The following is a 101,641-nucleotide window of genomic DNA, read 5'->3' as shown; positions in this document are numbered from 1 at the left end:
TATAATTTTTTTAAATGATCTAAAATTTAATTTCAATTAAACGAACCAAATTAACCGAACATTGAATCTGTATTTTTTTAAACACACTTGAATAAATGCAACAATTTAAAGATCGTGTAAATTGAAAATTTTAAAGTAACTTTTATATTTTTCGAGTAATTTTATTTCTGTAAAATTAATCTGAAATTTTTCAAGTGTGTAACTGATGAATAAAGTTGATTTAAAATTAAAGTTTGAAAGTGTTCCCAGAGACAAGCCTTTTTGAGGTATAAGGTACGACTTTATAGGACTTTAAAAGACAAACTGAAAGAGCTTTGTTTACATTCAATGTGCATTTACCAAGCTTTAAAGTCGAGTTCATCCAATGTACACGGGCTTATAACTAATAGCATTTGACGCGACTCTACACTTTTCTTCTTTACTTAGTTCTTTACTTTGCCAAAAACTAAAAAAGTCATCCTCGTACTCATACTCTTACTCATACTCATACTCATACTCATACTCATACTTACTTTTAAGGACATTCTAGCTTGCCGGGGATCATTACACATTTTCTTTTTACTTAAATTTATTTCAAAGTTTTCCTTTACTTTGCACTCGACTGTAGGATACGTTTCTCTAGTGATTTGGCTGTACGTTTGACGTTGTAGATGGAGACCACTGGGAAGTTCCTCTACTTTACGATAATTCTGCTACAATGTCACGTACACCCGCTCGAGTCTTACAACGTGCCCTGTGCCTTCAATTCTATGTGTCTCTGCTGGCTACAGGACGAGGATGAGTTTACACGGATGGACATCAGCTGCCTTGGTGTTTCTTTTTCTCGATTTCCCGGTAGGTCAATAATATGTAATCACATCATTTTTTTCTTGCTTCTCCTAAAATATGAGATCCTAATATGATTTCTTATAAGCCAGCCTGGCAAAATTGGATTTTTCGCTCGATAAAATATTATTTCAACTGTCAATATTTATTTTTGTAATGAAATATTTTAATTTTTAATCGATCAAAAACATGAAGTTGAAAGTTACCGGCATGCAATATTTTTTTAGTAAATAAATTAGTACAGAAAAACAAAAAAAATTCTACTGATAGAAATTATAAAAAATTATGAATGCAGATTTTTAATAAAAATTTATTTCATTCAAAAATTATAAAATCAGTATAATTTTTTTAAGAACCAAAAATATAAACTAAAAAATCTGGAGTGAATTTTTAATTCAAACCCACAATGTCATCCAATGAAATTCCAGAGTTTAATTAAATTAAACTCTTCTTTCTTCCGTAGTAAACACGGATTTTTGGCAGAGTGATTTCTAAATGCGTAATTTTATTTGAATTTACATACATGCTGATTTTGCTGTCATCTACTCTGAAAAAAAAGGATTGTTCAAATTAAAATAACAACATTTGATACCTATACTTTGCTCAGAACAATTCCTAGCCTAGTTGCGAGTTTAATTCAATAAAATATTGAAATTAATTAATTAATGTCATCAATTGACAGATATAGAAAGAAAATTAATAATTAAAACTTATTATTTTATTTTCTATCGATTTTAACAGCCATCAAAAGTGTGAATAGCAGAGCAATAACAAGTTTTGTTGTCATAAAAAGAAATATTGTTAGTGAAAAAATATTTTTTTTTTTGTGTATAGTATTTTAATAATAGTTTCGTTAAAAGGTTCTAAACAGGACTTTCTATCAGAAATTTAAAAAAAAAAATAAGACAGTGTATGAAAAAATTAATACTAATATCGTGTATACATAATATGAACACACCTTTTTAATAAAAGCTTCTTTGTTTCCTTGATTTTTTTTTAACTATTGTTATTATTCGAGATTTTTTGTTATTTATTTGACAAGTCATTCAATTTGGATAATAGAATTAATAAGGTGGATGAAACATTTCTTTCTTTATATTATTAAAATAAATCGTATTAATTTTTTTATTTTTATTTTTATACGGTATAATATTATATGACTAGCCTTAGGGTATAAGTTGTAGCAAATAAAAAAAAATATTTTCTTCTACATGACTCATAATGCAAACCGCTTCGAGATATTTTCGAAATTGATATCAATTTATAAAAAACTTATTACTTATGACGAAATGTTTGTCGAGAAAAGTCCAAATGGCTATCAGAAAAAATGGAAGTTATAAGAATTGAAATAAACTTTGCGATTATTAATTATAAAATTTCGTATCTATGATTATGCTTTGCCAGAATTGCAAATAAAAATTTTTAAGTGAAATATTACCGAGGTATTTAAGGTAGTTTTCCACCAAATCCATTTTTTAAATTTACTTAACGTTTATCAGTCAAATAATTTTACATCAAATGTTAGAAAATGAGTCATGCATTAGTGTGTTAAATAAGTGCCATGAGAATTCTTTACCACACTATTGCATGACAGGGTTTAACAAAAAAAACTCTTCTTAAGATTTTTATAAAAAAATAAACTTAGATTATGCCAGACAACAATTTTTTTTTTAAAAAGCTTCATAGTTACATACTGAAGAAAAAAATTTAAGCCCGTCGTCGATACATTTTGGTACTATAGCAATATTTATACAGGCTATGCACTAATACACCACAATATTTTTTCAGTAGCACAGCGATACTTGTATAAGCTTTAAACTTATATAAAGTTTTAGTCCGTCCACAATACGTATGAGCTCCACTTTTAAACGGATTTCTTAAAATTGAAAAGTAAAAAGTTACGATATAGAAGAAGTTATAAACGCTATTATAAATAAAATATTAATACAACAATTTATTACTATTTACTGCTAATATACTGCAATTGAATTTGTAACAATTAATTAATCAAACAAATTTTTAAAACTATATAATTAACGAAATACCCAATGTACACTAATTGATAATATAATACACGTTCAACGCACAAGTCTATTTCAATTTCACATCTCATCGTTGAATAACGCAAACATATGAGTTAATAGATAGGTGGAAATTTTCTCAGTACACTAACTGTTAACTTGCGAATTGGGATTTGATAGTAGAGAACTCAAACTTTTTTTTTTAATGCAACATAGTTTTTTTTTCGATTAATTTCTAATTTGTTTGTTCAATGAAGTTAAAATATTAAAAATCTCTAACGAGAAAAAAATAAAACTTTGGACTATTTCTAAATTTTGAACAATGAAAAATTTGAAAATGAATTTGGCAACTTGAGGGTGAGTTCGGATTAAAAATAAATTTAAAAAAAATTCGTATCTTTTGAATATGGTGATCATCTATTTTTTTTCATACAAAAAATTCTCGCGACAAAGTTTTCAGCGGTAATTTGTCATACAATATTTTCTTAAAGGCTTTATTTTTCATTGTTAAAATTTATTCGGTATTATTTTCTTAAACACACCCACAAACCATGATAAAAGGGCACAAGACGAGAAAAAAATTTTTGAGCGATAATTTTTTTGCATGAGAAATTTTTGTCGCGAGAAACTATCACGGATTAATAAAGACGCAGAGCTTTTGAAAATAAAATGAAAAATTTGAAACACTGAATTATATTTTTTCATAATAAATTTGATAAATTAAAAATAGAAGCAATAGCTATTATAATAAAAAAAAAATACTATTTTAATCCTCTAAAAAACAACCCTTTCAAACACTTGCAAAAGCAACAAAATTAATTACTTAACTCCTACCAAAACTCATCTTCTATTTTCCACTGCAAGTTCTACATGCATTGTTCAAAATTATATAGTCTTCTTTGAGAACCCTCGCTTATCTGGTAGTAAGTCCCAATTAATGTACAATACACACTATTTCGGGTCGTAAATCCCTGACATAATTTTCGAGATCTAGCTACAGAAATCTCAAAAAATGTTATTCCGAGGCGAGTTTTCCCTTAAGTAATAACTGTAACAATAAAAGGGTGTAAATTATTAAGTATAAAGGAATAAAAATAGAGTAATAAAGCCGGAATTTTCGAGCGAAAAAATTTCACGTTCCATTCATGCAATAAAGTCCATTGTACTCTTGTATACTTGAAGCAAAAAAAAAAAAAACAAGTCCACCACTTGATGTACAATCGCACCCATATGCACCAGATTTTTACACAAGAGTTCGTACACGTATCCAATGCCGCACCACACTCATATTTTTTTCATCTATACAACCATATATATCTTCACAAAAACGCAGGGGATGCCTTTGATGATCGACTAGGAGGTACATCCGAGGAAACCACATCAAAGACATCTCGTATCACTTTTCAAATTGTATACACGTTTTCTCGCGTTTTTCTTTTACACCTTAACATACGTTTATGCATGTACATCTTCTCACACATATGGAGAGTTTCCATACCAGTTATCCACACGAATATAAATGTAAACCCTTATTCTCAGGTATAAAGTATGAATGTACATTTACTATTTCGTATGCACTTTTCAAAAGGATATAGAGACACATTTCCGTAATTTAGTCTTCAACATTTTTTTAACTATATTCCCGAGTACTTCGACGTAAAAACACTTGTTCTGTCTGGAGTACCAACCTACTTTACTACACTAGTCTTCATACCAACACAGTTCATACAGTATACACGACTCATATTCATACATCCATACATCCGAATATTTGTATACATGAAAAGATTCCCACAAACTTTAATGAGTATTTTTGTTTTTATTTAATGAAATTATAAAAAAATATTTATAATCCGGATATAATTAAGGTAACTATATCCATAAACATGAGTATGAATGTGGGTGTAATATAGTGCAGTAGTTAATGAATGATAAGTGACTTTTAACATCTTGTGAATCCCCTAAAATCTAGCGTTAATCCGTTCCAAGTTCCTTTGCTATACCCTACTGGCTACGATCCTCCAGTGTAATAATTTTAAAAGTGCGGGCGGTTTATAAACTGGTAAATTCATAACTACTTCAGCACAAAAACCCACTGTTTTACAGTACCTGCCCGAGGTAGTGCAGCCGAGTGTCTTTCACTGCAATTCTGTAAAAATTTTACTCAATAGTACAGATGATTATTGTGAGATTTTTATATATTGAATTTTGTAGTGAAAGTATAACTCTTATTACTGTACACTAGAGTTCAATCCTACTGCTTGCAATTGTTGTATTGAATATATATTCATTTATTTATTGCTACTGCACTGACTAGTAATATCCAGGATAATATTATGTGTACTAATGAGGTTGCTAGACGAGTGGTGTAGCATAAGTTGCGATACCATTTACAACTCTAACTAGTAAAAATTATTCCGTGATAAATTACGGATGAAACTTTTACTGCTACACAATATAGTTCAATTTTTTTGCTTTCAATTATTTTATTGAATAGCATTTATTAGATTTCATTACTTTTAGAAAAAGTTAAAGTTTGGATGATTAAAATATATATATATATATATATATATATATATATATATATATATATATATATATATATATATATATATATATATATATATAATGTATCATGTATTTAGAGTCAGAATTTTTCTCAATTAAGCGACAATTAAATAAAAGCAGATGACGAATTAAAAATATTACGTGTCCTAAATTTATTAAACTAATTTTCAATTGGTAAATATGTATATTTTTTTCAATCACGTTAAAAAATAATTAGACTGATTCATATTTTTATCGGTTGGTTGAATGTAAAGTTTTTTTCAATCCCTACTAATATTATAAATGTGAACGAAAGTTTGTTTGTTATGCTTTCACGCGAAAACTACTTAACCGATCATCATGAAACTTTGTACACGTATTGTTGGAGGTATTAGAACTAACAAAGGATACTTTTTATTAAAAAATAAAAATTTATTTTTTACAGAACATAAAAGTGTACCAGTCATTAATGACCACATTTTTACAATGATATAAGACGATTACTACGATTACGTCTTTAAATACCACACGGTGTAGTAAAAAAATTTTAAGACGGCATTAATGTTTTTTTCTTCAGTGAATTTACTTCAAGATAGACTCGATCGTACTTACAAAGTAGTATTATATCGTTTACGACAAAAATAGTATGGATAGAAGTAAATATAAATTTGTGTAGAAATAGGAACAACAGAAGTTGTTTATTGTACACCAATCAGAAGTTATCGTGCTACATATTTAAACTTTATCATGGTAGTAAATAAAAGTCCTACTGGGGCTCAATACTCGAAAGTGTCACTTATGCTGGTACATATGTTGATACGATAACCTCAAATTGTACTTAAAATTTAACTAGTCTAGTATTATAAACGTTTACACCGGTTTTTTGTGTACATAACAATAAAAAGTAAAAATTAATGTAAATTTTCACAGTGCAGTATATCCTAACTGTGCTTATAGTTGCTTATAGTATAATAGTAATAATATTGTTTAGAATATATAATGCATGCATGAAGGGTGTGCAGTGGATATTGGGTAGCGTGGAGACTAGCATACTGAATACTACATTTTCCTCACAATTTATATCCATTATTTCCTGAATACCGGGAGAAAGCATTAATACGGATGTCCAATGGAAAACAATAAGCGGTGTACAGGGATACCACAATGCACTTTAACTTTACCTTCTGGCCCTTTCCCCTCTATATCCCCGATTTTCTCGGACCAATGCCGCCTACCGTCTTATTACTATTATTGTTGTTAAATAATTTAAGTACTTTATATACAAAACATTTAATCTATTGTTGACGAAGAGAACTTTCATAGCAGAGGTCTCAGTCTTTTGTTATTGACTCAACAAAGAGAAGTTTGTTTGATCTTTGACTGAAAAATCCAAGACGGAAAGAGGAGCTGAAAAAGAGTTGAGAATAAGTTTAGATACAGAAGAAGAAGAGAGAAAAGGAGAAAGAGAAAGAGAAGGAAAACGAGATGAAAATTAAAGTTTATCCAAAGTTTTATTTATCCTCAGATGTATCGGTGAGTTATGTGGCGCAGCTGGACATCGTGAAATCGGGGATGCTGGCGCTGGAAAATGACGCACTGGTGAGCTTGTCGGGAATCGAGGCGCTCGGGCTCATGAGCAATCGTCTGGCCACCGTCGGGGAGAAGTCTCTCGTGTGAGTGTTTGCACTACTTGCTCATATGTATGTAATACTGTTTTAGGAGCTACGCTATAGTAATAGTTATAGTAATAGTATTATATGGAGTATGGAGAATGGAGTTCTACTACTTCGACCTTTATTCTTTACTTGCCTCTCCAATCTTCATCGATTTGGGTTATATGTATATGTATAGAGTTACTGCACTTGTACTTTTATTTCATTTTTTTGCTTCCCCGTTTTTTATTTTAGAGTTTTGTTGATCGCGACCCGGTGTATTTTACGCCCACGGAAATTGTCTTTCATCGATTACTTGGGCTCTCGGTCTCACTCGATCTTTATTTTTCATTCTAATTTTTTACCTTTTATTTATTTTATGATAATTTATTTTCTTACCTGGGATTGAACTTTTTATTAGTGGTCTAATTTTTTTTAATTTTTTTATCGAGTCGTTTTTTTTTATTCTTAGGTAAATTAATGTTCATTCAATAGAAATTCTGTCACTGATTTTGTATCGTAGCGTTGTGAATAAAATATCGAAATATCATCAATTCTCCTTACAAAAAAAGAAAAAAAAATGACAATAAATTAAAATGTTTATTATTACCCAGGGTGATTTAAAAAATAAATTTTTTTACTCAGAAACAAGCTCTAAGTTATGTACAGGCATAAAAATGAGCCTGAAAAAAAGCGACGCGCAAAATTTTAATATTAATATCAAGCTTATCTTTTAACAGCTCACTCTTATATTTAAACGGAACTTTTGAGTTTGTTTTCAAGAGAAAAAAAAGATTTTTTTTAATCACCCTTTTACAACTATCACTTACATGAGTGATATTGGAATCCAAACATCGTAATAATTTTTTTTTTTTTTTTTGAAAAGAACATTTATTCGTAAGATATATCGGCTGTCCGTATCTTTTCAATAACTGTCTAATCGGCTACCTTTTGATATATGTGATCTATTATTAACTAATTTAATATAAAAATTTATTTTACCACGCTCTGAGGCTTGAATTTTTGGAAAAAAAAATTCCATATATCTTACCGAAAATAATCATTGAAACTAGGTTAAAAATATTCACTAAAATTTTTACATATAAAGCCGTGACAAATATTAACAATTTATAAAATATTAATTTTTATATTAAGCAATAGTAATTCCGTAAAAAGTCAGCATCATTTACTTTATTCTATAATTTATGTTACTGATCTAATTTTATACATTATTAATTACCTTTCAACACATGCATGATACCTGAAAAAAAAAACACTCCGTGTTTAAAAAAAATGGTATTAATTCCGGGAAAAGTCATTCAATATTATTCATTTAAATTTGATTATTTGATTAGCTAATTTTTCATTGAAATAATTTTAAATTAAGGAATACAATTATCGGATGATAATGTCGATATTTATTTTTTTCTGTTATGCTATGTTTTAACAAATGAAATATTATCAATATTGTTATAATTTTTCATATTGATGCGTGATATTTACAAAAAGTATAACACTCCAGCGTATACAGTAGCAATATAGTTTTAAGTAATAATATTATCAAGTAAAACTTATTTATTATTGAAATAACTGTTTGAAACTTCAATTTTTTCAATTTTGCAGTGGAAGCACTAGTGTATTACTATTTCAAAGTAAAACAGTTTCCATTTTCTTTTCTCCCTACAAATAAAAAAAAAAATACTACGAACACATTCGTACCTGACAATTTTATTTTTAAAAGTATTTCGTTCTAAACTAAAAATATAACCGTTAAAAAAAATTCCTTTGAGCCGAAATTATGACTCCGATCAACGAAGTTAAAATATCTGATCGATTTACAATTTAACAGGATTACTCGGCCTACAAACAAAAAATCCGCTTAAATTTTTTAGCTGAATCGTGACCTAAATTCACTAAAAAAAAAAAAAAAAGTCATTTAAAAAGTGCTAATAAGTCGTTGATAAAAAAAATAATAAACGACTCTAAATTCAATGTAATAAATTTCAAGTCTGCTAAAGATCAAATCTCGAATCCATACCCACGTAAAAGTAAAATATCAAAGCTGAGCAGCCTTTTTTTTTTTTTTTTATCAATATTTATTAGTTTCACAAATATCGCCTGAAATCGTAAGTTATTGGAAAAAATTCAATACGGCGGTTTTTAATTTTAAAATATCTCTTTGCTTGACCATTGCAGCGAAGTATCGAGCAGTTTACGATCACTGGATCTAAGCTATAACTCCCTGGAAGAAATGCCGTTCAAAGCACTTCGAGGATTGAAAAAGTTGAATTGGCTCAACATGCACAGGTAAGAAAGAAAAAGTAAAAGAAATGAGTTGAGTGTAGTCGTATACCAAAGAAAGAAAAATCTTAAAGTAAAAGTATAAGAAGACGACAAAGTCACACAAAAAAGAGCGTAAAGTCCAGAAGTATAAGTTAGATTTGACTGTTGTCACGCTCTTACCCTAAATCGATCTTACGTCAGTAGACGATTAATAGTTTCTACGGGCGAACAATATTCAACTCTTCTGTTTGTTTAATAATTTATTATTTTTCAAAATTATTCATCTGAAACTCTTATCTGCCAGATAAAGAAAAAAGACCTAGAATAAGAAGAAGAAGAAGAAGAAGAACTGGAAGAAATCTTATTATTCATGAACATAACGAGTAGTAAACAAAAAGTTTTAGTAAACGAATATCAATTATAAAAAATCTTATTGAAATTCAATATTATTTAGGTTTTGTTTTATTCACTCCGTACCGTTACACCGACAACCACTTGATCGACAATGTATATAATATATAATTAATATAAGTCGGTAATATATTTTATATTTATATACCTTACCGGGCATTATAGATATATATTATGGATTTTTTCAACCACGACACAGCTTTTTTCAGACACCCGTTACGTGGATTAAAAAGTATCCGATACGTTAATTGCCCGCGGGTTATATTTGCCACGGTTATACCATTCTATTTCTCGTTTCCGAGCATCATATTTAGTTATATATACATTTATGAAATGAAATAAACCCTCCATTATCTATAAACCTTTTTTTTTTTTAAATAATCCTCCCCGAATTGCTCAATAGATACATAAAAAAAAATATTCAATAGCCATTTATTAATCTATTGAAAAAAAAATAATTCACTTTTAATTGATTTTATCATTTATTATCATACTAAACTTTTATCTCCCGGAAAATGCTGTTACGAAAATCAAATAAAAGATAACTGATTTAATTATTGAATCTAGCCGTCAGTGGTGAATTCAGGGAGTGACTTTCGCGAAAAAAATTCGGTTTGTTTAATTATTTTTAATTGATATTCATCGTTGTCGGCTTCTTAATTTTTAGATGTAAAATTTTTTTAGTTTAATTAAAGACTGTTTTAAATATTAAAATTTTTTCAATTACAAATTTGAGAAGATAAACAATTGGCAATAACGTATAGATAGAGTTTGTTCAAAATTTTTAATTTTTCGGTAATTATTAAAATTACAAAAACAGTTTATTTTAAAATACATTGGCTAAAAGTTTTTTAATTTTGATTTTTTCAAAAAATGTAGCATTTTTGAGCTTATCCAAAGATTCGAAATTTATATTTATTCATTATTGATAATATATTTTTAATTATGATTCTTTCATTGTTAATATCTCAAATATTGTCAAAGTTGGAAAAAAATTTTTCAAGTAAATATTTTAGAATTAAATTTTTTTGGTTTCTTAATTTTGAATAATTTCAAGTGAATTTTACCCAAAAACTTACAATTTAAACTTTATTAAAAAAGTCTTTTCAACTTGTATCAATTTTTTTCAAACTATTTATATATCATAAAAACTTAAAAAAATAATTTTTCGTAATAATAAACAAAAAGCAGTCAATCTTATTAGTATTTAATGAATTAAATTGTTTTTTTTTTTACAAAGAAAAAAAAAGTGGTTAAAGGAAAGATCATACTTATAAATAAAAAAAAAAAGTCTTCATTTTTTCCTAATTAAAGGGATGCGTTGAATATATTTAAATTTATATAATGAGACGTTTTTTAACTACAAGAGCTTACATGAATTTATGAAAATTTTAAGCTAAAAAAAAAATTTCTATTTTACACAAAACTTTTTTTATCCGTTACTTTGAACTCTCGATTTTGCAGCTTTATTTCAGTAAAAAAAAATTATATTAATTACTATGGAAAAAAAATTATCTTCATTAAAAAAATTCTTACCATAATAAACAAATAATTATTTTTAACAGGGAATTGTTAAAAGATAAAAAACCTTAAAACGTTGAGGTTCAGATTTTAAATTTTAGTAATACGAATATTGATCTAATAAAAGTTTTTATACTCAGTTTATAATATTATCGAAGCCTGATGAATTAAAAAACAAAAAAGGCATAAAATAGGTTTAAAGATTGTTTGCATGTGTTTATTTTTATTGCGAGCATCTATATTGACTGAAAAATTACATAAAAAGTTTAAATTTAGCAAAGTTCAAATCAAGAAGCTCGGGATTAAAAGGCAACATTTACATATCGTATAGAACCGAACGTGAATACGGAATATATTGGAGTATTCTCAACCTACATAATTTGCAAATGTAAATGTGGTATTTTTAATTCTTAAATTTTAAATAAATATATTTAAGTGGTATTTTATATTAAATAATTTTACGGGTACTAAAAATTATATATCTCGAGTTTCAACCTTATAAATAAGCTTTTAGCCAACCAATCCTTTTGATAACATTAATTTATCAATTATTACAAGTCACTGAATTATTGTATTTATTGTCGTGTAATTAATTTTTTTGTTATAAGAGTTTGTTCTGAAGCAAAAAAATTAGAACAGATAATGTTCCTTCGATTAAATATCGGGAAAAGTATTTGTCAGTTTTTACGTAAAAAATTCATCATCATAATGTTGAATTTATTCATTTTGTTCCAAAGCAGATATTATATAGATTCATACGAATAAAAATTGCTTGTACTCATTTCATGTATGAAAAAATATTGATACTTTATAGTTGTTGGATTTGCACATTCACATAATATTTTCTCGTGGATATATTGGTTTTTCTCATTATTTTAATATCGCAAACTGAAATTTTTCTGAAGGAATATATTAATCGTATACTGACACAAAAACATCTCGATTTACTTGAACCAAAATCATTTTGAGCAATTTTAAATCAAGCAGAAAAATTCTTAAGCCAAGAAATTTTTGTGGGTCTAAGTAAATTTTATTAGATTTAAGAGAAATATCTTTTATCCAAGCAAATAGTTTTGAAATTCTTGAATAAACATCATTGAATCTTCAATCAACTATGGTTACTTATATTACATTCTAGAAATTTCATATTTCCCAGAAAATGTTTGATTTAATTTATAACTCCAGGTTTGGCCGGACTATTTTGCTGATTTGCGAGTGAATTTTTGAAATTGAACATTTTCAAGCAAGAGTGAAATTTTAATAATTTCCGAGATTAAAGATTATTTTCCTTTTGACTAAAGTTAATTTTTTCCCAGCGTACTAAAAGCAAGTATAGAAAAAAACTAAAAACAATTACGCGCTATAATTATTTAATGATAAAACACTTGACCACACTGTCAGGAAAAAAAAAAAAATTAACCCGGCAACAACTTTTAAAAGCGAGCTTAAAAACCCCCGAAAGGTAAAAGTTAGCAGGATTGACAGTAGGGATTTAATTCCGCCCCTTCGGTGTAAGAGCGGATTAATTAAACACACATTTATATCCATTTCGTTATTGACTTTTTCAGTAATCACTTGACAACTCTGGACGTTGATTGGGGCCACGTGTCAGAAACATTGACCAACGGATATTTCGGCGATAACAGCATAACCGAGCTTCCACGAGTATTATCCCACTTTAAAAATTTAATATCGCTCAATTTGGATGATAATAACATAAAACAAGTGCCAGAAGAGTCGCTGCCTCGAAACATCCGTACACTAAGTTTGAACAATAATTTGATAACTCATTTCCCTCTGAGTATTAGCAATTTAGAGTCACTGAGCTGGCTATATCTGCGCAGTAACTTTATTAGAATACTAGAGTTACCCTCGTCCTTAAGAAGTAACTCCCTCGAATCGATAGATCTGAGTGACAATTTAATAGAGTCTATTCGAGTTATCACGACATCTGTCATTAGTAACACCGTAAACAAAAATTTAACATCAAAAGTTATAGTTAAAGATTTTAATTTGTCGAACAATAAGTTGTCAGTAATAGCATCTGGCGTTTTCCGGTTTCTCGAAACTCGTCGGCTCCATTTGTCATCAAACAATATAAGTTACATCCATGAGGAAGCGTTTACCGGTCTCGAAAATACTTTGGAGTACCTAAATTTAGATAATAATGATCTAGATAATATCCCGAGTGCATTGTCGTCTCTCAAGAGGATCGCTTATCTATACCTATCTAATAATAATATTTACAATATCACCAGTGACACTTTTGAATCATACAGTGGGTACTTACGAGTCCTGTCTTTAGCGACGAATAATTTAGCAGCAGTGCCTGTTGGAGCGCTCGCTCCTTGCAAAAGGCTCCAGCATCTAAATTTAGGTTACAACAAGATTACCCACGTATTTCCCGGGGACTTTGAGTGGGCAACCAATCTCGAGGTTCTCCTTCTGCGGAACAATGCTCTGTCAAAACTAAAAGCCGACACTTTCAAGGGCGCTTACAAGCTTAAAGAACTCAGCCTGTCATTCAATCAATTGACCGAGTTAGACGACAAAGCGTTCGCTGGAACAGAAGAGACCCTGGAAATGCTCGAACTGAGTTTCGCCTTTTCCACAGACATTTATCCAAAATCAGCGCTGTTTCCGCTAACCAATTTGCAGTGGCTGGTCCTCGACAACAACAATTTCCATTTACTAGAACCGGATGTCCTCTATCCATTCAACCAACTCCGTTACATTAATTTAGAGTCGAATCGATTGCATTATCTCCCGGACAACCTATTTTTGCCGCAAGTTCACGGGGAATTGCGTGACATCAAAATGGGGTATAATTACCTAGAAGAGCTACCGGCTAACCCCTTCAAAAATTTAACGGAACTCAGGACGATTGATCTGACAGGAAATCGATTGAGTTATTTGTCAAGTGGGACTGTTGAAGACTGTGGGAAATTGGTGACTGTTTCGCTGGCTTACAACCGAATAACTACTATGGAGAAGGCCGCGTTTCGACGATTGTCTGCCCTCAGGTTTCTAAATTTGGAATTTAACGGTCTAACTACTCTTGATCTCGACGCTATTGTTGAGTGCGGTGGATCAGTATTCTCGCTAAATGTCTCTTTCAATTCAATCTCGGTTATTAATTCCGAGTTCAGACTGATCAATCTCACGGAAATTGATCTGGGGTTCAACAACATTACTACGCTGCCCAGCGACACGTTTGATGGGTTGCCCAATTTGAGGACTCTCGATTTGAGGGGCAATTATCTTACTAGTCTTCATCCTGGTGAGTTTTTAAAAAAACATTTTTTTTCTGTTTTGTTCTTAGTTGCACGATGGTACGTTTTTTTTTTAATTTTATTTTTACATCTGTGTTATGAAAACAAATCAATTCTTGGTCATAATTTAGAAGTAGATTACGAAATATTTCATCCTATACAAATTACATAAAAAATTTATTTTATTACAATTTTTTCAGAAAAATAAAAAAATTTATTTCAAAAATATCAATTTTCAATTAAAAAAAAAAAATAGAAGTAATCCATACTCGTAAAAAATATCCCAATAATTAAATCCTTTAAAATTTTTCATATTCCCCCAAAAAAATTGTTTTAAAGTCATTATCTAATTTTAAATTTAAATGATTAATTTCTTGAATGTATCCACTTTCCGAAATTATATTTTTATACTTTGTTTTATTACTTTTTCACTGCACAAGTTGTTGTGTTTTATGTCTCGAGTTTATTTAGTAAGTTTTTTATTAACCTTACACAATAGGTTTTATGACACCGTAAGTGCTGTAAAAATGAAAAAAAAAAAAATGAACACAAAAAAGTAAAAGAAAAAGCTTTTAATGAAGTGCAGGATAATCAAGTTACAAGTTGTTGTTGCTGTTTCTGGATACGAATGTACTAACATTTAACATATGCGTGTACAAATGGAATAAAGGTAGTCGAGTGTAATTTCTATTTCAAAGTGACATTTCTAAAACGTAAGGTATATTCATGTATTTATGTGCTTGCGTACATACGATAAAGTATGAGTACGTATATATCTACATATATGACTGCATGCAGATAAGTTTGTATATGTGTCACAGTGTGTGTTAAAGCAACATTCTGACGCGGTGCTTTCATGTTCGAGTGCACTGAAGGAATAATCCTAGTTAAGCACTTGACTAAAGTGCCCATTAAAAATCATGATATAAAAAGCGGTTAAATTAAACTACCTAATGATCACTCAGCTCTGAAAATAAAAATTTGATTTTAGTTGATACAACCATAACCCATTATTAATTGCCTAATTCCTTTTTTAATCAACTAATTTAACTCCCTTTAAAGAAATATTTGCAACCTTTTTTTAAATTAACTTCTTGAGTGCTTTTTAACCAAATTGCCGGTTAAGTTTCGTTCCTAAAGTCTGTGAAAAGCAAGTTTTTTTTTTTCAGAGTGGATTATATCAAGTAATAAAACATAATGTGTGTTTTGGACTTTTGATCTAATATTACAAAAGACATAACACGTTATTCATAGAGCTAACTATGAAAGTAGTATCCTTGAAAGTAAAATAAACTTTAGGTTGTATTTACGGTCTGAGTTTATCTGAAAGTAAAAGAGATAGATGTTGTCATCTTTTGTCAGTAGTTGTAGTATATTCTACCGCAGAACACAGAGAATAAAATTTTATTTTATCTCAATTTCAATTCATAGAATCAAATTATCATAGTGTATATTTAAACGTTAATGTTTAATTTTTATAATGATCAAAAAATAAAAATAGCAGACCGAAGTGAAATTGACATGGACAGAAATGCACATTTTATGGGATTATCGCTAATAATCGGACGACGAATGACTTTTTCTGCAAAGTTAATTCGAGAAGTCTAAAAAAAGTCGAACGAAATGATACCCGTCACTCTACTCTGCATATAATTCGTTATTTTTATGCTTCAAAAAATATTAAATATACATTTTAAAGTTGACTTTTGAAGGAACCATCTCTAGTCTTTTCGGAGTTGTAAAAGTTAATTCCATTTGAAATAGTCTTGCCATGTATAAAATATGTTATCAATCATTTGTATTGGATAAAGTAAAATAAGATGATTACTATTCTAGGCACATTTGCATTGGAACATCTGGAGACACTAAACCTCCAAGACAATCGACTGTCGACATTAAGAAAGCAGACGTTCCACGGGACATCATTTTTACAGGAATTGGATCTGAGCCGAAATTCACTGTCGCAATTATCTACGGAGCAATTTCGTAATCTACGTAATCTACGTATCCTGAATTTATCAGGGAATCACATAAGATCGTTATCCCGCGACGTGTTCGAGGGTACACGTATCGAGACACTGGATTTGAGCTCTAATAGAATCAGTATCGTGCCTTCCGCAGCATTCCTCGAAGTGGGTTACACACTGCGCGACTTAAATTTAGCTGAAAATTTAATAGAACACTTGGATTCATCTGCATTCCCAGTTTCTCAGCTTATTAACTTAAATCTCGCGGATAATCGTCTGACAATATTGCCCGACAATTCCTTTGTTGCGCTCAACAGACTCCTGAGTCTTAATCTCTCGAAAAATTACATTCAGGCTAACTTCAAGGAGCTGTTTCATTATCTACCGGATTTGAAGCGGCTATACATGACTAATTGCGGTCTGAAAATAGTTCCTGTCTTACCACTGAGCAATCTCAATATTCTCGACCTGTCATTCAATGCCATTCAAGTTCTTGACCAGGCCAATGTGCAGTATCTGACCTCCCTCAAGGAATTGAGCCTCGTTAACAACTCCCTGAATGCCGTCCCAGACGTCAGACTAAGGATTCTACGACACCTAGATCTATCGGACAACCCCATTGAGGTTAGTACCAAGTCACGCTTGTCTATTTACATTTATCTATTATTAGTTCGTTATGTAATTAAATAGACACTCTTACACGTGTTTATCTGATTTATCTGAATACTTAGAAAATAAGTTGTCCACTTTATAGAAAATAAATAAGTATTGCTACTTTTCAAAATATACAAAAATTTTTGAAATTTTAGGGGTACGGAAATTTTACTAGTTACGTTGAATTTATTAGAATCCAAAAAATGATATTTATGATTGTCTATCATTTGTCCAATATTCGAGTGATGGTTCAACAATCGAGCTTTTTTTAATATTGTCGGCATACACAGAAAAAAAATGTTCTTGAATCAAGTATATAATTTTAAAGAACTTCATTTTCTTGATTTGAGTAGAAAAATTCTTGAACTAATAAATTTTTCTTCATTTAAGGAAATTTTACTTGATTTAAGACAATTATCCTTTTCAAAGAATATACAAGAAAAAATTTTCTTGTTTCAAAAAAAATTTTCTTGTTTCAAAAAAATATTTTCTTGTTTCAAAAAAATATTTTTTCTTGCTGCAAAAAAATTTTTTTTGTATAATTGAATAATAATAATAACAACGAAATACAGATGAAAAAGTATTAAACAATTTACCATTTAATAGGAAAAAAATAACACTAAAAATGATTAACGACTTACTACAGTAAATATAATAAACATCAATAATCCAGCTAGAGATATATTACCAACACAGCAAATTGAAATATGATTTGTGCGCATAATCCTCTACTATTCACGATTAAAAAGATAAATCCCAAAAAATCAACCACTAAACAATTCAATAATTTTAATTAAATTAAGTGAGTTAAAAAATTGTCACCGATATTTAAAGGATCATCTGGACTGTTAATTACTGTGTGAAGTAAATACGTTAATTCTATTTCGAAACTATCATTTGTAATTATTAAAGTTTATTGGAAATTTCCTTATTAAATCGAGCGGGTACGCTGGAGTCACTTATAAAACGACCACGTGATCCTAAGGAAAGTTTTAGTTAAACTCGGTTGGCTATAATGCGCCCTTGCTCTGTGTACTAATCCCTCGACGTTTCTAGCTGACCCTCCACCCTCAGTCCTCCGAAGGTCGCTTTAAAAGCGGACGCTGCGGTTCTGTTCTAAAATACTCACCGGGTTTATCTGCTCGGAAACCCATCCCGGTTTAAAAATATTGTTCTACCGGTTTTGCGAGATAAAATACCGCCGACAATATCGGTCTTAAGAATGCTACAGGTTCAGCTTTTCCGACATTCTGCAAACATTCTCGTTTGCTTAATCAAACTATCTAGTTTAATATAATACTAAAACAATATTCCTTCCTCGCCCCCTTCCCCCTGACCCTTGCTACTTACCCACACACAAGCAAAGGTAAAGGTAAATACCTGAGGCAAAGAGAGACCAATTGTCGAAATCTAATTGTCTAGTGCTTAATAATAGACATTTAAATGCACGCGGATAGAGGATTCAGGACAGAGAGGCTGCATTGTAGTTGATTGTATAGGCCTTAAGTGGGTAAACGCATTCAAAACCTATCCTTTAATTGATCAGCTGATGAAGCAGTTTGCTGTTACAACTTTACCGTTATTGCTCTAATTAAGTAAACTCTGCTGTTCTGTGTACTCTCTATTGCGAAACGTCCGCGAAAAGCGCAACTCTGTTTATTATTGAACCCATTTTCAGATCGAGGGTTCACGATAATTCTTCAATTGATGTATCAAAAATCGATCAACAAAAATTTTTAATGTTGAGAAAAATTTGTGGTGTCAACGCAGGTTAAAAAGTTCCAATATCTGCGCATGAGTTAAACAAAGTGTAATAGATGAAAAAGCTAGCAGAGCTTTTTTTTTATTCGCCACAATATTTTATTTTGTTACACAATTTTTTAATCTCGAATTATCTCTTACATATTTTAAATAATCGATTTCTTTCAACAATAAAAATTTTAGTTTGTTCTACTTATTGTAACGATTTTTTTATTTTATTAGTAACACGGCTTTAAATTAATCATGTAATTATTCAAGTTAATAATTATAAGTTTTATTTGGATAAATATTGAGGCACAAAAAGCTGACTCTTATTTTCAAGTCTTCTTTACACATAGAATGTTACGGTAATAATAACTATCGTTTATTTTTAATGATTATCACCTTAGCCAATGATTTAACTACTATTCACTTTGATGTTGTTGATTCAAATCGGGAACGACAACTATTATCATTCCCTATAAATATTCATTATTATCTGAAATAATAGTAACCGCTTGCGTGGAAAATCAAAACTGAGATGAAAGATAATTCAAAAATTTTAATTTGAGAAATTTTTAAATCCAAAACTCTTTATCTAGTTCAATTTTTTTAAAATTAAACCAACTTTCATCTTTGACCCTTTCGAAGAGAAGAAGATGTTGAAGAAAAAATTTGTGAAGAATATCTCAATTTTTGTATTTTTTCCACGTAATATTATTTATATTCACTAGGGTAGTTTATTGACAAGACACAAACATAAATAATTTATCAACTGTTAAATAAAATTCTAAAGTATCGAATGTTAACTTTTTACAACTTACTATCATATCTTATTTAGTGAACGAGTATTCAAACCAATAAGTTTTATTTTCCGTATATTGAATAAATTCAATTGATAATTTGTTTTTTTATCCGATATTCATATTAATAAAAATTTGGTTATCAATTTGTTCCCATTGATAATAAAATTTTATTGAATTACTTTTTATTGCATCATAAATTTCTATTTAATGTTTTACTAAAAAAATATTTACGCATGATTAAAAATCAAAATGAATGTGACTTTTAATTATACCTCTGTTATTAATTAAAATTATTTATAAATTAGATTTTTTAATCAGAAAAACTTGACTTATTAGATCAAGAGTCGAATTAACAAAATATCAAAATTTTTGTCAAGCATTCCTGAACTAAAAGAAACTTCTAACTTGACTAGAGCTTGCAAGCAGTAATTAGAGTTAGTGGTTATTGATTATGGTCAAAGCCAAGATTATAAAGGTAAGCACATACTTGAGCCACCCGGAGTAATCTCTCGCCCTTAAGCAACGTACAATATACTAACGACGCAATATCATCAGCTAATAATAATTAATACTACGGATTCACCGGGTTATGTGCATGTCCAGTGGGTTTAATTAATTACAGTAATTATTCTTCGTACAGAAGACGTTAGTATTTGCTTTTGAAAAGTCGTGCCACGATGCAGTGGTCTATAAAATCTTGTTCATATTGATGATTAATGCATTCAATCTAGATGAATTTATTAATGATTCTTTTATGGTCTAGTTTACTTGGTGGTTATGTATTCCTTGAATACTGTATGTAATATTGTCCGGAGAACACAAATAGCTTCTAAAAAGTCTAGGCTAACAATAACCGGTGACCTATTTATTCTATGTAAAAATTAATAGTTAAGAAACATAAAACAAGATCGGTGAGTTAATTTCGAAAATTGTTGAATAGTCATAAACTAGAGACAGCAGAGGTATAATTAAAGTTTGATTTGATAAATCTATAAAAAGTTCAGTTATTAGGAATTATGCATACTTAAGAAAATTATTTTATGATGAAAATGGATTTTTTTATTTAAAAAAAATTTAAAAAAAAAAAAATAGGAAAACGGTTGATCACAAAGGCCATCCCTGCAACTTTTTGCTCATTCCATACTTCATTCCTCATTCCAAAGCGCTCAAAATTGCACTTATTACGTTTTTGAGCTCTTCGAACTCACAAATATGATTTTTGTGTCATTTTGAGCTCTCCGAGCTCAAAAGTCTGATACAAGTTTAATAAAACACAATTTTTGAATTTTCAAACCACAATTTTTTAAATAAATGAACCGATTTTTATGCGGTTGGCGGCATTCAACGCAGTTTTTTAAGCTTCATAAAGAATCTTTGAGTTTTAATCGATCGAACTAAGAATGTCGAACTTATTCAAAAAAAACTACATTTGAAAAAAATTTTTTTTGCAGTTTTTTTTTAAATTTCTCAAAATTCACTGGTTCGAATCGGTCCAAATTGTATTCAAGCCTCTTCGAATGGGACCAACTGCGATGAAATTGGTTGAACCGTTCAAAAGTTATGAGAGGTTTACATACGGCCACACACACATACATACAGACGTACGAACAGTAGAGAGCGCTATATACAAAAACTCCCAAAAAACACGATTAAATTTTCTAAAGAAAAAGTTCTTATATTTTCCTTGTATTTCTCAGAGTTAATTAAAAAAATAAATTGAAAACCTTAAAAAATTTTTCCACAAATTTGACCGTATAAAAGTTACAAAATACAATTGGAAAAATATATTTATTAATTCTGTTTGGCTTTCAGAAAAAACTTATACAAAAGACTATTCCTTCTGTAATCTTCGAAATAGCTTCCTCTCTTTTGTCTCCATTTTCCACCTTACGACAATTTTTCGCAGAGTTGCATTCCGTGAAGTTGCGTTATTTTGTTTTCCCAAAGCACCAATTTTAGCGAGTAGTGTATTTGAATAATTGGAAAGCAATTTAAAAAATAAATTGTCCTATGTCTTGCACACTTGAGGCGAGCATTGAGAAATTAAATACTCTATAACTCCTATACTTAAAAGAATTACCAAGTATAATTTTAATTAAACAGAGTAAAAAAGAAAAAAAGGCTAAAGACTGGAGCGAACTAGATTGTTTGTACAAAAGTTTCTAAGTATCCCATTTCCCATTTCGTAAAATCAATTTGTGATAGTGTGTATGTGTGTGTATGTGTGTGTGTTAAATTTTTATTTCTTTAACGTTGTTTCAGGCTCTGGAGAAGGAGACTTTCTACGGGTATCCACGTTTGGAGAGTCTGGTATTACGTAAATTGCGTCGTATTAAATTTATCGACAATGATTGTTTGCGTTACTTAAAGTACTTGAAAGAACTGAGCATCCAGACGTGGCCTTTGGTTGATAATTTTAATTTACAACGAGTTTTAAGTGGATTACCTCTACGTACAGTGGAGATAGAAGTAACAGAGAAAGTTCTCTCGACGCAGATACATAATACTTTTACAAAACGACTAAGGGAGCTTACGATAACGGGTCAAGAGCTTGAGGCGATTTCCTCCGAAGCGTTTTTGACCATACAGGCGGGGAAGCTTATTCTCAGAATCAAGGACACCCACGTAAGACGCTTCCAGTCGGATATATTTTTATCGCTGGCACGTACCATGTCCCAGCTTACACTTGATTTACGCAACAACCATATCAACGAGCTCAGCCCTTCAGTCATCTACGGCAATCTCTCATGGGAAACTGTTGGCACGAATCTCGTTGCCGGTAACTATAACTATTAAACAAACTTTACCTTCTACATATTAATACTTATTTTACAATTTATCATACGTACACATCTACACATCCATTATGCATTTTCAAACATTTTATTTCTCTTTGTTTTTTTTTTTTCCATGATTTTTGTTTTATTCGTTCGCATCAGCATGACAACCTTTTTCTACTTTTTTACTGTACAATTATTCGTATTCAATAGTCATTTACATTTTAATTTGTTTTTACTCGTACAAATGTTATTTTATAATATATATGTATATTTATCTTTAATCTCTAATTTGGATTTTTACATTAATTAGTCTTAATTCCAATTTGTATTTTTAGTGTCCACATCAAATAAATTTACCACTATTTTTATTTACGTCACTCGATTTGAAGTTTTTTTAAGTTTTCGGTAATTTTCATTTTATTTTATTTTTATACGGTGACAGAAAATGTTTGGTCTATTTTTTTTTAAGTAGTTTCAAGATAAACAGTTTATCAATTTATTAAAAAATATTAATTTCAATTTTTTTGAAGCTATATTTTTCTGGATATATTTGAAATTTAAAATCTAAAAAATATTCCCACTTATTCCAATCAGTGAAATTATTAAAATTTTTATTAGAGATGTTAGATGATTTAGTAATGAGATTTAACATTTTATTTATTAAAAAAAAAAAAAAATTTCTCTAATTTTTTTTATGACAAAATAAATAACTCTAATCATTTAAAAAAATTTCGATTCATATATATTTTACTATATACATCAAATACATTTTTAAATTCATAATTAAAAATCGTGTTTTGTCACTCTTAATTTAATACTTTATCATACTCTCTTAATTACTTTTGCTCTTCAATTTTCATAAATAGTTTTTTTTTTTATTTGGAATTTGATGAGTAAATTAAAAAAATAAATAGAATAATCAATACTGAAAGTAGCCGACAGTGAATGTCCGCTACTTTTCGTATCACAAATTTAAATAATTTTCGAGCTAAAAAAAGAATTTCGCCCAAAAAATTTAATATAAATAAAATAATATAACATAAAATAGACAAGACATGATACTGAAAGAGTTAGAAATCTGACAATTTCTTCTTCCCAAAATGAACCGTATTTTCATTGGGAAAAATTTATAAAAAAAATTTTCTTTCACACATTTGTTTTTTTTAAAAAATAATTTTTTGCCGAAAAAAAAAATTGTTAGACGTCTGTTACCTTCAGTATCACCAATAAATGTAAAGTATATAAAATAAAACTAACCTATGTGTATAAAAAAGTCGGTATAATAATAATAATAAAAATAAAAAAAATAACAATAAAAGATATTATTGCTTTTTAGTTATCTTAGAAGTAGTGTGAAAACGTCCTTAGGTGAGTATATAATATATATTTATAGGATTTGAAATTCTCCAGGTGGTCTTCAGGTGTCGGGGAATCCCCTGGAGTGTGATTGCGAGATCGCATGGCTAAGTCTCTGGTTACGTCGATGGCTCCGTGAGGCCCGGCAAATTCACACAGCCTCCCAGTCAGATGCACGACAACTTCGTAGCCTCGCTGGACGAGCAGTCTGCACGGAAACCACCCCGTCTTACTCGTCAGATCGAGTGCTTCTTACCCTTGGGACGCCTCACACTGCTTGCCAAGCGTCCGCCTTAAGCCCTGGACACCTCTCACGACCGCCATTACCCAAGCGACTCCTGTTTTTCCTCCTTTTTCTCATCAGATTCAGCATCAACTCTACCTAGTATTTCTGCTCCAACATCTGATCGCATTGCATTAAGGTAATATAATATAACAATAATATAATACTTTCTTCAATTTTTATACAACTGCTAATACAACGATCTTACTTTTTATTTGCATTTCCCATTCGAGTAATACTCCGTTACATTGCTGCTCGAAAAAAAAAGTTGTCTAACATTTACAACACTAAACTACTAAAATTTTAGTACAATTTGAGGCTATTGCATTAACATATGTATCCGCATAAGTGACACTGTAGAGTATTCAGCCCCAGCAGTACTTTTATTTACTACCATGATAAAGTTTAAATATGTAGCACGATAACTTCTGATTGGTGTACAATAAACAACTTCTGTTGTTCTCGTCACTAAACAAATTTATATTTACTTGTAGCCATACTATTTTTATCGTAAACGATATAATACTACATTGTAAGTACGATTGACTCCATCTTGAAGTAAATTCAGTGGAGAAAAAAACACTAATGTTCCGTGTAAAAAAAAATCGTCTTAAAATTGTCGTTTGTTTAAGATCTTAAATGTGACACAAACTAAGACTATTTTAAGACGCCGAAAAAAAAAAAAAAAAAATTCCGAGAGCAGATTTTTGAAATATGGTTCTCGAATTTGTTATAAAATTAATTTTTAGATTTTCTAACCGCTACATTTTTGAGTACGCTTTTTTTAAATTGAATTTGAAAATTTATCATCGGTTAGTGTTGTAAATGGTATTGCAACTTATATTACATCTCTCGATTAGTAATCTCATAAGTACGCATGATGTTATCTCCTACATGTTACTAGTCAGTGCAGTAACAATATTTACTGAAAATTTTTTCAGTGCGCAATTTGTTTTAATTACAAACGCGGAAATAATAAAGACGGAAAGTACTGAGCGCTGACAGAAATAAATAAAAGTATCTCTGTAGTTATAAAGACACAAGACATCAGACAGAAGACACGACTCTAGTTAGTTGCTGGTGTCAACAAAAAGTGACAGGTAGAGTCGACGCTGACAGATGCTTAAATTTACATAGTGACGCAGCTTGTTAAAGTACTTCTTTTTATTTTATTATATTTCATTTTATATTTTAGTATTTATTTCCCCTTTTTCTTCATACCCTATTATTAATTTTTTGCTTTTATACAAACTTGGAAACTTGCAGGAAAGTGAGCGCGAGGTGTGCTATGAGGAAAAAAAAAGTGTCAGAAGGGAAGAGTTGAAAGGAATGGAAAGGAATGGAAAGGAAAGGAGAGGAGAGGAGAGGGGAGGAGGAAAATAAATTGAGGAATAGATTATATTTAGGCAGCAGGCGGCGCTGGCGTGTGTTGAAGACAGCCTTCGACATTTTCCGGCCAGTCGCAGACATTTTCATTTGGATTGAAAACTAAATTTACCGGACACGGCATGTGATGTTTACGTTCGCCCTCGCACATGTAGTACATTGTGCAGTCGTTTTTGTCGGGGTGATACGATATGTGATTATCCTCTTCGTCACAAGTTACCTCGTTAGCTGAAAATAACATTCAAGTTCTCGTTTATTGTCATGTGTCATGTTCATGAGTTTTATTTTGTTTAGGGGAACCGAAAATTGATGGGACATTGTTTTTGGAATTCATAAATTTTATACCAATTATTGATTTACTCCATTGACAGGAAAAGTTTATCACTACAGCCTCAAGGCTAATTATTTTTTAAAGATTTAAGAAATATATACTTCGAAAATTTTATAATTTGCAATCACCAACTTTTAATTATTTATTGAAAGTCAATAACTTATGGGACTTGCTACTAGGCGAATGAAACTCATTATAAAGTTTGGTTTTACATTAAATCTTACGCTAAAAAAATTACTTAGTTAAAAAAAAAAAAATTTTGTCTTGAAAATTTTACTTTTGTTTCAAGATATTTAGTTTTATTAATTTAAGAAATTTACTCTTGAATTAATTTATTAAAATTATTGAATGAGCAGAAAATTATCGAGAGAAGGTTACTATTACATACTTTGTTTAAAAATTTCTTATTCGAGGATTGATCCGCGGTAACATTGATTTACAATTAACTTTTAATACGCGGAATGTAGAGGAACGGGAAAGTTAGTTAATGCACCTTATTATTTTACGCGACGTTTCGCAGATATATTTCTGCTTCCTCAGGCGATCTATGAAAATACAATGATAATTATTTAAAAATTCTTTACAATATGATAATGATAACAAAATCATTACAACGAAATTATTATAAAAGTGATTATAAATTGACTGTCAAATTACATGTATTATAATGTAGAATTATCTTTGTCGATGTTAAGAATTTTATTATAATTATCATTCTATTTTCATAGATCGCCTGAGGAAGCAGAAGTATTTCGACGAAGCGTCATGTAAAATAATAAGGTGTATTAACTAACTATCTTGTTCCTCGATATTCCTCAGATAATAAATTAATTTACAGCTACAGCTTTTGGCTTAAATTATTACCAACTTGTTTCAAGAATTCCGTGAAAACAAATATTGTCGGATTTTTGCTACTTTCTGTCATAAAAAAAATTTTTTTATACTTTGCAGGACATACCGAAATTATTTTTAGTCTAAATAATCGTTCTTGAATACATAATTTGATTTTACAGATCGAAAGTAACATACGTTTGAATCAAGTGACATTAATTATAGATCAATGATATAATTATCTGGCCCAAAAAATTTAAAAACTATAAAATATTGTTTAGACAAGAATTTTTTCGCTTATGAATTTATTAAAGTGAACCATTAAAATTTTTATTAATATATTGATAAAAAAAATTTCAATATTTTTCCTTGTTTTTATAAATAAACATACACAGAAAAAAAAACTTGTACCAAGAAAATTTTAAGGAAGACAAAAGTGATTTTGGAACAAGAAGAAAATCTTCCTTGATATTTTCTAGAGCCAAGAAAATTTACCCTTCAGAATTTTTTTTTAGTGTATGAATAGCTTTGATAACTGTCAGGAATATTTGTTCTTTCGTCAAGAAAAGTTTCTTGTCAGAAGTATTTTTTTTTTTTTTTTTTTCAATGTAAGAAAATCGATTTTTTTAAGCGCGACAACTGATTTCCTTCCTACTAGTTTTTTTGAATCAAAAATGTTTCTCATAAATTATTAAAATTTTTCTATTAGTATATAACTCAAAATAATAAACTTTCGCCTTTTTTGAAATCAAATATAAAAAAATATTTCAACTAAAAAAAAAATTTGAATTCCAAAAACAACATTCCAATTAAAAAAATTTTCCAATTATATTAAACCATTATACGATATACTGAAACTTGTAACAATTATAATCGTGCGTCAAGAAGACGAGTTGTGAAAATGGTTTTTAATAATTAACGAAAGGTTGCTTACGGTCTTTGGTGGTGTACTTTCCGTTGCGGATCGAGGTCTCGTAAGGGCCTTCGTACTCCAGTTTTACTGAGTAGTTTAATAATTCATTTTTCATTGCGCTTATCAAAGGGTACTTGCCCGCGCCACAGCTCCCGCGGAAATCATCCATGTCCACGGACCAAATCATAATACCACCGAAGCCCTCCTCCTTCAGCCAATTCATCTGAGTGAGAAACAAAGATATTTGTTATTTGTTATTATAATATAATATATTATATTGTATTGTATGAAATTAGTTTTTTTATAACTGAATGATCAATTAATTAATTATTAATAATAATGAGCAATATAAATATATAAAGACACTTTAGAGTCAATGCTAGATCGCTCAATATTCAACATATCAGTTCCCAGGGGAGTTTATAATTCCTAGATTGTCACGGGAATTTTCGTGTAAATTAATTGTAAAAAAATGATAGCGTGGTAGTTAGTATAAGAGTATTGGGGGTGGCGATCGAAATTCCCTGACTGGAGATTAAATTTTTCTCCATTTTTCGAGAACAGTTATTACCTCGATGAAATACTGTTAATTAATGCCTTTTTATCCGGGTTATTAATAATTATAATTTATAATTGTCCTGGGAAATGCGATTACTTAAATAATTTGATCATAGTTTGTGAAATATTTAAGGAATAAAAGGTTTTATCACAAAAATTAGACAAATATATTAATAAATTTTTGGCGCAAGAATTCATGCGACTGTATCATTAAATTATTATATTATACAAACACGGTTATATTAGCATGTTTGACATTATTAATATAGTGTTTATTACAAGTGAATCTATTAATAGCTTAATAATGGTTAATTAATAATGTTCATCTGTTGATTGTAATAACAATGAAATTAACGCAGTAGCTTTTTATTTTATGCAACAGTGTAATGAGTCTGAAATCGTATGAATTGTATTACGCAACCTTCCAAGTACTATGTAATTATAGAGAATGTTGGAACTGAAGTGGTACTTATCGATAACCGGAGTGGTATCGGGAATTATTGAGCATCGAGCACATTTTAAATACTTCATGAGATCGTTATATATACAAACATATATGATGATGATGATAAAGAAGAATATATAATATGAAGTTCAATCGTTATTTTTGGTTTTATAGCTGAAATTATGCATGACCATGTGTAAAATTATGCATGATCACGCATGATATTGTCGAATAACGTATTATGTCCCATAAAAACGCATGATTCAGAATTTTCTGTCATATACGTTTATACACGGAAAAAAGAAAACTCGAAAAATTACAGTATAAAATGTAAAATCAGTCCCGTTGTAATCAAAACTAGAAAAATTACAGTTTGAAATAACATTCTTTTAAATTCAATTTTTTAATTTAATATTCAGAGCTTTCATTGTAAATATTACATTCTGCAATGTAATTCTTATAAAATCTGTTATAATTAAATTTGAAACTGTAATTTTTCCAGGTTTCATCACGAAGCGCCACGTTGCATTATATACTGTAATTTTTCGAGTTTCCTCTTTTCCGTGCATGTATACAGAGATGGTTACGAAGAATCAAGCCAAATGATGCATGACATTACATATAGAATCATGCATGACTACATGTAAAATCGTATGTATGATTTTTTGAGTAAATTCTACACGGAGAGAAAAGAATAAAATTTATTCCTATGTAGGATGGTAACCATTACCATATTACATAGTAACGGAAATTTTTGTAAGAAACCTGTATAAATTTGATAATAAAAACCTTAGAAATTGTGATAAAAATATGAACAATCACTCATTCGATACAGAATTAAATTCTGAAAATAATGTTGGGGTTTTTTCAATTTTTTTGATGAAAATTTCAATTTGTTATTAACAAAAAACATAAACAACATAAAAAATCTCAGTTTTTCGTAAATAACTCAATAACTATTGGTGATATGAAAAATCAGAAAAAAGATCCTTAAAGAGGAGGAAAGTTCTGAAAAAAGTCTCAACACCCGGAACTCCTCTAGCTTGAAAAACAATAATTTTTATTTAATGTTGGAAATAGGGTTCCGCGCAACTTTTGTCATATGCACAGTCGTATTCACAGAGAATGGAGCTTTATGACACAACATATTACATATGGAATCATGCATGACCTCGCATGGAAAAACATGTCATTTTGTAGAGTAATTTCTAGTTTTGAATTTTTCATGGCTCATATGTCCATATGTACATAGACATGATTATATAAAACTAAACATATCCATTAGGGTGATTCAAAAAAAAAGAATATTTTTTTTTTCGTTTGGTACTCTGAAAAATAGGTTCCTAGACACCTCTAAGAAAGCCTCTCCAAGCATGAGTTCTTAATTGTAACGGGAAGGTCCTCCTTCTTACAGTTTTCTATTTTTTCTTATTATCAGATAGAAAAATTTATATCTCGCTTCCAACTACTTGAAAAAATATCTTGTTCCTTAGATTTTGTAGGAAATTGAATGCTCTACAAAAAAGGTCTCTTACGATTTTTTCGTAAACCCAACCGTTTAAAAGATATTAACGGTTAAAGTTTGATTATTTTTGGGAAAATTTTTTATTTCTTATGAATTTTATAACTCAATGAAAAAAAATCATTATGAATGATGAAACTCATAGTTTTGTAGGAAATTTACTGCTCTATAAAAATGGTCTCTTATGATTTTTCGATCAAGTTGAGCGTTTACGAGATATTCATCGTCAAACATCAATGCATATCAATTTTTCTAGTATTTGATCAATAATTCGAAAAATTTCAATTTATTCTGTGAGTTTCAAGGAAATTTAGACAAATTTGAGTTTCTATGAATAGAAATATGTTATGAACTATTTTTTTAATTAGTTTTTTTAGTCTTGGACATGTTTGATTACATTAAAACAAAAAATTAGTGCATTTTTTTAAATATATAATTCAATTTAGTGTGTTTCACATGTGTTTCACTTTTTTATCGAAGAATTTATTTATTTAATTATCAACTGCCATATAATTTTCAATATTTTCAACATAACGGTACACTTTTACTGTAAATAATTTCCTCTATTGCAGTTTGGGTAGTTTTTTCGATGTTCTTTGATAATTTGCAATAAGTATTGGAATTGCTCTTCATTTTTGTCAAGCATTGATTATACTCACTAACTAATGCAACAGCTCGTTCTGCTGAATCATTAACAACTTTCAATTGGTTAAAGTATTCTTTATTTTCAATGTAACTGTCATTAGTAGGCCACGATTCAATATCTTTATCAAGGAAGTCATATGATAAATCAAAGATTTTAAAGAGATTTAAAGACTTTTTAGAAACAAAGTCACTCAGACTTTTTGCGTTAATGAATTCAAATCGTTTTTATCAATTATAAATTTTTAGCTTTAGAATCTGTACCGTTACGAGTATTAACAGCTCCAACAATATTTTTTTACTTCCAATGAAACGGTATCGTCAAATAATGATAAAATGGCAAGTTCATCACTTAAATACCATAAATGCAAAATCATTTTTTCACAAGTTGCTGAAGAAATCAATGAATTGATATTTTTGTACTCGAATAAATTTTTCAAAAACTGCAAGTCATGATTAGCAGCAGTTGTTGCAGAAGTTGATGAAAACCAAGCTTTTAAATACAGTGTAACTATAAATATACAAATTTGCCGAAGACCGTCCAATTCTTTATTAGAAAGTTTAAATTCATTTCTGAATAGAAACATTTTTAAACTGTAAATTGCCTTCGCCATCCACCTAGCATGATGAATTGCACCAGGACGTTTGAAAAAAATTTCTTCTTGAGGCATTTCTCCAAGGAAAATCAACGACAATTCCAACAATTCTTTATAGTCATCTCGGGGTTGTAGTAACTATCAAAAACAATTAAAAATTTGTCAGAAACAAGAAAATTTTTTTCTTAAAATCGCAGTTAAATCATACCTGTAAGGATTGTGCAATTAAACTAGATATTTCATTTTTTTATCCAAAATGATATCAGCAACAACAGTATCTTCAATTCCAGATTTATAATTAGTTTTATTTATTTCATCCCATGATTTTTAAATCTTCCGAACATTGGTACGTTTGGCCCAGATGACACAGGCCAATATACTTCAAATACACTTCTCAATATGATCTCAAAAATGTGGTGACGACATGGTAACCAGATTAACTCTCTTCCCAAAGTCTTTTCAATTGCCTTACATGTACCGTTATGAATTCCTGTATAAAGAAAATAGATAACTATCGTTAAATTTAATATTTTCAACAAATTGTAGATTATATTTAAAATCCAAATGAGTAAATAATTCTCAATAATTTCAAAAGTGAAATTCAGTAAGCAATAAAAATTAAACTAGAACGTTAATAATTAAATATTTTTTAGATTAAATTATCATTGATAAGTTACCTATATTAACTGCCGTCGTGTCAAAACACATCGCCTTAACATAATTAGTAATACCCCATTCACTCAATGTCGATAAAATGGCTGATGTTTGATTGTCTGCCGTCCCAGAATTCATTTTTGGAACCCCAAGTAATTGTTCGGTACCAAATGCAGTTAAAATAACTGGTAGCCGTTCCACAGATTTTGATCCAACAAGGTCATTCAGCATTTTTCCGTCCCAATGCACAACGTATTTATCGTGTGTCTTAAAGTTGTCATTAAGTCCTTTAGCAATGTCTTCTCTTTGAAGCATACGAGCTCGTTGAATTGAACTATAACTGAGCGTTGTATCTTCAATTTTAATACCTACTGCTAGTAAAACCGGAGCAATAATAAACATCGCATTTCTACTGCTGACATTAGCTCGGTCGAGTCCAAAAATGACTTCAGGAGTTAAGACATCAAGTTTTGCTCGTTTTGTCGGAATTGGAGGTTCATACTCTGAATCAGATCCAAAATTTGTAACTCCACTTAATGTATACGTAGAGAACGACTCTGATTTTTCACTTGGAACAATCGCATGACTGGTAGACGGTTGATCTAAGTCTGGAATAAGATCTGTTTTATAAATTAAACGAAGAAAATGTATAGAATTTATTCATTTTGATGACAAATAATTAAGAAAGGACTCCAAAAATTGTCTAGTCAAATGTCATCTAGTCATCTATGAAAAGTTACACTACTACCTGACTTTATAATAATTAAATATCTCAGATACTTACTACTCTCATCTATTCCCATCATAGTTGTGGTTAAGTTTGATACAGGTACATTATTAGAAAGAATCTCTTTATGGGTACCGAATTTTTGATCCAAATACAACTTTCTAATATTATCATCAAGCACTTTTAAGGATTTTTCGCTCACAATGTCGAATAATTGTTCAAAATCAGTCTGAAATTTCATTTCCTTTTGGTTTTGCGCTGAATTCTTTTTATCGAAATTTTTTTGTAATTTTAACCATTGACTGTGATAGCGAAGAAATTTTTGACTGCATTAGGAGCTCCACTAGTTGGAATCTAATTTTTTCTCCACAGTTCAATAACTTGGTCAACTGAATTTTTAGCACTTTGTTTGATTGAATACTTTAAAATTTTAAGTTGGTAGAAAAACACACGCATAACCTCTTTCACTTTTGGTAACTTACGTTCCGAAATTCTTTGTAGAGGTATTCCGATAAAACGTATTTCTTTATTCATTGTAGGTTAATTGATGATAAATAAATTTATGTGATGATTATAAGACTTATTTAAAATGAATTATTTTATTACGTATTCAAGATGATCAGTTTTAGGAACACTGAAAATACGGTATTAAATGGGTAGATACTGAAGATAGTTGAGAGTAAAAAACATAGATGGCGTTAGTTTCAGAAGACAAACAGAAGAAGAAATGGAATTCAAAACAAAAATCCCCTCGAACGAAAATTTTATGTATATTTTGTGAAAAACAATTTAAAAATACGCACTGAACAAATTTCATAATAATAAATGACAACGCGATTAAGATTTTAAATTATTAAAGATAAAATTAAAAAAATATTATTAGAATAAAAACTTTCAAATGAATTTTTGAACAGAAAACATCTATAGGAGTTGCTTTTATAATAAAAACTCAAATTTGTCTAAATTTCCTTGAAACTCACAGAATAAATTGAAATTTTTCGAATTATTGATCAAAAACTAGAAAAATTGATATGCATTGATGTTTGACGATGAATATCTCGTAAACGCTCAACTTGATCGAAAAATCATAAGAGACCATTTTTATAGAGCAGTAAATTTCCTACAAAACTATGAGTTTCATCATTCATAATGATTTTTTTCATTGAGTTATAAAATTCATAAGAAATAAAAAATTTTCCCAAAAATAATCAAACTTTAACCGTTAATATCTTTTAAACGGTTGGGTTTACGAAAAAATCGTAAGAGACCTTTTTTGTAAAGCATTCAATTTCCTACAAAATCTAAGGAACAAGATATTTTTTCAAGTAGTTGGAAGCGAGATATAAATTTTTCTATCTGATAATAAGAAAAAATAGAAAACTGTAAGAAGGAGGACCTTCCCGTTACAATTAAGAACTCATGCTTAGAGAGGCTTTCTTAGAGGTGTCTAGGAACCTATTTTTCAGAGTACCAAATGAAAAAAAAAATATTCTTTTTTTTTGAATCACCCTAATATCCATACATCATATCATACATGAATATACATCAATAGTGATCACATATGAAGTTCAATTGCTACTTTGGTTTTGTGCATTACATCATATGTGATATGTATAATCACATGTGGAATTATTTATGATCATGCGTGGTCATGTGTGAAATTATGTGTCATTACATTGGAAAAAAATTAGCTTGGTTCAAGAAAAATTTCTAAATTCAAGAATTTTCTTTTCTAATCAAGTTAATTTTTTTTTTCAGAGCATATGTGAAATTATATAAGATCATATGTTAAATTACGCATGGTACAGATGCCATAAGGGCGTATACCGGCAAAAGGTCCTGATAAAAAGCCGTAAGGGCGTATAAAAAATTTTTTTTTTTTCGGGAATCAACGCATTTTTGTATGAAATGTGCAGAAATGCAAAAAAAAATTTTTTTTTCTGTAAACTAAAAATTTTGTTTGGACTTAGAAAAAATAATAGAATTTTTATTATACGCCCTTATAGCATCTGTAACGCGATATATAATATTTGATCAGATTAAAATGAATGTATGATAATTGAATATATATACAGAATTTCGAGGTACTATAATTTGGAGGTATTAAATTTATACAATATTTAAAAAATTCTGATTGTAATAGATAGTTAAAATAAATTTTTCTTAATCGGGCTGTAAATTTCTTTTATCTTCTGAAAACGAAGGAAATTTGTGAAACTTGAAAATGATTATCTAAATCGATCGCCACCCCGATAATTAATTAGACAATTAAACTTTAGAGGTCGATTTTTCTTGACTTTTTATCAGGAGACTAATAAAATATTTGGTTAGGATAGAAAGTTGAAAAAAATACTTAAAATCATCTAGAGTAACAATTGGATGTAAAATGTGATTTTTAGTAGAGTATGTATGTGTGTATTATTTATTTTTCACAAAAAAGTATGTTTTTATAGCATAAATTACCTTATTAATAAGACTCCTTTCGTCATCAAAACCGACCCATTGGTCATCTCTGTATGCAAACGGCACCTGCTGTTCGCTATCCCAGACGAGGGTCGTGTTGTCCTCGTTTAAGAAACTACACACCTAAATAAATAAAAAAAAAAAAAAAATATTAAAGTAATATTTAAATTTGAATATTTATAATAAAATAAATAAAATAAAACAAAAAAAGAAGCGCAAACGGATTTAAAAAGTAAACTATACCGATGTGATAAAAATAAAATGTTAAAATAAAAAACAAACTAGTGCACGGCACGAAAATAAATGCAACGAAGTATTATGTGAATTCTTGTCTTAATTTCCATAGAAAGTACCTCGTAGTAAGAGAGAAAGCCAGACTCGTTAGTAAAGTTCCCAGGAACTCCACCCCCGGAGGCTGGTGCACCGATGTCAAACTTGTCCTTGTCTACCAGCGTGAAGGATCTTCCGTACGTAGGCATTCCTATCATTAGCTTCTCCTTCGGCGCCCCCTGTTTCACCCATTCGCGAGCACTGTAATCCTATTTGATGCGAAGAAAAAAAAAATAATAAAATTTAATAATATTTTATTCTATTCCAATAAAAAATAACTACTTATGCATAAGATTTACTTTTAAGTGTATGCTAAATGAAAAATTCATCAAGAGGCAACATCACTGTGAGTTTTAAAATTTTGACTTTTGGATTTAAAATATTTTACCACAGTCCAAAAATTTCAATTAAATGTTTTATAATTATAAAATTAAACATTTTTACTGTAAAAATATTAAAAAATAAAAATTGATCTGATTTGTTTTCTTATCACAGGGGTGTTTCCGCTGAAATAATTATTAAGATAAATAAAATTTATTTTTTATCATGTAAGTAAGTTTGAGTTTAGATAAAAGTAATGAATGCATTGAATAAAGTCGTGTATAATGCGAGTACAAAGGAAGAGTGTTATAGTTATAAGTAAAACTAAATAAATATAAATATAAGTTACAAGTATATATAAATATATAAATATGTACATAAATAAAAATGAATATGAGTTAATCAAATGAAATAAAAGTTTGTTTTCTTACCACAGTGAGTTTCTTTTGATAGCTGGTTGCACTCTCTAAGGGATGCAGCGGACTATTGTGTCCGACTTGTCTCTCCCAGTGACCATGGAAATCGTAAGTCATTACGTTTATAAAGTCCAGGTACTTTGATATTTCAGGAACGTCGTACCTGTAAGAATAATGAGACTCTTTAATTAATATAAAATGCTTGCAATAATTATATTTGTTGTATTGTAATATTTAAGGTCAATGTAGTTTCAATGAGAAACGATTAATTCATCTTTATCACTAGAAAAATCAAGTCTCGGTGTTTGCGCAATCAATGACTAGATTCACGAAAGATGTTTCAAAATCCCTCGGGGTTGTACGAGTCTCGACTTCTTCATACTTTGGCAGTTTCAAACTGAGGGCCGCAGTAAGTAATAACAAAAGTTTAATTAAATAAATATTTTAAGCTTCTTCCAACCCTTGCTTCAAACTTTTACGCTATTATACTTTTTGGCGGATTCTGTTGAATTTCGTAAATGCGAGTTTCGAGGTTCGAGAATTAAGGTAACGACTATCAATAAGTTCAGATCGACTGTTAAAGTTCAGGCCCCTTTTTAGGCTTATTTTAATAAATTCTCTTTTGTGTTCCTGATAATTTTTTATTTTATAACTTTCTGCTGCACACAAAAAAAAATTCTTTTTTAAATTATATTATAAATAGTAATAAGCGTCACTTCATATAAAAAACTAGAAAAATTGCAGCTTGAAATAACATTTTCATAAATTCAAACTTTGAATGTTAATTTTCAGAGCTTTCAATTTAATATTTACATCTTACAATGTAATTCTTACACAATCTGTAATTATTAAACTGTAAAAAAAAAATTCTTGACTGGAATGTAAATTTTCTTCACTCAAGAAAATATTAAGGAAGATTGAAAATTTTTGGAATGAAGTCAAAGTTTTTTGAGCCAAGAAAATTTCATCTTGCTCCAAAATAACTTTCGTCTTACTTAAAATTTTCTTGGCGAAAGAAGCTTGTTTTTTTTTTTTCTGTGTACAATTTAAAACTGTAATTTTTCCAGTTTTTTATATGAAGCGTCACGTTACATGTAATTTTGTGAAAATGTAATTTTTTCCGTATAGAGTAATTACGAAGCTCTTTTGTGATAAAAATGATAAAGTAAAAACCCATAGGAAGATTTTTTTATTTGTTTGTATTAATTAACTATATCCATCAATGTTGTATCAACCGGTATTTATAGGCTTTTCAGAATTAAAAGCCTTCAATTTCAAATAAACTTTCTCAAGTATATCCGATAATCTGGTAGAAAATAATATAATAAAGACATTAAAGATAAAATCCAAAAATATTTACTTATAAGTGTTAACTGAAAGAGTAAATAATATATATAAATAACATGTTATAAAATCTTTTAGAGGAGTTCTAAAAAAAAAAGTAAATAAAAAAAAAGAGAAGGAAAAAAAGTTGAACAAATATTCTATAAAGTAGTTTTGAAAAGTTATTACAGCGCGAGTAAAGCAATTTAAGCTTGAGAAGCATTTTATATCGAGATGTAGAGTAAGATTATTTACCCAGCGGCAATGGCTTCAAAACTCGCTGGTACTGCTGCTGAAAGAATCAATTTAGGTTGGCCAGAGTCTTTGGCTTCGCCTTCGAACGCAAGTCTCAGCTCTTTCAGAAGATTCACGTAAGCGGCCTTGTCGTCAGTGCCTCTGAAACATACAAATATATATATTTATATACATTTAAATTTATATATGTCTAAACATATGTGCAGAAAGTATATATGCTCACATGTAGAGTGAACACGTATATCGAGGACAATGCAGAAGGTAATTTATGAATGGCCCCGGCTTGTCTATTTTATAGTTTTAGCTTCGCATAAAATTAATCTGTATAGCACTTACCGCGGATATTCCCAGTCGACATCGAGACCGTTAAATTTGTACTCCCTGAGGAACTCGATTGCCTCGTAAACGAACTGATTCATACGGAATGTATTGCTGGTGAGTTCTTTGAATGGTGTTGAACCAAATGCCCACCCACCAATTGCTAGTAATACCTGATGTCAGAAAAAAAATTCATATTTATATTTTTTGTTATTTCTTCTTGCAGATAATCCGGGATTTAGTTCAGCGATTAAAATATTCAAAATAATAAATTTTCACTTGAATGACTACAAATTTCGATATGAGATTTAAATATAATTATGAAAAAATAAAATTATTTTTATAAATAAGTACTGTGAAAAATTTTCCGTCATTGCGTTAAAAAATTAAAAAAAAAAAATACATAAAATTGGTTTTGGCTTGAAATTCTGCCTTTTAAAGGCTTCAAATAATTTTCAGAGATAATTAATTTATTATAAATCTACGGCCTAATTATAAATAGACTCAAATTTTTTCTGAAAATTAACTTAGCAGGTAGTTGATAATTTTAAGAATTTTTGTAACAAATAAATTATGGCAAAAAAAAATTATAAAAAATTAATTTCTAAAATAAATTGTATTCGATGTAACTTAAAAAGATTGAAATTGAAATGAAATCTTTAATCTCACAAATCGTTTATCTTTCCAAGAGCCTATTAGTGAAACGTCTAAGTATCTATAAGTCTCATTGTCTATTATTTGTGTTTAATTGAGTCTTGACAAATCTGCAACTTACAAATTAATTCACTCTTACTCTCACCCTAACTCTAAATAGCGTAAATTAATCTCAGAATTTGAAGACCCTCTAAGATAGCAGAGCAATTAACTAGACTTAACGTCTAATAACTTAATTATATAAACTTTACATCTATTAACTTCTAATACAGACGGTGAAATCAAATGTTAAGTTCCGCTGAACCGATTTCACTTTCCTTAGACCGTACTCTGTATCTATCTCGCGAAAGTTTGTAATTTGCTGGATTTGATATTTTATTACATCAAAAATAATTTTATTTTCAAGATAAATTATCTATCAATCGTAAATTTTTTATTTGACCCAAAGAACGCCCTATTTCTTATTAAAGATACCTTGTCGCAAAATATTAAAGAATTTAATATTTCGAGTCATGAAATTAAATTCTTTAATATTTTAGCATCGTTAATATATTTTGTAATAATTATTTAGAACCTTTAATTTGATTGCCCTAATAATTTAAAATTGACAAAGTTCAAAAATTTATTCACCAGAACTAAAAACAGCAATGTTATAAGTGGTACTTGGGTTGAAATATTTAACTGTTAAAATATTAAAATAACTATAAGTTATAACTATTAAAATAAAACAAATCTATTTTTAAGTATTGTTTAAAAACTTTTATCAATCATTGTATAATACATAATTTTTCTGAGAATTAAATTAAACGACTTTTTATCGTTTAAATAAAACTTTTTACCAAACTAAATCGGATAATATTTATCTGTTGTTTTTTTTTTACTGGATTATGCAACGTATTTATCGCTGTGAGATAATATAATTTAAAAATGTAAAATATAAATTATTAAGGCATAAATCGCAAATTTTTTTCACGTACCGTATTTTTTTCTATTCCATATTGTGCAGGAAAAATTTATTATTCCTCTAATCTATTTATTACCCGATGGACAATAGAAACCTTATATATTAAGTTAAATAAAAAAAGTACTCACTTTCAAGTCCGGATTTTTCTCTCGGAGTGCTATTAACCGTTCATACATCTCCGGGTCCTTTTCGTTGCCCTCCACCAGCAAGTAATTTTTCAAGGTTGCAAATGAGTAGACAACGTGGGTGCAGAGACTAGGATCAATGTCCTCGGGAATAAATCTTCCAGCACCCCCGCGTTTGTGTGCCCAGTTTGTTAAGTAACAAAACGTCAGTGGTTCACGTTCTAAATAAAGTAAAACTACTTTAAATCACTTCTTTTTTACTGTTATTTATCTTATGAACTAATTTTTTAATTTAAGCAATTTTTACGGAAAAATTTAAAAAACAAGAATCTTTTTGCTTGACTTATGCATTTCATTTTTCAAGAGTTAACGGGCTTGTAAACACTATAACTTTTAAAAAATACAATTTTTTAATCAGACTTTTTTTTTAGTCTTTTCATATGATTAATGCGTAGAACCTTTTTGAAAATCTTTAGTCAATATTGTTTTGTTTATTAGTAATTAATATATTTAGGCCAGCAACCACACGCAATTTTCTCCACTAAAAAAAAATTAACTTGAATCAAGAAAAAAATTCTTGAATTAATTCTGAGTTTAAGAATTTTTCTGTTCAAATCAAGAAGAAATTCTTCAAAATTATTTACTTGATTCAAATAAATTTTTTTTTTCTGAATATTTATGACCAGCCGTAATTTTTATCTTTTTTAAAAATTTGTTCATTTCACGAGTAAATTTTGACTTGAAAATTTTTATCACGTTCATAAATTTAATTTTAATTCTCGATATTAAATTTTTACACTCTAAACTTTATATAAAATATTTTTATTCCTTGAAAAAAATTACTTGATTTAAGATCATTAGAAGAAATAAATATCTCAAAATAAAAGTGAAATTGTGAAGATAATATTCTTTTGGATCAAGTAATTCTTTATCCACTGTACTTTTTTTTTAATACTGCGGTATAATGAAGGTGTAATTTAGTCTTCGCTTTTTTAAATTTACCTCTAACAGAAGATTATGTAAAAATTCAAAACTTTTTTGATAACTACTTACTCAGAATAATTTATCTATTGCTTAATTATTATTTTTAAAATATTACCAAACTTTTGTTCATAATATATTTCAGTTTATTAATTCTTAGTGTCTAGTAAGTCCAAGACAAAAATGTCCTAACTCTTCTTTGCAATAAATCAATTTTACAAAGTACGAAGTGTTTAATTTTCAGGTAATAAATTATTGAACAAAAAAATTTTATTATTATTTCAGATTCCAAGACTTTTTCCTTAGAAGATTAAAAACAAAAATTAAAGAAGTGAATTACAAACAGATGTTGACATTTATAAGTTTTGAGGAGTTAATCTGGAAGATTAAGTATTTTGCCGCATTAATACTTAGTATGTCTGTTGGAATTAAAACAAAAAAAAAAAGAAAATAAACAAAGTATCCAGAATTGTATTTTAATTTTCTCAAGAAAGAGGGAAGTTAACACCTTTAATGAAATCGTAGAATGGAATTTTTAATAACAGTCTCAGCGCCATTTTTAACGCTTTCTTCATAACCATTTCAAAGATCTCGCCCAAGGAAAAATAATTCATATCTCCGGAGAAATATGTCTCGATTTCGGATTCAAAATGGATTTACATACTCTCGTAAAAAAAGTTCAATAATGTTCACCACGAAAATCGTTAGAATGTGAGATTATCTGTTAAAAAAAAATTTTTCCTTTTTTTTTTTAAGCACGCTAGAGGTGAAATTCAAGATTTGTTGCCAGTTTAAACGAGAAATTATAAATTATAAATCTTCTTCGTCGAATACTGGAGGTTCTTTATCGCAAAAATGATGAAGTTTTCAAATTTATTGCGTTGGAATGTATTGAAATATGAATTATATCGAAATTTTTTGAAAGAAATAAAATCTATTCGATCATTGTATGAAAGTGGGAGCTTAAACATTTGGAAATTTAAATTTAACTCAAGATGTGATTTAGAAAAAATTAAAGTTTCTGGTTTCCGCTGTGGTGTAAATAATTGATGTGAACATTTAATTTCTTTCTGCGTTAATTATGTAGCTAAAAAAATTAAATAAAATTACATCATATGAATTATTTTTTTTTCCAAAAAATAATGCCACAGAAAACAATACAATTGTTGTAATTTGAAGTACTGAAGAGGTTGCGCAAATTAAACCATTAAAGGTTAAAAAAAAAGTATAATTTGAAAACTTGTATAATATTTACCATTTAATTTAGATCTGATTAGATTTGGGAGTTAATTCATCGAGTCATTCCGAAGAAATTAAAAAAAAAATTTGAATTTTTGTGTTTTTTAAAAATAACTTTAAAACGTGTAAAAAAATCATAATAAAACCACATATACATTTTTTATGCTTAAACAACTGCGTTGAATACCTTTTTAAAAATGAAAACCGAACGACGCGTTCAAAAGTTATATTTGTTTAAAAATTCACAAAACTTTTTTTTTTAGAATTTTTTCTTGATATGTTTTAAATTTCTGATATCAATATAAAACTGTACATTTTTTTGTGCTTTAAAAACTGCGTCTAATGTTTTTTTAACAAACTTAGCAGGAAGTTCTAGGGTTGGAATTTGCGGTCAACCGATTTCCAGATTCTTCCATTAATAATTAATTTATTTGTTAAAATTTCATTTTGTTAATAATCTAATCTTTAAAGAAAATGGAAAAATCACTTTTTGCTAATTGTACATTTTTACAAGCGATATTGACATTTCAAGTGAATTTTGAAGCATTTGTAATTCTAATTCTTGAGAAGATATTAGTGAACGCTGAAATGTGGATGAGTTTTGTTCAATTATTCTTTGATAGACCAAAAAAATCTATAAATTATAAAACTAATTTTAATAATATACACTTTTTTATCTGCTATTTACTCATTAATTAATTTAAATTAAATTCTAAAGTTCTAAAATCCCGTGAAAAATTCCTTTGACATTTCGAAATTCTTAGCATTTTCGAGACTCATCAGTGACTATTTACATCCTAATAATTTCTAAATAATGTTATTGAGATCGATAATAATAATTATAGAAAAACTAAAGAAACTGATAGTCCATAACTCCTTGAATTTAAAATTAGAATCTGACATCTGTGGTTTCAAATTTCGTAATTAATGATAATGATCTTATTGTAATGAGTAATGACTATTCTCGTTTACTATGAATGCCATAGTATAAAGTAAAGGTAAACAGAAAGAACATCATAAAGACTAAAAGACATTAAATCAAAGTAAAAGATAGTAACCTCTAGGCGGTGAATTAATGACTAGTGAGGTCGGTTTCGACACCTTTTTAGCCTTGCTGAGAACCTCTGAGGCAGGAATCTTGTAGGGCTCTGGTTTTTTAATGACGACTTCACTGACAGTCGCCGCGACGGCACTCCAATCAACATCTTTAGCCTTTACGCCACGGGATACGCCGAGGAGTTCCTCCCTCATTGCGCCTATCAGCGGGTACCTCACGTTTCCGGGACACGCGGTTCCATTGAAGTCATCCATGTCGACTGTCCAAACCATGGCACCTCCGTATCCGGAGGCCTTTATCCACTTCATCTTCCCTCTAATGGACCTCTCGTCATCAAAGCCCACCCATTGATCGCCCTGCACCAAATATGGCACCTTCATCTCGTCATCCCATACATATGCTGCTCCACTTTGAAGCATCTCGCATATCTAAAATTAATCGATATTATTATTATTATTATTATTATTATTATTTAATTATTTTTAAAATGATGTTAAATAATAGATAAAATAATGAATTGCAATTTTATCATAAAATAAACTCTTCATTTTATTAATTTACATAATAATAATTACATTTGGGATTCATAAAATGAAATTCCACATTTTAAATTAAATAATAATGAATCTAAAGTCTTCTGAGCCTATAAATGAAAGTATCTCAATGAATGATTGAAGTCTTTATTTTAAGTCTTATGGTGACTTTCGTACAATTTGATCTTTCATAATTGGTTTAAAATGATAAAAATAAAACTTCTGCAAAGTTAGAGGAATATTTTCATGTTTCCAATAGTGTCAATTATTTTTGTAATTTAACGTGAAAACTATAAAATCAAACTAGATTTTGACAGTGTATTAATACCCTTATGTTAATACACTATCTGTTTCTTGCCCACTTCGCTGGGTGTATAATAAAGTTAGTTTTTAGTAATCTAGACTTGAAACTCAACTAAAATGTTTCTCTGGCTTCAACAGAAACGGAAAAAGTTTTAATAATTTGTAAACTAGCTTCTTATTTTCGATAGAAAAAAAATGATTTTTATTATTAAATTTATAATTTATAAATAGTTATAAAATTCTCTAAGAATTATAAAATTATTATTATTTATTATTTAAAACTTTTTTTTAATTAACAACTAACCCTTGTTATTTTCTAAAACCAGATGAAAAAAAAGTTTGCACAAAAGCTCATCGTACTTCCGCAAAAACCTACTTCGGTCCTAGATAACAATCCGAAAGTTTATTTTTTTTTTTAAAATAGGTCATCTATTTTTTTTTTATTTACAAAAAAAAAGTTACACTGGAAAAACTCGAGTATAATTTTTTAACGAATAACTATTTTCATGTAAGGTACAGTAATGCTTCCCGGCTATAGACAGATTACGTTGGGAGTAGAGAGCTGTAAGAGATTCTTATAAACATCAATCTATCAATAAAAAAATTTTTTTAACTCATAATTACCAATATTACTAACGATTTTTTAAATTATTGATCATGTATAATTATGAAATATCTACAAATAATTACTTACTTTTATTTGACTGTAAAACAAATCTAATTAACTAAATTAAACGTAATATTAATTAGTATAAACCGATGCAATGTATCAGCAAAGATAATTAATTAAAAATAAATCAATATAAACCCCTATAACTCCGTGATGCAATCACCATGTTCAATAAAAAGGTAATTCAACTTCAAACAACAACTCGATTCGCGGAAGTGGTTGATAATTTTCATACCGCAAAGAATGTATTTGAATTATTTTCGCTAAATATCCAATCTTACCGTTAACAATTGTTATTATGGTTATTATTTATCAGATAATTTGCCGGGAAATAAAAGCCACGAGCGAGGAAGCTGTAAAACTAATTGAGTTTGTAATAAACAAATAAACTTCTTGAAAGTAATAATAATAAAAAAAAAGATATAAAAAAGAAAAAGAAAGGCAAAAACCTCATAGTAGGCCAAGAATCCAGACTCTTTGGTGTACTCCCCGGCTTTTCCTCCCCCGCTGGCGGCGGCATGAACCCGGAAGTTGTCTGGATTTGACAGCGTGAATGATCTTCCGTAAGTCGGCATTCCGATGACCATCTTCTCCTTAGGTGCTCCCAATCTCACCCACAAAGCTGCGGCATTGTCGACGCTGAGTTGCTTCTGCCACTCAGAGTCAAGGGATGACGCGTAGAGAGGGGCGTTGTGTCCGGTTTCACGCTCCCACTTACCGTGGAAATCGTATGCCATCAAGTTTATGAAGTCCAGGTAACTACAATTATTAATTATCGTTTAGTTGATTAATGGATTGACGGCCATCTAGTATTAAATATACTATCTATTATATTCTATATTCTATACACTGCAGAATAGAAGTTCCGCAAAGTTTCGATTTTCAGAGCTGATATTTCATGAGTTCAGGTCGACACTCCATGAAAAAGGATTTATTTGTGGGAGTAATTAACCACGTTTGTTGGAACTCTTTTGAGGTTGTTCGAGATTGACAAATATTTATTTTATTAATGTCAAATTAATTGCTGATGTGATAAAAATAAATATTCCAAATGTTTGTAATATTAACGAAATTTGGATTTGTTGAAACAAATATTTGTTTCAGGAAAATAATTATTATTTGCTCGAAATATATTCTGGTATACATTATTAATTATATTTAACTTGTAATGGATTTTAATGATAAAAATGTATTAAAAATTTACATCCACGCGCAAATGTGTTTTATATTTATTACTGACAAAAAAAAAACCAATTTGAATTGCGAGAAAAATTCTTGAGCTAAAAAGTTGTTCTTAACTCAAGTAAATTCCTCTGAATTTAAGAATTTTTCTGCTTGATTCAAGATGATTTAAATCTTCAAAATGATATTCTGGACTCAAGAATTTTTATTGTCAATTAAGTTCATTTTTTTGCCGAAAACACAAATTAACAATTTTTTATACGAGGAAAAAAATTTAATTTGATTTAAAATCCTAAATGATTGAATCAAGTAAAATTTAATTAAACCGAGAAGAATTTCTTTGTTCAAAATTTTTTTTTTTAATAATTAATTAATTAATTTAACTAATAATAATAACCATATTTATTATCATTTATGTTCGCTAATATAATATGAAAAAATAAATATGTGTGAATATAAATTTTCATACGTTAAAAAAATATTTTTGTTCCATGGAGGAAAAAATAAGAGCTATAAAATAAATTGAGATATTTTGAAATTTTTTCTCAATATTTCACCTGTCAATTTGCACCCGGAAGTCACAAATTAATTACAGGTCAAATTAATTACCCTCTCTAATTTCTCACATAAAAATTTCTCATTTCAAAATTTGTCTCTGTGCTTCTCATGTTTATTTGTTAAAAATTTTGCTCTAGTTTTTAAATATTATCTATTGAAAAAGAAGTATTTCTTAAAAATTCAAGTTGTAAAATTTTTAAGACATAAAGCTATGTACTTTCGAATACAATAATCTTTAATTTGGAATAGATAAATTTTTAGCAATGAAAAATTTATAGAAATAGATTTTATTTCTTTGAATAAATTTTTTTATTTGAGAAAAAAATGTATAAATTTTAAATGCGAGTTTAAATTAATATTTGTCGGATTAAAAGAAATTTTCAGATCTTTAATACTCCTACCGAGCTTTAAACGTTAACTGAGGAATATTAAAATGATTTCTCAACATGTCAAACAGAATTTTAAGAACTGAATTGATGATATTTTATTCTATTTGAGTGTAAATATTGCAAAATTTCTATAAAGCAACCAAATTTCATTAAATCCTAATAAATTATCGTATTAGTTTAGAAGACTGCAGACAATAGATTATAGATTGTAGACTACTAAAGCTATAGAGTGAGTAGGGAAGTTGAAGGGCAAGGGGGTAGTAGATTTTGTGCGGCAGTGGGAGTGGGTGGCGACAAAGATGGATGGATGGGTGTATGGATGTGGGGATTATTTATACAGTGGAAGCTTAAATTACGTGGGACACAATGTGTCTGGATAATTATAACTGTTCTTGATGCTTCAGCCGTCCGTTTAGTCGGCGCGCCTGGGTGCACAGACTACCCAGCGGAACTTGTACTGATAGAACCGGACTATCGCCATAATTCTATCAATTAACGATTCTACCACTTGATCTGGGACGCGTTTGCTGTCGATGTTGATTTATTGCACCTAAAGAGCTGTCTAACCAATTAGTGATTGTGATTACCTCGCTACTGCCGGTACATCATATCCGCTTTTCACGTTGTCCGGGCCAACTGGCACTGCTGCGGTCAACAATAGTCTCGGCTTCTTTCGCTCTTGGGCTTCTGCTTCGAATGCTTCTCGTAGTTCTAAAATTGTTTTTTGTTTTATTATTTTCGGGTCACTTTTTATTATCGAGAGATGTGATTCATTAACTTGTGATCGTTACTGGAATCTTGTTAGAGAATTTAGTGTGTGAAAGGAGTTTATATACAATATCATGCTTTTTGTTCTGTCGATGGCTAGCTGTGTATGATATATTATACTTTCGTTAATTAAAATTGCTAAAACTAAAGGTCTTTTTAATGAATGTATATTTTAATATTGAAATTATTTTACTAATTTAATATTTATTGATTTTATTGTTGATAAAAAAAACTCAATTAAAAGGTTAAAATTAATTAAAAACTTTTTCTTTCAATTATATTTTTATGAAAGAGAACAAATATTGAAATTTAGTTTTAAAAATCTGTTTTTTATTTCTATTATTATTATTTTATAAAACGGGGGCCATCAATAAATTATATCAAAATCTAATTAATTTGTATCGTACGTTTGTAAAAAGATATTTTTCAATTTCTAATGAATCATTTGAATAAATTAAATTAAACATATTTTTGCTCATTACAAGTGAAGAATGTTTTTTTAAAAAATCCAAGACGGTACCAAGCCAAGAATCGAACCTGGATCCTTCAATTGCTTGCCTAAAAATGAAAAGATTCCCTTCTAAAATGGATGAAATAAATTAATTGTATTATTTTAATATTATGTTTACCATAAATAGATTGGATTTGACTATTTTGTAAAAATATTATTAATAAATGAAGAAAAGCCAATTAATCGAAAAACTAATTAAAATAAATCTAAAATAAATTTATGAAATGGCTAACATTTGAAGTTATATTAATTAAATGTATTGATAGATTTTCTAGAATAAATACGAAAAAATAGAGCGATTTAATGGATTATAGTGAAAAAGTTTTTTTAAAAATTTTAAGTAATATAATTAATTGACACAGCACCGACATTCTGTTTGAAAGTCTTGAAAGGATGGACAAAAAGGATTAAAGCCGGAAGAATTCGGTTTAATGGTTTAATCAACTCGTTTATAATTGATTTATTTAATCAGTGAGCTTTTAGTTTGTCAGGTGGGTCTGTGTATATGTGAATGAATATATAGATACCTTTTAAGAGCAGAACGTAGTTTTTTTTGTCATCGCCTCCCTTTGGGTACTCCCAATCGATATCCAGTCCATCAAAGTTCCTATCACGCAGATAAGGTATCGCGCTGTAGATGAATGTCTGTCTTGCGTATCGCGTCGATGACATGTCTTTGAATTTCTGCGTTCCGAATGACCAGCCACCTAATTTTAGATTCCATTTTTTATTTAATAATTATAAATAAAACTCAAAGTACGAATTTTATTTTTTCGGATAAATACATAATAGTTCAATAAATCACGGTCAAATAAATCGCTTATTTAATTATGATAAAATTATTTCGGTCAATGAATTGATTATTGACTGCATTAAATAATCGTCGGACACCAATATTTATTTATAACTTTTACTATGAATAATATATAAATTTTGGAGAAGATTCGTGATGTCTTGATGAGTCATTGTTTAAATTTAATCAACAATCTTTATTGGCCGTTAACATATATAACTTATACAAAATGAAATGCATTATATGTTAAAACTGGAATGTGACACATGAATTATTTATGTGACATCTGAAGTATTTTGAAATTTCCGAAGACATCGAAACTCTATATTTATTTTATTTTATTCTATTTCATTTTTTCTTTTTAAAATAAAACTTCATATCATACAATTCAATAAAGTTTAAACATAATAAAAACACTAGTTATTTTTTAAATATCGTGGAAAGTTTCATCTATAATTAAATTAAATTGAAAATATAATTAACTGTAAATAAGAGCTTTTATCTGAGGGTAAAAATAAAAAAAAAAAATAACCTCATAAGTAAAATGCTTTTTAAATTTTTTCTTGTCAAAGTGAAAAAAAAAATTGGTTTTTAAACATTTTTTTATTGATTGAGAAATTCTACGTAAAATTTTGAATAAGTACAAATTATTTAATTTTTTATTTTTCTCAAAAATTTAACTTTTGAATAAAATTACAATTAACTTGTTCTACACGTACCAATAAAAAGTAAAAAAAAAAAGACTAGCAATAAAATGTACCATTAATTTTTTAACAACCGGACATAATCATTTGAATAAACACTTTACATTTTTTCCATTTAATTGCTCTTTTTGTGTTATCTTTAAATTTTTATTCCGCCTCAGATTTTATAAGAATTTATCTAAAACTATCAGATACTTTTATAAAAGAAATTAAGATTAAATTATTAAAAAAATAATTATCTGTAATTAATAAAAATTGGCTCACTGTATCGTGCAAAGTAAAATATTATTAATTTACAGTCTAAAGACTTTGGTAAAAAAGTAAAACAAAATTTATGTCAAGAAACTTTTTATGAATATTTAAAACTCAAGCCCAAGCGAAAGTGCTTAGCAATCTTAGTTTACGAGAAAAGTGATCCGGAAGTTAACGTCCCGTATAAATTTAAATAAAAGTCATAAAATCTAATCGTAATTGAAGCTAGCTGTAAAAAAGATATATTTATATATAGAGGTATAATATAAAAAATGTCAACTAATTCTATCAATCATTCAGGAGATTTTAGATCCTGTACCGATAGCTATCGGAAGAGAATATAGTTTTTCTATTCGAATATTCTTACACTCAAAAAGTACTTACCGATAGCAAGAAGAATTTTCAAAGAAGGATTTGCTTTTTTGAGCGTCATCATTTTTTCATATAAGCCAATCTTTCCGTCCTTGGTCTCGTCATTTGACTCGAAGGAGGTCAATTTGTTTTTCTTCAGCCACCCAAACGCATAAATTATGTGTGTACATAATTCCGGTTGGATATCCTCTGGCATGAATTTACCTATTTTCGTTCTGTACTGCGACCAGTTCGTATAGTAGCATACAATCTATAATCATATTATTGGTCTCAGTAATATATAATTAATGAAGTAAGTTTACATTAAAATTACGCAAATAGTTCCATACATTTTTTATGTTGTCGACAAATTTGGAACACAATATTGAATTTTTAATGATGATTATTTGACATTATAATTTTAGTAATTGTTTAGAATCACGGCTCCACCTATTTTTGGTCATATCATAACTCATAAAATACCAAAAAATGGAAAATATATATAAATTTTTTTTTTCGTTAAAATCTTTTATTTTTCAGTCAAATTGAGTTTATAAATTGAGAAATTTACGAAAATAAAAATTTAATTTATGAATTAAAAAATTTTTGTCTTTTGTCATTTTTCTTTGGAATTATCATGATTAAATTTTGTTCGAGCAATCACATGTTTTTATCATACAATTAAGGAAAAAATTTTTGAAAATATTAATTTTTCACTTTGTGAAAAATGTCTTCAATGAAAAATTCAGATATGAATTATGGCTAAACAGTTAAAGATTTTTTCTATTTTTGATAAAATTTAAAAGAAAAAATTTATGAGATTGTTCGAAAAAAAATAACTATGTTGATTTTTAGATTTATTAGAATGGAGCCAAGATCCTTACTAAAAAAAATTACCGTAATTTTTATTTTGCAAAATTTGCACAAGATTTAAAAATTAAAGCAATTATTTAAAATGACATTATCAAAAATCTTAATTTGACACCGTATACGAGAATTAAATAGTAGAAATAGTAAATTAAATAGAGATTGGAGTAAAAGTAGCGAGTACGTTTTTATTATTATGAAGAGACGTGAAATAATAAAAGACAAAGGGACACTAAAGTGATATTGTAACATTTGCGACATTTAAAACACGTTGTCTTATATTTCAGGTAATTTAGACAAAGTATAAGGTTATATTCTCCGGCAAGCAATACTAATTTAGCAGAAAAACATTTTACAAGCTGACTTTTGCTCCTCTTTGATCATTCTACCTTGTAATCATTTAACTTGGTACTGCTAGTGGCAGTGCTGTCGCTGGTTGGCTGGAGCTCATTTTTCGTGTTCTTTGTGCCCAAACGATTTCGCGTGACTTTGAATCTGTTTACACTGGCTGAGACTTCTTGATCGCTCGTCAACGAACCTGGTGACGACGTCGTTGGCCTACGGAACCTTTTTCTCGCACCTGATTGCCCAATAATGTTATTTGTTATTATTACTTTATTAATTTCCCTCTTCTCTACCTGCTCATCCTTTCAGTTTATTTAATATTAAAGAGAAATCAAAGAAACGAACAATCTTTACTCCCAATGATCGTCAAATATTCAAGTATGATTAAATTTTCATCTCTTGAATCGATTGAATTATTATTCTTTTTTTTTACATCAATAAGCCCGAGTAATTAGTAATGCTTTAGGTTTTAAAACTAATTATTTTTATTTCATAACTTTGCATGTAATAACTTTTTTTTTTAATTAGGTAATCTAATTAAATAAAATTATTGATTTAAAAATTTCTCTTTTCAATTATTAATTTATCAAAGAATGAAAGAATTAATGAACATCGATTTTTAATGAGGAATTAATTATTAAAAATCAATTGGTTAAATAAAAAATTAACGAATTAATTAAATATATCATCTGTTATATTGTTCTATTAATAAAAAAAAATGGAATAAACTTATTATCATCCATGATTAAGTAATGACTGTAAATTTTTTTTTGCCGATTTTCTATGACTAAATTTTTTTAAAGTTATTGCACATCCAATAAAAGTCTATTCAATTTTAATAATTATATTAAATCGTAAGTTTATCATTTAAACTTGACTGTGAATAATTAAAAATTAAAGTCACAAATCATGGATATAAAAAATAAAAATTTTCCCAAAATTGATGGCATACCCATTTTTTTTTTTTTTTTTTTTTTTTTTTTTTTTTTTTTTATCACTATTAAATTTCAAATTTAAATTCCCGGACATAAAATATCAAGAAAAATGGATTCTGAAAATTTAAAAACTAACATAAATACTGTCACACCTTCTCTTTTCGTTCTCCTTCAAAGAGAAATGGCAAGTCGAGACGAACGAGAAGAAGGAAGAGGAGGAGGAAGCAGCTCTACTTGTCTTTGTCGAACAAACTTTATTTTTAAATATTCTCTTAAATATTTCAATGGGCTTAAACGTCAGAGAATTAATGCTTCACCAAACGCGAGTAAATACATTTAAGAATAACTCATCTTTACACAAATGTTTAACTATATTCATACATATGTGTGTGTACATATGAATATAATATATATATATATATATATATATATATATATATATATATATATATATATATATATATATATAATAAGAAAAATAGCAATAAGAAATAATAAAACGAAAATGTATGCTAGCGATTTTTATGACCCGTACATTAGGCGGGATAAAGTTACATTGTCCGTAATAGTTTATATCGATGTACATAAAATCCTTGCGAATCCTTATTTTATATTCAAGACATTAATTTTTATTTTTCCCATTCCACCCATCATCTTATATTATTATATATTTAAATTATATTTTTTTTTACGATTCCTATTTTTATACAAAATTACGTAATTTTAAATCTTGCGTAACATTTTTCTTATCAATATTCACTAGGAATTTATTGGAGACATAAAATGAAAATAAAGTTGATTTAAATGGAAGCTGCTCTCTGATTATTTTATCATCGAGAAATCAATTAAAATTTTTAAATAAAATCAAAGTGCGTTCACATTTAACATATATAAGAACCAGAGTTACACTATACAGTAGTACAAAATAAAATAAAATAATAACATAACAGGCGTTACCTTCCGCATGATTGGTAACTTCGACAAGTAGAAATAGAAAAGCCAAGCAGATAAACGCCGCCGTCCTTGTTGTACCAGACGACACCTGGAAATAAAAAGAAAATGGTATAGCTACGGATCACTGAATACTCACGACGTTATTTACTGTCTGACGTATAATAGACATTCGAGACTAGACTTACAGTTCTTGCCTTCGAGATCTACCGTTTTCTTTATTTCAAATAAATTTTCAGGTGAAAATAATTTTATTCGTAAATCTTATATTTTAACGCGAAAGTGGGATCATGATAATTGATGATCGAAAAGGGCGAGAAAAAAAATGAAATCTTTTCAGTTTTTTCTCTCTCTCTTTTTTTTTTTTTTTTTTTTTTTTAGATATCTTCATATGGGTAATGTACGTAAAAAGAATCGAGACCAGAAGTACAAATTTCAAGTATTTTTTTAATTTCATGGAAAATTAAAATTAAAATTTTTATTGATATTTTAAAAATAAAAAAAAAATTTAAGAGAAAAATGATATAATTCTTTTATTTTTTTTCTTTAGTTTCGAAGTTTTTCAAATGGTAAAAAATTTTTTCGACATTAATTTAGTAAGGGCAATAAAAAGTCGTATTGAGAAGATCCGTATTAAATTATAAGCCAAATAGTGCATTAAAACGTGAAATATTTAGTCAACCATTGAACCAATTTCAAAAAATCGCGTGTAACTTTTTCATTTACAAATTTTTTTTTAAATTCCGAAAGTGTCAGTGTAAGTATCTAACAAATAGATGTATAACACAATTTGTTTTTTTTTCTCTCTATTGAACTAAAAAAAAAAAAAAAAAAAAACTCTAAACTTGACAGTCTATAGACTAGAAAATCTTCTTAAAGGATATTATCATAATTTTAATTGAATTAATTAATTCACTGACATTTTTTTAAGACGCATAATGATAATCATGGTAGTATAGGTTTTTTAACGAAAAAACTGTAATGTAGTACTATTATTCGTATACGTAAAAGTAAACTTGAAGTTAAACTGACAAGACATGATAGCAAAATGTATATGAATTTACTTATATATCTATATATCCAGGGTATGAATAGGAAAATAGTCAATTAAAAGTTGCAAAGAAAAGTATTGTTTAATGTATAAGCAAGTTTGTCTGAAAGTTAAATTGAAGTTTATTAATTAAAGATGTTTTCAGTACAATATAAATATAAAAATAATAAGTAATTAAAAAATAAGCTTATGAATGAGATCAGAATACTATAGAGTTAGAATAAAATTTTGCAACACAGCTCATTACTTATTTTTCCATAATTAGCTGGATGCAAGTATGATACATGACATGTAATCTAATAAATGATATGCATGGAGGTATATATATGCATATCTAGTATGTGTAAGAAGTATAGTTATAGATATAGATATATGAGTACAACGAATGCAAGTACTTGTGCAAAAGGATGTATATTAAGGTATAAATAGAGATGAAATAGAGGACAATGTTAAATAGAGAAGACACACGGCAAACTGTACTGTTGATTGCATCGACATTGTCTCTCGCCTTTTCATTGTACTTCACACCAGCGATGCAACAATGTGGCTTAGTAATTACAAACGTATATTCATTTTCATTGGGAGTTACTGTACTATATCGGGGTTGTTGAGACAGCAGTTTGTCGTATGAGACAGGGATGAAACAGGATGGGAATAATATAAAATGAAAAAGGAGTTGAGTTGAGTTGTGCTTGGTATCAACTGCTACGAGCAGTAGATGCTGTGCTACTGATGTTGATGTTGAGTGTAAGCCAACTTGAGACAGGTACACCTTGTACAAATAACCCTTTTAAGAGCTAACTAACGATCCGGCAATTTGTCTTTACAGACTTGCTAATAGATTCATTCTAGATCTTACATTCTCAATCACACTCTTTTTTTTTTATTTTTCTATCATTATTTTCATTTTAAATACCAAATGATTAAAGGTACTAGCACAATTAAAAATTATTTTTTCATATTTTAAGAAATTGTGTTTTTAATGTCAATAGTGGGTACAAAAAACTTTTTCTCTAGCCAACGTAGAAATGCAAAATGAAATTTTGTTTGACATTAGACTGTATGAATTAAAAACAAAAACATTTGTATGGAGAACTAATTTTCTTGAGTAAAGAAAATATGTAAAAAAAAAAAAAATTTAATGTCTCAAGAAAATTTTTTCTTGCTCTAAATCAACCAGATCTTTGAAAAAATTTACTAGGTTGAAGAAAATCTTTTTTTTATCAGTGTAAGGGATATATGACATTTATATTACTAAAATGTCGATTGGGTTCAATTTAAGCGTATAATTTAAAACACATTAGTTGCACATCACTGACAATTAATATATATCATGTAGAATAATTAAAACGTCTTCAAAAATACTACTACCGCATATCGAGATAAAATTTTACTTTTATGTGAGTTTTATTTGAATAATTTACATATGTGAGAGGTAGAAATATTCAACTATAAAACTGCTCCATTTTTTTTATAATTAAAAAAATACCATTCGGCAGCCGAAATGGAAGTAGATTTCACAGGGAATCCAATAACTACTAAAATAATCATTTCTAAAACGAATGCAAGAGTGAAATTCCATTAAATAAACAGAAGTAGTAAGTAATTTTTGGCCTAGACTAATGGCAAGGTATGCAAATTAAAGTTTATTTAATAAGCTGTCAGATGCAATTTACAAAAATTTTATAAATTATTGAATTCAATAGTTATTTCGCAAAAAACTCAAATTCCAATAATCAATTCTTAAATAATCTGACAAGAAAATTCATTTATTATAATCGACAAGTAAAGTAATAAATAATTCATGTTTATAGATAAATAAATACTTAAGAGTCTGATTGTAATACTAAGATGTTATTATGAATTATCACAAATTATTTAATGATAGCTTAGTTTATACTGAAACGATGTATTGTTCACTTGAATTATTTTTTCTAAATGCAAAATCAAAAGACGATTAACCTATGACCTATGAAGAATTAATACTAATGCAAAAAAATTATACAATTATTTTTTCTACGTTTATAAAAAAATCAGTTAAAAGTTTAAATACATTTTTTAAGTAGTGAAAATTATTTGTCCAGTGTACGGAGTAATTTGTTTTATGATGCCTCTGTACAGAAAAGAACCTTATGATAAAATCCTTTCAGGGTGATTAAAAAGTTTAAAAGACTTTGGATCTGATTAGATTTTCAAGTTGATTCTGCCAATAGTTTTCAAGTTCTTTAGAGACTGAGGATTGAAAAAAATTTCATTTCTTTGTAGGATTGTTTCGAAGAAGTTCAACTAATTTGTCCCCAAGTTAAAGTCTTGATAATAAACAATTTTATTTCATGGATGTAAAGTGTATTCAAGTACTTGGTTAGCTCAAATGACAGATTTGCGATAAAGGAAATCTGTTCTGAAGATATTGGATTAAAACTTTGATAAATCTAAAGATAGATAGAATTTTGAGAATTTATTGTTGGAGACGAACTAAACTTCCAAAACACTTCTTGATATTCGTTTCGGTTCGATTTAAGCGTATAATTTAAAGAAACTTAGACTTCATTTAAGAAATTTTCAATCTTCCTTGATATTTTCTTGAGCCAAAAAAATTTACACTCCAGTCAAGAATTTTTTTTTTCAATGTATCTATGTAAATAAGGTTCACTTACAATACATGCGCAGTACCTTTTTTTTCTGGATGGACAATAGCGCGAAAGATTTAAAAGTATTTATATTTTATTTTAATCAATTTTATCATGAAAAATGAAATTATAAGGCGAGCATTTTTGGATTTCCCAAACTTTTTCAATTTCATACCGATAAAAATAGGAAAAGCCCTATTTTTACCGATTTTTTATTTTTGTAACAAGTTTTAATCGCTAATTTGATTTCTTTAAAAATTTAATTAAATTACCATAATCTGTGCATAACAACACTTTTAACAAGATACTCTTTGATAGCATAAAATCCGAAATAATTAATTTATAAGCTCAGTTTAATAGAATTTAGTGTTAAAATAAATTAAATAATGACAGCGTAAGAGCATGAGTAATTGTCGATAATACTATCCTCAAAGTTTCTAGTACAGCTTATGTTTTGTAATTAGTTTATTATAATGGCAATAATTAATAATAAATTATAAACATAAACTTTTCTCGAATGACGCAGCGATTTATTTAAATGATTCATAACAAAGTGAGAGATGTGGAATGCGTACAACCTTGCGCGCCTTGCTAATCTACATTTTATTACGTCCGTTATGCAACATCTCCGCTGGTGAGAGACATCGCAGCATCTCAGAAGATTCAGAAGCTCTGGGAGTTGCTCCAATGAGAAAAAGATAAAGAGAAATGTCGGATAAAAAAGGTAAAAGACAAAATAAATTAATAGTTAATACGAAGAAAGATGAAGTAAAGAGAAAGATAAATAGCGTTTACTTTTTTTAATACTCCCGGTGATCTTAGTAATATTAATAAGGTAAGCAAGTTCAGCTGAAACTTTTTATTGCTTTGTTTTGTCTCCTTTTTTTTTTTCTATTTGTTTTCATAAATATTTTTCAATTCATTATCTCAGAGTCCGTGAATAATTACAAGCTCTACTAAATAGTTAAAGTTTTAAATACTCATTTTTTAAAAATAACATTACCTTAATGAAAATTTATGGAATGAAATTTTTTTAATTGAAAATATGATAAATATTTTATTAAAACCTCATATTTTTATAATTTGTTGTTTTTTAAATAAAATGTTTTATTGGCGAATTTCATAGAAAGCTTTAATCATGAAATTGTGATTTTTCTCTGTCAAAACCTTGACCGGTGCCTAAACTCGAACCCTAAATTTTTTGCATTAAATTAATCTTAAAATATAATAATTATTGTAACAAATTGTCAAGCATGAAAATACTTGTAATTTGTAGTATTTTACTCCATAGAGTCTCAAATATTTCCAAATATATGACTATTTTCTTGTGTTTCATTTTTTTTTTTTGGAAATGTGTACGTCAATCAACTTATATCATACAAAAATTAGATTAATACTTCATTGATCTAGAAACCAGTGTCACATAAGCTTTTTGGAAAAGCAATAAAACTAATTTTTATTTTGTTATTTAATTTCATTAATTCAAGTCTCTTGTATCGAGTAAATTCAGTGATCGTGCGCCACCTGTCGGAAATTTTCAATACTACATTCGATCGAAAAGTTATATTTGATTATATATGACCATATCAGGCCAAATATACCATATGAAGTCAGATATATCTTGATCAACTTACATATAGCCTGATATAGCCCATTTTTTATTGACACATGTACTACACATCGTCAAAAAATTGCCTTAAATTACCTTAAATAAAAAAAGATGGGATAAATTTAATCCACTGACAAAAAATAGGCACCGAGCAAAATACAGATAAAAACAAACTATCCATATCAATTTCCCGTCTCGAGCATTTAAACTTTAAAAGTGGAAAGCAAAAGCTTTTTCACCCTTCGAAATAATTCAAAAAAATCAAAGCTTACGTAAAAACCTTGATAATAAGTATTAAAAACCACTTTGCCCGGGTACGCGATAAAAAATTTAAAGGATTACTCCATTAAATATTTAATATCTAAGTTTTTTACCGTCCAGCCTCCCGTTACCGCGTATTATCGAGTTATTACTAACTCTCTGTGCAATATAGTATGTGACTGAGACAATTAATGTTTAATTAATGACATTCAGACAATAATTCGTAACTTTGAATAGTTTGCTCACTTGGAACTTGCAATTAATTATTTTTTTATCATCTAAATCTGCGTCTATATATTTCTCTAATAATTACAACCGAGTAATAGAACTTGTGTTATCAGTTATCTAGTCTAGTTACTGTAAATAAATCACTGTTTGAATAGTACCAATTTATGTAATATTGGTAAATGTGATTATCATAGTTCGCGATAAAATGTCTCTATCTGACGAATGCAAATAACAATAATTAATGTTTACTTATAATTATATCCATTGTTAGTTGGCACTAGAATGCCGACCGGTGAACAAACTCAATTTAATAAGGGGAAATCTAAAACTCGGTTTAAATAATTCGAGTCTAATTGTGAGTTATATTTTTGTTCTGAAAGTTTATTTACTTTTTATCGGTTCTGAGAACTATTGGAAGTCGATTAATAAAAACTTCTGTAATAAAAATTAATTATTTGCTAAGAAAATAATATAAATTTATTTTATTGCTCCTGTTATATTAATTCTTTTAACACGTAAAATTTGTAATTGTAATACATTAGCAGTTTATTAAAAATTTTTTAATTATTTTAAGAAAATAAAAAAATTTATGTTAACTAATAAAATAAAAAATATACGACCGATTATTTTGCACATCTAAGATTAAAATTAAAACACTGTAAAGTATAGCAATCTAAAATTAGAAGTCAGTAAACCTGAACGCAGCCATTGGTTCCGCTCAAGTAAATATTTCTTAGCAAGTCTTATCCTAGAAATTGAAAGTGGCTACATTTTTTTCTAAGAAGATCTTTGAGAAAACAACATAAATTACAACATGATCTGCACTTATAAAAATAAAAAAATATTGTCCAAGTAAAGGTTTTTTAACGCAAAAATTTATTTAAATGGGCCGTTTAATTTATAATTTTTTGATGAAAGAACATCTGTCTTAATTAAGATAAACAAATTAGGTTATGTATGAGACTAAAAAAATAATTTTTTATTTTTTCTAGAAATGTTTACGTAAATTAACATATATTAAACAAATCATTTAAACAATAATAATTCATTACACTAAAAACTAATATCAGATAAGCTCCTTTAAAGCGTTACAAAATTATTTTTATATTAGAATTTAACTCTCTTCTATCGAGAAAATTCAGCGATCGTACGCCATCTGTCGGAAATTTTCAAACTATATTTGCTCGAAAAGTTATGTATTGTTATATATGACCATTTCAGGCCAGATATATCTTGATAAACTCACATATAGCTTGATGTAGCATATAGACCATTTTATGTTGACATATTAGACCATTTCAGAAAATTTTTCACAGCTTCTCGATAATTATAAAGAATAAATGTTAGTGCGTCAATAAATTTTTCTTAATAGAATTATTCTCTTTTTTCAGCATAATTTCAAATACTATTATTAAGTATTGATTAAATTCCAACGCAGCCATACAGTCACATGCTTCACAATGATTATTATTATACCTACAAATATCGAACACAACATAGCATATGAGTATTTAGTACATAAGTAATTTAACTTTCCATACATCTGTATGAGAATAATACCGCCCGGAAAACAATAACATTAATAATAACCAATAACAATAACGAAGTAAAATTAAGGGTTTAAAATAGGCAATAACCAAACAATATCGAGACTTTGTTTTGGTTGAAAATAAAAGTAAAGTATCGTAGACTAGAGTGTGTCGGTAGAGTATGTGCTGTAGTGTAGTATGTAGCCGCAGCGAGAGCCATCACTTCTGGCATACATTTTATTTGCCACCGTTTATTGCCAATTCTAAAGTTCTATTCTCTATACCCTCTTGTGGCGGCTCCGGGCCATTCACTTGACGACTCGGTTGGCTTATACTTTTAAAGCTTTTGCACGTTATACACTTACTACTCCGTACTTCCGGTACCCTTTTCTGTATCGTATGGTTCCCAGTGTACGATATTGTATATAGTATTTTGTACTTTGTACTATTCCTTGTATTTCGTATTTTGTATTCCGTACTACGGTGCACCGGTACCGGCTATGCATCCACTGGAGAAGAAAAGGAATAATGCCGTCGTCGTCGTTACCCTCCTCAATTTTGTCGGTTGGAAATTCAACCAAGTACTCGCTCGTTTGTACTCCCACTTTGTCTCTGGGAAATGTATGCAATGAATTCACTATTTCCATTTTTTATGCAACTTAAATTTATTTATAAAATGAGAAAACCATGTATATATCTATAACTATACAGTTGCATCGTATAAATATGTGAAAATAAAGTGACGTTATTAAAGAATAATTTAAGCGTGATATAATAAGTTTTTTAACCGAAATCCTCTCACATTTTAAAGAACTTGTCGTCGCCTCTTCCTCAATTTGAATAAGTAATCATACTCCCTAGCGCTTCACTTTTTATTATAAAATAAAATTATAAAAAACCAAGAAAATATAAGAGAAGAGGAGAGGAAAGTATGAAATAAAAAATGAATAAATAAAATAAGATAGAATAACGTGTGCTGAGAAAGACTCTCGCGGTTTTCTCCAATTCCATCTGTTCTTATTTTCAACTACATTTTCTTTTTTTTTATTTTATAAAGGCTTTGCATCATGCTCCCAAATCCCGAAGGTGGGCGCTTTTCCCGATTTAATAGTCTGAAGTTGTTGTGTTAAATATTGCACGCCTCAAAGAGAATGTGCTAGGTTAAAATGGAAAATATATAAAGACACCCTTATCTTCTGTAATTTCTATCATTGATAATTCGAAATTTTTGTTCTAAGGTCCTAGAGATTTAAATGACGAAATAATTCTAAAGTGTACCAACGCAACCCTTTCCGTAAATAATACACTCGATGTAAATTTTACGATTCAATTTATGACATTAAATCACTTATACATTAGGTCAATAATTTAAGAAGAAGTAAAAATGTTCAATTTGAAATATCAGAAAACTTCAGATTTATTTTTAAATAACTCAGATTAGATAAAGAATTAAAATTTAGATTTAAAATATTCTATATGCTCTTTTGGACTAATAATATAAAGTTTGATATAATATGCTTAATATACACAGATAAGAAGTTCATCGGAGATATTGTTACTTGTATGTTGGAAATCATACAAAAAAGAAATTTACTCTTATATCATCACTATTTATGTTGCTGCGATATTCTGCCGAGAGTGACTTTAAGGTTGCAAACAATAAAACAAATTTTTTTTGTTAAAAAAATGAATTAAAAAGAATATTATATTTAAAAAATTCACCGATATCTGTTGACAATACATTAAACTGTGTTAAAAGACTATTTTAGACAAGATCTATTAACATTCTGTTTAACTAACATGGCAGTATTTAGATTGTATAAACTTTATGCCAGAGTGTAATATACCAATCAAATAAAATTTTGTATGAATGTAATCTAAATTGTTATTTATAATCCAACGTCAAAGTATTTCATATATCTGAGTGGAGTGAGTATGCTAACACACGAGTGCTGAAAATCTTGCCCACTATCAGTACATGCATATATAACTGCAATTAACTACGGTAATTAACATATTATTTGACACAAAATGCAAATCCAGTATTTTATTTTTAATATTAGTAAAAAATATGTCTCTTTTTCATACGTAAATATGTCCTTTCGTTATTTGGTCACAATAATGTGCGAAATATTTGTATGGGTCGGCTAGTAATAATAAATTAATAAATGATGTAATTCTCTTATGAAAAAATTAAGACGTACGAGAAAATCACTATTTCTATACTAATTTCAATAATTTGAATTTCTACTTTGAATTAAAATTAATTTCCTGAGCTTTCAGATTAACTTCATAAGTCTTAACCAAATATTTTAGAATTAAAATCCGAACTTCACTTTTTAGAATATTGTACTGCACTCAATGGGAGAGTAAATATTGAAAAATAAATATTTGACTTCTAAAATTGTTATAATATACAATATAAAAAAATAATAAAAATTAAAGTTTGCAAACTTGGATGAAGCATGAGTACACATAAGTTTGTAAATAAATAAAAATACTAGCTAGATAAAAATTTATCAAACTATATTTTCAATCAAAAAATAAATTTTTATATGTTTATATTTTTCTCTTCTCAAATTATTTTTTTAATCTATGGAACTAATTCTTCGATAAATTTTTAAAACCTTCTTTCACTTCAATTTATCCCAAAACTCAAAAATCCTTCTGTTACGTAAAACCTTTAAAACTTTCCAAACTTCAAAACAAAAACAAATCTTTCTCCCCACCGGAAGTTTGAGTCACTACAAGTTTTACAAATGTTTTCCTCGACTAAAATCCAGCGGAAGAAGAGTAGCGAAATTAAAATTCATGGATGAATAAATAGCGTGTAATACCATATCGAAGTTATTATCCTCATTTCTCACTTAATTTCTCAGTAATATTTTTTTTTGATCCTTAACTTTTTGCTCAGTTCTTAATCAAGTTGGTAGTTGCTGGCTCGTATCTTGATAATTCTCTTACAGGTTTTTTTATTTTTGTTTTAATTAAAAAATAGATAAAATAAAAATTTAATTAATGACACAAAAGAGCAGAAGACAGCGCCGGAATGAGATAAAGACGGGTTGGGCGGGCGGAAAGAGGAATAAGAGAGATCCAAAGGGACTGAAGAAGGCAAAGAAGACGATGGTGCAGCCTCTACTTACCGGGCAAAGCTCTAGTCGGTGGATGTAGATGTGGATGTGGATGTAATTTTTGAGAAAGCCTTTCGAGAATAAAACCGGTACATTCACTCATCTCGAGAACAATTTTTATCTACTTAGCAGGCCATCGAGACTCTGGGATAGGAAGAAATTTATAGACCGTGTCGACTAGTATCGGAAGTAGGAAACCAGGAAAGAAAAATAACAAACCAAAAAATAATTTCGTGACCTCGATGCAGTTTGTAAAACTTCTTACTTCACAACATTTATATTTATATTTATATTTATACTATTTATTATTTACTACACGAGACTTTTCGCCTCTTGGATTCAGAAAAGAGGAAGACTCCTGGATAACGAGAGTCTGGAGACGACGGATGTATTCACACAACTCGATCGGCCGGACAAACTAGAGAACGAGAAGCACACCTATACAGAGATAGGCGTTTTATTTGAATACGTACAATATATATGTATATTTATAATATAAGAAAGACGTAAACTTTGAAAGTACCGTTCGTTCCCACCACAAGGCTTCTATTCTATCACACAGCTTTCCTTTTGATCGGCCAGCGTTACGTTTACTAGCAAACAGTCTACAGTAGTGGTATAAATATAAGAGTAGTAGATGTATGTATGCTATATATATTTGCAGGCGTTCACGGCTGGTTTCTTATCAAGAAATACCTGAGTGCATCCACAAACATACGCTCAATAATGCAAGTAGGAAGTGACGATATTGATTAAAGTATGCAGAGAATCGAATCGTATATATATCGAGTTGTTAGTTTCGAGTTTCGAGGTTGCTAGATATAGACTACGGAGGTCTGGTAGGATTATTAGTTATGTTTTTGAGACTATGGGATGGAGAAACATGTGGGGATCAGATGGATGCGGTTTAATTTCACCGACTCGTTTTATGATAATGAAATCCGATCTACCTTGACCTCCAACGAATGTCGGCTGACTTAAACGAGAACGATATCACTGGAAACTTGTTAATGACTTATTAATATTTTTTTTAATTTTGATTTTTTTGATAAATTACAGTAATATCGGTGTTGTGTTACTGAATTAAATTTCTCAGAATTTGTACAAAATTTTCAGCGGTATAATTCTACAAGTGTTGAATTGTATTTCAGACAATCTATCAATAAAATTAATTATAGAAAAATTCCATTGTCAATCATTTCATAAATTTACTTTGGGTTGAATTAATTTGTTTATTTATTAGTCAGTCTTTCTCCATTTAAAGATACTAATTTTATGTAATTATCAAATCCAATTCATTTGCGACAAATGCCTTAATACAATTAATTTATTTCACTCATTGTGGAAGGGAACTTTTTCATTTTTAGACAAGTAGTTGAAAGATCCAAGTTCGATTTTTGGCTTAGTACCGTCCTATATTTTTTAAAAAAACGTTCTTTACTTTTAATGAGTAAAATATGCTTAATTTAACTTATTCGAATGATTTATTAGATTAAAAATAGAAAAATTTATTTTTGAAATCACACAGAATGAATTGATTAGATAGTTACGTTAGTCTAAAATGAATTGAGTTTGGCTGTAGTAAATAAAAAATCACCCGTGTTAGTAGAAAAAAAAAAAAAAAAATTATGATAATAATAAAAGTAACGAATAAACTGTAATTAAATTTTCCATAGTTTTTATCATCAATTGAACTTTGATACTCTAATTAATGGTAATTAACTTGGATAATATTTTAATTAACTCCGACGTCACTAATTAATGTCGTAAAAAAGATTTTTCATTCAAAAGTTAATAAGAAAAGTTTTAGGATGATAAATTAAAGGGAAAAATTGTCGAGTCAAGTTAGAGTTTTACGTTTAGAAATAAGCTTTAATTTTTTCTTTTGTGATTTTAAATTTACTCGTATAAAAACACTTGCTTTAACATTACTATTACTTTTACTGTTTTACTTTGTAGCTTTTTATCTCTGGGACTTTTATCGATTGGATAATGGGTGATGTGTCTGGGTATCTGGATGTTTATTTAGCAATCGAGAGATTGTTATAGAGGATGAGAAGCAGGAGAAGGCAGGTTTGTTAGGGGCCTTTAAATATCCTCTCAAGTGATATGTAATGGTCAACAGGTTGTTCCCAGTACAAGCGAAAGACTCACCTGCCACCGAGCCAGACTGCTTGCCTGCCTGGATGCCTGACTGCCAGCCTTAAATCCAACATGTAAGCTTATATAAGTCCAGAAATAACGTTATACGTCGTTTTACAGTGGTTGTCGTAACAAAGCGGACAATTTCTTTTTTTTTTTATTTATTTTATTTCTCGGCGCTTTGCAACGACAAAGTGTTTAAATGCCCGGCAATTATTTTGCGAGAATTATTTAACTAATTAAATTTTTTTTTCCTCAAACTTTTTACTCACCATATTATTTTTCTCTATTATTTATTAATTGCCACCTGCAATTCTTATTATTATTATTGTTCTTATTATTATGGCTGTTACCGCGATTATTTTTTATTATTACCGGCAGCGTTTTGTAGCAATGTCATGGAATTGCATGCGAATACTTTATGTAGATTAGAAAGCAATCACTTGTACTCTTTCTCTTTTATTCGTCCTCTTTCGTCAGACAGCGGCCCCCTATCGGAACCTCCTTCTCTCTCGACATCGTTACACTATCTTTTTATTCGTGATGTGGACGATACGACGGATCCTCGATGGTTGATCGCATCCAGTGAACGTAACATCTGAATATTTTATCGAGTTCTAGACATGTATAAGCAACCGGCGCAGTGCAAAATTCCTCTTTTTTTCTCTCTCTCTCTTTTATCATCTTCATTTTATTCATCGAGTCACGCTAGGTCATTGTAATAATTAACGTTTGGTCTTACCATAAGCAAATGACCTTTGGAAACTTACTTGATTAATTTATTATTTTTTTTTTCTTTTTTATGTATTAGTGATATTTATCTTCTTAAACTGATAATTTTTATAACTAGTCACCTGTAGTTATCATATGGCTACTGAGAGTTAAAAAATTTTAGTAAATTTTTTATTTTAAATACAAACGAAATAAATTCAGAAAAATGATATTGTAATAGACTAATGGACAATGTCATTGAATCAACTTGTGAAATTAAAAATTAAAAAATTAAAATTTTACTGTGGTATATGTTTTATAATTTAACTGCTGAGAAAACGTTAACTTAAACTAAAAAACTTATATTTCTTTGCTCAAATAAATTTTTTACGGAAGCAAAAAAATAAAATTTTCATTCCTTAAAAAAAATTTTTTTTGTTCAAAATAATTATTGTCTTCATAATTAATTTACTAAACCAAGAAATGTTTTTTTGCCTAAGAATTGATTTTTTTTTCGTGTGAAAGTGAGTATAAAAATTAGAAGAGGAATGATAATTATTATGACAAAAAATCGATGGTTCAATTTTTTTTAATTTCTTTATTTCTGTACTAGTTTTTTTCACATTCACATATATAAAAAAAATACATGAAAAATGAAAAATTTTTAATTAATGTGAAATTTTAATCTATAAACAATGAAGTCTCACTAACGATTTTTAGTTTTGTCTCACCTTTATTACAAGTTATTTACAAGAGACAACTTACGAAACTTTATTGAGATTTTATTATATAACTACTTCGACAGTTTTACATAGCAAATGAACTATTACCGACGAACATATAAAACCATTAAAAAAAAAATGCAAATTCAAGTCAACACATTTTTTATGATACCAAATTTGACTTTAGAAATTTATTTGATCTCACAATTATACTGAAGATAAAATTTTCCTTATTTAATAGATTATATCGAATATTATTATTATTTTTTATAATAATACAACCAATCCTGATTGCTATCATCAACAAAAATAAGGAGTAAGATTTCATTTCCTAGATAAAATATTAGATATTTCGATACCCGAGAATTTTATTTTTAAATTAGTAAGAGATTCCCAATTAAAACTCATTTTATATCAATGAAAAAAAAAATTGGTTTTTTTCCACCATAAAAAAAAAACAAAAAAACCTTCAGTAAAAAATTGTTAAAATGCAGACTCAAATATTTTTTTCTCTTTGCCTAAAAATCCTAAATATAATCATTAACTATTCATAGACATTCCAAATCCACATAAGTGCGAAAAACCAGAGTGTATCAAGTAGATCCTATAAAATTCATACGAATCCACTAAAATCACCTCCAAAGTGTTGACTTTGGTAGTGATATAAAACCCCTCAATACCTACAAGACTCCAGCCAGTCATCTGAATACACAAAACCTCATAAATATTCATGTGTACACGTTCCTCCTTGTATTTTTCCAGCGCGACAGTCCTAAGTAGTCCTTTTTATATTTTATATAACATGCTACAAAAACCATATTTTTTATTAATTAGCATAATACTTTCAATTTAGAATTTTTTATTAATGACTAGATAACAAAACCTCCCACTGATTTGATATGACATTTGAAGGATTATTCAGCTGCCACTTTTGGAAAATCTTTTTTTTAATTTTTTTAAATCTTATATTTTTAAAAATATTTTTTGATATTTAGAAAGCATATTTATTAAACAAAAAAATTTTTTCATTAACATTTATAATGGAAACTTAAAAAAAAATTCGTTAAAATAGCCTTTTTCTAGCGCGCAAAGTAGACTAATCTCGTTAAAAATCGTCCTTCATCACACTCGACATGAGTAGGTAAATTTCTTATACAAATATGCAAAAAAATAGAATTTATAATAAAGTACAAAAATTATTTGAAGACAAACGTCCAAAATTCATTTTTTGAAAAACTTTTTCAAATCTTTGACGCTATAAAATAAATTAAAAAAATTGGACAAATAAAAGATGATTGCATAAATTTTATATTAAATTCATCAAAGTTGAGCTATTTTTTATAGCTAAAAATTTGTTTTTATAAAATTGACGAAAGTCCAACTTTTTTGGAAATGAAAAAAATTTTAAAACGTCTATTTCCCTCAAACTGACCGATCGATTTTACTCATCCTCGAACTTGATCAAAGTATTTGTCCATAGAGCAATTACAGAAAATTCCATTACGATTAGTAGAGGATTGTCGGCGCAATATATCAATATATAACACATAGACTTTTGAGCCAATCTAATTTCTCAATATATAATTAAACAAAGTAAAACATACTACAACAAAATATTCTAAAAATGGAGTAACTTTCATCATAGCAGTTAAATATAGACTTATTATCCAATCAAAAATTTCATATACAATAATAATATGTAATATCACACAATAATAACAATGATAAATGATAATAATAATAATAATAATAATGATAAGGTTTGAGCTAATTATTGATGCGACTCACGATCCGATCGTTTTCACCACTTCCGGAGGGTTACGAGCGACGACAAAGGTAAGAAATGTATTTGCTTACTTATGAAATATGTGTACAGTATATACATAGTGCGTACATCTATTTACTCAATAGTTGTTAATGTATGAAGAAATACGTAAACGATACAAGTTGTATCTCTTTATATAAAACACAAATATCTATATCAACAGCACACACACTTACACACCTAATAACCTAATGGTTTTACACTTAATATACCCGTATAAAAAGTAACAGCTAAGATTAAATCCATTGCAGGCAACGACCACTTTCATCAATTTTCTTTTTACCTATTAAAAGAGTCGTCTTGTCTTATATTATACACATATGTAATTCCTAATGCTTAAATCCATTACATACCCGTACTCGGATCTCCGATCGATTTAAAGTTGTCTTGGCTACTTTATAAACGGATACAGCGTTATATTTAACGTTAACGTTCAACGTTGGATCTTATCAGCCGGAAATAGGTCGAATTCTGTTTAGCCGTGGAAATGAAAAGGTAATGCTTTAAAAAAAACCCCGAAAAAACGTTCAGATTAACAAAAAACAAACTTAAACTACATCTATAAGTACATGTAATCTATATACATGTATATACATCTACCTACAAAAAAAAAACCTTTGATGCAGCGTTAGTAGTGTACAAAACAATAGTATTCTATTTAGTACAAAACATATGTAACTACCAAGGCTCACAGTAATGTGCTTTCACCGAGCAGACTGAGCACCAAGTATATTCCATTGCTCCATTTTGCCCTCTCCAAGTAAAGTTATACCACACCGTAGTTGCCAACAAGCAGATATTTGTGCTCCTAGACGGCATTGAGATTTTAAAAAATTCCAATCCAGCAAATGGATTAGCAGAGCTAATGTTCAAAAAAATCTCCTTCGCTATCTCAAATCTATTTCTAATCAATTTCATTCGAAAAAACAATCAAGAATAAAAAATAATACGCGAATTCGATCAACTCGATGGTAATTTCGTAAAGTGTATCGCTGCCAAAATTACGTATTGCAGGTTATTGAACGACGAAAGTGAGAGGAGATCCAGATTTGTATGATAGAAAACGTGCGACCGCAAACGCTGGACCTGTTTCAAGTTCTTGCTCAACTTTTATTTTTTGGCGAATGAATTTTTTTTATTGTAAATTATAATATATGATCAAACTTTTAAAGTGAAATCTTCGCTTGCAGGTCATGGTAATTTTATAATAATTTTTTATTCTAAATATTATTATTTTTTGGACTTACCATTTTTGAGTAGTTCAAAAACTGTCGTTGCTTAAGTTTATTTTTGGTCCAACTGTTTTTTATTTGCAAGTTATTCACTTAAATTCAACAATTAATAATAATAAAAAATAATAATAGTAATAATGAAAATATTTTTGGTCGATAGTTGAATATAAATTTTGAATCACCGCATTTCACTTTTTGACACTCACGTTTTTTGGGAAATTGTTTATTTTTTGTGAATTGTTTACAGAATGGCTAGTGTCGATGTGAACAGTGTCGGGCGTTGTCTAACACTGACAGACGGTCAGGAAATACTGAAACTATCATTCTCAAATTTAGTACTTGCTCGAGCAATATTATAGACAACAATTAAGCCGCCTTTCATTTTAACTATAGTGGTGAACACCGTTATGTTTCTGTGTCGCGATCCCCACCGTCACCGTCACTTTGATCTGTATGTATGTGCATTAACATATATATCTTTATATTTGTGGTTAAGTATATATCTAGACACTGCAGTAAAGTGTGTAAGAGTGTAAAAGTATGCGTGAATAAGTGTGTGTGTTTATACAAAGTCCGAATGGAGGTAAATGGGAACGCGAGAGAGTGAAACGTCGATCCTATACTTTGCGAATGCATTTATAATGTTTACGTTGACGATGAGGGACAACGAACCAAAGTTAAGTGGTGAGTGACAATCCAACCGGAGATCAAGTGGGAGAGAAGGAGAGAGAGGAACAGATAGAGAGATAGATTTAAAATACTTTTTTTAGGATATCTATTACTTGTTTATATCTTCTTATCAGTAGTTTAATGTCACATTAAAAATTAAATATTGCAGGGGTTTTATTTGTTTCATTTATATTACGTAGAAGTCGCGGAGAGGGAGGGGTCAGTAGAAATTTAGTTTGGAAACTTTGGTAATTTGGGTAGCTTTTTTTTTTTTTAATTACCATTGTTAATTTTTAGATGAGAAACAAGTGTAATTTCAGGCATTTGTCATACCGGCTATTGCTTTAATTAGGCGAGTTTAATTAGTTGAAATTATTTTTTAAATTATGGAGATTTCGCTTTTTTAATTAACAGCGAGAGGGAATTTTGGTCGGGGAAAAATTTTTTGCGGAAAGTTTGGTGAGTTTGACGTTTCAAAGAATTGTTTTGAACCAGGTAATTAAGAGAATGATGAATAGGAATGAATGCTTTTTAAATGAAGGTATTTTATAAGTTAAGGGGTAAAACACCTAACAATTTGCTTCAGCTATTATTGATATAATTTAGATTAGTTTCAATAGTATGGAACTATTTGAGATAGTTGTGGCGTATTGATCAAATTACTTTACTAAATTATTTAACTATTGAAAATTCAGCTTTTAAAAATCTATTATTTGTTCAAATTTTTCCAATTATTAGAAATTTTTTTCAATTAATAGAAGATAATAAAACTATTGAAAAATTTCTTCTAAGTAATTAAAAATAATAACAATTCATTACACAAAAATAATTTGATATTTTTTTTTTATTTGATTTAAGAGAAAAAGATAATTTACTAATCGCTTAGTACTAAAACAAAAAACTTCAGTAATACCTTCTATTATTGTTATTATTATTATAATTCAAAATTTAAAAATGAAGTGTTAAATTAAAGTTAAAGACTATACTTAGGTTGAATAAATTTAGTTGTAATTGCTATCGAAAAAAAAAAATATGATAATTGTCCATGACGTAAAAATAATAGCATTTATACTTTAAGAACCAACCACTTTTTTTTAACTTCCTCACAAAAAATATGAGGTATTCTTGAAATAAATATATTTCTTCCTAAGAAGAAGCTTATAACTTAACTGCTGTTAACTTAATTACTGTTAAATATTACTTCTTTTTAAGCTGCATATAAAAAAATCATCTTACTTGAATCGTAAAGAAAATAAATTTTTTTTTTTTTTAATTCAATTTTTCTAAAAATAATTATGAAAATTGAAACATAAATAACAGTTTACATTCCGATTAATGAAAAAACTCTAATAATCATGAACATGATTTTCAATCCACTCACACTCTCTCATAAAACAAAATTTATTTTCCCTATATTAAGCCTATAAAAATGCCAATTTACAAAATGTCCCTCGTAAAACACTTTTGCAGGTCACTAGTTCAATGATTGCGATAATTATAATAAATAAATAATAAAATACCTTATTTCTAATTATCATAAATATTGCAAGAGGATAAATGAATCAAAATAACAATGAATGAAATCGTAAACTTTTAAATCGTTTAATTTAATAATTTTGTTGTTAAAAGTTAGAGCATTGCACAATATATAATATTATCGTAAGAAATTTTTCAAATATCAACTTCATTCTTTTATCGATTGATCGTTAATAATATCATAATAATATTATAAATAATAATAATAATAATGATAATAATATTAATAATAATTTTAATAATAATAATGGTAATAATAGGAATTATTATTATAATGATAATTACAATAAGATGATGTTTGTTTTTTTTTTTTTTTCATTATGTATAAGTGTATACAGTTTTAAATAAATGCGTCTGCAATATTGCATGATAAAAATTATTTGAATCCAATTAGAGATTGTAAACATGATATACGATTGACATTTGAATTTTATTTTATTTATTATTTAAACCTCTTTTTTTTCACAATTGAATTTTTTTATCTTAATGGAGTAGATTTTTATAAATAAAGTTAACGCTTAATTTAATCGAAGGTGATATTAATCTCTGATTGATTTATGTTCCTATTAATTAACGACTTCAGAGCTATGATTGGCGAAGTCAAATAAATTTCAATACAAGTATTTGATACATATCTTTCAGTAATAAATAATTATAAATAAATAGTAATTAAATCATATCATGATTGTATTGTTTTGTCCCTTTGTCATTTCATTAAGTTTAATTTAATAGTAATAATTAATTAGTTTCTAATCGTCACTTTTAATTTATAATTATGTTTATAAATATCATAATAAAAAAGACGAATAGATCCAAGTCAAAGCCACAATTACGATGGCTTTATTTATAATGAGCAATCAATAAGCTCGTGGATATTAATTAGTGACTTGAACCTGAGGATCCATCTCAACCATTTTTTTCATTTTTATTTTAAATTATTAGTGAGCAGTCGCTTTATTTATTCGTTAATTGCAATCGCTTTTGTCGTAGGTGTTTATTGTTATTGTTGTTTGTTGATGTTGCTTAAAATAAGTGGTAGCCTCGGGGTTTACATGATGATACATTTTCCCTTTTCAGCCCAGGGGTTGTTCTTCTTGTCAGGCGCGTGGATCAGTGGATCGCTTTTCTCGTGCTCCTCAACGTATTCTCGCATTCTGTAATTTTAATTTAATTATAAATAATACGATTAAAGTTAAAAATATTTAAATAATCTTGAGTTATTTCGAAAAAATTAATTTATTTATAATTTTACGGTCGAGTTAAAATTAAAAAGAAAATTTAACTGTGGAAAATAAATTATTTATTCGTAATAAACGTATATGTGTTTGTCTAAATATTTTCTGTGTATAAAGAGAGGGCAGTTTATTTTTTAATATTTAATTTAGGACTTCAATGATGAAAATAACTTTTAGAAAATTTGAATCATAATAATTACAGACAAAATTCTGATTTTTTAAATAAAAATAATCAATATACTGGACTGGAAATTTTTTATTTCTTACAATTGAAATTGTCAAATAAATGAATCAAAATTAAAATTTGAAAAATTTTTTTTACTTTGAAAAGTATCAATACTTATTTCTTACCCACAAAGTGAATTTAAAATAAAATTTTTATAAAATCATTAAATTCACAAAAAAGTAGAGCATGTCATCTTAGAATGTCCTTAAATATCTTAATAAATTATCACAAATAAATAATTTATAAATGCTACTTGTATCAATTAAAAGTGACGGTAAATAAAAAATAGAAAAACCAAATTGGTTCATTTGACATAAATATTGAATTCTATTTCTTTTTTTTTCTTGTTCTATGCTGTAAAATAACAAGTTCAAGTGTTGGTGACTGATAATAGAAGATGGAAATGGTAAGATTACGGTTTCTAAGATATGGCGAAGAAAAAGAATAAACTAAGATGGTATAGGATAATGGTTGGTACTTGGTATAAAGGTTAATTCAAGCTTTCACTCTTCTAACGTACATTAACGTGCCGTAAGGTAGACAGTGTTATAAATTTAAGATTGAAAGTATAAGTATAAAGAGGGATATTATGTGTAGTCTAGTCGCAGGTATTAAATGACTGATACACGACATTGATCTATTATTAACCCATTAAAATGACGCTACATAAATAAAAGGATTTTGAGGTGATACAAAAGATAACATAGACATTCTTTGATAAAATTTATCTAAATAATTAATTTTTCGTGTCGAAAAATTTGAATAGACACTTATATTGACGTATTTTGTCTGTAAGATCCAAGAAATTTTATTAAAAATTACGTTTCTTTCAAGTAACCCTCATGAAAATAATTTGTTTCAGTAAAGTAGGTACATGTTGAAATATGAAACTGAATAAAATATGTATAAAAAATGTATTTTTAACAGGTAACTTCTGGTTGATTTCTATACATCTTAACTATAATTGAAGTATATTAAAAATATATTCTAAGTTATAGATAAACCTTAGAATAGATAAAAATTTAAATACGAAAATATTATATAGTTTAAAGAATTTTTTTTTATATTTTTATGCACGTATTTCTTACATATTTTTAAAAGTCGCCAAAAATTAGCTATTGAACCCGTGAATTAACGTTTAAACCAATTTTTGTTCAATAAGACACGTAAATTGATGTATACATTTTTAAAAAAACTGAAAAATTATAACGAAATATTTTTTTTATTTTTATATCTAGCATGATATGATCATATATGGCCATATCAGAAAATTTTTTCACGAGAAAATATTTTTTATCTATATTTTATACATTATCGTATATTAATTATTTTTTTTTTACACATCATACACAGTAAAAAATTTTTCATCATAGGAGATAATAATTAGTAGGTACTTTACTAACAAGACGATGAATAAAAAAATAGACGGAATGATAAAACTAAAAAGAAAGGGATTTAAAACAATGAATAACCCTGAATCAGAAATGCAAAGGCAATAAATCAAATGCAAACATCCATCAGCGAATTAATCCTCCGAAGACACATAGAATGACGTAGACTATCGCGTTAATCAAGAGATTTTCGCCTCAAATCCCACCCATATCTTGTCTTTTCACGACAGCGCATCTCATCCCGGTTGTCGACGATCGGTCTCGGTCTCTATTTCCGACATGACCGGAGCCCGTTAATTTACAGCCCTCTACCTCTACTTCTACTTCTAGCTCTACCTCGGTTAGCATAAACCAAGTCCCAATGTTTAGTTTACAATTCATTTTATTTTATTCCATTCCATTCCATTCAACTTCAACTTCTACTACGCCTCCATCTATCTCAACTGGCTCCCATATCCATACAAAAGTGGATCGATTCGCTAAAAATAATTTTATTCCATTTTAAAAAAAAAATCCCCGTTCCCATCGAATAGAGGCAAAAAGCTAAGCCCTTCACTCGAACCGTACCAGAGCTTACTTAAAAACAATGACCCCGCTAAATGCGTCGCCTTTTAAAACAATCCTTCTATTATTTTCTTTACTCTTTTTTCTATACTAAATACTGTATGCTGTACGGTCATATTAATGTATGCGTGTTAAAACACACTCTTTAGTTACTCACACTCAAAGGTATCACACATATCCATCGGAAAAAAATTAAAATTCTGGATGCAGCGCATTGCCTGGCGATCGTTGCATTAAATACCTAGCCCGCCGTAGCACATCCGATGTATGAATACATCAGTTACTGCTTTCAAAATAATTTTACTGGGCATTCTATAGTGAATAAATTGCGGTATAAAATAAAAGGAGAATATCAACGTCTACAGCTTCTACTGTTGATGCACGTACCCGTCATGCTGAATATTGATTTATCTCGACTTCTATAAGCCTTTTTTTGCTCCGGTTTTATGAAAAAAAAAAATAATAATAATAATAATAATAAATATGATTATTTTTATAACAGAACATTTTCTCTGTTACCGCTGAATCTATTCCCTTTTTATTTTTATTCACCCAAAAATAAAATCTTTTTTAATTTTTTTTTATATTTTCTTAGTGATATCACATGATTTATTTGAGTGTGATGAAGTTTTTTTTTTTTTTTTTCAATGTAATAACATCACATTTAACATGAAAAATAAAATTTTTTAATTATGCAAGGATTGGCAAAATAAAAAGATGAAATTGTATTTTTTTATGAAAATTTATTATACAGGGTGATTCAGAATTAGTGTCCGACCAAGAAAACTTGGATAGAAGAGGCGATTTTAAGCACAATTGCAAGAATAAAATTTTTCGAAATTCTCAATATTTTGGGAGTTATTGAGGATTGAAATAGACCAATCAGAGAGCTCGTTACAGATTTAAAGAAAGAAAAAAAGTACAATAAAATTTACCAAGCGAACTTCATAACGAATGATATTATTGACTTATTTATTTTAAAAATAATATAAGATGTTATTTCTTTTGTTTCGAATAAATAAAAACTTTAATATTTTTATTAGAGAAAATAAAATTATTTCGCGCATTTCCTCGGGCTTACTCGAGTAATACAATTATGGTCTTAAAATTAGTATTGCTGGTTCTCCTGCCTATTGTCATGCAAGTTGTCTTGATGATTGTCCTACGGAGTGTTATGTAGAAAATCTTACTAAGTGTTCTGACGTTCAACAAGTATCTTAATTTCATCTAGTAGATCGGTGGGATTTATGGGAAAAATTATTCTCTACAAAAAAGTGATAACATCATTTTACCGTATCGTTAGCCCAAAAAAAAGTTGGAGCTGCGTCTCGGTTGAAAATTGCTATTCACTCCAAAAATTAAGTTTCCATTTCTGAAGTTCCACAAGTATCTCATAAGTGAGATATTTGTGGAATTTCAGAAATGAAAACTTAATTTTTGGAGTGAATAGCAATTTTCAACCGAGATGCAGCTCCAACTTTTTTTGGGCTAAAGATACAGTGAAATGATTTTAATACTTTTTTGTAGAGAATAATTTTTCCTATAATTCCTACCTATTCATTTAATAAAAGTGAGATACTTGTGGAATTTCATAAATGGAAACTTAATTTTTGGAGTGAATAGCAATTTTCAACCGAGACGCAGCTCCAACTTTTTTGGGCTAATGATACGGTAAAATGATGTTATCACTTTTTTGTAGAGAATAATTTTTCCCATAAATCCCACCGATCTACTAGATGAAATTAAGATACTTGTTGAACGTCAGAACACTTAGTAAGATTTTCTACATAACACTCCGTAGGACAATCATCAAGACAACTTGCATGACAATAGGCAGGAGAACCAGCAATACTAATTTTAAGACCATAATTGTATTACTCGAGTAAGCCCGAGGAAATGCGCGAAATAATTTTATTTTCTCTAATAAAAATATTAAAGTTTTTATTTATTCGAAACAAAAGAAATAACATCTTATATTATTTTTGAAATAAATAAGTCAATAATATCATTCGTTATGAAGTTCGCTTGGTAAATTTTATTGTACTTTTTTTCTTTCTTTAAATCTGTAACGAGCTCTCTGATTGGTCTATTTCAATCCTCAATAACTCCCAAAATATTGAGAATTTCGAAAAATTTTATTCTTGCAATTGTGCTTAAAATCGCCTCTTCTATCCAAGTTTTCTTGGTCGGACACTAATTCTGAATCACCCTGTATACTTTGAATAAAAATTTTTTGAGAAAAATTAAATTTTTTAATGCATAAAATTTGTAATAAAATTGTTGAAGAATTTTTTTAATAAGTTTAGACGATTTTTAATAAATCTGGTTCATTATTTCCGAATAAATCTTTCAGTCAGTGTATAACTTATTATAATTTATAAATATATGTCTTATATATATCTCGAGTGATGGAAACTCCAGTGAAAGGAAGTTTAACTACTGCAGTGAAGCAAAGATTTGCGTTCAAGGAGTTTTCAGAGACTCAACTCAACAACATTGATTTTAAGCAAAAAAAGGATAAATTATGCTCGAAACTTTGCGCAAGAAGCCTTCATGATAAAAAAAAACCAATAGGATGCTAATACGATTAATTTAATAAAATTATAAGTATAATTTTCATAAATAAATATCAGTTTAAATAGTTAGTGGTCGTATAAACATTTGAGGTCATTGCTTGAAGTTGAAAAATTATTTTGTTATTTAGGATTTAATATTAAAGTGCATGGTAAAATAAGCCGGGGTTTACGGGATTTTCACGGCTGATTTATTTAAAAATACTGTAAGAATATTCGGTAATTTATAACTTTAATTAAATAGTAAGTAAGTAATTTATGTTAAACAGAGATTGGAGTCAAAGGAATAATAATTTAGTATTCAAATGATATTTAAATAAAAACTCGTGTTTAAAATGATAATGTATTTAAATTAAAAGTGAGGATAAATCTTAAGTGAAGAGTTCTTAACAAAATATATAATATATAAATAGAGCTGCTACGGAAAGAGAGGAATTGTATATAGAGAAGAATATTTCTATCCGGTTTGCTGTACTCTTATAAACGCACCTTTCACTCTGCACTCTCATCGACCGCAAAACGGAATAATATTTTATTATATATTTTATTTATATCTTTTTTAGGCCTTAATCTTTGACTGCCAAAATCAATATTATTGTCTATTAAATATTGCATTATGTTGCATTATTTCTTCTATCATTGATTTGTTTTAAAATCATCATATTTTAAATTTAAATCAACGCTTCCATATTCATGTCTCTGTTACTTATTCTATAGGGCACTAAGCTCTCCTTAAAATAATACCAATAATCATAACAATGCCAACGCACATAAAAGTAAACAAAAAAAAAACAGAAAGCAGATCAACGATCTTGTACTACCCACCAGGAAGGGTTTCAAGGTTAAAAAATCAAACGAGGACAGTCCCAAGGCTTTAAAAAAGTTTCATTAATTTTCGAAAGTGCCACTAACCGTGTCATTGAAGTCTAACATAACAATTTTATCATACCCATCATAATTAAGCCAATTACCTATCTAAAACTCAATCAAAATCTAAATCCAAACCCGACGCAAGTACCTCTTATGATCTTGTACTTCTTAAGCATATGCGATCTAAATCTAGATCACACTTATATCATATATCAACAGACTAAGAAGAATGCCAGCAGCAGCACAGTCTAGCCAGTCGAGCACCGATGATGGAACTGAAAGAAGGGATTCATCAAGGAGATCTTGTTCTGGTAACAATCCATTGTACTTTTATTTATTGTATATTGTATATCAAACATTGTACATACAATAATGGATAACAGCCTTGACTGTCAACTAAAACACGAGAAGACATGTACACAAGCGCCAACTACTTTCCGATTCGCGTAACCTCTACACTCCTGTATTTTCCACAGTCCGTATTCATATCCACTCGTGCTTCCCCCTTTTATTTCAATTTTGAACAAGAATCTCCGCTTCATCTCCGTCTTCGATTTTCATAAAAAATAAATAAATAAATAAAATAAGATGAAGCTTTCATTTAAAACTCGTATTATTAATCAAGGATTTTTCACGATTTAATTCAATTGAATTCAATTAGATTGTAAGAGTAAATATTATTCCAATCACCACACTCAACTCGAGGTCTCTCGCTCACTTCAATACTAGACTCTCACCTTATTCACAATGCTAATTTAATAATTCACGTATAATTATCACTAAATCGTCAAACCCAAACAAAGTAATTATATGTGAGCGAAAACATGCATTCACAAAGCATTAATTTACGTGAAAAAACAACATCTAAAATTTGAAATATAGATGAGGGAAGCTGGAGGCTGGATGATGGAGGAGAAGATGGGCGAGTAAGGGTTAAATAAAATCATAACATAAAATCATAAATGGTGTTATTGTAATGTAAACAAATAATATAACAGGTGTTATGTAAAATAATGGTAAAAGGTGTCCAAATGAACTTACGCCGCAATACTTTTGGACAGAGGCCACCGTTCCATAGAGGCTTGATACTTCATGTTTTCAATCTGCTTCTTCAGTGCGTCTTTATCCATGTTGGCGAGTACACTGGGATCCATGGTAACAACCGCACCCCCCTGACGTAAGTTATAACACGAGCGCTTGCGCCTGGAACCATCATCAAAAATCAATATTACTTCCTACCGTACTCTGTACTTTATGCTGCTTACACCTAACCAGGATATCTATGTATATATATATATATATATATATATATATATATATATATATATATATATATATATATATATATATATATATATATATATATATATGTGTGTATATTTACTTATTTTAAGTACAGGGATAGAATACTTTTAAACAATGAGACATTTCTATCATGCATCTACACCCCTGCTTCTTTATTAATGGGTTTTTTCTACACAATGTGTTTTTTTATTATTGATTATTTTTGTTTTCTGGTCTATTTTGTTTTTGTTTTTATTTTCAAGTTGATGTACCAATGATTTATTGGGGTCATTTTTTCCGTCGGGGTTCAATGGACATTTTCGGTTTTTGTGGTCAATAATACATACAAATATATAAATAGAGGGATGTTTGACAAATGAAAAATTCTTTGAGTTAACGGAAAATAAAAAAAATTTCCAATTCTACTCAACATTTCAAAACTCTAAAATTAAATCATAAAATTTTTTTCTTAATTTTAATTAAAACATTCAAATTTTTTTATTAAAAAATGTTTCATTAATTTTAAGTTCAAAAATGAAAATTATTAGTTCATTCGTTTTTGAATTTTTTCTTTGTTAAAACAATAACAAAAATTTTTTTTAATTTCTATAAAAATAAATTTTTAAATTCAAATTTATTTTTTTAAACAATTCTTAAAATTTGCAGGTATCTATTAATTTCAGTATAATTTTGTTCACAATCTTTAAGAATGAAAGTGAATGAGTCATCTTTAATTGACATTGAAATTATTAAATGTAAAAAGTCTCGAAGTATTAAAAAAAAATATGTTTAATTATTTATTATCACTCAATTTTCAATAAATCTATAATCATTTTTTGTTCATCAATTATTTATTATTATGTAATTGGATACTTCGGTTTATTGGATAGTTATGTTTACAATGTTTCAGCTATCGATGAACATTACCGGATTTACTAAGATTATTCTTAGTTAAATCTTTCATTATTTTTAAAACGAACTGTTTCAGTATGATCTAACTTTTTAGTTTTGTTATTTTCATTCAACCTTGTATATACTTCCTATATCTAAATTAATTATTGTACATACAGTAGTAATAACTAATTAATGTATTCAATTTTAGCAATGTGGCTTGTGCCTTGGTATATCATAATAAATTATAAAAAAATAATAATAATTATTATTATTTCAACTATCAGAATGCTTTTATAAATTATTAATAATTTTTCTCATAAATCTATAACGGTCATCTCAACAGAATTTTCTTCCAATAAATGTCACTTTATCGTGTTTGATAAATTTATTTTCTATCAAATAATTCAAATGATTTATCGATACAATTTTTTCGAGATTGTCTGAGTTCATTGCACGTTTTTAGATTCTGTCGTTAATGTATATCTATATAATGTTGAAAAGAATAATGCAATGGTGGATCCTGGCAATTATCTGGATTTATGTCCTTGCCGTTTTACCACTTAGACCATCAGAAATTTTATTTTTACAGGCAATTTTTTTACCCGGATTAACTGTAATCGCGATAACGTATTTTAAATTTTATTTTATAAACCATAAATGTTTTATGTCAATAACTTGATCTTTAATTAAACTTTATACTCTAGATATTTACTATGTATAAAAAAAGGAGAGAAGAAAAAAAAGTTTTTAGTATGATTGGATTTTTGAAACAGTTTAAATGAAAAGATTTTTGATACATGGGATTACGCTTTCTGAATGAACATATTCCGCGCAGTACCGATGGATACGATGACGAGGGTGTATAAAGTTCGAGAGTCGAGAGTCACATATATCCGGGTGTATTTAAGGGATTCGAAATTCCCGACTACTGAATTTATTCCCTCTGGTGTACTGAAATAAAAGGAATCATGTTTGAATTTACTGATGTACTTTATACAGTACTTACAGCTACTGTATGAATACATAAAAATGTTCGTTGAATAAAGTTACTCATGTTCTAGATTTATGATCTACGGATATTATTTTAACTTATCGAAAGTGTAACTTCTTTTTTTATTTAAAGTGTTTAATTTAATTTGTGTAATAACTAAAGTACCAGCAGGTTATAGGCTCTGGCTGAACTGTTCATTAATATTTAAATATGTTTTCTATAAAATTTAAATAAAAAATGGTGATTTTTACCATAATAAAAAAAATACTTTAACATAAAACATAAACAAAACTGAAACCTTTTAAAAAAACTTCAAAAGTGGGATTTGTTTTATTATAGTATGGTAATAAGGTTACTTAAACATAATTAAGTAGTTTAACTATTTTTCCAATATATTTGGTATTTAATCACAATAAGTACAATGTTATCAGTGTATTTACGAGAAGTTTCCTTAATACGCTCAAAAACACATTAAAGAAATTTTATAAATTCTATATTTTATATAGAATTTTCTTCCTCGAAGTTTTTTGTGATTATCAATATGAGTAAAATGTGAATTTCAATAAAATGTGAATAATTTCGTAGATTTTTCCTTCACGTGTTGATGAACATATTAAAAATTTTTACACAAATCTTATACATTTTTTTAAATATATTTAATCGGCAAATTTTTAATTGTTTCATTGATTGTACTTAAGTCTGCAAATCCTTATAATGATTTAATATTTTCTAACTGCTGACACCTTTATCATTGATGTCAACACTGAACTTCAGTTCTGCAGAAACAAAATAAAATATTTGACCTTACCCTACTGACTAACAAGAGTTGGATTGCTGTTATGCAAAAATTCATCAACTTAGTTTGTGTTTTTTTGTTAAAAAAAAATTTTATAATTTTAAAAAATTGATATTTAAAAAGTGTCTATTTTTTACGAATACCAATGTATTAAGAAGGAAAATGAAATCAAATAACGTAGCCGTTCAAGCCTATTCGTGTTTATAACCATACATCTAAACTACAAAATAAAAATATTGTATTTTCAACAATAAAATGTTAAGCAGTGCATTTGAACAATAGTATGAATGCTTAAACTCATACATGATGTCCCATATTTGTCTTGGCGACAATAAAACACAACCAAGTTTCTCAACTGTGCAATTTTAGCGAAGTTTATTGAGCAATCATAAGAATCTTAGAGCATAACTTATGACGAAATTTATTTAGTACTCGGGAATTCTTTAAGCGATCTAGAGATAAGTATAGATAGGATTATTTGCTTAGCCATTTGAATGAAACTCAAGGCAGACCGCTAATAATAGTCTGTATTTATATTATATTTAAGATTCTTTTTAAGCTCTTTCTCTTTAAATTAAATAAATTGTTTAACTTGAATAAATTTATTTAAGAGGAAGCTAATCATTGAATTAACTACTTACGTAAAAGTTGTCGAGGATGTCACTGAACTGGTATCCTGTGGATTGTTATTCGCACTACGGACGTTTCAGTTATTTTTTATTTTAAAATAATTGCAACGCGAACCCGTGTACGGTAGCAGGTCGGAAAAAAGTGAGTCCCGAGCACGGTTGACGGTCTTCAGATTGGTTTATAGAAGCCTAACTACGGCTTACTACAAATCTAATAATAAGTAATAAAGCTAAGAGTACATGGTAATAATTAGACGCGAAACAGTATGTAATCATACAGATGATTACAGCAAAAAATATTACTTTATCTGCTGTTGGGTATATACTTAAGGTTTTGTATAATATGATAAAATAATAATTTATAATCTCAGATAACGAGTGTATTATTTCTTATTTAATCGGTTGAATAATTTATTACTTGCCTCTCGATTGTTGTAAAAATTTATTTCGTTGATAACCAGGATTACCAGGTATCAAGATGATGGATATTTTATTAATGACAATATAATACAAAATAATAAAAGAATTAAGTTGCGATAATCAGATTACTATTTCTTCGGCTAATCTAGAACTTTCTTTTTTGCACGAAAATTCAGTTAGTGTTTTTTTTTTTTTTTTTTTTTTTGCAATACATCGATAAAATTATTTTTTAACTAATGTGACATTATTTATTTTCTTTTTGTAAAAAATTAATTATTGTTTGAAAAATTTACAAGACAAATTTAAAAATATGTAAATGAAATCACAACTGAATTAGTACGAAATACTTATGAGTAAAATTTTTATTTCACTCACAAAAAACAATAAAGCCAGTATGATACAATATAAAATTATTGATGAGTTCGATTCCTCGCGCTTTCTTCTAGCTGTAATAATGAATCTGAGTAAAAGTAACTTTTGGTTCAGAACTCACTTAAAGTCTCATTCGAAGTAATCTCAAGTGGTAGAGAGCTTAAAAACTACAGCCAGTAACAATAAATGGTCTTTGATAAGATGTACGCGTTAAGAATCGTTGAGCGGTTGAAATCAGAACGCTTTGGAAGAGAATTAATTTCACTACATTAATTATAGCGGTGACATTACCAAAAGGAGAATTTTAATCCTGCGAATCTCTTGTTTAGAATATTTATTTTTTACCGGTGATTAAAAAGTTTAATTGAATCCGAGGTTAACGTTGATTTGTTATCTTTTGCATGAAGTTTTAATAACTGATTTTTGCGATAAATGACAACGTAATCACTTTTTTTTTTCGCTTCATTGAGTCTCAATCAAAATTTGTACAATCATGGAATCAATGAGGGTGTTGCTAATTACGAAAATTTAGATAGAAAGGATTTATTTAGAACAACAATAAATTCATGATAAAATTACTGTATCCGGAACAAAGTTAACTTGAATTGAAAAAATGAGTAAAAAAGACCAAATTGATCTTGGCCGAAATCATTTTTTTAAAATTTTATGAAAATTAATTTAGCAGATATTTGATAATTTTAAGAATTTTTGTAACAAACAAATTATAGCAAAAAAAATTGACATGTAGAAATTTAAAAAAAATAAAAAAATGCAATTTTTTAAAAATAATTTTTCGGTACAAATTTATTTGGTAAAAAAAACTAACAAATAAGCAACTGACTGCTAACTTTTTTAAATAAGATAATTTTACTCTAACCAAAATAATTTTTATTTTCATAAATATTTTTTTATCTCACAAAAATGCTTTTCATAAGTCACAGAAGAAATTTTTTTTCTGTGTAATAGCGTATACTTTTTTGCATGAAACTAACGAAAGCGTGATTCGACTTTTTACGATTCTGTAGCAAATCGATTCCGTGTCAACTTATGCTAGTTAAATTTATTCAACCATATCGTAGATAATAATACTTTCTGTGAATGTATATTACGAAATGATTCAATCTCAGTTTTAAACAACAGAACCATAGTTGTTAAATTCAAAAGCACTGTGTAGAGCGATCTAACAATCTAGCTGCTAACTATCAAGTTAGTTTTGTAACGGAGATAAAGTTGGAAACATGCAATGATAAAACACTAAGTGTGAATTTTCACTATAAACATCAGATGGTTGGCCAACGGGTAAAGCAGAATGTTGAATAGTTCCCTACTGTGATTAAGATTATTCAAAAGATGAATTTCTATTTTACTGACAAGATAAAATGCATAATTAGTTGATAATACACTACATTCAAATTATATTATGCCTATATCATTTTATGATGCTTTATTGGACAGTTACCTGTGACATAGGGACGAATTAATGATTTTTTTTTATATTCTTAATCATGGAGCTAACTCCTTGTGATCATAAATTCTGCATCACATTCACATGAAAATAGTTAACTACCAATATCGACTATAATTCATCTCTTGATAGTTATTTCATGAACTATTGAACATTAATTATCAATTATCAAGCATTGTGAATCCATTATATTTATATTAACCACTCGAAATCATGATTGATCGATAAAATTGATAAGTATGAAATGATTTAAAACTTTTTTTTTCAAATATCAAAATGTAAAATTTTTATTTAAAAACTTCGAACTGCATGCTGTGGCCATGTGTCAATATGAAATATTTATACTTAAATTACAGTATCGAGTCCTGGGCCATATGAAGATTCTTCCTTCGAATAACCAGTAGGGGATTTTTAGGGGGTAGTACCGTATTTCACTCCCAGAAAATAAAAAAAAAATTTAGTAGCAATTGAAAATTTTAACATTTACTCAAAAAATTAAAAAAAAAAAAAAAAAAAGCGATAATTATTTACAAGTAGGGTCCACCATTTTATTTATTTTTTTTTTTTTTACAAAATTGATTATCATAATTTTAACAAAATTTTGTTTTAAATTTTTTTTTTTTTTTTTTTTATATATGTACTTTTCAAATAAAATATATCAAAAAAAGATAAAATAGAAAATTTTATCTAAAATCATGAGAGCCAAAATTTTTTCCAACTATTGAAGGCAAAAAGTTATCGAAATTTTGATTTTTTTCTTTCACGATATTTTTTATCATAAATGCGCCGAAAAAAAAGCAAAACTAAAAAATATTAATTTTTCACGTAGATATGGCCAAAAGTAGGGTAGAACCCACTTGTAAATAATTACTAAAAAAGATTTAGCCTATTTGAGTACCCAAAAACTTGGTATTTCCATTAATACCCCGTCTTGTCCGTACTTTACTTATATAATCAATTGGGTATGAAAAAGTCAGTTAATTACTTAGATAGATCATTTACAAGTAGAAGGCCAAATAAAATAAGTGATTTTAAAGTGTATTATTAAAGACACACTTAAATTGTAGTCTATGAATAATGTTTATCGAATAGATAGAAGCCATCGGCGCTACGATCAACGATGTAAAGATAATAATTATCGTAACCGAAGGTGGAGTTGGATTTTCTTGAAGTTAGTTAGTTTAGTTTACTATGATATGATATGCTAAATCACAAATGATTGTATGAGAGTTAAGCATTATGCCTACTGTATCGTACCCTAAGGGCATTGGTCGAGCTTGATTCATTGGCACGACCGAACGCCCGCGACAATACAAGATTACTGCACGTCAAATCACTTTGCTTAGTGAGCAGAGATAAATTAAGAATATACATGTAAGTATGCATGCATGATACTAAACTGGGCCATAAGGAGATAATACAACAGGCCAGGGGGAGAAAGAGAACGTATGAAAGGGTACAACGTGTCCTTCATTCGAGTATTTATTTAATAGTTTTATTTATTTTAGTTTGTAAGTTGGTAAATTATTGTATCTTGATAGCCCGAATCGCCTGCATTCAGTTTAACACATGGCCTCATTGCAGGATGACCTTCAAGTGATAAGTGTTATGAAATAGCTGCAAGGCGTAGACTTTCTTCTGACGCTTGGATTTTATGTAATTTATGGCTTAAAATTGATAAGTATTATTTAATTATTTGTGGTATTATTTATATCAATTTTAAGAAAGTTCTCTCGTGTAAATCATAAAAATTTATGAATAAATTGCATGTTCGGCAAAATAAAAAAAAAATAATAATTATGAGACCAGCTCAAAAATTCCCTAATATGCTAATAAGCATCTTGAGAGAAAATCATATCAGAATATTGAGAAAAAAATTCGAATGATTTATCAAAAATCATGAGCATATTTAAAAAAATTTTATGAAGAACGGTTAACCCTGCAGGTCATCTCTAGAACTTCCCGCTATTATATTTTCAAGCTCAGAATACATGAAAATTAATAAATTTTAAATATTTGAGCTGTTCAAACTCCAAAACAATTATATTAGCGTTAGTAAGCTTTTCAAGTCAGTATTTTATTAAAAAATTTTTCTTGAAAAAGTCTCAATGATTAAAATTTTTTTCAACGCTCAAGAGATTCAAAAAAAGCGCGTACTAGAGTTAATTTCGATATTTAAAGAATAAAAATTGTTAATTCACTTTGAAGAAGTTGGAAAAGGCGGAAAAATTTTGTCATAGGCATTTTCAAGTGAAAATCTACGTAATAAAGTTTTTTTTCATGCATATATTAGAAAAAAATATGAGATTTTTTGAAAATTTTGAATAGCGAAATCTTTTTAACAAATCAATCGATTTTGATACCGTTTGCACTAATTATGTAAACCCACATATGCCTTGATTTTACAACTTTTCTTATCTGGCACTTCATAAAAAATTTGTTAAAATCTTTATGAGCATATTAAGGAAATTTTTATGATATCCGATAAAATATTCCACTAAATTATACCACAGGCCATTTTTTTTCCAAAAACTCCATAAAAGAACTGTTGAAATAGCAATAAAGCACCGCAATACCCTGTAAGGATCTCTATCTGGAAGCTCATTATCATCAACCTTCTCAATTACTCCTCAACCATCCAAAGTAACAATCATTGGCGATTAAGACTATGATTAAGACCTTTCCCGGCCTTTGATATCCGATGATGTAGTAAATAACAATCGGGTTGAATTAATTACTGCATTGTTCATTACTCCGGGTTAGCTACTGAGGAGGCAGGCGCGTGTCTATTAAGTAAGTATAAGTATAACTGCCCGGCGATTGGAATCAAGAAACGTGACAAGAGCGAACTGATTTGTTTTACAATCGCCAGTTTGATTTAGTACCTCAATCTCTCGAGCCCTCTCTTTCTCAAGGGTTAAGCCGGTCCGCGGGTAACATTATATGTTATGTATAACGTAAATGTTTACTGTGTATTACGTCTAATATTTTACAATCACCAAATCCCTCCTTATCCAGGTTGATATATTCCTTGCTCTTTTATATCCTCTCTATCTAACATTTCTATAGTTTTGACTCGGCTTATGCTTACTCATACTCTCCGTTCTTGCTCTTGTTCTCGATAAAATGTAAGCATAAGCGTAATCATAAGTAAAGTAATCAGACTCTCGATATATCGGGTAGTGAAGCCGACTGCTGGATTATATATTTACGAAACAACCGGAAAAGTAATGAGTTGCCAGCACTCAGCACTCTCCACTCAACATTTTTTCGATCTCGACGCTCGTTATATGTATGAGAATTTAAGACCTACAACACATAATAGAGCAAAGCAGAGCCAGCGGGGGTGTGGTCCTGCGAACTTCGCCTTACCTTCGGGCAACGAGATCGAGATCGAGAGTTTCTTTAACTTTCGCCAACTGACGACAACACTTAAAAGCCCCGGGCCAAATTACCAATTGTATACCGAGTATTTATTATGTTATGCATCGCGAGATATATCACCCTCTCGATTTGGTTTTTTTCCTATTTTTTATGGTTGTGAAAGAGTTAAACGTAAACTTTTATTTTTACATTTGTATGCAATTGATTTTAAAGTATCGATTGCATTAATTAATTTTTTTATGACTTTTTGATTCGCAAGGTATTGTTGTGTGAGGAGAGAAGTGAGTGCCTTTGCCCCGGGGGATATTTTAATGGTATGGTTTTAAATACTGCACACCTTCGGCGCGAACGGATGGTGCTTTACGATCCCACGTCGATTTTTGAGTAATTTATTTCAAATTAATAATCTTCGGTTATTTAGGACAATTTGGTGAATGAATGTAAGATCAATACAAAGTTTATGTTGCGGATTAAAGATCCGAACAATAAAATACATTGTCTTTTTAATCATGACAATGATCATAAATCGATTAAAATTAGAGATAGTCATTATCATTTTTTTTTGGTTTGAAAATTTTAAAATACTTTGACTTTAAACTTGAATTAAACTTTTGAAGCAGTTAATTTAAAAGCATTAAAATTCACACAGAAAAAAAAATTTACTTGAATCAAGTAAATAATTTAAAAAATTTAATAAAACAAAATACTTGATAAAAAATTGAATCTATATAAAAAATTTTGTCATATGTGATAGATAAATTATTCATAAATATTGAGCAATAATTAATTTCACACGACATGAATTGAGTTAAAGTCTAAAGCTTCTATTTAAACTCTAATACATTTTCACTTGAATATTTGGCGACATTAAGAATACATTTGAACTAGTGACACCAATCGACAAATAATAGACATCAACAATTTAGCGTCAATCATTATTCACGTAGCTTCAAAATTATTATTTCATTATTTAAAGGAACAATTAGAAACTCGATTAGTCATAATTGGGATTGAATAATAAATTCGTTGACAGAAGTGTCCCGCCAAGACGTATCGACCGCGACGATCGTTTGAGCGTAACGACCCTAACAGATAAGTTATTATTATCATTATATAATAATCGATCTTCTAACTTTACCTTGACTGTAATACCTGCCGCTTATCTCTCGTAATATTAAATTAATAAAATTGCAGTATTACATGCAGAGTAATAATTCTAAATTAATTAATTTTTTCTAACACTATCCACATTTCATTCTATAATTTGTAACTCATAATAATTATCATGAAATCTCTGCTATTTATAAAATATCTCGTGCAAGTATTTAAATATAAATAAATCACTTTTACCACTGTAATCACAATCGCTCACTATTTATAGAGATTAATGATCTATAATTGATCTTACGATAAAAAATCAACGAGATGGAATGATGGAAAATGGTGGAATTGAAATCGGAGATTTATTGTAATTTAACGATCACCGATATATTTTACATTTTATTATTCTTATTATTATTATTATTATTTCAGCGGAAATGGATTGAATTATTTATTATATTTAAATGGTTATATAATTCAAACTGATTTCAAATAAGGCAGAACGTGTTTTCAGTGAAATGTACATATAAATAGATAAACGATTTGTCATCATACCGGTCACGTACTTGCACAGATTCCTCTGGTTTTCAAGAGGCTACAAGACGAGCCAGTTAATGAGCCAAGTACGCTACTCGTTCTTGTCCCTCTAAAGACGTAACCTCGAAGCCGACAATTTAACTATTTTTTTATTTACTTTTCTTGTTTATTCAGCCCTGAAAAGTCTCACATTAATACACTTACTCTTAATAAAAACGTTTACAGACTGAACGAAATAGTTTTACTCACATTGATGTTTATTTATTGATTCATATAAAAATACTATAGTACAGAGGAATGAATTCTATTGGCGGTTAATTGATGAGAGCTTTATGAAAACAATTTTCTTGATGTTTTATTGAATAACTAATAACATTATTTTTTTATAAAAGTATGTATTTAATATAGGGTTGAGTGGGACAGTTTCATAATTATAAAAGTCATCAATTAATTGACATGAAAATAAGTAGATCATTAATGTCTTACTGTATATCGACAATGGAAGTTAAAATTTTGACTTCGAATTTGATAATTTTAAATATTTTATATCAATAAAAATCACGCTAAAATTTTAACGTCTCTTTAAAACCCATTAACGTGCTCTCTGAAACCATTAAGTGAGCTCTAGAATTCTTGAGTACTCTTTCATAATTCACAATACTTTCTACAAATTTTAATGTACGCCCTGAATCCTTAAAATACTTTCTCATATCCATGAAATAATACAGCTCTCGCACCCGTTACACCTAGTTTTTCAATTAAACTTTACAATGCTCCAGAATTCAAACGTCCTCCAACCTTCGACAAAATTCCAACCCAAGTTCTACCAGCAGCCCATAAATAAAGTCTCCTCGGAACAAAATAAAGCTAACAACTAAAATCCATTTAATTTTCATTTGTGGAACAAGTAATCACATGATTTAAATATTGAACTGGCCGCAGCATCTGAAATTACATGGACGGATGCAATAGTACTTGCTACAATGATGCAATTCTACGGAGAAAGTTTCCTGTTTAATACTCGGGTCGAAAATAAGCATATATATTATATTATATTTTTTATTAATATATTATATTAATACATCGAAATTTATTGCATTCTTTTTAATCCTTTTGTTGGGCATTCGACACACCGCAAACGCATTTCGATCATACTGTCATTGAAGTCCGGCATAGAGGGTCCACCTGTCACGATTCGCGGAGATACAACTCAAACTGTGCAAGGTGAAATTATTGTGCAAGACCCATTTTATTCGTCTTACAGTTAAGTCTATTAAAGGTTATCTATAAGCATCACATCACAGCCACGGAGCCTTCACACAAAATAACTGGCAATGTGCAATAATATATGTTTATATCTCTTTAAATAAAAAGAGTACCCATACATAACACATAACAACGGCAATGTGGTTGAGCTGCAAGTGGAGGTGAACTCAACTCACTTAGACCGGTTTTATTATTAGGATCAATGGTTAAACGCTTCACTTAAATGTTTAAGAGCTAAGAAAGAAATTAAATGAAAAAAAATACCTATAATTAAATAAGCGTGTTTGTATTGTAGAGATCAGGCGTATGATCGGTATGAAAAGCGAAAGCATGTCACGTCTTGCGATTAAGATTCTTTAGCTCTAACAATTATGAAAAATTCGTCGATAGTGGACAGCGTGTGACAGGGTGACGTAAAATAGAGACGGAGACCAAGATGGAGATGGATAGTTTACTTTTATTTATTTTGTTGACTTTTTAGATCGATATGTTTATGTATGTAATTGTAATTTTAATTGTTATATATTGTAGTTTTTTATCCGAGGGAAAGTGGGGACCACTTGATCTAATGACTTCATAAAATGTGACGTATTTACACGGTTATTTATCTACAAGCTACTAATTTCAATTATATTATTATTAAGCAACGTTATTTTGATAGTTATTTTCTCACAGTTGCTGCATTTTTTTATTGCATTTTTCTTTGTAATTTTCTACCGACTGATTTTATTTTTGTGCTTGTCTATAGGCGGAAAAAAATTGGAAAATTACTTGAATCTCAAGAAAATTATTTACTGATAAGTTATTAAAATAGTTGGAAAATCCAAAAATCCAAAATTTAATCTTCAATAATAAATTTTATCTTATTTTTCGTTTTTTTTTTTTCATCTTAATCGAAAATGAGTGATTTTTATTTTTTGAATGATTGAAATTTTTCAAACAAATAAATTATTCCCACCACTCGAAAGTTATAACCCTGCTTACAACAATAATAATCGATTTTTTATTTCATATTTAATGACTTTTTTTTACTAACTTTTCGTGACATCAGATGTTTTTGTCACCACAAATATTTACAAGAGTGAATTACTAATTTTGAGCTTACATCTGTCGCTAAATTTACAGAATGACTTAACAAGGATATCCCTTTGAGTCACCGATTATGATTAGTTTTTTCCATGAAGGAATATTCTTCTTATCAATCAATCATTTATTGGGATTATCATAATCTAAGAGCAATTATTAAATTAATAACCATCAAAGGAAATTTAATAATTTACTGAATAATGTATGCTTTATTACATCATTTCATTACTTGGTAAAGCAGCCTTGACAATGCATCTCGTTGATGAGATATACTTATTTAATATTCATTATAATTAATGCATTATATTATTTAATCTCCAATAAAATATGCAATTATACACTAATTTTATGTTAGACATCATAGTGTGACTCAAACTTTACAATAAGTCTTATTGTTCTATACACTTCTCGATAACAAACCTGATATAAATTTAACACTTGACTGATCTCTTCAAGAGCTAACACGGAAAAACACGTGCGGTAAGGGCAACTATACTTGGAGTTGGATTAACTAAACGTTAAAATCCTGTTGTAAATGCTACTTGTAGTTGCCCTTACCGAATTTTTTATCTGTGTAATTAGAACTCCACCAATCATATTTTTTTTTTATTACAACCCAAGAATTCACCGAAATAATAAAAAAAAAAATTCAATTTTGTTCCTTGAAAAATTTTAAAATGTGTGAATTTCTTAAAAAAAATTCAATACGATGTTAAATTTTCGATATTACAGAAATTAAAATAATGGATTATTAATTATTACAAAGATAAAAGCTTAATTAAAAATTAAAATCAATATCATTACATTTTAAAATACACAAAATTGAGAATTTTTATGATGTGCAAGCACTTAATATTTTTTAATTGTACTTAAAAAAATAAGTGAGTGGCAAGAAAATATTTCTAAAAAATTACATTCATTGCTTTTTTTTAATTTTCATCTGTGGAATATTTTTCTTAATTTTATTTATTAAAAATTGTCAAATCTCAGCTAACTTCAGTATCATGATAATTTTTTTTCAATTTTTATTTTGCCGTAACTAAACATATTGATTAAAAAAAAAAAAATTTTTTTTTACGGATTTTCCCATTATTGAAATTTTCCAGTCGACTGACAGAAAAAAATTTTTCTCCATACGCTCTTATGTCACTACTACCACAATTTATACATCCAAAGTGAAGAAGAAAATTAACGTCATAATAAACCCGCTACTCAGAATAAAATGGAAAGTGAAGTATATCCTCGGGCTTCCGTGTCTTTAAAATATCGATATTAGCTGTTAAAACAGCCCGGAGCTTTTATTTTGATCTGCGTGAAACTCCACCCACTTAAAGTGTATGATAGTCACCATCAATGTGCGTAATAATCATTAACAAAAATATAAAAAACAATTTGTGTCACGTGTTAAGTTGAATATAAAAAAACATTAACCTGACAGATTAATTTTTTCAACTGTAATTGCCGTATTCGAAGTCCGAAGATTTCATTTAATAGCTCCTTGGTAAAAGTGGGGTTTATACCCATTACAAAATAGTCAGGTCTAAAAAAGCCATTAATCTATGATTAACAATACACCGGCAATGTGTTATTGGTTTAAAAAAATGTAAAACATTAAGCGGCATTGTAGTTTTTTTTTTGCTTGCGAGTCAATACAATCTTTTAGCCTCCTTTGTCTTAAATAAATCTAAGCCAAGAAATGGTATGATCGGTTTACTTCCTTTTAAGTCTCAACGCATTGCCGCCGGGCAATAACATAAGAGAGATCCACTTGTTTTTTACCACAATGGATTGTTTTATAAATAAAAAATAGGATTAAATAAAAAATAAAACGGTGTCTATGAAACTCTAATGTTTGTATTTAACAAACGCACACTCATCAGAAGTGACCGCACAACAATTGCCACGCGGTTAATAAAAAATGACTACTGCAATTCCAATTATGGGATTAATATTTCACAATTAGTATAGTTCCCGCGATAAAGACAGAGGTTTTAATTCAAACCCATTAATCTTTAAAATAGTAAATCTGAATTCGTAAATTCACCCACGCTACAAATAATCCTTAATTGTTGTGCTTGCGAGGCCGTATTATTATTATATTAATTATTCATAGGACATATAATACATAGTATGACTGGTTTAAATCAGTATTAGTTTTAGATTCCTTTTACTTGGAACACGGGAATGGCGTGGTCATCATACGCCTGTACTGATGGAATAAATTTCTGTTGCACCAGATCGCCGGGAGCGGTTAGTTCTGATGACCGCCTATAGTATCCTGACTTTTCTTCAATATTTTTCATCGGTGTATTATATATACGGCTATCGCGCTAGTTGGAACCAATTTATCAATCAGTTTATTTTGTGGTTATGTATGGATGGATGGATGGATAGATAGATGAAATTTACTGTTATTTTGAGCCAATTAAATTAAGAGTTAATACTCGTTTCAACACTTACTTGTATCTATAGAAGAAATCGATTATTAAAGTTTTATCTGACGGGTTAAAAAAGATTTATTGCAAACTAATGAATAGTCTTTGTAGTAATATTTTTTTATGATAATGATATTAATTTTATTTTTTTAATTTTTTCAATTCTTGTTCCTGACCAGATTATTATTATTAAAAAAAAAAAAATGATTATAATTTTTAGGTCCTGAAAAATTAAAAAAAAAAGAATTTATTACAATTATGGATACAAATTCATAAAAAAATTTTTAAAAATAATCAAATGAGAAATGCGAAGCTCAATTAAGGTTCCGAACTTATATACTTAATCTATGACTTAGCAAGCAAAAATTGAGAGTTACTTTTCGCCATCTATCGATCATTACAGAACTATTTAGTTCGTAGGTAAAATTTAAAAAGAAATTTCGTAATTTTTATTCTCTATTTTTATATAGTGACATAATTAGTGTTTTTAATTAAAAATAAATTTATTAAAACGTTATCACAAACTGTTTATCAGTGCAGATAATAATTTGTTTTAAGAATTAATGCAATTTCTAATTTACAATTTATATGTAAGCTATTAAATTCATTTCATCAAAACGCTTAAGACAATAAAATAAAGAAAAAACAAATGATTATCCACGATCGTTATCACTGAAGCTATTTATGGGGGATAGCCACTGTGACGCTGGAAAAAATAGGCAATTTTCGGGAATTTTTTTTACTAGGATAATAAAGGAATTTGGGGATCGGGTTTTTTTTGTTTTATAAAGTATATGTTGAGGATAATTCTCCTAAATTTTTATTCAAAAATATTTTGTTATCACAAAGTTATAAACATTTTTGTAGAGCACCAAAAAAATTTCCCCCTCCATTGCCGGTACTGTAACTCAAAAACGGATTATCTGAAACAAAAAAACCAAACGGCATTTTAATCTATAGGAATGTCGCTATCGTCGCACGTAGGGGATTTTGAAAATTTTGATTTGAGAAAAAATGGCGCCATATTGAAAATTTTTTCGTCTTTTTTCCTCATTTTTTGGACTCAAACAGCCTTAAAAATCTTAAAAATTAAAATTTTCAAAATCCCCTACGTGCGACGATAGCCACTAAGTAGACGAATACGGGGAAACAAAAAAATTGAGAATCGGTTCATATTTACGAAAGTTACAGTACCGGAAAGTTTGAAAAAGTCGTTTTGAGAAAAACGCGAGTAAAGTTTTAAGAAGATTCTCGCAACTTTAAAATCTAGTCTTTCACAAAATATTCATACTCACATCAAACTATCAAGTCCTGGGCCATATGAGGGTTCTTCCTCCTTATCTTTAGTATTGACCTTGACTTTTTTATTTTTTACTGGCCGTTTCCATGCGGCTTTCAGCAGCTTTAACCCGAGTAGCGTCGCGCTCAGCGCAGTATGAGTAGAGTGTTGGTCCTACTTTAACATCGAGATTCTCTAATATCTTCAGAGTTGCTAGAGCCCCATCATTGAATGTAATTGTTGAAATATATAAAGCTATTTCAACAATAAGGGAATAAGAAGAATTTGTTTTTGGGGCGAGCTGCCACACTAATGCATTGAAGCTTTCATTATTATTATTTTGTGTAAACCCACCGACACATCGTTCCAATAACTCTGGATTCGATAGATCTTCATAAATCGGTATTAAAGCTTCCGCAATATCTGCAGGAAGTGGTGGTTTTTCAACTAATGAGTCCAAAGTATTTGTTGCCACAGCTTTTTGAAATTGACACCACGAATTTGCACCTTCAGGACAAAGAAAATGCTGCGGATCTTCGGGTGATGAAAACTTGTGATAAAATGTTTGCCAAATAGCATTATACATCTCATCAACATCATTAGAATGACGTCTGATTGCTAAACCATAATACTTTGTAAATTCATTAATTGCTTTGTCCGTTAATCGACCTTTCCCACCTAAACTTTTCTGTGTATTTTCTTCTTTTCCTGTTTTTGTCTTCTTGTTAGTTCGTTGCTTCTTCAAAGCCCTTAGTCGACTGCCCATTCGTTTTTGCACGTGATTAATACATTCCTTTTTTTTTTATCTTCACCATGTCCCCATACGGTTTAGCATCACAAATATTTTTATACGTTTTAGTGTCACCATCACCTATATAGTTTACATACTTAACGTTATGTAATAACTCTGATCGCATAAACATCTCTTTTATTCCATCTACCTCCATTTGTCCAGAAGAATTTTCATGGTTTATTGGACAGTCTAGAGCATGGTCTTGCATAAATTGATCGTATTCAGCTGTTCCTTTTTTGAGCTCATTAGCGCACACATCTTACAATAACTGGATTTCATACTTACATCTACGATTTTGCCAGTGAAGTAACCAATTAGAGAAGATATACCAAATGAAGATTTAAACCCTCTTTTCTTCCAACTACCGTCACCGGAGACAGAAATTCCAGGAATGTCATTGGATTTTAAATGCTTGCAGGTTTCTTGGATTTCTTCTTTAGCAGCTTTTTTCAACACTAAATCACAACAGTTTCTAGCTGCATTTCTGATTTGTGTGACCAGACGATCGTAAAAGCTATGGAACATTGGTCGTGGTAAATCCATGAAAGCACAAAATCTTTCAGCTCCAGATAACCCAATACCAATTATCCGCATTGCAAAGATGAAACGGCGATTAATTTCATACGCATTCTTGATGAGTGGACATGAATTTATCAAAACTGGATCACATTTTTGCAATTCACAACTAGTTTAAAACCTAATCCTCGAATACTTGTCTCAGTAAAGTTTACATCACCACCACACTTTTTACACGATACACAGCCACTTAGTAAATTAAATATCGAAAAAAATTTATAATTTTGTAGCTAATACTCGAATCAATTGTACAATCAGATTTTTGTGATAATTTCCTCTTGGAAGCACTATCACGTCGTTGAGAGCCAGTATTTTTTCAGTTTCATATCTGTTGAGCGGTCGATTAAATTTTTTCCCTGTCGTTTGGCAGTTTTCTTTCGTTTTTAATAACTTTACTTTGTTTACGATCCATTATTTAACAAATTTTTTTGTTAAATAAAAAAAAAAAAATCAGAAGATTTAAAAAAATAAGTAAGTAAACAATAACGAGTACACTAAGAAACTCAATAAATTAAAGAACGAGTGTGTATTCATACAAAACAACTAAACTATGAGGTACAGTATCTCAACAATAAGAAAAAATATACGTTAAAAGTCAAATAATTGTAACGGTTGACAATCGTGAGGGAAAACAATCGCCAACCCGTACGAATCAAAGACGGAGCGAGCAGGCGACGTTTTCGTCGAAGCGCCGCGCGTAAAACGGTCAATCGACGCGCTCTTATAAAAATGACTATAACTCGAAAACTATTCGGAATTTTTCTATAAAATTTGAAATACATAATTTTGAATATATAAACTTCAGTTTAATGAAAAAAAAAAAAAAATTTTTTTTCCGAAATTTTACAGTGGCTATCCCCCTTATCCTTGTTCAATAGTGATGTGATGGTTTGATATATTCAATGGTAATAGTTAATTATTCCATCAGTTTGTAATAAATCAAGTAATTGCAGTTATTAATGTTATCATACTCAGAAATGCATTAAATATTAACAGATGCAAATAAAATGTTTATACAACTTTAATGGCGTTATTATCATGAGCACGAGGAATGTTCGTGAAGATGTACAGAAATTTAGAGGAAACGAAAAACAGCCGAAGGATGGTAGTTGCGCACGGTAGTGTGGGTCATACACGCGTGAAGATATTATCGTTTTACTCTTTATATTATTTTTATTGTGTATGAATAGCTATTAAATAAGTCGGTTTACGATTTTTTGTTTATTTAGACAGATATATATAGATTGATTAATTTTAATTAACTTACTAAAATGGAATTATGAATTATTAATAAATAAAGTTGTTAACTTCATAAATTACATCGAGTTTTTAGGATCTAAAACAGAGAAAGGAAGTTTATAATAAAAGTTGTTGACAAATTGTTTTAACGCATTTTAACCCGGTGATTGAGTATCTAAACTGGACACACTAGTTTATGAATTTCATGATCGCTTTAATGAGGTGTAAATTGCTGTATAATTGCCTGTTCAAAGGGGTTGTACTTGTTACCGATACTTTTTATCTGTTACGTAAATTGAAAATATTTATAAAAGTAATTATCTACGAATTGAGTTCATAACATTATTAATTATCATTCAATCCAACTAATGACTATCAAAAAATTACAATCGGTATTCAGTCTAGTTAATTATTTTGTCTGAGTTTAAATAATTATTATTTTTTGCCGATCCTCATAACTTCGACGTTAATTAGCTTCGAATAAGTAGAAAGCACTGACCAAATTCAGATCTCACGCCAATGCTTCGATCGACACTTCCTAATAGATCCAAAAGCAGGTAGTTCAATTAATTAAGTTATTACTGCGCAGGAAACATGCTCATTTTAATGTTATTGTTGAGTAATAATAATTATTGATTTATTTACGAAAAATAAAAAATATGAATTTTTAAAATTACCCTATTTTAAAATAATATTTTTTTTTTTTTCAATTTTGGAAAAATTAATCAAATAAAATTGTTTTTATAATTTTAATGAAGATAGGTTAACGAGTACTGCTTTTGATTATTAATGTCAATGCTCAATTTTTGTATTAACACTTCAAATTTAGACATTTGGTTCAATACATCCACTAATATTTATTAAGAAGTTACACTGAAGAAAAATTGAACTCGATTGAAAAAGAAAAATTTTAAACCAAGAAAGTTATTTCGAAAAATTTGTATTGCATCAAGCAGAAAAGGTTTTAAAAAAAGTAAAATTAACGAAAACTAAGAACAATCTTTTTATTTTTTGAAAAAACATTTCTGCTTGATTCTAAATATCTAAATTCGTACAAATGATTTTTTCGATTCGAGATTTTTTGTCTTTAATCGAGTCCATTTTTTTATTGGCGTATTAATAATTCTTATATAAAAATCTATCGACTTGATTTACATTTTAATATTTTTTTTTGTTATTATAAATAATCAACGAATTTTACTGAATTAATATTTAATAGAATTTTAATTTAATTATCAATAATTATTCAATAAAATTTACTTTTACTTACAAAATAATCTCATAGTAAAGTTATGTATTAAATTGTTTTGATAAATAATAAAAATAGTAAATAATAAAAATAATAATTAATGTGTAAAATGCATTTGAAACAAAAAAAAAGTTATATTACCTCAAATTTCTACAGTAATTAGTTACTAAAATTTGAATTATTAAAACGATTGAAAAAAAAAAAAAATTCGGTACTTTTCAAACTTCTCTAGCAACCCTTACTTAAGAGAAATAAAAAAATAAATTTTAATGTAACTTTAAAATTTATTATCGCAATGGATTACATTATTACTCATTGACTTTCTACCTCGAGCAGAATAATACACCTCACCCTATTACATAAAATCATCGTCCAAAAGTGGCGTATGAGAACTTTTATCTTCTTTTATGCTCCATTCTATCTTAA

At 28.6% G+C, this 101,641-nt stretch overlaps 5 protein-coding genes and 1 long non-coding RNA gene across 6 annotated transcripts; 1 reads left to right on the top strand and 5 right to left on the bottom strand.

Moving 5' to 3' along the window:
• Positions 1 to 650: 650 nt before the first annotated feature.
• LOC141527628 (uncharacterized) lies at positions 651 to 25,130 on the top strand. Its single transcript, XM_074243199.1, has 7 exons — positions 651 to 834; positions 6,919 to 7,066; positions 9,242 to 9,352; positions 12,829 to 14,540; positions 16,369 to 17,123; positions 21,962 to 22,478; positions 23,890 to 25,130. Exons 1-7 carry the CDS (start codon positions 651 to 653, stop codon positions 24,219 to 24,221), a joined length of 3,759 nt encoding a protein of 1,252 aa, XP_074099300.1. The 3' UTR covers positions 24,222 to 25,130.
• Positions 25,131 to 25,264: 134 nt separating this feature from the next.
• Positions 25,265 to 70,652, bottom strand: Cht7 (chitinase 7). The gene is made up of 16 exons (XM_074242233.1): positions 70,371 to 70,652; positions 53,288 to 53,372; positions 51,440 to 51,630; positions 50,217 to 50,454; positions 48,611 to 48,790; positions 47,392 to 47,515; positions 45,125 to 45,434; positions 43,171 to 43,597; positions 39,896 to 40,113; positions 38,168 to 38,322; positions 37,832 to 37,972; positions 36,269 to 36,416; positions 35,540 to 35,725; positions 35,187 to 35,309; positions 27,601 to 27,802; positions 25,265 to 25,732 (listed from the first exon to the last, which is right to left on the bottom strand). Exons 1-16 carry the CDS (start codon positions 70,371 to 70,373, stop codon positions 25,521 to 25,523), a joined length of 2,943 nt encoding a protein of 980 aa, XP_074098334.1. The 5' UTR covers positions 70,374 to 70,652; the 3' UTR covers positions 25,265 to 25,520.
• LOC141527340 (uncharacterized) lies at positions 31,651 to 33,041 on the bottom strand. Its single transcript, XM_074242761.1, has 2 exons — positions 32,020 to 33,041; positions 31,651 to 31,832 (listed from the first exon to the last, which is right to left on the bottom strand). Exons 1-2 carry the CDS (start codon positions 32,396 to 32,398, stop codon positions 31,651 to 31,653), a joined length of 561 nt encoding a protein of 186 aa, XP_074098862.1. The 5' UTR covers positions 32,399 to 33,041.
• A 1,289-nt stretch (positions 70,653 to 71,941) lies between the features above and the next one.
• On the bottom strand, positions 71,942 to 84,226 carry Ggamma30a (guanine nucleotide-binding protein subunit gamma-e). Its single transcript, XM_074242406.1, has 3 exons — positions 84,026 to 84,226; positions 80,461 to 80,622; positions 71,942 to 73,714 (listed from the first exon to the last, which is right to left on the bottom strand). The coding sequence occupies exons 2-3, from the start codon at positions 80,571 to 80,573 to the stop codon at positions 73,609 to 73,611; spliced, it is 219 nt and encodes a 72-aa protein (XP_074098507.1). The 5' UTR covers positions 80,574 to 80,622; positions 84,026 to 84,226; the 3' UTR covers positions 71,942 to 73,608.
• Positions 84,227 to 96,876: 12,650 nt separating this feature from the next.
• LOC141527412 (uncharacterized) lies at positions 96,877 to 97,445 on the bottom strand. The gene is made up of 2 exons (XR_012479195.1): positions 97,375 to 97,445; positions 96,877 to 97,002 (listed from the first exon to the last, which is right to left on the bottom strand). It is a non-coding gene; the product is annotated as an uncharacterized LOC141527412 (long non-coding RNA).
• On the bottom strand, positions 97,444 to 98,449 carry LOC141527627 (uncharacterized). Its single transcript, XM_074243198.1, has 2 exons — positions 98,437 to 98,449; positions 97,444 to 98,340 (listed from the first exon to the last, which is right to left on the bottom strand). Exon 2 carries the CDS (start codon positions 98,122 to 98,124, stop codon positions 97,444 to 97,446), a length of 681 nt encoding a protein of 226 aa, XP_074099299.1. The 5' UTR covers positions 98,125 to 98,340; positions 98,437 to 98,449.
• Positions 98,450 to 101,641: the final 3,192 nt, after the last annotated feature.

The sequence above is a fragment of the Cotesia typhae genome, unplaced genomic scaffold (assembly GCF_013202065.1).
Source record: "Cotesia typhae breed Kobodo isofemale line unplaced genomic scaffold, CoteBio_Ctyphae contig_4, whole genome shotgun sequence".
Taxonomy (NCBI): domain Eukaryota; kingdom Metazoa; phylum Arthropoda; class Insecta; order Hymenoptera; family Braconidae; genus Cotesia; species Cotesia typhae.
The sequence above is the reverse complement of the archived record's forward strand: the minus strand, read 5'-3'. Positions and strand labels throughout refer to the sequence as shown.

Coding starts and splice junctions, on each gene's coding strand:
- LOC141527628 (XM_074243199.1), top strand. CDS start 651: ATGGAGACCACTGGGAAGTTCCTCTACTTTACGATAATTCTGCTACAA. Junction 9,353..12,828: donor AATTGGCTCAACATGCACAG/GTAAGAAAGAAA, acceptor TGACTTTTTCAG/TAATCACTTGACAACTCTGG. Junction 22,479..23,889: donor TGGCACGAATCTCGTTGCCG/GTAACTATAACT, acceptor GAAATTCTCCAG/GTGGTCTTCAGGTGTCGGGG.
- LOC141527340 (XM_074242761.1), bottom strand. CDS start 32,398: ATGTTTATTATTGCTCCGGTTTTACTAGCAGTAGGTATTAAAATTGAA. Junction 31,833..32,019: donor CACGACGGCAGTTAATATAG/GTAACTTATCAA, acceptor TTCTTTATACAG/GAATTCATAACGGTACATGT.
- Cht7 (XM_074242233.1), bottom strand. Junction 43,598..45,124: donor GATTCTTGGCCTACTATGAG/GTTTTTGCCTTT, acceptor GATTAATTTTAG/ATATGCGAGATGCTTCAAAG. Junction 35,726..36,268: donor ATCAAAAGAAACTCACTGTG/GTAAGAAAACAA, acceptor CGCATCAAATAG/GATTACAGTGCTCGCGAATG.
- Ggamma30a (XM_074242406.1), bottom strand. CDS start 80,573: ATGGATCCCAGTGTACTCGCCAACATGGATAAAGACGCACTGAAGAAG. Junction 73,715..80,460: donor CTGTCCAAAAGTATTGCGGC/GTAAGTTCATTT, acceptor TTAAAATTACAG/AATGCGAGAATACGTTGAGG.
- LOC141527627 (XM_074243198.1), bottom strand. CDS start 98,124: ATGGGCAGTCGACTAAGGGCTTTGAAGAAGCAACGAACTAACAAGAAG.